Source organism: Lissotriton helveticus, chromosome 1_1 (genome assembly GCF_964261635.1).
Source record: "Lissotriton helveticus chromosome 1_1, aLisHel1.1, whole genome shotgun sequence".
In the NCBI taxonomy this organism is placed as follows: Eukaryota; Metazoa; Chordata; class Amphibia; order Caudata; family Salamandridae; genus Lissotriton; species Lissotriton helveticus.
Window position 1 is genome coordinate 1,216,687,110 of NC_136057.1, and position 144,179 is coordinate 1,216,831,288.

Sequence of the window (144,179 nt, forward strand, 5' to 3'; positions counted from 1 at the left end):
GAGTTTGGACACTACCGCTCAGTAGGCTAACTTGTAAATGGCACCTAGGAACTAGTGATAAGTGCCGATTCTGTCTTGACCATACAGAAGATATTGACCATTTCTTATATGTTTGCCCGGCTTACCAACAACCTAGAAGCTTGTGGCTGAAACCAGTATGTCGGACCCTGGGAACTGGCTCTGCGATGGTAGCCAAGAGGATATTGAAATCTGGTTTTAATGATATCGCAGAAATAGGTGTTGCTAAGTTCCTGAGTTGGGCATGGGAGGCTGTTTTAGTTATGTAAACAGATCACTGGGTTAGTGTATCCACTTGAGTGGAATTGGAAATGTTAAGGGTTTTTATCATGATGTGCTTAAAGTCTTATGCGTTGGAATTATGTAATCTGTTTTTATGAATTGGTTTTAAATTGTAATTATAGGTATTTATTCATTTAAAACTGTATTGATAACATTTTGTAAGACAGCTTTGTTATATTAGGTGTATCCATTTGTAATTAATTCACTGTCCTGTCTTTTAAGATGAACAATCGCAATGAAGACTTTCTTGAATTGAATTGAATTGAATTGAATTGACTCTCTGCACACAGTTTGCGCAGTGCACAAAGATAGGTATCAACATCTTCACTTTGTAATTCTGCTCTCTTAAAAAATGTGTGCCTCCGTGACAACACATGAGGTTCTGATAGATATGCAAACAGGCATATCTAAGCACAACAGTTTCTCTCTCCTTATATGTCTTCATCTCTGAATTTCCTGGTTATTCATTGATGTTTTCTAATATGAGCCACCTCAGGCTGTGCTTAATTTGTGCCTGTGCTTTCCGGTGCTTAGCACCGCACTTATTTCTCAGGGTCGGGTCTACACCTGGCGTCTGCACATCATATAGTATTGTGCCAAAGTAAATATAATTACTTAACTGACTCACCGCAAACAGTGGTGTTTGTCTCCCGAGTCCCATGTTAAGAATGTTGCAGCAGTGAGAGCCAATAATATAAAAATTCAAACCATATCCAAATGTAAATGTGCCTAAGGCCCTTAGATCCATGTTGCCGGTGGGCGGGACACTGATTGGGCTGGACTTGGTGTGCAGTGTGCGTAGATCTTTTTCAAAACGCTACGCCCGGGGACACACGCACCCCACGAGTCACAAGAAGTTCAGTCGACGTTGAGGGTAGGCTTCAGCAGGCTTATTTAGAAAGGCAGCACCAGTAACTGTAAGTAGACAAACCAACGCTGCTTGGTAATAAACAGACTTATTTGGAAGGAAGTGAACCGAGTTCGAGGCCTGCCCTGAGGAATGATATCTTCGGCGCAAAGCATCGTGAGCAATTGCAATCCCCCGGGCCATGAGGAGGCTGAAAGAGCAGGGCCTTTAACCTAACCCCTAATATTTATTCATAAATATGTACTGTTTTCATTGCGTTACATCTCTGTGTGTGTGCTTGAGCATTGCAATTTGGTGGCATGCGCCAGTTGGGAGTTTATTTCTATGCTACCGTCGTCACCAACCCAAGTCAAAAAGGAAGATCATCCTGGAGTGATTCTGAAGTCATTCGATGACTTCAGCCAGGCGATTCCTGCAATTAACTGGGGATGTCATCCAAAGCCATCGTGAAGTCCCCAGCCTCTTGGTTGTTTGTGCCTGCAGCAGTGCAGTGGTGGTCACTCGTTCCTGATGACACATGGGGTACGGGCCTGTTTAACGGCGGGCTACTCCATCTATTTCTGCATGGTCTCTCTCACTTAGTTTGCGGCTGATGTTTAATTTGACTTCCTGTTGCCAGCAGCTGGCCATGTTTGGTATGTGTTTCATTTGCTGGATGGCCTGAGGCCCTGGAGGCCCGTTCTGTGAAGAGTTTAGCAGAGTGTGGCAGTACTGTGGTGACCAATTATTTCAAATCTGCAGTGCTGTGACGCAATAGCTGTCGATGTTCAGCATTTTCATATCTTTTCAATCAGAGCTCAGATTTTGAGTTTGGATTCGGAGCTCTGCATGCCCTTCCAACATTAATAAAGGGTCATGAAATCTTATCAGTCCACTGAAACCAAATCCTAAAACAAAATGTGAATTATTCATCATATTAATTAGTCTTTGTTTAAAAAACAAACTTAATTTCGCATTTTGTTTAAACCTCTGTTCTCATACAGGGGCTTTGTCTCTATGTGGGAATATTAATGATTTAAATAATTGCTGTGAATGTAGAATGTGCAATTAAGAAGACCTTCCACCTGAAATTAAACAGTTTTACAAATGTTATCATTATTTCTTTATTAAGTAAAAATCCACACACCAAACCAGCCCAGGCAGGAGTTAGAAAGTGTCATGTGTAACAGATCTATTAATACCTAGCAATCTCTATGACAGAGAAAACAAAATTCAAAAATCATAAATATAAATTAAAATATGCAAAACCACATTCATATAAAATAATCCATAGACAATTCTGGCCCTTCCAACTCCTGATTCAAAAAACAAATGGGGTCTGTGTGAATACGAATTTATAACCATAAAAACCGAATGTTTTTTGCTTAATTGAATCAGAGGAAAAGCTTATAATATTCACATACGTTAAACGTTGGCACACTTAACTTCACTTGGACAATCACGGTTGTATGTCAATACATCGCGGGCTTTTACCCCGCATGCCATTACCACGCGGGGATTACAACGAAAGTCGTTACAACGACTTTCGCTGGAGGGTGCTGGATAGTGGAATAGTTTAATTTTCTATTCCAACTCCAGCCCACGTTGACAGTAGGGAAGGTGTTGTTTAGAAAATAAAACTATTCCCTATCCAACAGCGCCCTCCAGTGAAAGTCGTTGTAACGATTTTCGTTGTAATCCCCGTGTTGTAATGGCAGTGCGGGGTAATCCCTGCGTTGTTATGGCCGTTCTCCGACAATCACAGACAGATATCTCTGAAAGGACGTGAAAAGCACATAAGTGAAAAACACCGCGTGGCACACACCAGTGTGATGTAGTGATGCTTTCAGAAAAATAATGCTCGAGAGGGGACCGATACTATATGAAGTCAGTCACAGCCAAAAGTCTGTAACAGACTTCCAAGTCCCAATCCGACTACCCCAGTGAGTTAATGCTGCATAACAAGTGACTCAAGAGAAAAACACATCTCATATTCCACATATTGTTCTCATACAGTGCTGCTCCCCTCAGCCAATCAATACCTAATTTATAAAAGTGTATTCAACAATATGGATATCATTTTTCTTTCTGTATTCCCCACGTTTGCCACACGCTACCAGTGTAGGATCAAATGAAAGGAGCGGAAGCAGCATGGATACCTCACAGCAGAGGCTGGGGATGAGTAAATAGGGAACAGCCAGGCCTGGAAGGAAGTCCTCTTCGCTTGACAGCAGGGCTCACAGTGGAGATTTTCATTTGCCAGGTTGTGAAGTCCTTCTGCCCTCCTTGCAGTGCACCCTTCGCCCATTGACACTGACACCTGCCGCATAGCTGCCAAGGTTTCAGATTCCTATGAGTGCCATTTTCATAATTTCAGTCTATTCAGTGTAATTATGAGTGTCATTCCATCGACTATGAATGACACTTTCTGATGTGAAAAATTAAGCAATGAAGATAAGAGAAACATATAAATATCAGACATTGCACCCATCTGCGCATTAAGAATGTCTGAATCATATGTTTTGAGCTGAATCATCACCCTTTATTAAAGTACCAGCTGCATTATTCTCCCAAAGAGGGCATTATACGTCTGTGATTGTTTAACACCTTTGAGCGATATTTGAAATTTTTAGGTCATGATTATGCTGAAAATGTACTGTTTTGCTCTGGAGCAAAAATAATTCTCTAATGTGGCATGCAACAAAACCTTTCTATAATACTTTAATAATGTCCTAGCTTAGGACACCCCCTGCGCCGCATGGCCACTAGCTGCTGCGTGTGCTCCCTGCCTGCCTGCCTCGCTGCCCGGCCGCCTCCGGGTGACCACGCCCCCTTCCACCGAGCGGCGTGGCCTCGCTGTGCTCGCCTATCCTGCTGCCGTTGTTCTCTGTGCCCCCCCTGCCTGAAGTGCTTTTGCCCTTTAGTATTGTTTTCATATTGTTTTGCATTGTGTAATTGTCTTTTTTCTTTCTGTATTTCCGCCTGACTCTAGCTCCCCGCTTCCCGCCACCACCGCTGACCACGCCCCTCTTTCTTCTGCACCCTCCCCGCTCCCGCCTCCCAGCTGCTCCGCCCTCCCTCGCACTTCGCCATATATGGCGACCGTGCGAACGCGCAGCGATCGCGCCGATTGTGCGCCGATGGCGCGCCAAAGGTAAGCCCGTCTGCGCCCGTCCGCGCATGGACCGCGCCCAGTGCCAGGACCCCTGGCCCCCGCCGACGGAAGACGACCCGACTGTCCTACAACGCCACCGAACTCCTCGCACTCAACACCGGCGGAACCCCTGATTGCTACCGAGCCACCCCGAGGCGCACCCACGGACCCTTCAGCTGCCACGCCTGCAAGTTCACCTGCATCCGGACCTGCCCCGTTCCAGCACCCGCCAAGCCGAACGCCTGCTGCAATCACCTCAAGTGCATCCTGCTCAACACCCGCTCCGTCCACAGACACGCCATCGAACTCTGGGACCTCCTCGACACCACCGCTCCTGATGTTGCCTTCCTCACGGAAACCTGGATGAACGACTCCTCAGCACCCGACATCGCCATCGCCATCCCAGAGGGCTACAAGATCACCCGAAGAGACCGCGTCAACCAGACTGGAGGAGGCATCGCCATCATCCACAGGGACACCATCCACATCACGACCAACACCGAAGACACCCTGAAAACCGCCGAACACCTGCACTTCCAGATCCGCACCGACCCGAAGACCACCCTCAGAGGCACCCTGATCTACCGCCCCCCGGGACCACGCACACAATTCAGCGAGGACATCGCCGACTTCGTCAGCCCGCATGCCCTCCCCTCCGCTGACTACATCCTCCTGGGAGACCTCAACTTCCACCTGGAGAACAACAACGACCGCAACACCACCACCCTGCTTGACAACCTCGACACCCTCGGACTCAAGCAGCTGGTGTCCACCCCCACCCACCTCGCCGGACACACACTCGACGCCGTCTTCTCATCCAGCAAAGACATCACCTTCAGCCATGCCACCGGACTCCACTGGACGGACCACAGCTGCGTCCACTTCACCTTCAGAAAAACAACGATCCACCACCACCAGCAACAGGTTGCTCGAAGAAGCTGGAACAAGATCACAGCCGACCAGCTCGCCGCCTCCCTGAGCCAGCACCCTCCCACCAGCTCAGCGAACCCCAGCCAGGCCGCCGACAACCTCACGGAGTGGATCAGCAGCTGCGCGTACGAACTCGCCCCACTGAGGACCCCGCCCAGCAGACCCAGCAACAAGAAGGCCCCATGGTTCACCGACGAACTCAAGAGCTCCAAAAAGAACTGCCGAGCCCTCGAGAAAGCCTGGAGAAGGGAACCAACACCGGACAACATGACCACCCTCAAGCTTGCCACCCGGAAACACCACCAACTGATCTGCACCACCAAGAAAACTGCTTTCAAGGACCGGCTGGACAACAACGCACACAACTGCAAGGAACTATTCAACATCGTGAAAGAGCTCTCCAACCCCAACGCCAGAAACAACGACATCACCCCATCGCAAGACCTCTGCAACTCCCTCGCCTCCTACTTCCACAACAAGATCGCGGACATTCACAACAGCTTCGGCGCTCAACCGACGCACGCCACGTCCGAACCACCGCCCACCGCCACCATCCACGCCTGGACTCCGATCATCACCGAAGACACCGTCCGCATGATGAACTCCATCCACTCCGGATCTCCAACCGACCCCTGCCCTCATCACGTCTTCAACAAAGCCGACGCTGTCATCGCACCCCACCTGCGGGACATCATCAACACCTCCTTCGACACCGCCACCTTCCCAGAGAGCTGGAAGCATGCCGAACTCAGCGCCCTGCTAAAGAAACCTACAGCAGACCCCACCGAACTCAAGAATTACCGCCCCATCTCGCTCCTCCCGTTCCCAGCCAAAGTCATCGAGAAGACCGTCAACAAACAGCTGGCCGCCTTCCTCGAGACGAATGGATCCCTCGACCCCTCACAGTCTGGCTTCCGAGCCAACCACAGCACCGAGACCGCCCTCATCGCTGCCACCGATGACATCCGAGCCCTGATGGACAACGGAGAAACAGCGGCCCTCATCCTCCTTGACCTCTCCGCTGCATTCGACACTGTCTGCCACCGCACCCTAGTGCAGCGCCTCAGCAACGTCGGAATCCAGGAGAAGGCTCTGGAATGGATCATCTCCTTCCTCGACGGAAGAACGCAGAGAGTCCGCCTACCACCGTACAAGTCAGAGGCCACCGAAGTCATCTGCGGCGTCCCCCAAGGATCCTCGCTGAGCCCCACCCTCTTCAACGTCTACATGAGCCCCCTCGCGCCGATCGCACGCCAACACAACCTCAACATCATCTCCTACGCTGACGACACCCATCTGATCCTCTCCCTGACCAACGACCCCGCCGCCGCCAGAGCCAACCTTCACGAAGGGATGAAAGACGTAGCCGAGTGGATGACGACCAGCCGCCTGAAACTGAACTCAGACAAGACGGAAGTCCTCATCCTGGGTTCCTCACCCTCCGCCTGGGACGACTCCTGGTGGCCCCCCGCCCTAGGCACCGCACCCAAACCGACAGACCACGCACGCAACCTGGGATTCATCTTGGACTCCTCCCTCACCATGACCAGACAAGTCAAAGCCGTCGCCTCGTCATGCTTCAACATCCTGCGCATGCTACGGAAGATCTTCCGGTGGATCCCCACCGAGACCAGGAAGACGGTCACCCAGGCCCTCGTCACCAGCCGACTGGACTACGGCAACGCTCTCTACGCCGGAACCACCGCGAAGCTCCAGAAGAGACTCCAGCGGATCCAGAACGACTCTGCCAGACTCATCCTCGACATCCCACGACACAGCCACATCTCCGGACACCTGAGAGACCTGCATTGGCTCCCCGTCAACAAAAGAATCACCTTCCGTCTCCTCACCCACGCACACAAAGCCCTACACGACCAAGGCCCGAGCTACCTCAACAACCGCATCAACTTCTACGCTCCCAAACGCCACCTCCGTTCAGCCAGTCACGCCCTCGCCGCCGTCCCCCGCTTCCGAAGAACGACAACGGGAGGAAGGTCCTTCTCCTACCTGGCCGCCAAGACCTGGAACTCCCTCCCGACCGACCTGCGCATGACCCAAGACCACCTCTCCTTCAGGAAGAAGCTCAGGACCTGGCTTTTCGAGCAGTAGCAGCACGCCCCCCCCTCAAGCGCCTTGAGACCCTCCGGGTGAGTAGTGCGCTCTATAAATGTCTGTGATTGATTGATTGATTGATACTTTAGGCCTCCAATTCTTATTCCCAACAGTCATTAAATGTAAGTTTATTTTTCAAATGTGTAAGTTTGGGACCTCCTATCAAAACCTTACTATGAGGAAGGCTCCCTTGCTTCAAATCAGATTGGGTATTAAATCTTACTCTTAGCAGTACCAATAAAATAAGTGTGTGGAGCCATGGAAACGTGGGTGTGGCCTCCAACAAACATTTGAGCACCTGGACTTCATATTTTACAAATTAAGCACTGACAGGTCATTTTCTGCATTTTCAGCGTCATTGTTTATTCACGGGGGCTTGCATCATTTTAGTTCTTATTGCTGACTTATGCTCCAAATAATGTGTCCTGAACTTCCTGCCAGTTTCCCCAACATATTCTAGGCCACAGGGGCATAGAAGCAGAAAGACAACATTGTGACTTCTACAGTTCATAATATTCTTTAGGTTGATGGTGAAATCATTATGTTCTCTTGTCTCAGTTACTACATCTGCCTGGCAATCATGGCAAGTACCACATTAGTGGTTCCCCTTTATAGGTGCAACATCTATAATAGGGATTTAACACATTCCCTGATTTCTGTCAGAAGCATATGTGCACTAGTTTGTTACTGAGATTTGCATTTCTTCTAAAAGCAAACATATGTTTCCCCAATTTCTGATCCTATTAGTTCATATTTAGTATGTTCTAATATTTTTCAAAGATCTTTTTCACTTTAAAGTTCAAATTAGAATGATAATAACACATACTAGTCTATCTTCTTCATCATTCCTTCTCCCCTGCTCTTCAAGGATTGTCTCTTGGTTATAGTACTTGGCTGTGTAGAAGGCCTGTCTGATAAGTCATTTAGGGTATTCAGGTTGAGTTAGCTTCTTTTTTAATTCTTCCACATTCTGTACACAGTATTCCATTCTGTTACATTTCCTCATTATTCCTAGAAGTTCTCCAAAGGGACATAGTCTGTGGAAGCTCCCAAACTGAAGGAGAGTGTTTTCTGGCTGTTAATTTCCTATACATTGCTATCTCTACAAGGCCTTGTACTGCCATAATCCAACTCTGTAGTGTAGTGGAGAAAGGGGGTGTGGCCTCTGGCCATCTCTCAGCACAGCAATCCCACTGCATGGGACTTACTGGTGGTAACAGGAGGGATTCTTGGCCCCAAACAATGCTTAGCATCCAAGTGGACTTCATCCCACAACCAGTAGTGTGCCAGGAAGTGTGTTTGCAGAGTGCTGGACAAAGGGTCTGAGCCTCCAATGAAATCCCAGCCATCCCACTATGTGGTACATAGTGTTGGTAAAAGGAAGGGATCTTGGCCCCCAAGGACCCTCAGCATCCAAGGGAAATTCATCCTCCAAACAGTAGTACACCAGTTTGCATGTTTGCAGAGTGGCAGAGAAAAGGGGTGGGGCCTTCCACAAGCTCTCAGCAATCTGGTTGTGGAGGACTTACTGGTGGCAACAGGAGGGCTTATTGTCCCACAAGGACCTTTAGCATCCAAGGGAACTTCACCCCCAACCAGTATTGCACCAGGAGGTGCGTTTGCAGAGTGGTGGAGAGAGGGTGCGAGTCCTCCAACCAGCTCTCAGCATGTCCACTGTATGGGACTTAATGGTGGAAAAAGGATGGACTCTTGGCCCCCAATGAGGCTCAGCTTCCAGACTTTACCCCCAACCAGCAGAGTTCCGGTATACATATTTGCAGAATGCTGGACAAAGGGGCCTCCGGTAACCTCTCAGCAATCTTGCTGTGTGGGACATACTGGTGGTAACAGGAGCGATTCTTGGCCCCCAAGGACCCTCAGCAACCAAGGGGACTTCATTCCCCAATCAGTAGTGCACCAGGAGGTGCACCTGCAGAGTGAATGAGAAAATGTATTGGTCCTCCGACCACCTCTCATCAACCCCCCAGCCAGTAAGGGGGCCGCGTGGTGCTACCGCTCTTCTTTGCTTTAAAGCCCCAGGGAGGTGTTGGTTCCCCAGGGCTCTAAAAACCTATGGAGGGAGGTCTGCGTGGACCCCTCCACTTTTTTAACAAAAGTCTTGGAAGGTGGTGGTCCCCGGGACTCAAATGAGCCCATGAAAGAGGGGTCTGCATGGACCCTTCCAATATGCAAATTAGGCTCCACAGGGGTGTTAGTCCCCGGGGCTCAAACAACCTTAGATGGGGAGCCCATGTACTTCCCACCTTTTTGTACCAAATGCCCTGGGACCTGGCCAACCCGGGGGCTCACTTCGACACAAGCATGGAAGCCTGCGCTTCTGAAGCTCCAATCTGTTTTTTGGCAAAAAATCATAATCAAAATGCTTTTTGGCCCTGTTGGGGAGCCAGGGGACACCCAGGACCAGATCTAGGGGGTGAGGATATTCCTACCCTACCCCCTTTTCTTTTTAAATAAACATTTTTTCTAGAACTCGCCTGATGCTGAGTCCCAAGATGGCTGCCAACACCTTCTGGTTAAAGTGTTGCCAGCCAATTAGATCTCAGCACAAGATCAGGAGGGTTCATGGAGCCTTCACATCCCTACATATACAAATTTGTTTTTTCTTTAATATCTCCCATACTAATGAATCGATTTCCCCACTTTATAAAAATGTCGTTTTCTGGACCAACAGCTAACTTTCTGACACATCTGGTATAATTCTGTGCAACGGTTTTGGCTGCAGCTGCGTCTAAAATCCTTATGGGAAGTTTCATGGGGAAAACTCATTTTGGGACCCCTCCTTTTTTCCCAGCTCCCGCTTGATGGATCACCTCAAAACTTTCAAGACAAGAGCTGAAGTGACATGTGGCAAATGTATTGACAAAACAAAAAGACACTCTGTGTATGAAAACTAGGTCCTGACTATAACTACCTATGGTAGGTAGGCATTTAATCAGAAACAATCCAGTGATTGGTGACAGTATTACCAAGAAACCTCAGATCACATTCAGAAAGCAAAGTTCATACATGACTTTCTGTTCAGGAGCACATTCACCACAACCAAAGAAACCTGGTTAAAAACGAGGCCAGTTTTTACAAGGTGCTTCAAGTGCAAAGACTGTGCAAATGGCAGAAATATAATGGAACTTGATATGCCTTTCTATAAGACAATAAGAAGAAGGACAACACTGACATGTAAAACAGACCATGCAGTTTATGCTTTGTCCTGTCCCTGCCCGAAATGGTACATAGGCAGCACCATCTCCCAGGTTCACTTGCACATACTTCATCATCTAGGTGCCATATAAAATGCAGATAACACATACCCCATGGAATAGCACTTTCAGAAAAAATGCATGGCCTTGACTATAGGTTACTGACGCTCAGTGTGATTGACGGCATGCCTAGGAAACTCAGAAGGGGGCAAAAAAGTAAAAGAGCTCAGAAGATTAGAATCAAGATACATTCTAGAAATGGATTCCAAAGAGCCACTAGGGATTAATGGAGATGAAGAATTATGTGTGCATCCCTAACCTATTTTTTTTATTCCAGGCTTCCAGTTCTGATGACCTCTAGAAAAGGTTTTAAGTGTTTAATTTCTGTTTGCTTTAACTAGAACACAAGCTTGAAACAGTTGCAACTTAGTATTGTTTAAGGTGTCACTTTAAAGAAAATAAAGAGTTGCAGCAACAATGCAGGTTTGATTAACATTTTCTTTTAGATGTATTATGATTTGTTCTTTGCGGTTGGAGAAGCATATTCCCAAAAATAGAATGTCATTGGCAATCAGATTGATATTGAATTTGATGTGTGAGGCAACTTGTAAGCCCACTTGGACAAAACTGGTTCTAGAATCGGATCTGGAACTGAATTCCAGGTATAATCAAATTATAAGAATGCAATAATTAAATGTCAGACTTGCTGGAATGGTGACAGTAGCTCTCAGATGCTTGTTATGCCATTGGTGCGTCAAATGATACATGTAATGTAACATGGCATACAATGCTCCGAAATTCAAAACATGAATTCATGCAATATGAATATATTTATGTGGCCATGATAGTCCAGTGCACATAGTGGATGTAATTAAACCTGTCACAAAATGTCGTGTAGTGGGCTATGGCTTGTCTGTAATGAGCATACAGTGTGCTACATTTGTGGAATTAATGTACATTTGTGTATTTATAAACATTGCAAATGGTTTTATATCAATATGTAGATTGTGTACCATGTCAACTCATTTGCTGCTTACCAATGTAAACTAACAGCTGATATGAGCAGAGTCCTTTGCAACATGGCACAACTTTATTATGCATTTAGCGTTTCCTTTCTTTATGCCTACTATGTATGAACGGTTGATTGGTTTAAGCAATCTGCATCATGACCAATGTGTTTATGCAGCTCCTCTGTGCTATGGAATGAATAAAACATTGATATCAACTACACTGTAGTGCAGTGATACCCTTTATCTAAGGAAAACCATTTGTTCAGAATTTTAAAACAGCTCACGTTGTTGCACTGAAATGCAAGCACCACCGGTGTCCACAAGGACAACATGCCAAATTCAGGAGGATTTCATATAAATAAATATAAATATATATATATATATATATATATATATATATATATATATATATATATATATGTATATATATATATATTACAACAGTGATATTTGTCTTATGCATACGCACTTAAAAAAATAAATTAATATGCGCAATATGAACTTGTAAGCCTCCGTGATATACTTCTGGAAGCTTGAGTCGAATGGGTTAACCAATTTGGCATGTGAGATAAAAAAAACAACTAAAAATAAGTAAAATGTAAAAACCACTGTAGTATAATCACAAAGTGAATTAAGAAAATAACATAAATTATCATCCAAGTATAATGAGGAAATATTAGCCACCTAAAGGTGACAAATTGTGACTAACGTTTGTGTTTCAACATATTTGCCAGAAAGTATGTTTTCTATGTCATCTGGAGGAGGAAAGCATGTAATCTGTTGCTCTAAAAGAAAACATGGGAAGTAATGGCGACCATTGTGTGAGCAAGGCATAAGTTACTGCTGAAACACGTTATAGAAAACAATAAAGTAAGGTGCGGAATTATATACTGAGCCTGCTGTGTTGGTGTCCGGTCCTTATTGGAAACTGGAGTTGGAGTTCATGCATACATATATATATATATCTTACCGCAAAATTTGCCTGTTGAGGAAGACGCCACATCACAGGTAGGTATCTGCCAAATATGTTTATTGCTGGAAGCAGCAGCGTGAGCACATCTCGGTCCACACAAATAACAGTAGCCAGTCCCAACGCGTTTCGTTCAACAGGCAAATTTTGCGGTTGGATATATATATATATATATATATATATATATCCACACACGCAGTTTGTTAAAGTTTTATTCGGCCACCATTGAACTCCTTTCAGCTGCACAGTAGCCTTGCTCACAAATGCCGAGGCATATGACCATCCATTTTTTAAAGATACATTGTGTGCAAAAAAAAGTGTCACATGTTAACTACAACTACAGTGCTAGTGACTCGTAGTTTTGCAGTATATGCTCATTAAATGGTACATAAACTCAATTCTTCCTCTGAAATGACAATTCTTGCTGTTACTGATATTATTTTTCTTTACCATATTTCATTACTTCTTAAATGGAAAATCCATTGATGGCAATTGCACTTTATTCTATTTTCTTAGTAAAATGCATAGTTTTGTTTGATTTAAACATCTTTTATGCATCTATAACTGCATAATTTTCACAATAAGGCCCAAGTGGCCTTTTGCACATTAATGCCCAAATGGGCATTCACATTTATCTTTGTCACAGCTTAAATATTTTCAAAATGGCGAGTGACCGGATATGTTCTGTCGCCATTTTCGATCACCCTTAAATGTTGCGATATCCGTTGGGGCGGAGCTTCCCAGCGCCGATGGTGGACGTGTGAGGGTAGAGCTCCGCGCCATCACCCACAAAATCCGGTCAAAATCCTGTACAACACGGAGCCGAAGAACATTTCTGTAGAGTGACATGACCACCGGAGTCTGCTGGTGACCTCGAGGGGGTTTGCAGGGACGCTTTGACCCCCAGATGCGGAGCGACGAGCTGCTGGAAGTCCCGACGCACAGGGCCTCAAAGCCTCGGACTTGCCTAGAGAGCTGCCCGGCTTGCATCGCCTGACGTGCGGCGTTTAATCCGGAGGAGCCGGGGAAACACGAGATCATGGAAACCCTCCCAGCGGGATGTCCTGGAGTGCCGGTGGGGAAGGATCACTGCCCCCGGACACAGCGAACAACAGCGCTGGAGCCTGGTGCAGGGTCCAGACATCGAGGAAGAAAGGAGCGAGCCTGCGGCCGTGCTGGTGTGATAGGCCGCGGCCCCCTCGGGATCGCTTAACACGTGGAACCGGGGGTACGGTGAGTAGCGCGGCCGTAATCGAAACTCTTGGCCCGGGGGCACCAACATACTTATAAGGCACTGGGGGAATCACACGACGTGGGAGCACTAGACAGTACTAGTGGCCGACGGTGAATCTCTAGCCGGCTGTTGGCATACGTCCCCCCCGCCCGACGAGCCAACACGACCGGGAGAGGCCCTGGACATACGGGCTGTAGTGGGCCCTGGCCGTGGTCGGTGGCAAGCGCCTGTGACCTGCCAGATTGGAGGGGGCAACTACCTTTGGGAGTAAGGTGAGACCCGGCGGCACTGCTCCTAGCCCCCCCCCCCTCCCCTCCTGGCACTTTTACCTTGAGGCTGCTGACCTACCCCTACAGTGTGCTGGACCACTGGGCTGAGCGCTGAGAGAGCCCTGATACCCGGGTGAATCGCAGCTGCGCAGGCGACCGGAGCGTGACACCACGTGGAGGGCATATGCCTGGTAATACCGGGCATTGGCTGCGGCCCCCCCTAATCAAGATCGGGCCTGCCTGCCAGTTCTCGGGGGGGTGCCCTGTGTGTGGTATACACTCTCCACACCTGAGCGTGCACTGGTGGAGCCGCCCTTGTCCGCTGGAGGTAACACCCTGCTGTGTGGCTGATCCAGACCTCCGACAGTGTGCCTACAGTCAACCACATCTATCCTGACCAAAGAAGAAGGGGCAAGCTCACAAGACCTGGTGGGGAGACAAAGTTGAGTGCTAACGAGGGGAGGGCAGCGTTGTGACTGGCCACTGTAAGCGGAGTGGATTGAACTGCTTCCTAGCGTATTATCCGGACACCATGGGCAAGGGAGATAAAACGCAAACTAAGCTCCCCTTCGAACAGTGCAGAGTGAAGGCCCCCGACCTACAACAGCCCGAGCCGTCACTGCAGAATAGGAGTTTGGAGGGCTCAATCTACTCGGACATCAAGGAGCTGCTAGTCACTATGGAAAAGGGTCTACAGGACAGCATGGCGTTGTTAGGCACAAAGATCGATTCCCTGACCTATCGAATGGACCGGATGTCAGAAAGAGTGGATAAGCATGCTGAGAGATTGGACATGTCGGAGAGACGCCTGACCGAAGTGGAAGAGGCACAAATGGAACTTGATAAAGATCGTAAACAGATTGGAAGGCTCCTACTGGTTATACAAGACAGGTCAGAAGATTTGGAAGCCCGCTCTAGGCGCTCTAACATACGTATCACAGGAGTCTTGGAGACGACGCAAACTGGGAAAATGGAGCTGTTTGTAGAGAAACTACTGATCACGCTACTGGGAGATGACGTCTTCTCGCCCACGCACATACGGAGAAGGTGAAAGACCTGGTCCTGTACTAGCTAACATTCTTAAAGGTAGGAGAGGGAAACCACTCGTCACAGGAATGAAGGATGCGGATGGGCGCAGCGCCTCTGATGAAGAGGATATTGCCACCATCTTTAGAGATTATTATTCGGAACTGTACTCCTCGCAGAGCGGAGATTTGACAGCTGAAATCCTAGATTACTTAGAACATATAAAGATGCCGTTCCTCACGGACTCCCAAAGGGAGTTCCTCATGTATCCTATACAAAACGACAAAATCAGGGACGCCCTAGCCTCAATGCGATCGGGTAGCGCGCCTGGCACAGATGGGCTGACAGTAGACTTTTATAAATCATTTCTGGAGCAGCTGCTACCACATATCTCCACTCTGATGAGTGAAATCTGCATCCAGGGAAGTATGCCGAGCTCCATGAGGGAGGCCATGATTGTCACAGTACTTAAACCGGGTAAGCCGCAGGACGAATGCGGATCATGCCGACCGCTGTCGCTGCTGAATGTACACACTAAATTATATGCTAAAGTACTAGCGACCAGATTAGCGCTGCTGGCCCCCAAGTTGGTTGCCCCAGAGCAGGCAGGGTTTATCCCCAGTAGGAATTTGACTTATAATATAAGGACGGTGCTGGGGACTATCCAACACGTCAGGCAGGATGTGACAGCAGCGGCTATATTTCTTGACATGGAAAAAGCATTCGACTCGGTGGAATGGCCGTTTCTGTTGCAGGTTCTGCGACGAATGGGAATTGGGGAGCTCTTCATACAAATGGTGGGTGCCCTCTACCAAGGGCCCTCAGCTAGAGTGAGTTTCGGCAATGCGATTTCACAACCTCTATACATAGGCAGAGGTACCCGCCAGGGATGTCCTTTATCTCCTTTACTGTATGCCTTGGCGGCGGAACCCTTGGCCTGCGCCCTGAGAGAATACCACAGCCACAAGGGCATACGGTTTCTGACCTACAAAATAGTAGTATCCATGTACGCCGATGATACGCTGCTATACGTGCATGACCCCGCATGGAATCTCCCCCTGCTGCTGAGGGAAGTTGTTCACTTTGGTGCTCTCTCTGGTCTCAAAGTCAACTGGGCAAAATCTATTGTCTTCCCTCTTACGCCTGTGACCAGGCAGGTGGAAACGGAATGCCCCCTCCAGTGGTCCGAGGACCCGATCAGGTATCTTGGAATACAAATACACACGGACCCAGATCTGCTCATCGGCCAAAACTACGGTCGAGCGATTAGCAAGCTCGAGGATGACATAGCCATCTGGTGTAAATTGCCTCTCACTCTGATGGGTCGCATAGCCATCATGAAGATGGTGGTCCTGCCGCGCTTTCTGTTCCTTTTCAACGCTCTCCCAATAGTGCTATTTAAGGCTTTTTTTCAGCGACTGACGAGCCTCATGATCACCCTAGCTTGGGCGGGGAAGCAGCCCAGGGTTAAGTGGTCGACACTCACTCCGCCTTATAACTTGGGAGGCCTGGCAGCCCCGGACCTTGAACTTTATTATAGAATAGCTCAGGCGTCGCACCTGCACACCTGAGTACACGGAGACAAGATGATCCCGCATGTTCGCAGGGAACAACTTTTTGCGCACCCACAGCCGCTCCCGGCCACGATTTGTTTGCCCCTGAACCGTAAAACCGGAGTGCTAGACTCAATAACTGCTACTAACCATGCGTGGCACTCGCTGCTGCATCGGCAAGGGGGCGTGTTGCTATACTCACCAGACATGCCATTGGAATGGATGCTTTGGCTTCCCCCTATGGGTGAGAAGGGTGTTTCGAGTGAGTTGGAGAAATTAGGTCTTCACCGAGCAGGTGACCTGTTTCGGGATGGTGTGGTCAAAACCTGGAATCAAGTGAGCGGCGATCGTAGAGGAATGTCAATGCTACAGCGATTCCAATTCCACAGGACGCGGAGTGCACTTTCGGAGCTACTGGGCCCGGACATGGCGGAGCCTCTGGGCGTCCCGGAATTGACTTATGTGATCAAGGCCAAGGAGCCAAGGAAGCTTCTCACGAATCTGTACAGGGTGGCAAGGGCCCATGGAGAGCATCAGCTTATGAAAGCAAGGCTAGCATGACAGAGAGACCTACAGACCTCGCTGGATGACATGACATGGCGATACTGCTGCGAAAGCACGAAGCGGATATTGCTAAATGGCCGGCACAGATTAATCCATTTCAAATTCCTGCAAAGGGTGTACTACACCCCGGAGAGACTCCACAGATACGGCCTGAGGCAAACGGCAGAATGCGATCGCTGTCATGCTGCCAATGCCGACTTCATGCACTTGGCATGGAACTGCCCGGGCATCCAATCTTTCTGGAGTGACGTCTTCTCGGAAATGAGCAAAATCCTGGAAGTGGACATGCCACCGGATCCGGGCTTGGCGCTCATTGGTAATTCCAAGCGGCTTCCGATCGCGATTCGCAGGCTTATGGACATGGGGATGTTAATGGCTAAGAGAGTTGTGGCGCACTGCTGGATGAGGGGGCCGCTTCCAACCAGTAATAGGTGGGCGCGAGATATGCTGTATTGTAGCACACAAGCGGAGAATTACAGTGAACTACTACCCCCCAAGAGCCGCCCTAAAATCTTTTGGGCATTGTACCAAACTTACCTTACAGGGAGGGAGCGAGAGGAATCTGACAGTCCGGAGACGGGGACGCAGGATCGGCAAGCAGACAATGACTTGGAACTTTAGGAGGACTGCACACCAGGTACAGAGATGGCTATATGGAGCGAGATAGAGGTGCAGAGTAGCGCAAGTACGGTCTAGAGGGGAGGGGGTCCAATGCAGTTGCTCGGAACTCTCTGGGGAGGGCTAGGTTACAGAAGCAGGGTCAGACGTTTAGAGGGGTTAGCCAAGATGGGGGACAGACATAACTTGGGGGCACGTTCAACATAGGGGTGGCTGTGAAACTGATCTGGGTGTCATTTGGGCACATGCACCTTTCTTATAAACGGTGAGCGCAAGGAGGGAGGGTGTGGGGGGGAGATAGGACCATTTAATGAGTTGGGGGTTAGTTTTAGTTCAGTTTTGTCACAAACACGAGTGTTATCCACTTACACTGTAGAGTGGCAGGGAGGGGAATGTAGGGAAGTACGATGGGAGGAAACAATGAAAACCCGCTTGATATCTGTACTCTATGATCTATTTGGCGGTGGTAACTGTGTAATGGGCAGCTCCTCTGAGGAATGCGCCGCCGGACCCCCGGGTTGTCGGCTGATGGGCTGTGTACAGATGTGTTTATTGCATAAGCTGAATTGAGTATAACGCAGCCGGCCACTGAGGTTGTAGACCCGGAGCTGTGAAAAAAAAAAAAATGTTGCAATATCTTTTTATGGACTTCTAGGATTGTGCTGCCCATGTACCGCAGTCCAGATGGGCACTGCAGCACATAAACAGCAAACTCTGTTTTACAGGTATATTTTCCCCTGTTCTTTCACATCATGCCAGTTAGGCCTAGTTTATACTTACCAGTATTATTTTGGTGTAGGCAAGCCTTGCACTTTGAGCATTATAAAAATCCTTGTCGCCTACTTAGCCATGTTTCCTTTGGTTGGATTTTCCTTAAGTTATTCCTTTCCAATGCTTGGTTGAACAATCTGGCTCATCAAAAAGTTACTTGTGGTCTGCATGGCACGTCCTTACCCAAAATTGGATAATTTTTAATGACATGCCAGTATTTATTTAGAATGCTCATTAACCTATCTTGTTGTTGACTAAACGTTGTTACTAGTCTGCACTGATTCTTTGCATCCCTCATGTCATTAACAATGATCCAAAAATGGTGACTACTGTACAAAATTACATGAATTATGGGATTTTAACTGTAAGAGAAAAGTTTTTTAGCCAGATAAACAAATGGGCAGTATATAAAGTCAGAAGATACATATTCAACAATAACATTGGACAACAGTAATAATGAATTCTGACATGGTGTTTGTTTCGTTACCAGAATTGCTCAGAGGGGCGCGATTTGATTAAAACGGTGACAAAGATAAATGTCAATGCCCATTTGGGCATTAATGGGCAAAAGCCCACTTGGGCCTTATTGTGAAAATGATGCAAATATAGATGCATAAAAGATGTTTTAATCAAACAAAACTATGCATTTTACTAAGAAAATAGAATAAAGTGCAATTGCCATAAATGGGCTTTCCATTTAAAAAGTGATGAAATATGGTAAAGAAAAATATTATCAGTAACAGCAAGAATTGTCAATTCAGAGGAAGTACTGTGTTAATGTACCATTTAATTAGCATATACTGCAAAACTATGAGTCTGTCTTTACTAGCACTGTAGTTGTAGTTAACAGGTGAGACTTTTTTTGCACACAATGTATCTTTAAAAAAATTACCGCTCATATGCATCTGCATTGGTGAGCATTGGAGAGCAAGGCTGATGTGCGAAACGCATTCGATGGTGGCCAAATAAAACTTTAACAAAATTCACGAAGCGTTGTCATCCTTAGTTTAAAAGGAGTGTGTGAATAAAGACGGACCCACTGGTGTAGGGTCCCTTGATACGACTAGACTTTCGTTTTCGAGGTAGCGAGGAACACACAAGAGAAGTGTGGAAGCCATAGATATAAACCTAGTCCAACAATATTGGAAGATCAAAATGCTACTAAAAATGAAAACCAGCTCACATCCATGGCAAGATTTGAACCAAAATCAATGTTCATCAATGTTCATCCCAATAATGGCTAGAGATTCAATTGACATATTTCATAAGCAATTCATCATAGGTATAAATCAACTTAACCATAAAATAAGAGGACAGAAAAAAGTCAAATACAATATACAGGACATTGTATACCACCAACACATGGACAAATTAAAGAAAAATCCACAGCTAATAATAAGAAAATCTAGAAAAAAGGGGTAACCCTGTGTCCCTCAGAACCTGGGTATTTATAGTTAAACAAAGAGTGGTTTTGTTGGGTAAGACCAATTGTTTTGAAAAATGCTTATTAATGCAGTCAACAACAAGCGCTCTCTGGTACACACCAAATTTTGAGAAATAAATGCTCAAAATACAAAGTCGTGCGATCAAGGGGTTGTATTGTATAATTTAACATTCATTTAGTATCTGAATAAAATCCTTCAAGAATAACATTCAATGCATGAAATGACCGTCAGAAAAAGTGCAATAGCGTGACTTTTTGGTGAATTGTGCTCAATGAGTGAAAAAATATACAGTGTAACAAGAGTTCCTATGTTCAACTATATACAAGTATTTCATTGGCCAGATGCAGATTTGCAACCAAGAGTTCCTAGTGTTCCTATCAGGATCCTTGCTGCTCTGGACCTATGATATGCGTCGACTTTTCGACCCTCAAGCTCCCCAGTGGGTGGTCGCGGCGGGTCTTTCTCAAGACCGGGTGATGACAGTCTGAAAAGTAACAGAGACTGTGTATCAGAGGGGATGGAGGTGCAATTTAGGTTGCACCTAGGGGGTTTGTAGAGAATTACATCAATGTACTCACTTGAGTTTCAGACCAGCGAGTCTCAGCCTGAATCAGAGCGGGGCAATGGCCAGTCGTATCTGTGAAGGAGGGGTCAATGGTTCAGTATAATGCATATTTAACACAAATGAAGCTGTGATAATGTTTGTGAGAGAGTCGTGCAGAGTGGTATGGTGCCTGGGTCAGACACGGTGGGAGTGCAATTATTGAGCGAAGTGAGTATAATCTAGAGATAACACAATGCCCATGTTAATTACCTTGCCGACCACTGAGATGAACAAGGTGGGCAACGGAGAGGGGTGTCAAACAACCTACTGTCTCTTTAGCTGAATCCACGGGCCCGGGGCTACATGAGTTGCGGGGTCGTCCGATGGAGCAACATAGAGCAGTGTGGTGCAGGCAACCTGCCAAAGGGATAAGGAGGTTTACACAAGAACGGCTCCGTCATGTACAGTTAATACCGGGTGAGCACTAATGGCGTCGCAGCGCAATACAAGCGTGAGATCGCTGGTTTGATTAAAACCGTAAGATAATTGACTCCCGGAAACTTAATGTGAAACAGCGCGGGGTCACTGTACAACTAAATTAAATTAAAACCATGTTAGTGATGGTTACCAGCCGGGTACGTAGGTGCAACAGTGCCGAGTGGGGAACCTAATAAACACCGGCGTGAAGTCTCGTCAGTGAAGAGGAAGACTGAACGCAGTGCCATCAATACACAATGGTGATGCTCAGGAGGGGGAGGCGAGGTTGGAAGAGTCGCCTAGTGCTTACCTTGCTTCGCGAAATCAATCTGCCGAAACGGAGGTGCTTAGTCCCTCCCGTCAGCTGCATAAGTTCGTGGCTGCCAGCTCGCGGTTTGCAGAGTGGATATAAGCAATCCGGCTGCGGCGTGCACGTAGAACGCGTTTGTTGCCTGGCAACGACGCGATACCATTTACTGTCTCACGCGGCGTGCGTGGTCAGTTCAGAAAAGAGAGCCAATGCGCAGGGGACCCATATGTGGTTTGGTCTAACTACTGCTTGGAGAACCGTGACCGGGAAGGAATTGTAAACATAGGGGTGTATGTACTGCATAATTCACTAGTTGGTACGACCTTTTATCTGCATGAGGAAGACAAAATTGCTAACAATGTTGTGGGGAAACATCCCGATCTGTAAACTAGTGGTGCATTTTACAAGGTGGTGTAATTAAATCGACATTTTGTAACAAGTTGGAAACATTACAGTACTGACAATAGAAATACATGTGAATTAACAGATTGTGACAATCGCGTAAGTCAAATAATTAACGTAAAGTGATGCTTAGATTGCGGTTACCTACAGTATATCTAGGCTGTGGGGTTTTAGGTTTAAACATATAATAACTGATAAAACCCCACTGAAAGAAAAATAGCCCTCACTGGTGAAAACATATAAACACTGAAAAAACACCTGGACAACCACAAACTAAATGCCATTCAAAGAAAGGAAAACAAGAGTGAAAGAGTCTTTTTTTTCTTCCTGAAGGTGTCAATACAATGAAACTTTGTTATACAAGCTAGCAGTAAGAGAGACTGGCCAACATTATTCTGCTTGAGTTTTGTTCTTTAGGGATGTCACTAAAATATTGTTCCTTCTTCCTTTTACTTTTTCAGTTTTGTGGCCTTTGGTCTAAAGATGCAGGGTTTAGTTTCATGTTTTAGGTCTAGTTTAATTATTTTATAAACTATAGAGAATCAGGAAATATCAAACTCATATTTGATATTTTAGCTGCATTTGATTCTTTCACTGATAGGTAAAATGACTGGTTTCATAAACATATTTCCTAATATGTGTCATCACATTTACCGACAGAGAATGGGTAAAAACCCTTAATACATCAGACCATAGTTTCTAGTGGGTCAGTATTGATAGTAGGTGAATTGCCAACACCTCAGGCTTTAAACATTCAATGCAAGGTAGAGTGAGAAGTATATATATACATGATACCGGACTTTTGGAAAACATGGAACACAGTGTCACTTGTAATACTATGCAAAAAAGGTTATTTTCAAGTTCAACAAAGATTGGAGTGATATTGTTTGTATTTTCAGTGATTCAGCTACGTATGCAAAAATATCGAAGAAAACAAAAATACAGGGCACCAGTAGAACAATATCAAATAAAATAGAATTCACTCAAAGATGCCAAAAAAGGGAATTCAGGGGTGTAAACATAACTTGGTACACAGTCGTAAACAATTTGGCAATGCTGGTAAAGTTTAAAATCGTATAGGTGGGATTCAGGAAAGCACAAAACTAGCAAAGGCTGAGGTGGAGTCAGTGTACAGAGAATGCACAATTGGTAATGAACTTATAAAAGACCCATTTGTTTAGAAATCTCCTCGTGCTCATTTAAAACAGCTGCCACTGAGTTAAGAATGTGTATCCACTTGCATTCCTTTCTGTTGAGTGCAGATGTCATGGAACCACCCCTGAGATTAGCATTGAGTTTTTTAAACAACCCTTCAGCGTATGCTCTCTAGTCTGTGGTTCTGGCTAGTGAAGTGTTCCACTAGTGGTGCACCTTGTATTTTACATCTGATCTTGCTCATGTGTTGCAAGATTCTCATTTTCACCTTTTGTGTGGTCTGCCCGACATATAGCATGTTACAGGGACATAGAATAACGTAAATGACATTGGTAGTATTGCAGTTTGTTAGGGAAGGCAATTTATGCGTTTTGTGTTTGTGTATGAGGGATGGGCCTTCTATGCTGAGGGAACATACTTTGCATGTCCCACATTTGAAGTGGCCCAAAATCCGTGGTAATCCCAATTGGTCTTGTAAGTTGGTTGGTTTGGGAGGTTCAAGGAAAGCCTTAACAACACTGTCTTTCACGTTGCATCCTCTCTTGAAGGCAAACAAGGGGTTTTCTTCCATATTCAGTTCTGGTGCAACCAGATTCCAGTATTTCATCTCAGTCTTTTTTACCATGTGGCTTTTTGAGTGAAAAGTGGTGACACATACTATGTTATTAGTTGCTGGTTTCTTGTCCTTAGGGTCTAGAAGTTGTTCTCTGGGGCAGTACCAAGCCCTCTTCTTGGCACGCTTGAGTAGTCCCAGGGGATAGCCCCGGTCACATAGGCGTTTAGTCAGTACTTCCCTTTCTTTAAAGAAGTCAAGCCTTCTGGTGCAGTTTCTTCTCATTCGTAAGTATTGGCCATAAGGCAGATTGTCTCGTAGTTTTTGGGAGTGGTGCGAGTTGTATTTGAGCAGCGTGTTTCTCTCTGTAGCTTTTCTGTAGAGGTCGCAATAGATCAAGTTATTATCCACCTGGAATGAGAGGTCTAAGAAGGCTATAGTGTTGCGATCGTAGTTTATGGTGAACTGGATGTCGTTGCTTCTTTCATTTAGCCACTCAAAAAAAACTTTTTTAGATTACCTTCTGTGCCAGTCCATATCATATTGACGTTGTCATTATACCTCTTCCAGATAGTTATTGAGTCAATGTATGGATTCTCATGTGTGTACAAGTACTCCTCCTCGTAGTTGTCCATATGTATATTTGCCAGGCTGGGTGCATAGGTCGCGCCCATAGCCACTCTCTTGCATTGGAAGTAGAATTGTTGTTTGAAGATGAAATAATTCTTTTTCTTGGCAATCTCTAGGAGGTTAATCAGGAAATGTGTTGGTATCCAGTGGGGAGCAGGTTTTCGGTCCAATGTGGCACGGATGACCTCAATGGCCTTGTCCTGGGGTATGGAGGAGTAGAGCGAGGAGACGTCCAATGTTACCATGAATTGTGTATTGTTGTCGTAAGGTTGATTTTCCAATAGTTGAATGATATGCATTGAATCACGAACATATGACTTAGTTTGGGGCACCATTGGTTGCAAAAAGTGATCTATAAACTGGTTTACAGGTTCCACCACTGAACTGCAACCAGATATGATTGGTCTGCCGGGCGGGTTGACCAGACTCTTATGGACATTTGGCAGCGTGTATATGGTTGGGATGCATGGTTCCTTATTGATCAGGAATTTCTTTTCAGGGGTACTCAAGAATCCTTTGTTGACACCATCCTTTGCAAGGATCTCAATGAGTGACTTGATGCTTGAAGTTGGGTCCCTGGGGGTTGGTTGGTAGCTTTCTCTAACCCCAAGTTGCTGCTCAATTTCCATCACGTAATCCTGGGTATTTTGTAACACCACTGCTCCCCCCTTGTCAGCCGCCTTTACTATGATGGAGTGATTTTCACCCAGTTCCTTCAAGGCAATTATTTCCTCATTGGTGACATTGTGTTTAACGTATTGTTTCTCTTTCAGAGATGCCATTACTTCTTGCATCACAACCTGCTCAAATGCCAATATGCGTTGACTCATACAGTATGATCCAGGGGTGAAAAAGGAGGGGGGTTTGAAAGGTGTTGCTGTCTGTTTAGGCGTATATTCGCTCTGATTCAGGCTGAGACTCGCTGGTCTGAAACTCAAGTGAGTACATTGATGTAATTCTCCACAAACCCCCTAGGTGCAACTTAAATTGCACCTCCAGCCTCTCTGATACACAGTCTCCGTTACTTTTCAGACTGTCATCACCCTGTCTTGAGAAAGACCCGCCGCAACCACACACTGGGGCGCTTGAGGGTCGAAATGTCAACGCATATGATAGGTCCAGAACAGCCAGGATCCTGATAGGAACACTATGAACCCTTGGTTGCAAATCAGTATCTGGCCAATGAAATGCTTGCATATAGTTGTACATAGGAACTCTTGTTACACTGTATATTTTTTCACTCATTGAACACTATTCACCAAAAAGTCACGCTATTGCACTTTTTCTGACTGTCATTTCATGCATTGAATCTTATTCTTGAATGATTCCAATTCAGATACTAAATGAATGAATTATGTTGTAAATTATACCATACAACCCCTTGATAGCACGACTTTGTATTTTGAGCATTTATTTCTCAAAATTTGGTGTGTACCAGAGAGCGCTTGTTGTTGACTGCATTAATAAGCATTTTTCAAAACAATTGGTCTTACCTAATAATAAGAAATGCCAACAAAGGAGGCAATTTAGTACGTTGGGGGAAAACTGAACATGTAGAAGAAGCTACAAGGTAATTATCAGATCACAATTGCTACCGTAAAACAGATATACTATCACTAAGAGCAACCTATAACTTGTTTAACAACAAACTTTTAGCCTGGAAAAGTGCAGGCTTGCTCACAATGGATGAATATACGTTTCTAAAGAATAACACCGCGAGCATACCGGTGATATATTTCATCCCTAAACTACACAAGAATCCTGTCAAGCCCCCCCGGATGACCAATCATCTCAGCATGCAATAGTCTGACTGAGAACACTTAACAAAACGTAGGCTATATCCTGCAGGAGTACGTCCAGCAACCTCCCTCCTACATAAAAGATACTGGCGATTTTTTATCTAACATTCAAGATTTTAATTGGCAAGAGGACTTTCTTTTAATAACTATGGACATTATGGCACTCTACTCAAGCATCAACCATAAAGATGGGATAAGAGCAGTTCAACATTATCTAAGAAGAAGACTGGCAATGTATGAACAGCACAGTAAAATGCTAACGAATATGATTGAATTCTGCTTAGATAATAGCATTTTTTTATTCCAGAGTGCACTGTACCAGCAACTTCGCGGGGTAGCAATGGGGGCCAGTTTCTCCCCCAGCTATGCCTGCCTCCACATGAGTTGGTGAGAGGAGCAGGTCCTACAGAAAAACTATAGGACAGTCCTGCAAAGAAATGTCAAAGCATGGTTAAGATTCATTGATGGCTTCTTCTTAATCTGGCACGGGACTGTGTCAGTTGCAGAAAAATGTGTTAACAGTCTAAATGATAATGATATGAATTTGGAATTTACAGCACATATTAATGCCAAACCTGTAGTATTCCTTGACGTGGAGGTATATATTAGAAATGGCAAAATGGAGACAAGGGCACACACAAAACCGACGGCAGGCAACTCGGTGTTGCATGCAGCCAGTGCCCATCCGCAACACCTCATTCATAGCATTCCCTAAGGAGAAATGATTAGACTGAAACAAATCTGTAGCAACTTAGAAGACCTAAAAAGAGCACAGCAGGCAAGCAGAACTAGGTTTCTTGAGAGAGGATATAAAAGCAAATGCATTGATGTAGCGATCAAAAAAAGTCCGAAATCATGATGGGCAGATTTACTCAAACCGAACTAATGCCAAATACTGTCTCCCACACTGACGGCTGCCACAGACAAGACGAACACCTCAGGGGATACATTAAGATTAATAATGGGGTTCAGTGGACAAGAGAAAGAGATTTACTGCATCATTCGCAGAAACTGGCACATCCTATTAAATGATCCAACAATAGGCTATATGTTGCCCACTGAAACCTGCCATCACCTATAGTACAGTTTATAATGTAGAATTGTCATTTTCCTAATATCTTAGAGCTTTCCTTTCACACAATTCTTTCACATGAGGGTTTAGTTTAATTAATACAGCGGATTTACTTGTGTCCTCTCAACGGTCTGAGAAAGAGTGAGTTGAGGTACTTGCTTTCTCGGCTTTGTTTAGGGTATCAGATGAATTCAGAAAATGCATATGTCTATGTCTCTTTTGAATTTGCCTGATTTTCACTTTTGGTGTGTTCACTTCTTTTGTTGCTTATCTAGATTTATTGTACCCAATTTGAAAGAAATAGACCGTATTTTAGTATCAGGTTTAATCCCTCCATTCTCTCCTTTCTTATCATTCAGTGTATTCTCAGTTTTATTGGGAGTTTGTATCTCTTGAGTGGCTGGATGTCCGATATTTCAACATTTCCTCAAAATTGGATTATGTAGAACTTGAACTGTATTCACCTTGGGTGGTTCTATTGATGACTCTTTGTATTATAGCTTTCTTAATGAATAGATACTATCAGAAATATCACTGTGTGCAGGTTTATTGTTGACTTCTTGCCTTTTTCTCAATAACATGTTAAACTGAGTTTGTTTATTTAGATTATCTTTAGCAACATTCGTGGGATTTAAGGGACTAGATTTGCTTGCTAGAATTATTATGTGGGTTAGGGGATTTAAGTTCCATTTATCACTGTTTAAATGATGAAAGAATAAGCAACAAGGTTTGTAAAATATATTCTGTGCTACCGCTACATGTTATTGAAAGATAAAGATTGTGTTGGACAAAACAGGAAATAGTCACAGGTATGTTGATGAAAGACAGTTGCATATGAAAATAGAAAACACAGATAGTCTTAGAACGGTAAACACCTCCATGAAGGAAATTAAATCTTAAATGACCATCAGGATCCTATAAGTATTACCTCATGAGACAGATTTCCTGTTCCGCTCCTCCAAAACAGATCAGGAGTTGCCCGATACCTGGCTAGACCATCTTCAAAACATGGACATTTCACTAGCAACTGTAACCTCTCTAAATAAATTTGGTGTCAGGCTTGACTAACTTTTAGGCCTTTACCTGCTTGTAAAAGAAATATCTAAGGATTCTCTATGTCAAACAATCAAGCTTAATCCCACATCACCAGGTCCTTGAGGAAAAAAGTAGAAAAAGTGGCTTGTGCAAAAGTGACTACTGCAATATGTAATAGGTCAAAACCACAAGGTTTGAAGTGTAAGTATTTTCTTCATCAAACAATCGCACTCAATCCCACATCACTAGGTCCTAGAGCAAAAAAGTAGAAAAGATGGCTAGTGCAAAAAAGGCTAGTGCAAACTGTAAATCGATCAATACATCCAATAGACAACAAAAATACTTAAAACATTCAACCTCTGAATTAGCACCTAGCTAGATTCCTACTTTGTGTCTATTTTGTACAACCTCTCACTCTTCCTCCATGGTAAGGCAGAGAGGGAAACAACCTTTACAACGCAGTCATTACATCGCACTACCTTTACATAGCAGTCATTACAACGCAACAACGTTTACATCACATGTCATTACAATTCAGCCATTACAATGCATGTCACTACAATGCAGGTCATTACAATGCATGTCACTACAACGCAGGCATTACATCGCAAGTCATTACAATGCATACCATTACAATGCATAGTACCCTTACACTATCCGACACTTACCTTAAATGCAATGTAATGGTACGCATTGTAATGGTATGTGTTGTAAAGGTATAATGCAATGTAATGGAATGCGTTGTAGAGGTAGTTTCTGAAAACGCGATGTAATGGTATGCTATGTAAAAGGCATGCATTGTAAATGTATGCGTTGTAACGTCATACATTCGGCAGAGAACTAATTGATCTTTAAGCAATATTTTTAAATTAGCTTGCTGGACTATTGAAGACTGTGCCCCAGCACTTTTGAATTGAACAATTAGCCCTGATGCTCACATAGCTGAAAATACCCTGACTTGTGCCCTATCAGGCAAAAGAAAGGATATTTTTTAAATGGCTCTGGACAGAATAGCCTCCCCAATGTACTAATTTGCAAAGTTCACAATCATTGTTCGAGAATATATTGCATTTGATATACATTGAGGAGGGACTAAGTGAACTCGTACTACAGTGAGAACTTCAGGAGCATTCTCCAATATATGCTCTTTGATCATTGGTCTGTACAACAGCGGGTTTTCATGACCCTCAATTAGTTTGGCCCCCTATGGGATCCCCACAAAGTGCAAATTAGACCTCCTTGCAAAGTTCTACAGTTTGTCTATCTCAACTTTATAGTCCTGCAGTTTTTTCTAGAAGACATCGATACCTTTGTCCCAGCTGAGTGTGTGGTTCTCTAGGTCGGAAACTCTCTGTTCACTTTCTTTCATTTGCTCTGGAATTTGTTGCACCATTTTTTCTGTTGTATCCAGTGTATGATGATCGAATACGATTTCCTGTGCCTGCTAGAACTTGCTGTCTCGAATTTCAGTCTGGATAGTTTCAAGAAAGTGCTAGAACTGGTGCATTGTAGACCGACTCAGATTTGCAGGAGCAGCATCTTGAAATGGCCCTTGACCTAATGAAGTGATTAAGCGGTTTTCAGGCTGTGCTATCACACAACCACTAGTTACCTCCTGTCTGTAGTGGCTGCATATTACCTTCGGTGTGAGTTTTAGTAAAGAACTCAGGGGCATATTACCAAGCAATAGCGAAAAAATAATATCGCCGCACTCCGACAATTTTTACCGCTGAGATACCTTGATATTATCAAGGTTTATCTCAAAAGCGGTAAAAATCGGCCGAAATGCATGAATATCGCTGTAAAGTCAGCGATATTCATGCATTACCGAGCAAATGCTTTTAGCCATGTTATACACCTTCCATTGGATAACATGGCTAAGAACTGCTCTGGGCAGGTGTTAGCTTTTGGAGATAATCGCGCTTAGCGCGATTATTTCCAAAAGTAGGTAATAGGAGATAGCGATGTTAGCGACTGTTTCCAGTCGCTAACATCTTGGCACGCCCACTTTGCATGTCATTAGCGATAAATATCGCTGACATGCAAACTGGGCCCCAAGATGATCGCTATCTCCTACTAACTGGTGTTAGCGAAAGCTAGGTAATAGGGCGATACAATTTTTGCCGCTTTAGCGGGAAAAATTCCCGCAAAAAGGGGCGAAAAGGCCCTTGGTAATATGCCCCTCAGGGCCATATTATCAAGGAAGCTGCGGTAGTTAATCGCCGCTTTACTGGCAGGAAACTGCCGATAGAGCGGCGATAATGGCCTTGATAATATGCGATTCGAATTTCAATCGATGCCCAGGTTGGATGTGTGAACATTTAACCTGGGCTTCGATTGAAATTCGAATCGCATATTATCAAGGCCATTATCGCCGCTCTATCGGCAGTTTCCTGCCGGTAAAGCGGCGATAAACTACCGCAGCTTCCTTGATAATATGGCCCACAGTGCATCTTGCATTCTACCTAGTAGAGCCTGCTTGTCGTTCGGTACTGATTGAACGGAGACTGGGTCCGGTGTTGGTATTGATCTCTCTATCCTGGACCCCTCTATCACTGCAGTTATGATCTCTAGTCCTGTTTTTAAAATGTTTGAGAATAATGGATAGTCTTTGGGCCCCTTTCACATTTCCTGCCCCTTCATAGCAGTATTTTGTAGAATCATGCGGAATGTCTACATTTCCATCCTCTCTAATGTCCGGCTGGGTGAGATTTACTGCCTCACTATTGTCAGTAGGAAAACTTATATTGGCAGCCACAGTTATGAGAGATACACTATTAACTCAAGTGACTGGGAACATTGGGGACGCTGAGTCCATAGTGCTGGCTGGTGAATTACCTCTATGTGTGGATGCCTTTTCTCTTCATGCTACAATAATACGTGATTTCTCAGATCACCTTTGTCTTTTTGATTAAGCGTCATGGTATTCGTAGCCGGAGCACCTGTTCACTTCAGATGCATCTGCCGCATACTCCTCTCACAGAGCTGTTTTATCGCCTCAGTATCGAGCAGTTTGAATGATTTTATCTAGGGCCCAAGTGTAGAGGAAAAGCGAGGGCTAATCACGGGCCCTCAGCTGGGAATGGAAGACTTACTCTTTCAACTCCTCAATACAGAATGTCTCACTTACCTTACCTGGAATATCACAGTAGAGATCATTTCCTGGTTTGTGGAGCCTCAAATTGCTATGCTTTTGACCTAGTAGTAGACTGGCATTAATATCCTTAATGCAATTGAGGAACACTGTTCAAAAGGGACTTTTATCACAGTGAAAGAGGCCTAATTTGGGACTAAATAAACCTGTGCATAAGAACGGAAGCTAGAGGCCTGACATTTAGCGGACAACAGATCACTATCTTCCTTTCCTCAACCTATACTACTTTAAACTCAGGGATGTATGTTCTGATGTGCCTGCTATATAAAAGCCACTTAACAGGCTTGCAAAATCCGTATCAGCAATCGGAACAACAATAAGAGTGGTTTAGTTGAGGAATTTTTAATCAAAATCAATTATTCTACTGGTTGTTCAATTACTTAAGGAGAATGAGTGTATAGGTCTCATAATTGGGATTCAGGTCCCTGAGGGGCACACATTGTAAAAGAATAACATTCTTGTCAATGTGGTTGACCTATTACACTCTCCATAGATTGGATTAGATGAATGTCACAGTGCCAGATCAGTGGTTTAATTGTAAGCTAAATGCACCGATTTTTGGGAGAACATTTTCCAAAACCTTACAGATATTAAGCAAATCCATATATCAGTGGAGCCCATGCTTGCTTTGTTTAGCTCCTCACATGTCACTCGAAGGGCAAATAAGTGTATCCAGTGTTTGCTGTGTATTGATAATTCTGTCACATGCAGTTTCATACTGCAGAAGTGGATAACAGAGGAGGTTCCTTCTCTGAGACACTGGCAGTCAAAAATGCAAAGAACTAAGGGCCCAGTTCTGACTTTGGTGGTATGGGAGTTCGGCGACATGCCACCGCCCGCTTACACACCACCATAGCTCACATCACATTACAAGGTTTCTTGTTGTCTGGCGGGCGTTCCCACGGCGGTGCCTTTGCACCACAATGGGAATTCCAAAGCCTGTTCCTGCACAGCATGGACTCTGCAGTGTATGATTTGCAGGAATGGGGGTGCATGCACACAGGGGGGCACAGCATGTCTCCCCTTGTATGCATTTCGATGGACTGAGGCATCAGGGACCCTGTAGAGCCCATTAGTTTCCCTCACTGCCATGAAAGGGCTGGCAGTGAGGAAACTCATAAAAGATTGGCGGTGCTACAGCAGCACTGAAAGCATATTACTGCCTCACACCGCTGCAACACAGCGGGAGAACGACGATTGCACAGAGAGTGTAGCAAGCCTGTGGCCATCCGACCGACAAACCCAGAATAGGGCAGTCACTGTGCTGGTGCGGCAGTAGCCACCGCACCACCATGGGTTTGATGGTTCTTTGGACTATCAAACTCGTAATAACCCCATAAGACTTTTGAGGCGGTCTATGCTAGGTGGGCTGGGAATTTATCTTAGTTTTTAAGACATATGGGACACAGTACAGTTTGATTTAGCTAATCTTGGTGGTGAAGGGTACTAGCTATATATTAACTGAAGAGAAAACACCGCAGTTTTGTATATAGACAAGAAAGTACAGAAGTAGAGAGAGCAGGGAATTTGATGTGGTCCACAGTAGTTGTATGTGTAATCTACAGCATGTGCCTATATTTTAGAACTGAATCTTTTGGGGTATTTTATGACTGGTATCTGCATTTTAAACTGCACTTAGACCTTTTTTTTATCAGCACTTAATATTGAACATATGTAACCTTACAAAATGACATATGAAATATGTATCTATGTACGTTTTTATCTGTTCAAAATAAGGATATCTGTATTTTCTTGTCAAGTTTTTCAATGTAATGGCTATGAACTGCTCAATCAAAACAAAAATGATAATACATGTTAAAGCCTTCATAGATACTTAAGTTAGCATAAGCATGAGGTCCAGGTTCCCAGTGTCTACGCTTCCTCACCGCCAGTAAAACGGAAACCAGCATTGTGTCACAGATCCCTTTCCACCAACTGCCCCAGCAGCCTAAATCAAGACACCGCAAATGCATAAATCTATTCTAGAATCCGAGGCAAAGATAGATTACCCCCTCTCACTTAACACAAGGCACTATATTCAGTGCATGTCATCTAACAACACAATTGTTTTCCTTGTTTTAGTCTTTTTCAATATAGAAAGAATGACATTTGTGTTTCTGGTAGAATGTAGTGAATTGCTAGAAATGTAAAGCACTGAGTTACATCCCCTTAGTCAAAAGCGTTTCCATTCCATTCACAGCGAACATATGTTATGCGATCCCCAAGTCTCCCTTTTCTTGAGAGTGTTAAAAGAAAAAAAAGAACATTCAAAAACTTGAAAAGAAAGTGATGATTCAGAAAATAGTTTGAATTAAATAGTAACAAAGGTCAGGTTCACTATACATGAATTTGTAATAGCTAAAATGTGCTCCTAGATGTAGCTTCTTGCTGCTGGTATAGACTTTCTCCTTATTGCCTCTAATGGACATATCTGAGGTCAGCATTTGTAACGGCAAATGTCCAAAATGAAATAAATAGGGCATCAGTAAGAAAGAGAACCAGCTTCTTTTCGTACCAGAAAAACTAGAAGTTGAAGCTGTTCCGGCGTGATTAAAAGACATTGGCCTTTGGTTTAAAAGCTGTTGCAAGCATGACTTCTCAGACTTCCGTTGAAAACCGAGTTCATTTCAATAGCTAAAACTTCTAAAAAAAAATGTAACGCATTCTGTACATAATCCAGCTGCTGTTTTTAGGAGATATATAAATCCCTTGTTTATCAGAGTATGCATGTCTGCATGTTTCTGTAGGACAAGAATTTTAATTTGTGAATTAAACAAGACCTTGACTTTTATGCAAAAGATTCAGTTTGTGCGTTTAACACAACCTTCTATCCTGTAGTTCTCAAATAAAAAGTTGAAGCTGATTCCCTCACTACTTCCTACAAATATAGCAAGACAAATTTGAGATCAATTGAACATTTTTATCTGCAGAGCTGTCTATCAATAACACTGTAAATCAAATAGTGTACATTGTAATGGTGGTGGGCCCTAGGCCCACATGCTAGCAATAAGTGTGACACAGACACCAGATGTACAGTGGGTTAGTGAGCCTCGAGCACGTGCGCTCGGCTCCTTTTATTAACTGTGTCACGTGATGTCGTGACATCAGTGGTGGGTGGGTGTTCAGTGTAGGCATACATGGTTAACCCTTAACAGTGTCAGCTAGGACACTACATTCCTCCCAAACTTTAATAAAAATTAAGGAAAGGCAAAAAGTCCGAGCCTGTGGGAGGAAGTACATAAATATACAGTAATTACAAATTTACAGTGAGTCTCTTCAGCTGCTTGCTTGATGACGGTGATGGAAATTGCTGCTGAGACTTTATTTCTTCTTGGCTCGACGTCCTGGTTCTCGGTGGGCGTGTTCTTCTTTGCTTGCGTCGTGGACGTGTGGTGGTCAGTCCACGGAGATCTTGCTTTTGAAGATGACGTCAAACAGGATGACCAGAAGTTAGACTTGGATGGGGTTGTCTTCAGCTGGTCCGTCGGTTTCTTCACTGTAGGCAGCTTGGCTTCACTTTTCAAAGGGTGGAGTGTTCGAAGGACATTCTTCTCACTAGGACGCCCCTCTCGCGGGTGTTCTCCTGCCACGAGATATCACCGGAGGCCCTTTTACCAGGTTTCCACTGGGCCGGGTATTATTCCACAGCGTTGCTCCAACTCCACAGTCTGCGTGTGAATGGAGGAGTCGATGGGGGTACTACCTCACAAAGTCCGTAGCTCCACCTGAAGGGTAGTTGTTGACTCTTGCCTTTGCGCACAAGTTCCTCATCTTCCCGGGACATGCAGGTTAGACAGCGATGGACTCATCTCTCGTGTTGGGACCCTCTGCCACCGGTGTCCCTGAGGCCTTTGCCCCTTGGATCTCCACGGGCTGGTGTGGATTGGTCAGTTCTCCTTGTTCAGGACATCTGAGCTCCCTCAGCTTCCAGACTTCCGCTCAATCCCAAAGGTGGGTGTTGCAAATGGTCCGGCCTGTGCTCTCCTACCGTCCACGGGTCGTCGGGGTCTTGTGAATAGGTGCCTGTTCTGTTCTTGGTGCTATCAGTGTTCTCCAGGACGTCCGGCTCATTGTACATGATGTTGTAGTGTGTCACCTCTTTTTCTTCTTGTAGGTGTGTGGACTTGTTACACCTCTCTTCACCTTTTCCAGAAGTTGTTGATGATGGTGTCGTGCCACATGACTTCTTACTTCAGTTCTCTTCTTCATGGCATCGTGCCACTCTTCTCCTTTTCACGACACAGTGCGGTCACCTTTCTTCCTTTGTCTTGCTGACCAGGCTTCTTCAAGCAGCGTGCACTCCGCTTGTTTCCGTCGGGTCCTGTCCTGTCTTTAGGACACTGTCTTCTCTCCACTCTTCGGTGACTGGACCGGTCATTACGATCTTCTCTCTTGTCTCCTATTGCTTCCAGTTACTCTTGGTGTTGAGTCCGTCTCTCCGGGTCTTCTGATCTCTCAGTTTATGGACGTCTTCTGGCAGGACATATTCATCCTGACTTGGCAGAATTTCTTCTTTCATTTCTAGCGATCATTTTGGGTGATCGGCTTTTGTTTGGGCGTCCCTCTGGCTTGTCGGATCATCCTTTTTCCTGGGCGATCTTCTTTGCTACCAGATGGGGTGGACAGCTTGCTCTTCGTGAGTCTTCTTGCTATCCGCGACCGTTGGGATTGCTATGGGTTCTGCTGCAGTGCTTTTGCGTCGGCGCAGTTTCTCCTGCGCTCTTCGTGTGCTCTGCTTTTCCGGAGGGTTGGCTTCACCTCTCCCTGGACCTTCTCCGGTGGATGCACTTCTCGTGCTCGCTTCCGGTGAGGCTCTTTAGCTTCTTGGGGCGTTCACCTTGCTTCGTTGTTTCGCCTCCTTTTGGCTGCGGGGTAACTTTGCGTTACTCTTCCGGTGCACGTCAGTGTGCAGTGTAGTGGCAAGTTCTTGCTTCACTTGGTACCGTCGTGATACATCTTCAGTGTAGCTTTGTTCCTTGCGGTTCATTAGATTCTTTGGCGTTGTCGCTCTTCCACTTGCGTGTCGCACTTTTCTTCTTCACACTTGGGTACTTGCCTCGCACGTCTTCTGGTGCTTTGGGTGTGGCTCCCTTACTTTCAGGCGCTGTCCTGTACTGTCCGCGTCCGGGGTACACTTGCGTTCTTCCAGTCGGTTGCCTTTGGATCTTGCTGCTTGCGGTAGACGTCTTGACTCTTCCTCTCCGTCCAGCATGAGGTTGTCTTCTGCGATTGCGGTGAGCACCTGTGGCCACAGGCGTCACTTCTGCAGTGCTGATGGGTCTCCGTCTTCGTCCGCGTCGCTGCAGGCTTGCTTTACCTGTAGGCTGTCCCTTGTGCTTACTTGTGCTTGTTTTCTTCTTGTGGCTTCTTTTGGGTGCAATACCACCTAGTGACCACTAGATGGCAGTGTGGGCTGGATTCCCTTCAGCAACAGCTTGCCTCCTCTTGGTGACTTTCCTCCCATGTTGTTTGGGCTTGGAGTCCCGAGCTTGCTTGCAGGACCTGTTGATGCCAGGAGTGTGCAGGAGAGGAGGGGGCTGGAGTTACTGCAGACCACAGGTAAGCCCAATTTCTTCCTTTCATTTATCTTTGCTCTCGTTGGGGGCTGTATGCAGCTTGCAGCGCTGCTTTTGCAGTCATCTTCTAGTGTTGGCAGCGCTATCCGCTTGTAGGCTTTACTCTCCTTTGATCCAGGAGGTGGGGCACATTGTTTGTTTAAGCTGCGTGGTGCTTCTTCGCCCTTCCCTCCGCCGCTGCAGCTCCACTTGCCTCACGCTGCGCGGCGGGGGCGGGTGTTGGCGCTACTCTCCGGGCTCCACTTAGTCTCTGGCCACACATGGAGCAATCGCCTGCTCCACCCTCGGCTGTTGGGCACTTTAGGCAATCACCACTGGACCCTGCTCTCTCATGCAGCGGTGAGGGTCGGGGAACACCGCAGGCCACGGGTAGGCTCCGCTAGCTTAGCTTCGCATTTTCCCCGCTTCATACGCGGCACCGGGCGGGGAGCGATCCAGGCAGGCCGCGGGTGGGCTCCGCCGGCGCTGCTTTGTTTAAAGTGTATTTGCGGCAAAGCGCCATGTCCTGCGGGTGGGCTCCGCTTTGTGGTAGTACGCTGCGGGCGTTTTCCTTTTGCACACCACGGGGCACAGTCAGGGATCGCAGCGGGTAGGCTCCGCTTCAGTGCTTTCACTCTCCCCGCCCGCCGCGCTTCACACACCGCGCGGCGGGGAGTGCTGCAGGCAGGCCGCGGGTGGGCTCCGCTGGCGCTGCTTTAATTAAAGTTTATTTGTGGCCCCCTTGTACGCCCGGCGGGGCGCTTGACCATGCGGGTGGGCTCCGCGTCAGTGTTCCACACGGGGGTTGCTTCGTGCAGGCCACGGGTAGGCTCCGCTGGCACTGCGTTATGCAAAGTTTATTGTCGGGCACCATGACCACGCGGGTGGGCACCGCCAATGTTCAGACATGAGGGGGATCGCTCCTGGCATGCGCGGCCCCCCGGGGTCATTCACAACCCCTGGGCTCACCTCCGGCCTACGGGCCTTTACTCCTTCCGCGGCCGTGGCGGGTGGGCTCCGCCCGGTCAGCACTCCGCTCCGGCGGGGGTCACTGCTGCTGCGGCCGACTCGGGTGGGCTCCGATAGGTCCGCTTGGGTCTTGCGGCCGGTGCAGGTGGGCTCTGGCCGGTCAGCTTTTCCTTTATCTCGGACTAGGCCCGGGGCACGGCACACGCCCCACGGGCCTCTCGGCGGCCGGCGCCGTCTCACCAGGAGGTGCCCTTCACACGGGCAGCATTCTCCTCCCTTCATGCAGTGGCTGCACGCGTGGGTTCGAATCCCACCCTCGTCGCCATTATAATGGTGGTGGGCCCTAGGCCCACATGCTAGCAATAAGTGTGACACAGACACCAGATGTACAGTGGGTTAGTGAGCCTCGAGCACGTGCGCTCGGCTCCTTTTATTAACTGTGTCACGTGATGTCGTGACATCAGTGGTGGGTGGGTGTTCAGTGTAGGCATACATGGTTAACCCTTAACAGTGTCAGCTAGGACACTACATACATATTTATAACTTTTGAAGGATGTTGCCTCAGATTGTTAAAACATTAAATATGTGTTTTTTCCAAAGCATATTTCTAAACTCGGGTGCCGCAGAAGCCTTAAATACTGCTATTTAAGAGAGAGATTTCCCGTTGCTCACAGCAAGGGCTCTAACAGGTAATCAGTACTTGCTTTCCACAACTTTGAGGCTTGGGATGGGTGTTTTGATATCGAGTTGCAATTATCGGGAGACAGAAATATTGGAAATAAAATACCATTATAATATAAATGTGATGGAAGAACACCATTGTCCAGAAGATTGTTTTTCTTTTAAGGTAAGTAATGCTGTTTTTAAGAATATTGTTGCTTTCAATAATATATCTGTAAAAATATTGTCTTTCATTTAGTTCAATGTGTTTTCATTCAAATAATAATTTTGTGTGCCAGCATTGTTTGTATATTTGTTATTGTTTTTTATTGGAGTTTGTAATTTTACGTGATTTACAATTGTTTCTTTAATTGTTAATAGCAACTTATACAGTTGTAGTGGGTGTTGGGTTTGTAGGGTGATAGGGTGTGAAGTTAAGTAAATAGTAATGAATTATTAATTATTTACTTCATTATGTTATTGGTATTCATTATGTAAATTATGTATTTAGATTTATTTCTGTTGTATTTTGTGTGTGAGTTGCTAGGTCTGTAGAGGAATAGAGTGTAAATTAAAGTAATAATTAATTAACAATTCAAATCAATTAAATGTTAAATAATTTAATTGAGGATCATTCATGTAAATGTTGCTATCCTGGAGGTTCCTGGTGGGCTAGGTGTCCTCCAGGGACCCCCAGTATTCAAGGGGAATTCATTCCCCATCTGCAAATGCGCCAGGGGGTGCTTTTGCAGAGTGCTGGAAGGAGGGGGCGTGGCCTTCGGTGCAATGCCATCTTTTTTTTTTAAGAAGGGGGGCTGTGTGGCCCCCTTCTTTTCCTAATATTCTTTGCTCAGGGGACCCCAAACCCCAGGGCCTGCCCCCAATTTTTTTATCAATTAAAAAATTGGAAAGGGGGCCGCGTGGCCCCACTCCTGAGGACATAATCTGCCCCGGGGACCCCATCCCCCGGGGCATGGCAATTTTTTTTATTCTTTTTTTGGAGGGGGACTGCCTTGCCCCCCTCCTTAGGCCATTTATGGCCCCAGGGACACAATCCCCCGGGGCCGGCCTTTGCTTTTTTAAAAAATTTTAATAATTGAGGAGGGGGCCCGGGCCACTAATAGCCCCAGGGACCCCATCCCCCGGGGCTGGTCCTGTCAGTTGGGGACCATGGGGAGGCCCCAATCCCCTCACGGTCCTGCCGGCTCCCTGCGTCCAGCGGGAGCCGGCACTGCTTTTCCACACGGGGAGCTGCTAAGATTCAGCTCTCCGTGTGGAAAAGCAATTTGGTTTGCATTTTGAAGGAGAGAGCAGGTTTCCCTGCTCTCTCTTTCAAAATCCAAACCAAGTTTGCTATGGCAGGGTGGGAGCCGCGAGGTTCTACTGAGGCACAATTTGGCTGCCAACACTTCCTGGTTTGGAGTGTTGACAGCCAATTAGCATATAGCTTGTCATTGGGAGGCTGCGCGGATCCTAAGCGGCCAGATATATATATGTGTTTATACTTTTGATTTTTTCAGCAACTACTGAACGGATTTACACCATTGAACAAAAAGGCACCTTTCTGAACCAAGGGCTTTCTAAATCATATACATTTTACATTAGTTAGTTAATGAAGCACAAACCTGTACAAAATGATAATTTGTAAAAAATTATAACAAACCAAAAACCAACACTGTTGTATGTATAGGAATTATGTTACATTTCACATGAGCCCACGTGTAAATAGTGTTTTAGGGTGTTATTCCCCTGACTTGCTGTATTGTCCAGTACGTGTGCGAGGTCGTTTGTATAAATCCTGTGCTGTATTAAGTACAGTATCTTATATGCGCTGCTGTACAAGTGTACAATCAGACACCCTTGCATGTGCGGGGAACGTTGGATCTGTGTGCGGGCCTAACAGTATCAAAGTTTTTTGCGCAAGAGACCTCACATAAAGAAAGGGGAGTAGAGCCCATGTGGGCAAAGTGGTATCTACCGCAACAGTGGTGACCTCAAGCTAAAGAATTACATACAGTGATTTAGATTGAGTGTGCTCATATTTAGGAAAGAGATGGCTTATGAATTGGTGAGTAACTGCAATGGTGTCCACATTTCAAGGAAGAAAATTTGGATGTGAATATGTGAAAAAGTGTCTAATGTGAGTTTTGGTGTTTGGAGAGGGGGCTGAGGATGCGGAGGGTGCTGCTATACTCAGTTTCAGTTGCATGACCATTACCTAGAGATGGACACTCATTGCCTCATCAGCATTGAGGCCGGTAGGTGTTTTGCAGTCTAGGAGGATTATGTATCTGGACTCTAATTTTCTTAGTGCAAGTTGTCGGTTGCCACCCCGGATGTTCTTTTTGATACTGCCTATGACAAAATAAGTCAGCTCTTCCGTTCTACCTTCGTGATGCGTATTAATGTGGCGGGCTACTGGGTAGGTGGGATCGTCATAAGAAATTGCCCATAGGTGTTGAAGGATCATCACATGTACGGGGTGAATAGTGCTGCCTATATAGTTCTTGTTGCAAGTGCAACACAGTACGTACACTGCAAATTCTGTTTTGCACTTGTAGTGCTCCCTGATTTCAAGAGGGGTCTTTCTTTTTTTTTTTATTAGTTTTATTTCAGCAAACAGTCATATAATAAACATACGTTACAGCATTATCATCATGTAAACAGTACTCTGCTAGTTGTTCATGATTCATTGCAAATTTTTTTTTTTTTAAATAAATTTAGAGACATTGCAAAATTAAATCCAGCTAATGATAGGGGCCCACATTTTTTGTCCAAATTCCTTTCTTTTGGTACCCTTATGTTTGTCGATGGCCATTTGAAATTGGAAGATAGATAAAAGTTTAGCTTGCCAATTGTGAAACGCTGGAGGTTCGATATCTAGCCAGCTTGAAGTGATACAAAAACGATACGCGGACATACAAATAAATAAAAAAGCTTCTTCAGTTGCCGATCTTGTTTCTGTCGGATCCATTTCTAAGCCCATAATAACCATTTCAGCAGACAATTTTGCGGTGATCTCCAAACTATTATTAAAAAAAAAATTCAATGGCAGAAATATATTGAAGAAGTTTAGGGCACCTAAAGAACATGTGGATAGAGTCAGCAGCTATTTCGTCACAGCGTTTGCACTTGTGGTCAGTACTATTTTTCCATTTAGCCATTTTTATCGGAGAATAATACAGATCATAGATTGCCATAAAGTGCTGGCTTTGCAGCGAACCATTAAACAGTAATCTGATCAATAATTGAATAGACCTTGTAATATCAATATTACCCATTGCCAATTTCCTTTGCCATTTGTTCTCGATGATAGTTAAGTCATCATCCATTAAATTAATAACCATCTGATGAATAGGTCCAATTTTGTTTGAGCTTCTACTAGCTTCTAGAATCTTATTTTTGCTCATACAGATATGCTGAATAAGGCCCTTTGAGTCCAAAAAGCTACGAATCTGGAGATATTTAAAAAAATCTTTTCTAGGAAGATTATATTTAGTTTGTAAATTAGAAAAAGAAACAAATAAAGTGTCAGAATAAAGATCTCCCAATTTACAAATGCCTGCAATATGCCATCTCTTCATAATTTGATCTTTAAAAATTTCGGGAAGCATATGATTATTTAAGATTGGAGAATAATAATTCAGATAGTTTAAACGGATAATGTTTTTTAATCTGGCGCCATATTGATATTGCAGTTGATATAATTTTACATTTAGTCTTCTTATAGTAGCTGGGTTCTATAATTTTAATTAGACATTGGGAGACTTCCTCCCCTAACAGCATTCCGTAAATGGAGGTATTGATTGATTCGTCCAGGCTAATATCGGGAAATATTAATATGCCCATATTTTTGAGAGAGATAAGCCAATAATATAAACGGAAATTGGGAATCCCCCATCCACCCTTCAATCTCGGAAGAGAACACCATCTTAAAGCACGCCTAGATCGTCGATAGCCCCATAAAAACCTAGAGACCATTCTATCTATTTTAGCAAAATAAAATGCTGAAAAGAGGAGGGGAATTGTTCGAAATAAATATAGAAATTTAGGAAAGATCAGCATCTTCAAAATATTTGCACGGCCGTAAAGAGAAAAATTTATATTATTCAATCTTTCCAATGTGGTGTTAGAAGCTTTAAGCACTGGTTCAATATTAAGAGGAACAATTTCCTCGATCTTAGAGGAGATAGTAATCCCAAGATTTTGAGCTTCTGGGACAAAAGCCAATTCATTAGGGCGACCAGTTTCAGAATGAATCAGCTGAGTTTTTGCTAAATTTAATTTATAACCCGACAGAGTGCCGAATTCTTCCGCTAAGAAACTCATTTTTGGCAATGCGATACTGATGTCAGAGGTGGTAATAGCGACATCATCTGCGTACGCAAATATTTTAAATTTGTTTTGTCCAACCATAACCGGAATAATATCCTCTTCTTTTGATAATTTACAAAGAAAAGGTTCGAGATAAATAGCAAATTGCTAAGGGGAACAGGGGCAGCCTTGCCTAGTTCCCCTTTCTATCCTAAAATGCTTTGATAATGTGTTTGAGATCCTTATGGCAGTTTTTGGGTGATGATATAATGCCTTAATTGCCTCTATACTTACCCCAGGGAATCCCATCCAGGCCATAACAGCCCACAGGAAGTCCCAGGTGACCCTGTCGAACGCTTTTTCAGTCCAACAGGGCCACTGCGACTGGAGATTTTGAAGCCTGTGCCCAATCCAATAGAGCTATAATCTTTTTGATGTGGTCCGTGGTGTCTCTTTTGGATATGAACCCATGTTGCCTTATAGAAACCAAGGAGGGCATCAAATCATTTAGTCGATTAGCAAGAATTTTGGAGAAGATCTTGCTGTCAGCTGAGATGAGGTAGATAGGTCTATAAGATCCTAGCATTTACCCGTCCTTTCCTTTCTTATTAAAAATGACAATAGTAGCTAGAGCCCACGACTCGGGAGGATTGCCTGAGAATTTCAAGTGGGGTCTTTCTGAGAGGTAAGGTGACTTTCTTTGTGTTGATCCTGTGTCTGCAGGCTTTGCACTTGGTGCACTTATAGAAGCCGTTCTGGGTTTTCAGGCAGTTGGAACCTTTGTCATGTAATGGTGCATTGATCACTAATTCCTGCTTCATGGACTTAGCTCGCCTGAATGTTATTTGAGGGAGTTTAGCACAAGAGGGACCTATCGTCGGGTCAGTGCGAACAATTGGCCAATGTTTGTACAGGATCTTACGCAAATTGGAATGGTATGTACTGTAACCTGTGATCAACCTAGGTATACCTTCTTTTAGTTTGCCTGATTTTTGCTTTAAGGCATTACTTTTCTGAATAAGATCTTCCCTGTTCTTGGTGAGGCATTTCTGTTCTGCCCTCTCTAGGGTTTGTGGCTTATATCCCCTATCTCTCAGTCTGCTAAAAAGACCCTCTTTGGATTTGGCATAGCCTTCTTCAGTGCTGCAATTGCGCTTCATTCTTAAGAATTCTGCATATGGTATACTTGCTATTAGGCTAGTGAGGTGAAAACTCTCGGCGTGCAAAATAGCATTTCCTGATGTTGGTTTCCTGTATGTCTGGGATTGTACCTTATTATTACAGATGTAAATTTCCAAATGTAGAAAAACAATGGAATTTTTGCTGGTGGAGCAGGTAAACTTTAAATTGAGCGCATTGTCAATATTCTCATTAGCAAAATCGATTCCGCTCTGCTCACTGCCCTTCCATAAGACGAAGATGTTGTCAATGTAACGGCAGTACAGGACTACATTTTCAGACATTTGGATGTTGTGTGTCTTCATGAGTACTTGCTCCTCCCACCAGCCCATATGCAAATTAGCACATCTGGGGGCGAAGCAAGTACCCATGGCTGTGCCCTGTGTTTGTTTGTACAGAGGTCTGTCAAACATGAAGATGTTGTTGTCCAAACACCATTCGGTCATCTGTAATAACGTCATTGTGTGCTGGTACAGGCCTATATTTCTGGAGCTTAGGTAGTGTTTCAATGCGTTAAAGCCATCTGTGTGCCTGATGCTTGTGTAAAGACATTGTACATCAAGAGTCAAAAATACATAATCGTTTTGTCAATTACAATCAAAGATTTTTGTCAGAAAATCTCCAATGTCCCCTGTGTAAGCAGGTAAACCTTTTAGAAGTGGCTGCAGAAAAAAGTCAATGTATTTGCTCGTGTTTTCAAAGAGCCCTCCTATGGCCGATATTATTGGTTTTCCCGGGGGACATTGTGCATTCTTATGTACTTTGGGGATCAGGTATAGCTATGGCGTTACTGGGTAATTGTTCTTCAAAAATTCAAATTCATTTTTAGAAAGTAACCCTGCTGTTCTCCAGTCATACAGGCTTCTGTGAAATCTTTCCTGGATGCTGACAATGTTCGTAGTACTAATGCGGATGTGGCAGTTCTTGTCCTGTAGTTGCATCATCGCCTCTTTGTGGTACATGTCAAGGGGCAGAGGACCACATTCATGTATATATATATATATATATATATATATATATATATATATATATTACCTACTGGCGGTCGCCAGTAGGTATATATAGTTAGGATTTTTTCTCTATGGGTTTTTTGAAAATTCTATGTCTAATAACTTTGACGTTTGTGGACGGAATTGGCTGAAATTTTCAGGAAAATGGCACATTTTGTTTCTGAGCAGCCCTTGAAAATTTGGGGGGGGTTCGTCCAGTGGGGGCCGAGAAAAAAGGGGGGTCCCAAAACGTGTTTTTAACATTGAGTTTTCCATAGGGCGGTTGGCCTCACTTTTAGCCCGAACGGCTGAATGGATTTGCACGAAACTTGGCAAAATTGTAGGGACTGGTAGCCCGATGTGCCTTTTGTAGGTCTCAATATATGTGCTCCAGTGGATTTTGAGAAATTAACGTTTAAAAAAAGATATATATCTGTAAGCGCGGACTGGGCAGCGCACTGGTTCGCGGACTTTTCGCGCAACGGAGCTTTGTGAAGCGAAGCTGATTGGTTCTCCGGCGTCTGTCAACATTCCAAACAGTCCGTAGCGGCCGCCATCTTGTCTCTCGGTAGGATCGAGAGACAAGAGGAGGTCAAAACAAAGGGGGAAATAACTATAAGGGGGCATAGTAGATCCTCGCTGACCCCCTAGGTTTGATGTGGAGGTTTTAAAAGGGCCCCGCGGGGCAAAAAAAAATAATAATAATAATAATTGAACGGCTGAATGGATTTGCACGAAACTTGGCAAAATATTAGGGACTGGTAGCCCGATGTGCCTTTGCTAGGTCTCAATATATGTGCTCCAGTGGATTTTGAGAAATTAACGTTCAAAAAAAGATATATATCTGTAACAGCGCTCCGCTTCGCGTAACGGAGGTTTGCGAAGCTGATTGGTCATTCTGTCACTGGGCTATAGTTGGGCTACATCTGGCTGATATTTGGGCTACATTTGTTTTTTTGTGTGTCTGGCGGCCATCTTTGGGCTACATTGGGCTTCATTGGGCTTCATTGGGCTACATTCGGCTAATTAGCAAATAGCTCATCGCAAACTAGGAATGGTAAAGAATCGCTATTTATTCCTTAAAGTTCGCTATTTAGGAAATGCAAAAAACTTTGATGATACATATGGCGGTTCATCTCTAACAAGATAAGAAGCATAGGGATACATTTATGATGACTGGCGCATCACCAGGGATGTGTTAGTCATTCTGTGCCGCTGTTCCGTCACCTATGGTGTGCTGCATTTACAATGCGGCGCATCATGGGGCAAAAACAGCACAGATGCGTGATGTATCTGTGCCGTAAAGGTGGCGCATTGCTGGAGTTGTATCGCAAGTGTGATGAAGCTCCAGCAAGGGTCGGGGGTGCCCCTGTCGCAGGGTTTCTGTTCTCACACAGAACTGTGGACAGAGGATTGGAACCTCGGCGAATTAGGGTGTCCCAAAACTCACGTTAGTAATCAAAAACTCCTTAGCAAGCTAGGTACAGTGTCACATTGGATATAACAAACTCTCAATGTTTAGACAATCCAGAATATGAACTTATAGTACCTCAGGATACGTGGAACTCATGAACAGTCGGTCGTTATAGATTTCTTAGAAACCAGAACATGGAGTTAAGAAGAACAGATGTGTATTTGAAATGTTTATTTACTAATGCCGTCTTCTCAGGCGTAGTACCTTAGATAATAAAAGTACACATATTATCAGTAGCAAAATTACCAGCATAGTTACTAGTACATAAAAAGTGAATGGTGATAGTATGTTAACATGCTGTAAATGAATAAGAGTTAGCAACACTTATAAGCAGCCGCGGGCCGTGGAGGGAGTTACGTTGAGGCAGGGAGGCGGGGAGGGGGAGAAGCAGGGTGGAGAATACAAGTACACATATTATCAGTAGCAAAATTACCAGCATAGTTACTAGTACATAAAAAGCGAATGGTGACAGTATGTTAACATGCTGTAAATGAATAAGAGTTAGCAACACTTATAAGCAGCCGCGGGCCGTGGAGGGAGTTACGGTGGGGCAGGGAGGCGGGGAGGGGGAGGGGCAAGGTAGAGAGGGCTCCACCCTGCTTCTCCCCCTCCCCGCCTCCCTGCTTCACCGTAACTCCCTCCACGGCCCGCGGCTGCTTATATCTCACCCTCCCTAATACACATATTATATTATTTGCTAAGAAGGTCTCTTTGCGTTGGTTTAGGGCGTGCCCATACTTTAGTGTCTTAGATTTGAAGGAATCACATCAGCATACACCAGCTCTCTCTTCATGTGAACCGCATCAACTGTTGTGTATGTGTGTTCGGCAAAGCAATATAAAACCCGCCTCATGCCCAGAATTGGCAGAAGTTGCACTTATGTTATGAGTATGAAGTCGTGGAGATCAGACCTCATAACAATTCTGTATCGTGTTGTTCTTGAAACTTTAGCACTCGCTGTACAGATATAGTTTAACAAGTAAAGCAGATAGTAGACCAATAACATATTATTCTCATGTAAACCACGATGAACTACTAGGTGGAAAGCTAAAGCAACAACTAAGTGTCGTGTGCAGAAGTTGCAAAAAAGGAAAAATGGCGTTTAAACCGGTAATGAGCCCATGCTAACTTAACACGGTGTAAAGATATCCAGGACCTAGATGACACCTCCTCATGATCCGGAAACGAACTGAATAAGATAATAGAAGTGCCATCTCATGAGAGCAGATTGCAAGTTTATATGTGGACGGTCCGCAAGGTAAAGCATTAAAAACTAGGAAAATTTAATGCTAAAGAAAAATAAAACAGCCAAGTACTTTATTGAGTCTTAAGCCAATAGGCAAGGTAAATAATAAAAACTTGACAAATAAGTCAATGAATTGTCAATGAAATGCTAGTACTCAGCATATCAAACATGAAAAAGGTCTATGACATAACTGTGTATGCAAAATAAGCTGCAACAGCCTCCAATAGGAAGTCACCGTCTTCATCCGAAAACAGTTCAGCCATCCAATTTAAAAGCGGAAAAGAACATACGTGCTCTCCCAGCACCGGATCCTCTATCACCATCAGAGGACAGCTCGGTGGGTTTTCAAGAAAGCTCTGTTCCAAGAAAGACTGTGCTGCCGCCAGTAAATTCCAGGGACCAAGTAGTCCATGCATCAATGCCACAGCCATAATCCTTTCGCCAGGACAAAGCAACTCGTGAGTAATGATAGGAGTCATCAGCTGATTAAAGTCGACGTCAGGAGAAACCGGTCCGCAGAGACACAAATCAATGGCCCAATCGAAATCACAGGTCAGGCAGTGAAATACAGGCTGGACACAGGTGAAGTAGGAGAACCGAAAAGATAATCCATATGCCGTGCTTAATATCGCCAACGGCATTGTGCCATAATATTCTAGCATGCGATTGCGGAACAGTGTCAGCAGCTGCAGGGTCGGAGGTTGCATAGGAGGGACATCCATATTTAAAAATGTAAAAAAGCACAAGAGCGTCCGCTGGTAATGCAAGTAAAAATGGCAATCCACGAACCAGAGTGCAGAAAATACAATGAAAGGAAGCAGGGATGACTCCAAAGATTTTCTCAAATGAAGTGACGAGACCACTGGTAACAACTTTAAAAAAGTGCACCAGGGACTTTGTGGAGGATGCGTTAAAGATAGTCGGAAACATGTTGCTGAAATTGAAAGGCAAATGTTAATTGAAAAAGGTTTTGCACCTCTGTATGGGTGTTCGCTATGTGAAGTACGAAAGTTTCACGGGCCGAACTCAAGGCCACCTCTCTCTGAGACAAAAGAGCTCTTATTCTTGCCATGCCGTTGAAACGTGTCTCAAGGTTGGTATTTGTGGCCAGATTGAAAACTCCCTATGTTCATGTGTGGGAGGAAATAGAACATTTCTGCAGCAAATAACCCGTTCACTTACTGTTACGATAAAAGGAATACTTTTAATTAACTCAGAACAATCTTCATTATTGAGCATCAAATAACTACCATTTTCCAACAACTTGAACGTGGGGATGATAGCAGGAACTGGCGTGCCTTGCAACACGCAAGCCATATTTGGTCGGTGTTTGTTGCATGAACCGTGTAAATGTATGTGCCTACACATTAGTGAATGATCTGGCGTCTCAGTGCATTCCTCTCCATTCAGATAAACTTCTTGATCATCTTTGAAACATCTGTATGTGTATGGAAGCGACCAGACCTCATGAAGAAAAGCACTACCTAAAGGTTCATAACGACCTATTGGTATATATTTCATACAATTTGAAAACTTATATAAAGCAAAAGGCAGCGTTATTAAACCGTGGATAAGGCATGTTGCCAAAAAACCTGCAATCCTCTGCTGATGATGTCACTGAGCATGTCATGAATGATGTAATATGTGACATCATCAGCAGTGGATTACGGGTAATGGTATCTCTAGTTTACTCCCTTATAGCTGTCTTTCTTTTAACATAAGTGTCTGTTTCCTTCCCTTATACTTACTGTTTTTGGGTCGCTTCCGGTTCGCGTACCCGCGAGCGAACTGGGAAGCGAACTAAGAGAAATAGAGGTTGGCACAGTTCCAAATATTGTACCAATTTTTTAATAACGGGGAGGTAGTTCTGAAAAGAACTTTTTTTTTTATTTTTCTGAACATTTTTTTACTGTTTTTGAATTTTTCGGAACAGTTTTATATTTTTTTGGGTTTTTCTTGGAGGGGGCAATGAAAACGATTCATTGTAAAGGGCTCAACAGGAGCAACAAAACAAAAAAAAGAAGTATTTATTATTTTGGGCGTTTCGGACAAACTTGCATATGATAGTCAATAGCTCTGTTGATCAGAGTGATGCTTTTTTCTCCGTAGGAAATGAATCCATCGCAAAATGCGCAGATGTGTTTTACATCACCAAATCTCATTTGTATATTTGGCACCATCTCCCTGCCCTCTGGTCCCGTTACTTCCGGTACAACAGATCTTCTGGCCATAATAGGGAGATTATCTAGGTCGTTCCGAAACTGTGCAGCACTGTAGTTGTTAGGATGCCACCTAGTCATATGGCGATGCATTGTGTAGTTTCCGAAACTGTATTTTTTGTCGGTCCCTCTGGACAGTCTATCTTGACATATAAGGCAAGTTACGTATCTTGCATTTACTTTTTTCTGACCTTTGGGAATTTTAAAAAATTGCCAAATGAAGTTTTCTTTCCGGTGAGACGTCCTGGGCTGCTCAGGCAAAAACTGCCTCTCTTCGTGCTCGTCCTCCTGTTCCTCTTCTTCTTCTTCTTGTTGAATTACAACTTGAGCAGGTGGTCCACTCTTCCTTGGATGTGGTGGAGGTGGTGGGGAAGCACCAGCTGAAGCTACTAAAGAAGCCATTGCTCAGTGATCACAAAGGGTCTTTCTCTCACAATGATGAAAGTCAGAGTGAGGAAAGAAGGAGGGATTTTCATCATTTGGGAAAAACAAGAGTTCTCAACCAATCAAAAGTGTTCATTTTAGATTATATGACCTAGTCTTACATCATTAGGAAACCAAAAGTGAAATGAACCAATGAAAAGTGTTATTACCAAGTCACATGACTTGCTGTGTTTACGTTAAGCGCTTTGCAGGGCCTCCCGGTTTGCTTCTAGAAACCTGCGCTTTGCGACTCGCTTCGCGTACCAGTTCGCTAACGTAGCACGTCATATGACGTATCACGCGACAACGTGAAACGTCATGCGGACGGGAGGCGTCACTATGTTGTTTTCTAACGCGGCACTTGCGGTAAAGAAACGTTTACCGGCTCGCGGTCTATTTCGCGGCATCAAGGTCAGCTAACGGGAAGCTTCCCGATTCGCGAAGCGGGAACGAAGAAAAAAAAATATTTAAAAAAAAAATTATTCATAAACATATAAAATATATTTTTGGATTTAAAGAAGAATACATTTTACAGCTACAGATATTAGCTGTTAAAAAACCAATGAAATTCACAGAAAAAAACCATAGGTTATAGACCATATATAGTTAGGAATTAGCATTTACAAAACCTTGAAAATTCACTGAAAAAACCATAGGTTATAGACCATATATAGTTAGGAATTAGCATTTAAAAAACCTTATTTTACTCACACAAAACCATTGAAATTCCATATATAGTTAGTTGCACTAACTATATATCGCGCACCCGCAATCCACTGCTGATGATGTCACATATTACATCATTCATGACATGGTCAGTGACATCACTGATTACATCACTGATGACATCTCAAATGACATCACTGATGACATCACTGATGACAACATCCAGTGACTATGTTTCTGTAAAGTTAAAATATGTCTTACATATTGAAGAATGAGTGGATGTATAAGTGTCTGAATGAAGGTTTTAGTAGGTGCGTGATTGACTGTATGAGTGAGTGATTAAATGCGTCTTACTGAATGCACGGGTTAGTGACTAAACTGTCTGAAAGTGTGCATCAGTATGTCTGTTGTTGTGCAAGCTGCTGCATGTGTTGATCAGTAGCTATATAAGTAGCTATATGGGTTATTGATTGGTTGCACAAGTATTTGTATGGGAGACTGAGTGTGTGTATGGCTGGCTGGGAGGTGTGTGACTCTGTGCAGATCAATGTGTACTTGTATCAGTGATTCTATAAGAGAGTAACTATGTGTTAGTATATGTTTCAAAAATGTAAGGTGTTCTGTGTTTAACTGTATAGATGAGAAAATGGAAGTGTGATTGATTCTTTTCAGGACTGACTAGGTGTGTGAGTAACTCCATGGATGAGTGGCAGAGTGTGAGTGTCTGTATAGGTGTATGAGTGCATATGATAGTGTTGTAAAGATGAGTGATTGTATGTATGAATGATTGTATGAGTGAATGTGTGTGTAGACATAGGAATCAGTGAGTGCGTATGTAGTAACTAGTATTGGTGTGTCAATGGTTTCAAAAATGATACTCTCTATTTAACACTGGGTGTAACGGAGGTTATATTACAGTGTGAGGAGATGCATTGTATTATGACATGAATGATATCATCAGTGATGTGATCATTGATGTCAAGTGAGATGTCATCAGTGATGTCATTTGAGATGTCATCAGTGATGTCATCAGTGATGTCATTTGAGATGTCATCAGTGATGTAATCAGTGATGTCACTGACCATGTCATGAATGATGTAATATGTGACATCATCAGCAGTGGATTGCGGGTGCGCGATATATAGTTAGTGCAACTAACTATATATGGAATTTCAATGGTTTTGTGTGAGTAAAATAAGGTTTTTTAAATGCTAATTCCTAACTATATATGGTCTATAACCTATGGTTTTTTCAGTGAATTTTCAAGGTTTTGTAAATGCTAATTCCTAACTATATATGGTCTATAACCTATGGTTTTTTCTGTGAATATATATATATATATATTTCCCTCCAAATACCTCGATAATTCCGAAGCAGACCAGGACACACAGAGTTCGTTGAATAATGTGTTTCATAAGGTAATCAATGCAGCCATTTTGTACATATACTGGTAACAATATTGTGTTTCGTAAACACAATGAAATAATGTCATGATTCATTATAAAATCATACATGCAGAAACCATATTTGTGGGACATCATTGTTATAAAGCATTCGTGGCGTTTCAAATTTCGAATACAAATGATAATCTGGTAAAATAATCATTCCGGTTGACCAGTAATTGAAATAATATCATGTACAATTGAATCTCATTACAAGATGCTTTACGGTTACATTCATAATCCAAGTTAAACATAGAATATGTGTCAACATGTAACAGCGATATCCATTGGTTGTTAAGTAGCCACTCTGTGCTAGGCTCAATTTGATTGGTTTGCGTTGCCATGAGAGACGCGATGTAACCCATGTGCCTGTTAATGTCAATAAAGTTGAAACGTATCTCATTGGATTTATAAGAAATCGTATCTAAAATCAATACCAGCAGGGAGAGCTGATGTCTGCATAATAGCCCACATGGGCAATTATATGACTCCTTGGTTTGGTTGACATTTGGTTGTTTACATATTTAGCCCACTGGGGCTGGACAACTTTATTGACATTAACAGGCACATGGGTTACATCGCGTCTCTCATGGCAACAGAGTGGCTACTTAACAACCAATGGATATCGCTGTTACATGTTGACACATATTCTATGTTTAACTTGGATTATGAATGTAACCGTAAAGCATCTTGTAATGAGATTCAATTGTACATGATATTATTCAAATTACTGGTCAACCGGAATGATTATTTTACCAGATTATAATTTGTATTCGAAATTTGAAACGCCACGAATGCTTTATAACAATGATGTCCCACAAATATGGTTTCTGCATGTATGATTTTATAATGAATTATGACATTATTTCATTGTGTTTACGAAACACAATAATGTTACCAGTATATGTACAAAATGGCTGCATTGATTACCTTATGAAACACATTATTCACTGGGGTTGTGTTTAGAGCACTTTAAAAATGGCCGTTACTATCTTTTTGACGAGCGTGAGCAAGCCTTATCGGCGAAACGCGTCGCACTTTTTCACCTGCTATTAAATTTGCAAACGAACTCTGTGTGTCCTGGTCTGCTTCGGAATTATCGAGGTATTTGGAGGGAATTATTCAAGGCCTGTCGGTGGCCTATCCAGGACCGCGCAACGACAGCCGATGTGCACGAACCGGCATTGGAGGAGAGAAAAAATATAATATATATATATATATATATATATATATATATATATATATATATATATATATATATATATATATATATATATATATATATATATATATATATATATATATTACCTACTGGCGATAGCCAGTAGGTATATATAGTTAGGATTGTTTTCCGTAAGAAAATCGCAACATTCTATTGGGAATAACTTTGGTGCCGGTTGAGGAATCTTCCTGAAATTTTCCTTAACTTTGCCTCGCGGCGCTCCGGTCCTTCCCTGAAAGTTTGGGGGGGATTCGTCAAGCAGGGGCCGAGACAAAAGGGGGGTCCCAAAACGTGTTTTCCCCATGTTAATTTCCAGAGGGCGGTTGGACTCATTTTTAGCCGGAACGGATGAATGGTTTTCCACCAAACTTGGGAAAATTGTAGGGACTGGTAGCCCGATGTGCCTTTGCTATGTCTCAAGATATGTGCTCCAGAGGTTTTTACGAAAATTAACTTTGAAAAAATATATATTGGGCTACATTGGGCTATATATATATGTTAGAGCCCAAATGTAGCCCAATGTAGCCCAATGTAGCCCAATGTAGCCCAAAGATGGCCACCAGAGACAAAAAAAACAAATGTAGCCCAAATATCAGCCAGATGTAGCCCAACTATAGCCCAATGACAGAATGTCCCAGAGTGTTCTAAAGAACAACTGGAGCGCTAACAGTCTTACTTATGACAAACGTATGGCACACCTGAAGTCATCTTGATTGGAATAAAGTGTTAACACTTAAAACATTTAATTTGCAAAGGAACAAAATGAGGGGATTCATTTTGCCATATAAATTATGATTAGTGCTGAAGAAAGAAAAATTAGGGCACATTTTGAGGGACTTCTCAAATCCTCTTATATTTCATTAAAAAAATTCTGATATGCAGTCTCCCAAGATGGCCACCAGAGACAAAAGAGCCTGTGCTTAAAAACTCTGTTGGCAAAGTAGGCATTTGAGATTTAAAAAACGTTTTAATATATAAAAACGTTATCCGCTAATAGAATTAGCATTTAAAAAACCTTGCGAATTCAATGAAAAAACCATAGGTTTCAGGCCTTATATAGTTAGGAATTAGCATTTAAAAAACCTTGCGAATTCACTGAAAAAACCTTAGGTTTCAGGCCTTATATAGTTAGGAGTTAGCATTTAAAAAACCTTTGAAATTCACTGAAAAAACCATAGGTTTCAGGCCTCATATAGTTAGGAATTAGCATTTAAAAAACCTTTGAAATTCACTGAAAAAAACATAGGTTTCAGGAGTTATATAGTTAGGAATTAGCTTTTAAAAAACCTTTGAAATTCACTCAAAAAACTATAAGTTTTAGTGGTGTTATAGTTAGCTGGACATTTTACTCATACAAAACCATTGAAATTGCTCCTATATAGTTAGTTGTACTAACTATATTTCGCGCACCCGCAATCCACTGCTGATGATGTCACATATTAGATCATTCATGATATGGTCAGTGACATCACTGATGACATCTCAAATGACATCAATAATTCTCGCTCCGTTGCCTACTCGTCTCACGGGGTCACACTCTGCGACTCTGGGCAATAGCTTGCTTAATCTCCACTAAGGCCCCTCGCGGCGGGATGCCTGGCTTTCACCTTGTGGATACCCTGCCGGGGTATCTCACAGGGGAATACCATGACGGGTTCCCTAAGCAAGTGCTTAGATACCGTGTCGGTGATTTGCGCTATATAAATACATGTACATTTACATTTAAATGTAGCATGACAAATTATTCTCATGTGAAACAAAAAACTCAGCCTTCTCTAAACAATATCAAAATTGTGTGTTGTGTGCAAAGCAGAGCAGGAAAGCAAAAATGGCTTTTAAGCTTCTAATGAACACATGCTAACTTAACACGGTGTGAGTGCAAGGCTCCGCCCACGACATCCTCCCTCGATAGAACCACGTGATATAAACGTGGGCGAACTAGGAACGCAGAGTCCAAGCCTGCAAAGCAGATTCAAGTTCAAATTTGCATAAAAAATTATTCGCTGTTTGATACAAAACAGTAACTTAATAATAAAGAATAGGTAGAAAAATCAGAGAGTCTTAATCCAACAGCGTATAAGCACAGTATGTAGCAACAGCCTCCAAGAGGAAGTCATTGTTCTCTTCTGAAAACATTTCAGCCATCCAATTCAATAGTGGGAATGAACATACATGTTCCTCAATGACAGGAGCCTCTATCACCATTGGAGGAAAACTAGGGTAATCTTCAATGTAACTGCATGCCAAGAAGTCATGCACCGCTGCAAAAACATTCCAACGTCCCATTATTCCATGTATCGCTGCTAAGGCCATAATCCTGCCGCCAGAACAGAGCAAGTCCTGAACCACTATGGAGCTCATCAGCTGGTCATAATCCGCGTTTGGATACACCGTACTGCAGAGACACAAATCCAGGGCCCAGTCGAAATCGCAGCTCAGGCAATGGAAGACAGGTTGAACGCATGTGAAAAAGGAGAATCGAAACGATAATCCATAAGCTGCATTCAATGTAGCCAGAGGCAGCGCTCCGTAATAACTAAGCATTCAGTTCCGCAGCAGCAACCGCCGGGACATATTGTCGGGTGCTGGAGGATGTGCATCCATATTTAAATAAACAAATTAATAGAAGCACACTGGCAACTAATGCGACTATTAAGCGGAATCCACCAAAGATGCTGGAAAACATCGAATGAAAAAACGCCAAAAAGACACCAATTATAGTTTGAAAAGAACTCACAGGACCACTGCTTCTAACTTTAAAAATGTGGGAACCCCTTAGTCAAGGACACATTAAAGATACTCTGAATTAACTCCCCAAAATACAAATGCATGTCTGTATTTAATAATTCATACACTTCTGTGCGGGTGTTTACTACATGAAGGACAAATGTTTCTCTACCAGATGTAACAGCGACCTCTTTTTGAGACAATAGCGCGCTTATACGGCTCACTTGGTTGACTCTGCTTTCAAGGTCGGAATCGACGGCCAGATGGAAACATCCAGCTTCCCGCGCAGAGGAGTAAACACAACTTTTTTTTAGCAAACCACACGCTCAGTTACCGTTATCATGTAACCGATGCCTGGTAACATTGCACAATAATCTGCATTACTTCAAATTAAATAACTCACGTTTCCAGTAAACTGAACGTTGGTACGATAGCAGGTGACACAAGGCCACTTCTTATAACTTTAAAAAAAAAAAATAACTCCGTAGTCAAGGACGCATTAAAGATAGTCTGAATTAACTTCCCAAAATGCAGGGGCACGTCTGTATTTAATAAAGCATGCACTTCTGTGTGGGTGTTTGCTACATGAAGGACAAATGTTTCTCTAGCAGATGTAAGAGTGACCTCTTTTTGAGACAATAATGCTCTTATACGGCTCATTTGGTTGACTCTTCTTTCAAGGTCGGAATCGACGGCCAGATAGAAACATCCAGCTTCCCATGCAGAGGAGTAAACACAACTTTTTTTATAGCAAACCACACGCTAAGTTACAGTAGTCATGTAACCGATGCCTGCTATCATTGCACAACAATCTTCATTATTTCAAATTAAATAACCCACGTTTCCAGTAAACTGAACGTTGGTATGATAGCAGGTGTCGGAGTACCTTTCAAAACTTACACCAAATTAGGCACATCTTGATTACAAGAGCCATGCAATTATATGTTTCTACAAATTAAGGAGTGATCTGGTGCTATTGTGCAATCCACGCCATTCACATAGACTTCTTTTCCCTCCCTCAGACACCTATATGTAAATGATAATAACCAAGTTTAATGGAGATAAGTGCTGCCTAAACATCCATATCTGCCTATACCATAGTATTACATGCAAATCTCAAACTTAAACAGGTTAAAAAGTAACGTTATGATACCGTGGATAAGCCACACAGCTGAATCGGATTTCCAATGAGTGACCACTTCTAACCATTCTCATAGCGCGCCCTGTGCTCTGATTTGACAGTGAGAGAGTGATCGCACCATAGTTTGTACTGTTAATCATTCTCACCACACGCTACGAATACGCTTTCACGTTACGCGTCGCATCCAAGCTTCCGGGTGACATCATGTACGGCGCCCCGTATGCAAAGACGCAAATGTTTTTAATTGTTTAAAAACATATATTTATGTATTTATTGAACATACTAACAGAACACATTATCTAGGATAATTATGAAAACATTTTTTTTTAAGTTCCAATAATCGTACATTACTTTTAAAAGCAATTACACCAATCGCATTGAATAGTCATGCGTACTCGCATCCTAAGAACACTGTAATAACAGCGTAACCGTACGCAAAGCCATGTGACTTTAAAAGAAGAAATTTCATTGGTTCATAACACTTCCTATTACAACTGTTGAAACTTCCGTCCCATTTTAAAAATTCTACTTTGACTTTCTAAAAAGAAACATCTTGTCTGAGAATCTCGTCAAATAGAACAAAGTTTACCATATTAATAGCAATGGACTCATCTTCCAGCCATTCTTCAGAAGGATATTTAATTCCTAAAGAAACTCCAAGGAAGAGGAAAGAAGATCTAATTTGGCAGTTTTTTACTTTTCCAGAAGGGCAAAAAAAGGTAACCTGTAAAATTTTCCGAACTCTTTCAAGGGGTGATCCATCTCAAAAATACTCCTTTAGCACAGCAAATATGGAGCGACACGTAAAGAACTTAAACCCCAACAACTTTGCTCGAGCTGCAACACGGAGGTTGAAGGACAACCCACCTGCTACTGCACCAAGCACATCAACTGCTGCACCAGCATTTTCAGCAAACAGTCCATGCACACAAATACATCCTGATTTTGCTCAAGTTAAAATTCTATATATTTGTTGCAATAAGCTTTTGTGTTATGGGAAACAGTCTATTGACCTGATAAAATGCAGGAAACAGTAGCATCACTGTCCTCGACATTACTTTTTTTCTCATTCTTTTCTTCCTGTTGGACACTACCAAGCCCCCCATTATAGAAAAAAATTGTCCCGGGATTTGGCCCCCCCGGGAGCTAATTTTGAATAAAAAGAACGTTGTTTTTTTTCCTTTTCCACTGCGTACGAGTACAATACGCGTACAACGTGTTTTTTTTCATTTAAAAAAATAAAATAATAATTTGCGCCTAAACATCCATGTGAGACCCCCAGGAGCAGGCCTAGAGGGTCTACATGTTTCTACCCTAACCCCTTTCCTTATTTTTCAACTTTGTTTTACTGTTTTCTTTTGACTCGGTGCTACCGAGGCACAAGATGGCTGCCAACACTTCCTGGTTTGGAGTGTTGACAGTTGACATCCAATCAGCATGCAGCTCGTGCTCGTAATTGTACGGATTTCCGTACGCGTGCTGTACTTCGTCTCTAGATATCGCTATGATTTTACTTTTGATTTTCTCAGGAACTACTGAACGGATTCACACCATTTAACAAAAAGCACAATTGGCGAACAGAACTCTACCTCTCTGCCAAATTTGGTGTAATTCCGTTCTGCCGTTCGGGCTGTAGCCATGGCTAAAGGTCTCTATGAAAAATTTTCTCGGCCCCCGCTTGACAAATCACCCCGAAACTTTCAGGGAAGGAGCAGAGCAGAGCAGACCATTTTCCTGGAGAAATTTGCGAAGATTTGTCCACCAGCGCCAAAGGTATTCCAAATAGAATGTTGTGGATTTCCTATGGAAACTAGTTCCTAACTATAACTACCTACTGGTGACCGCCAGTAGGTAAAATATATATATATATATATATATATATATATATATATATATATATATATATATATATGTATATATATACAAGAAGTTGCCGCTTTTAGACAATCCATTCCTTTCGACAACGGTGCCAGCAGTAGCAGTGGCAGCCGCTATTTATGCATGAAGGTAGTTTCTTTTGAGAAGTCTCAAATAAGAACAGTGGTACCCAAAGGACAATACAATTCATTTATTGTGTCCACGAACGACACGTTTTGGCTAAGCCTTTTACAAGTAAATGACCTTTGCCCAATCCTCCTTAGAAATACGGGTCACAGTTAACAAACAGTGAACACATACTGCAATATAGTTTAAGATGTGTGAGCAATATTACATTCAATTTGTCCCACAGATCATGTGTCATCCTTAATGAAAATGAATTATACATTATATCCACAATACAATTTCAAATTTCAGTAATTGTTCTTCGTTGTACATTTCTGTTACTGTTGACGGTCTAAAGATATCTACTAAGATTATAATGCATTGGGAAATAGCTGGTAATATCTGTACACTTCTCGCTCAGTAATGTACCGTTTTACTGGACATCTTAGTTGAACAATTAATTCAATTAAACTTGTTTTGCACACAATAGCAAATTTTTTGCCAGTGAGGGCCCCCACAGCCCTGGGGACCACCACTTCCTTGGGACTTTATAATTTATTTGTGGAGGGCATGTGGCCCTCGCTCAGCCCCGGGGATAGCTGCCTCACTGAGGTTTTATTTAAATAAGGGCAGGGGGGCTTGCAGGCCTCCCCTAAGGCCCAGGGACTGCCACCTCTCTGGGGCTTTATTGAAATTGGGTGGGGGGGCTCGCAGGCACCCCCAAGCCTCAGGGACCCCCAACGCCCCAGGCTGTACCTAATTATTAGTGTGAGAGGGTTCAAGCCCCCGCACTGCCCTGGGGACAACCACCTTCGCAGGGGGATGAAGCCCACTTTATTCCTGAGGGACTTTGGGGGCCAAGAAGCTCTCCTGGTACCTCCTGTAATTTCTACACAGCGGAATTCCTGAGCGCTGGTCGAAGGCCAAGCACCCTTTCTCTACCTCTCTGCAAACACGACTACTAGTTAAAGAAGCATGTTTCAGCACCTCTGACTTAAAGGTAGTTTTAAAACCCCTGCCCTATTATGTACGAGGACCTTACAGGGGAGGTCATGCCAATCACAGGGGTAACCCAACCCATAGTGTACCCTAGTGTACGTAGGTGTTTTCACTGTATTTTAAGTGTCTTTTAGCATAGCACTGGCTCTAGGCCTGGTTAGGCAGAGTCAGTTACCACCAGTACCAGTCAGCAAAAGGTTGGGGGCACAGGATGACTTTTCAACAAGGCCTCTTTCTGAACCCCTGTTGGTTCTTTCTGCATTTCTCTTGATTCTTTTTGCGCAATTCTTGCCTCCTTCTGCACATGTCCTGCCTCAGTAGGCATAGTTAGAAATTAGCATTAAAAAAACCTTTGAAATTCACTGAAAAAACCAAAGGTTTCAGGAACATTATAGTTAGAAATTAGCATTAAAAACCCTTAGAAATTCACTGAAAAGGCCACAGGTTTCAGGGACATTATAGTTAGTTGGATATTTCACTCGTAGAAAACCAGAGAATTTTGCCCGTTATAGTTAGTTGAGCTAACTATAACTTGCGCCCCCACATTTTATTTATTTGTTTGAAAAGTTTTAGATAGCGCTGGCTAGACCGGGAGGTGTCAGAGCGCTTTACATGAGGACGGACATTGTTTCAGAACATGGTTACAAGTTACGTGAGTTACTGGAGTGAAGTTACATGTGTTAAAAACATAGATGTAAGGAAAAAATCAGGCAAGGGGAGAGAGATTCAGGGGAGAGAGGATAGGAGCAGGGGGGTAGACCAAGAATGAGAGAGGGAAAGAGGTGGGGGAGAGGGAAGGAAAACACAACCGGGAGACGAGGAGAAACAGTGTCTGATGTCTGGTGAGCTGTGATCCCAGTGGAAGAGGTATCATTCCCACACCTCCGCTGTGTGTGGTTGCCTTTGCCCTGTGGACTCTCTCAGAGGGGTCTCTGAAACTCCAGGGCATAAATCCTGGATCCCCTCCCAACAAGGGGATAAGGAGTGCTTTGGTATGGAGCATCAATTCCCACACCTCGGCTCTGCGTGGCTCCCTTGATGCTGTGGACTCTCTCAGGGGGGTCTCTGAGACTCCTGCGTATAAATGCTGGATCCCTCTCCAACAAGGTGAGAAGGACTGCTTTGGTAAAGGGCACACACAATGGTGGGTAACATATAGTTACATCCATTACAGTTACAGTTACCAGTATATGCTTAGGAGAGAAACATGAGCCTTCCACAATAATATAAGATATTAGCGTGTAGCAGAATGGAAGGTAGTGAGGAAAAGGTAAACAGGGGAAAGAAAAGCAGACAGAGTCAGGTAGATCTGAAGGGGGAAACTACACTAATTGACACTTTTTTACACTGATGATGACGTCACATATTACATCATTCATGAAATGGTCAGTGACATCACTGATGACATCACTGATGGCATCATCCACTTTACAATCTGATGCATCTCCTCCATCTCTTCGCACCTTAATATATCCTTTGATACACCCACTCTAAAATACACACAACCATTTTCAAAACCATAGATACACCAAAACAAATTACTACATACCCAATCACTGATTCCTAGGTCTACACACACATCCACTCATTTACCCATACAGTCACTCATTCATGCAGTCACTCATCAATACAGCACTTATACACCTATAAAGACACTCACGTACCGCCACTCATCCGTAGCATTACTCACACACCTAGTTAGTCATGCAAGGAATCAATCCCACTCCCATTTACTCCCCAATACAGTTATACACACACCGCTTCACTTTTTCATACAGATACTAACACATACTTACTCTCTTATACAATCACTGATATAAGCACACACTCATCCATACAGCCACTCTCACAATCACTCACTCTCACATATGATCATTTATATACTCCAACACCCACATATACTGCCTTGTACATATGGAGTTACTCATCCATGTACCACTGCGAAATCCATTCACTCACCAACATACTGATACACACACTCACCCACCCATACAGCCCAACACAGATGCACTCTTGAACCCATACACCCAGTGAATCACCCAGTCACATATCGATGGACAGTCACACAACCCCCACCCACCCACACAGACAGTCAGGAACACATACAGATCAGCCGCGGCCGGTGGTGGGAATACCTGCGGGCGGTGACGTGGGGAGGGGGAGGGGCAGGGTCAGGGTGGGGGATTGTAATGTATGGATTACGGAGTTTAACCGGTAAGTAAACACATAAATAAATAAAACAAATTTCGTTGCGCGCACTGCATCGCATTTGTTGATGCAGTGCACGCAACGAAATTCATTTAATTTACATATATGTTAACTTACCTGTTAAGGTCCATGTCTTATGTATAGCCTGAATCACCGGGTGTGGAAGAGATAGGTCAGAAATGCTGTCCCCATATAGGGGGACAAGGCCATCTCTGCAAGTGAGAGGTGATCTCTTGTTGTGACCCACTGTGGGGAGTCCAGCATTTCCAGAAGCAAATAGACAAGCAGGGAGAGTTGCAGGACTAGGGAGTAGTGTTCCACAGATGGTAGGCCCAGGCCTCCACAGGAGCGTTGAGCCACAAGTTTGGACATGGTTAAGAGGGGATTGTTGGAACCCCAAACGAAGGCCCATATTTGAGGATAGATGAGTCGCAGAGTAGTTAGAGGCACCACAATGGCCAGCATTCCCAATGTATAGTACTAGTATCAGCTTTATTTCAATAACTTGAGTTATAAGAGCTAGAAAAGAAGCTCCGGTTAAAATACAGATAACAACATAAGAATAGGCAGTACATACAGCACATAACACAATGGGCATACAGGTTCTTCATTCTGCAGTAGTATATATATGACACCTCAAGTGGAGGGGGATCCAAAATGTAAGCCAATGGAAGGGTGGCATGCCCTTTCAGCATAAACCGATTAGGGAACAGTTCGTCATACTATCTCATTCTTACAAATCATGTTAGGATTCATTTAATTTGGAATTACACCAATTAAACAAAATTAACAAAAACATTAACATTAACAAAATAAAAAATGGGAATTAAACAAAGCTAACAAGTTGTTTCAAAGTGTAATATAAGCTTAAGAACAATCTCAGCGGGAAGGAAGACCATCGTAATGTTACAATTACAACATGTTAATTTGTCTTTATAACCAGCTATCATGTTATTTTCCTTATGGACCGTCTCGTGGAAAGACTGCGAGGTAGTTGTTTACAATAAAGTGCTTGTGCGTTACATCTCAGAGAATGAAGAATTTCGTGGGTATGGAAGCAGATAAACCCTTGGACAGCTTGGTCTAGAGGCCAGCCTATTGTTTAATGTGGTTTGCCCATTAGGGCCTTCTGCCTGATACCCCACATGTGGCTAAGGAACTTATCCACTCCTCAGACAAAGAGGGGTCTGGGGTCCGTTTTTAAGATGTGCAGGGCTTCCTGATGGTTCCGTGTGCCCATTTTCCGGCAGATCAGTTTTAACCACTTAGACCCAGGCTGCGCATAGGCCGGACATGCAAACAGCGCATGAGCAACGGACTCCACTGGTGCTTTGTATCCTTGGCAAATGCTCTAGCATGGGTCATTTGAATGCCACTTGGATGTTACTTCACCTACTGGGAGAGTGCCAAACCTAAATTGGATATAAAACATCCTATCCCGGGGGGCCTGGATTGATTAGAGCTAAATAGTGTTCCAATAGTCGTTCTGTTTGTGCAGATGGAATTCTGTGGTAAGTTTCCCCTGATTGGGCTTGGAAAACTCTTGATTTGCAACCCATTCGCAATAGTTTTCATTTAATACATCTTTTCGGTACAAGGGTGGATCTTTTTTTTCCCATTGGGCCTGAAGACTTACATCTGATACCAGTTTCCTGACATTGCTAATCCACCCTACCTTGTTACACATGTCTAAACGGGTTACTTCTGATAGGGCTTCCGCGTAGGGCAGGAGCTTTGACTCCTTCTAATGTGAGCCCAAAAAAGCAGCAGGTGAAACCTCACTCTATTACTGATAGAGCGCCTGCTCATATCAAACATTAAGGGAGTGAGCGGGGTACTTTGGGACAACATCACTAGGTTCCTAAGGAATTTATACTCTGATCTGCTGAGCTCGGGTATCTTGTCAAATCCCCACAGCTCTGCACCACAGAGAACTGTGCTACCTGCTTTTGAGTCATAGACCTGCAGGGCAGCAGCTACAGGTCTACTGTGTGAGGAGCGATGTTCCTTTATTAAGGCCCCTGGGATTTGCTTGTGGCCCAGTAGCATCTTAAGTAGGTGGGGTTTCCATGCCATTTTGTCTGAGAGACGAACACCTAGAAAATCAAAGGCACTGACTCTTTCCATGGGTGTCCTTCCTAACTTCGGGCTCCCTTTTGCGGTGTGGCTTGGCGCGCTGCAAGATGGCCACATAATAGTCTAGCTCTGCTGGCCGTCACTTTTATCCTACTGAAAATCCTGCTCTGAAGTGGCAATCCGCGAAGATCTGAACGCATATGAAGAAGCCGACACGTTGCGCTACATCTTGATGTGGCTGTAACCACTATTGGGTGCCTGCAACATTTGAGAGACGACCCCCAAAGTGGGTGCTGGGCTTCTTGATGGCGCCGCGCGTTCTTAGATGTGGCCGCGATTCGAGGGGCGAATCACTCTGAGGCCGTTATACGACTGAGGAAGTGTTTGCAGTAAACACCTGGTGCAGAGGTGGCTGAGAGGGGTAAGAGAGACGCTGTTGGCACGCCCCTTGCTGGAGCTTGCAGTACCAGGATAGCTGCCCGGGAGTGCGTGAGCGTGACGTTGCCTGCTCTGGGGTCCGAACTCATTACGCGAGCGCCCGTCTCTGAGTCGCGGGTCAATCAATCAATTAATCAGTGAATTTGTAAAGCGCGCTCCTTACCCGTGAGGGTCTCAAGGCGTCTTGAGGAGCCTTCTGAAGGTGAGCAGGTCCTGTGTCTGCCGTAGATGGGTGGTGAGGGTGTTCCAGGTTTTTGCAGCGAGGAAGGAGAAGGATCTGCCGCCGAAGGTCGATAGTTGGATGCGCGGGACGGCGGCCAGGGCGAGGCTGTTGTTCAGGTATGCTGTTCCAGTGTTGTGGAGTGCTTTGTGTGCGTGGGTGAGGAGTTTGAAGGTGATCCTCTTGTTGATGGGGAGCCAGTGCAGGTCTCTGAGGTGGTGGGAGATGTGCGGGTTGGGCCTCACCGCAGCCGTTAGCTGCTGACTACTCCGAGACGGGACAATTGGCACGACTCCCCCCCACGAATCCTAAAGTGTTCGCGGGGCGACGTGGAGTGCTGGTGAACTCACTTTGCTTGCGCAATGGAGGCATTTTAGGAACACAGGACATATCAAGATTGCGTGGCCTTCACCAGATTCGAAGGCTGCGTGACAATTCTCCCGAGGCGTGAATTTTCGGAGCAGTCTGCTCCATTGTCTTAAAAACATCACGTGAGTGCTTGTGCTAGCGCTGTGTGACAGGTTCATTTGCAACTGAAGGTAGCTGGCTGCACTCAACTGGGGGCCTAGCTCTGTCTCCTTGATCCTGACACTCCTGTGTGGTGACGCCAGGGAGTGGAGAATGTGGTGCTCCGTGCCTCCGGCTGGTATACTTGGTGCAATCGTACGGTGGGTGGCTTGTCTGCGCAGCTTGGTGATAATGCTGTGACAGAGCACAAGGTCTTATCATTCACTTACGGCTACACTTGAAGGATAATCAATGGGCAATATGGGTAAGCCTGAGAAGAACCAACCTAGGCTTACTTTTGATTTGCGAAAAAGTGGTAAATCACCACAAAATGCTGACTCAGAACTAGACTCTGCTGCGCAGGCTCCAACAGTGCTGGAGAGCACGCTGGCTGAGATCCAAGCCAGCTTACAATCTATAGATGGAAAAATTGAAGCACTGAATGGCCAAATGGACCACATGTCGTCCAAATTAGATAAGCAAGCACTTCTTCTGGGTGAGGCGGAACAGAGAATATCAGACGCTGAGGATGGGTTGCAACAAATTGCAGCAAAAACCACTGATATTGAAAAGATTCTGGCGCTCTCAGGGAGAACAATTAGGACATTGAAGCACAATCTCAGTGCAAAAATGTACACATTTTGGACCTGCCGGAGACAACGAATGTGGGGTGGCTGGAGGAGTGTGTCGAAACTCTACTTTGTGACATCTGTGGTGCTGAAAATCTTCCAAATATGTTGGTGGTGGTGCGTGCCCATAGGTCGCTCGCTGCACGTCCCCCGCCCCGGTACTCCTCTGAGGCCCATAATTGCAAGATTGCTGAATTTTCGGGACCGTGACACTGTACTCCGCATTGCATGGCCGAAAGGTACCATCACCTATCAAGGTAATACACTATCGTTCTATCCAGATTTCACAACTTTTGTGCAGGCGGCCAGGAAGGAATCTATTAGCGAAGGCACAGGTGCCATATGCGATGCTATAACCCGCCCGTTTCCGCATAGGTGTTGATGACAAGGCGAAGATTTTTGTCAACCCAAAACTGGCCATGGAGTTTGCTAAAACTTTGCAACGCCAGAAACAGTCCGCAAGCACTACCTTGGATATTGATGAATAATATAATCCTTTTGTGCTGTCTGATCAACCCTCACCACAGGGGGCTGGAGGTCCTGGTTAAGTGAGGTTAACTGAATGGTTTCTTTTGCAGTCGGATGTAGTCGGGGGTTAATTCTGATGAGGGTGGCATATGCTGGTCTAACTAGGACTTTGCGTAATCTAAAACATCTAAAATTTGTCTTCTTATAATGATTTGTTTCAGGTATAACTACACGTTGCCATTCAGGGGGGTACTGATTTGCCCTTGTTTAGGTGATGACTCACATCAGGAGTTGGCGTTCATATCTACTCATGTATTTCATATTCTACTGTATATCACTGTTATTTGTCTTTCCATGCAGGTGGAACCACAGCGAGAGAACTATATACTTGTGTGGCGGCCCCCTCACATTTACAGCAGGGCGTGGTAGGTGCCACTACGTCTCCTCTATGGGTATACCCACCCTGAAATTGCTGTATTCGGTTGTTTGTTGGGGTTGTGGTTTATCGGGAGTCACAGCTTTGGCAAATTGAGGCTGCCAAAGTGGGTGGAGGTTGGGGTTGTTTATGGTATGATACTAATGCATGTGATGTGTTCAATGATATGGTCGTGTTCACAGGTCTAGTCATTGCTTTGGTGGAAGATAGTCTGCTACATGCTCATACATGCTGCCCATATAACATCAGAAAGGTCTGGTGAGAAATATAATTGCAGAACATGGAATGTCCGAGGGCTAAACACGCCAAAAAAATCTGCCAAGAAATGGCATACCTAGAACGATATAAGTTCAAATCGCCCAATTGCAAGAGTCACACTTAAATAAGCAGAAGGAAGCTAATATTTCCAACAAATGGGGGGGATATATGCTAGCATCATCTTTTTCTACTTATGCTAGGGGTGTCCTGATTTTAATTAAAAGAGGTGTCCCTTTTCTTCCAATACATTCCCACACGGATACTGAAGGTCGTTGGGCCTGGGCAAATTTGGTATCACCATGGTAACATTCATCAACATATATGGTCCAGTTGTGGATGATCCCATGGTCTTCGTCTAGCTCCTGGATCTGCTACGCACATGGCCGGAGACTACAGTAATATGGGGGGGATTTTAATGCGCATTTTGGCCCGAATCTTGATATGTTCAATCCACAAGGGGTACGTACTCTCAAGGTTGCACAGTGTGTCCGCGATGCCATGTTGGAGATGGGCCTGGTGGATGTTTGGCGTGTCCGCAATGCGGCTGATAAAATTGGCACGCATGTCACACCGGCCTATAACAACTGGTCGCGTTTTGACTACTGACTATTAAACGAAGAGGCCAAGGGATGGGTACAACATGTGCACAATCTCCCAGGCTCTCTATCAGATCCTAATCCAGTATTCTTAGGCATCCAAATCCCTGCAAACATGTATCTCCCTTTCACATGGAGATTTCGGGCTAAGGCTTTACTTGATCCGATATTTGAAGACACCATTAGGCAGGCCATCATACAATATTTTGAAATAAACGTGGGCTCTGTGGAGAGCACAGCTGTGTTGTGGGAGGCCTTTAAGGTCACGATACGGGGGTCTGCATTGGCACATCATTGGCATTTCAAAAGACATAAGAGGTCAGCTTTCCAAGATTGAATCATCGTTAAAAGAGCTACAAACGCATTACTTGTCTAACCCAACACCGGTGTGTCAAAGAATATGATGCACTGGCTGAATCAGAAGCACGCTATATGTCAAGACGCCACGTGGCCAGAGTTTATGGTGAAGCAGGGCAACCTGGTTGGAAGCTTGCCGCAGCGATTCACTTCAGATCTGCACATCACCACATTACCAAGATAGTAGACGATCGGGGATGGAACACTATAAGTTACAAGATATAGTAAAGCAATTTCGTGGCTTTTATGGAGATTTATACACTACACGGGGAAGTGCGGATGAGGATGCCCTTAATGATTATCTTGCTGACATTGCTTGTGTCTGGCTTTCTGATGGACAATGGGACTATCTCAGTCAACCGATTGATGAATCTGATGTTAAAGAGGCGGTTATGTCTCTGCCCAACAACAAGGCCCCAGGGCCCGATGGGCTTACAGCTGAATTTTATAAACGATATGCAGACCTTATCACCCCTTATCTACTTGAGATGTATGCTGAAGCTCATGACACGGGTACACTGCCTCCATCTCTAAGTCAAGCTCTCATTATTACTCTCCTCAAAAAGACAAACCTCCAACACTGTGCGAGTCGTATCGCCCTTTATCCCTCATTAATTTGGACACCAAAGTATTGGCAAAAATCATTGCCACTAAATTACAGCCTCTACTGCCCGCTCTAGTTTTGCCAGATCAATACGGCTTTGTTCCCGAACGTTCCACGTCCAACAATCTGTTCACAATATTTGCAATGTTCCATATTTTAAATCAAGAACTTCCTGCGGCAGCGGCCATGCTCGATACTGCTAAGGCATTCAACTCCATTGAATGGAGTTATATGTTTTATGTATTACGTAGAATAGGGTTCCCTAATGTTCTGCTGCGCTGGCTGCAGCTTCTTTAAAATGACACATCGGCGAGGGTGTGAGTGGGAGGCCTTACCTCCGGACCATTCGGCATAAATGTTGGCACTCATCAGGAGTGCCCCCTGTCCCCCTCTTGTTTGCTATAATGATGGAACCGCTTGCCTGTATAATTTGGCAACAACATAGACATACTGCACTTAATTTTAATCACCGGCCTGTCGGTATATCTATGTACGCAGATGGCATTGTCCTCTTTATCTGTGATCCGCACATTCACCTCTTCCCTGTGCTCTGAGAATACATTAGGTTGGGCATGTTCTCCGGGTTAACGATAAATTGGGAAAAATCAGTGATAATTCCACTCACACTGTGCACACCCTATCTTTCATTGGACTACCCTCTCATTTGGAAAAATGACCCTGTTAAATATTTAGGGATCTGGGCACATTGTAATCCAGCAACGGTTATTAGGGAAAATTATTGGTAAAGCATACACCACACTAGTAAGTCAGCTAGAGAGATGGACCCGTCTTCCTCTCTCACTTGCTGACCACATTGCAGTAATTAAGATGGTTATTCTTCCGCACTTACTGTATTTATTTTGTAATATTCCGATCAGCCTGACCAAACATTTTTTCTCTACACTCAAATCTTCTGTCTTTGTTTTGGGGAGGCAAACAGGCCAGGGTCAGCTGGGCCACACTTACACTTCCGTTTGGGCATGGGGGATTTGGGGCACCAGATCTTTATATATAATACTTATGTGCACATGCTCAACATGCTCATTATTGGTTTAAACCACATGGCTTCACTCCGCATGTTGCAGTGGAAGACGGTGACGCACACCCGACACCACTGTCGGGGATCATTACACATATCCACAGAGGCACTCACAAAATGGAGATCAACACTATTGATACCACATGACGGCATGGCAAGGGAATGGTAAGCTGGCAGATAAGCTACCTATAAATGCGTCGGCTATGCCATTAGCGGGGCATGCGGCACTATCTGTCACGCGGGAGTCTGGCCCTCTGAAATCATTACGGGAGGTGGGTGAACACATATGCCGGATCTTTACCCTGAGGGTACATACCTATATGATGATGCATTGGGTTTTATCGCCAACCCAACCCCGCTTTTCACATTCAGTGGGTATCGCTTAAAGCGGGCTATTAAAAACCACTACCCGTCCCCCGCTCTTTAATCATTGCAGCTTCTTATAGTAGCTCCCACTAAGAAAAAGTTGATAATTAAATTATACAAGTCAGTACAAGAGGAGACGGTATGAACAGAGGATAAAAGTTTAGAACGATGGAACTCCATCTTGGACCCCTCTCTCACTCTGAATGAATGGGAGCACATATGCATGCTAACTGGTAAGCTGTCAGCGAATGGAAATCTAATTATATTACACCCCTGTCAAATTATAAAAAATGAGACTTAGGGAATCAGATCCGTGTAAACGATGCGGGCGTAGGGAAGCCGATTACTATCATCTTGCGTGGAACTGTAGACCAGTTTTCAAATATTGGGAGAAAGTGCTCAGCAGTTTACAAACTATGACGGGGCTATGCTCCCTTGCACACCACTTACGTGTCTGCTCAATCACGTGTCTCAGTTGATAGGCATTTTAGGTAGATTTGGGCAAATAGCCATCCTGTTGGCAAAATGGCATGTAGCAATCACGTGGGACAGCAAACTCACTCCTCAGACTGACGCCTGGGTTAAAGACTTAGTTTATTGCCAGGAAACTTTAGATTTGTACGCTTAGGAGCTTCCTGTAACTTCTCGCCCTATAGATATATGGGAGCTGTTGATGCAATACCTGCTACACCAGGCTCAAAGAATTGACACATCGCCCTGAAACAATATTGTTCTGCTGTATGTATATATGAATATGAGTGACTATATACAGGATTAGGGCATGACCTGTATCTAATTGTTTGTCATGTTGACACATCATGTATGATACGATCAAGACTGTAAGTTCTGTCTTTTTGTTTGTATCTCCCATTGAAGCGAAATGTATTTTGATATTTTTGACGCCTTCTGTCTGCTTAGGCTATGAAACTCCAATAAAGAGATTTTAAAAAAACAGAAAAAACATCGGGCTAACTTTACAGGACTTGTGGGTGTTGAAGGTCATAAATGTGTTTTTGTGGTGTTGATAAACAAACCCCTAGTGTTCCAGAAGAGATGGAATCGATTGAGAACAGCTGTACCCCTGCCGAGGTTTTCAACACCAGCAGGGTATCATCTGCAAACAAGAGGGTTGATACCCGTCCCACCCAGAGTTGGTTCGTCTACAGGTTTTTGTTTTAGAAAGCTGACTACTTCGTTTATATACAGAGAGAACAAGGTGGGTGCCAAAATGCAACCTTGGTAGACTCCCCTGCTAACTGGAATCTGCTTGGTGGGTTGCCCCTGTGACCCCCATCGAATCTGAGCATAGTTGCCTTTGTTCAATTAGTCTACCAAGCTGAGAATAGGTTACGGAATGCCCATACCTTTAAGTACATGCCAAAGTTTAAACCTGGGGACTAAATTGAAGGCAGTCTTCGGATCAATAAATGCTAAGTCAAGGCTGCCCTTTCCAATCACTACAACTTTCCAATAAAGAACCAGGTGGCAGAATATCTGATCGATTGTCTGCGTCTTTTCCCTAAAACCAGCTTAATATTGAGATAAAATTGCATTGTCATCTGCCCATGACTGGATCTTCTGCAAGTAGGCTCTTCAAAAAAACCTTTTGGAGGGCATTGATCAGTCTAATGGGCCTGTATTGGAAGGTTCCTCTCTATCTTCTTTTTTATAAATTGGTACCACCTGTGCCCCCATCCATGTCCCTGGGACTGGGGCTCTGCTAACTACAGCATCTGGTAGAAATAAAATATAGCAAGCCCAGCTTTTAATGTTTCATAAGAATAAATCCCCCGGGATACCATCAGGCCCTGCAGCTTTGGACTGTATTATTCCGCCTATGGAGGACTCAATCTCACCCAAAGTAAAGAATTTGTCATTCAAGGTTTGGCTGTGGGGAGCAATCACCTCTGCTAGGGGCGTGTCTCCAGAGTCAGTGTAGTGCTTCCAGAAATGTTCATACCAAGCCTGTGATGTGATTGGGGGGTGATTGGGCCTCTGATTTGTTACCTCAAGTGACTAAGGACCAGAAGGATTTGAAGACGTTCTCAGCACATGCTTCCTTTAAGTGCTGCCATCGAAATGTGTCCTACGCGCTTCTAGCATGGTGTAGAGTTGCTTTGTAGCACTTTCTAGAGGCTTTGATTAGGGCACTGTCTTTGGCTTTAATTGCTGAGACTAGATTTAAGCACTTCTGTCTACAGTCCCTTGTGTACCACGAGGATGTTCCTCCTATTGAAGTGCTAGGCCTATGGTCTGTCCTTGGGACTATGAAGTAAGAACTGAGTCAGTCAAAGATGCGTGAGTGGGTGGTGACTTTTCAGCCGCTTCACCAGTACTTGCAGCCAAGGAATGAAACTCGAGGGTACCCACTGCCAAATCATGCTGCATACACTTAAACTTATTTTCATGTAGAGCTATTCCTGCCATTTTAGTGATCACCTATTGTTAGATGGATAGACCTCCTTGGTATTTCTCAGGAGTAGGTTACTCGTGGGGTTGGCGGGAAACATCCCACAGGGTCTTCATGCTAAGGCAGAGAGGATTGTGGTCGCTATTAGTTGTGACACCCACATTCATGTCGACCATGTCTTTCCAGAATCTCATGACAAGAAGGATGTAGTCAATACGGAATGGACCACTATTTCTATTAAATGTGTTTGCACCCTGTCTATCCGAGGGGGATCTTCCATTTACAGCCCTCAGCCCGTATTCTACATTTAGGGCATTCACTCGGAGCGCCAACTGCATCCGTTTTTTGACTGGGGGATATCTAAGGAGGGAACAGCCCATTTGAGGTCATCTTCTTGCGTGCCTGTTAGATCCTCTTTGTCGAGGGGCTTAAAGGTGGTGTTTAAGTCGCCTGCAACTATTGATCTCAAGTAAGTTGGGCACCTGGTTAGGCTCTCTTTTGAATGCATAAATGTTGGTGGAAGTCTCCCCCCTTTGTTCCCCCTCATGTACACATTAAACAAATCAATAGATCTCCCCCCATGGGGGTCCTTATTATGAATCCCCAGAATGCTTGGGCTAGCACTTGAGAGAAGGGTGATCTGACATCCCAATGATATCCCCACCCAAATGATCAGTCCTCCTGCCTAGCGCCCTCTCCCTCTAGTGGTTGCTGGTGAACAATAACATGCATACCCAGATTTATATAAGTGGACCACGCTCAAGGTCTCCTGAAAGATACAAATATCATAGTCTTCAATTAGGTTATTCCAGTGGGGGAGTAACATTTTACTACGTAGCCCTGCCATGTTCCAAGAAACTATTTTAAGCTGTCAAGGGGATTCAGAGCTGGAATGCAATGCAGCTCTTGAGCTGGCAGGTGATAATTACTAACCCTGGGCAAAGCACTACGCTACGCTCGCGTAGATTGCGAAGTTTGCGCTACTTCGCACAATGCGAACTGCACATAGCACAGTGCAAACACGAGTAGCGTAGTGCAGCAGTCATTTTTTGCTAGCTCACGGTCCTTAACGTCAAGTTGGTGACCGCGAGCAAGCAAAATGATATCCCGGTGAGACTTTTTCCTCATTCACAATCAGCAACATCAAGTTGCCGATCACAAGCGTGGAAAATAAACCTCCCGGCGAGATTCTCAATGCGGGGAGGTCAGGTTTCTCATTGCGAGTGGTCACGTATGCTCGCGACCGCTAGCGATGAGAAACTACCAGTGCGCGTTGAGAAAGCTGCCGCTCGAGAAAAATCTACTCGAGCGGCAGAAAACTACAGCTCCCACTGTGCAAGATGCTGTTTTCAATGATTACACAGTGCCGGATGCTTGTCCGCACTGTGCAATCATTGAAAACAACATCTTGCACAGTGCAAACAGGGTACTACGCAGTTCGCGTAGTGCTACGCGTAGCTCACGTAGTGCGAAGTGCACTTTGCGTAGTTTCATGCAGCGCTACTTCGCAAACTACGCCCATCCCTAATTAATTACTGGGAGCCTGGGTCAATACTTGGGAGTAAGACTTTATGCTGAATTCCGTCCCTCTAAGATTGGTCAATACACTGTCCTCATCTGCTAATGGCAGAAGTCCAGGCCACCTCAGTTAGATATAGTACATTCGTTAAACTGTTTTCTTCACAGTGTAACCTCATCTATATCTAACTGTGCTTATAGGGGTAGGCCGGAATATTAAAAGGGAGACCATTTCAATTTGTACTGGATCTCATATGCTGGAACTCATTTGAATTTCTAATGCTATGATAATTGCTTCTTCTTTTTCCTTTTCTACATTTTTTCACATGAGCACTAAACTTTCACACATCCCCCTCTTTCTGATGATAAACGTGTGGATATGACATTGTACATCATGTTTTGAATCATTGTGTTTTTTAAAATAATCAAGCAATCATTATTTTAGTGGCCTTGGAATTTTCAATATTCTATTGCCTTTAACGCTATATGTGCCTAATTGGATATATTTTCAGACATTCAATGCTATTGTTTTGAATTCATGCCACGTTAGTCTAGGACCGTTGTTTTTCTGAACTGACCAATGCCCAGGTCCTTTGACTTTACTGGGTAAGCCCATTTTTATAATGGAAATGCAATGGAGTTGGCAAGGAAGGGCCTAGGCGGAAATGGGTGAAGGTAGGGTCGGGGGCCTCGCACATGGCAGGAATAAGCAGTCCACCCTTGGATCCCATTAGGCCTTCGGTAGGGGGATGAGTGCTGGCTTTGGTGTTGCAGAGATCGAGGATGGGCCCAGAATTCAGATTCAAGAAAGGGAAGAGGTGTTGTCGTTGTGCCCTGTGTGATCATGAATAAAGCCAAGCAGGAAGAGAGGAAAGGCACGCAGCTCGGGTTCACTGAGTCTAGAGAGTGTATTAGCGGTTTTGTTCAAGATCATTGCCGCTGTCAGTTCTCATGAGGTGGGGAGAGGGGGATGTCGGGCTGCAAAGGCTAGCGGTGTGTAGAGGGATGGAGCAGAGATAGCATGGAGCAAGTCGGTTTGCTAGGTCTCTGAAACTGCACACTCCCGTCAGGCTTGCATATGGAATATTACCCAGGGAGAGTGGTAGAGAAAGGGAGTTCCCAAGATTAGGTAACCCATAGAGCATAAGCCACATAGCAGATAAGATACATGCACATGGTAATCAAACATTGAGACAGTCTATGAATAAGTAAGCTGGTACGTAGCCATCCAACCCCTTTGTCGGTTCTCTGTGTCGATCGTTTTGCTTCTGGCATTCCTTGGGAGTCACAGTTCACCAGTTCTCAGGATGCACTTTCCTCAGCAGTGGTGGGCTTCGGGTGGGATAGTGATTTGTCCCAGTCGTGCTCCTGTGTGAGTTCAACTACTGCTTTAAGAGCCTGGGTCCTGTCCCACAGGGAGCAGGCAGCTTTTTAGGGCCCCTGCCTCTGTATTGGGAGCCTCTTGAATTCTGCAGGAGCTTGCCGGAGGGTGTAGAGAGAGTTTGCGCTGGCAGAGTCGAGTTGTATCCAGGAGTAGAGGTGACAGTGGAGATGTCCTGATGGGTAAGACCGTCTAGGAAGTGACAGAGGTCCTCTGGATTAAAGAATTCATTTGAGACGCCGTCCCTGGTGATCCGAAGGCATGCAGGTTCGAAGAGGCCGTATTTAATTTCCAATTGCCAGAGGAGGTGCCTTAGGGAGAAGAAGGCCTTGCAACGTTCATTGGTTTCCTTGGAGAAGTCCGCTGCTATTCGGATGTCATGTCCCTCAAATGTATACTGGCTGTCGGTGTGAGCTGCACTTATCAGTTTTGGGCTTTTTCATGGCGTAGAAAGCAGGCAATAAGCGGTAATGAGTGTGCAGACACTCTTCGATAGGGCAGTTTAATACGGTGAGCCCCCTGCATCTCCAAAGGGTGGTCAAAAGTTAGGCCAGTGAGTTTCGGAAGTGTGGCCCCAAGGAAAGATTTGATGTCAGGACCTTCCATGTTTTCTGGGAACCTGAAAAAGCAGACCTAGTCTATATGGCTCCTGTTGTCCTAATCTCTGACTTTACTGCATAGGTATAGGAGTTCCTGGCCTCTCTCCGGTATGGTATTGATGTGGCCATCTGGCACAGAGACGCGTTGGGTCAGGCCATCCATGCGGTTCTGGAATCCTGCTATGTCCATCCGGATGGACTTGGTCTCGGTGGCTAGGGCGGAGATGGTTGTCTCCATGCCCTCCTGCCGAGGGCCCATTGCTGAAATTTCTTGTAGAATCCGCTCCGTAGTGGCATAGGGTGCAGCAGCCATGGTGAAAGGAGAAAGACCAGGTTCCGAGGAGGTAGCGTTCTTGGTATTGGCAGTGGAAAGGCCCTGGTAAAACAATTCCATGAAGAGGAGCTGGAGCAGAGGCTTACTTTTGTCTTGTCAGGAGACATCCTCAGACAACATGTGAGGTCCGTGAGAAAAGCAAGCCTCAGCTGCCTCCACCACTGTCTTGGCTCAGGTTACCAGTGGAGGGATGGGTTGTGTCCTGGGCTGCAATAGGCATATGAGGCTGCCTGGTTCACGTGGATTTTATGGTCCAGGAATGTCTATTGCAGTACAGACTGCAGAAAAGGGGGACACGGCCTATGACAGGAAGGACGAGTAACATGAAAGGATTGGATGCAGCCGGTCTTCTTTGCTGTTAGACAGGCTGCAGGCGGATGGTGTGGCTGTAGTCAGGCTAGAGCCCTCTGCATAGGGGCCACACGGCTTCTGTGTGCTGTGTAAGGTTAGGCCTTGGTGGGGATGCAGGCCTTTGGTGTACAGTGTGCCGATGAGTGGTTGGTGGAGCCTGTGTCGGGGTCCTGCAGTCATTGGTAGGTACTATTGGTGGGGTAAAAATGGTTAGAGCCTTGTGCCCCTCCTGGACATAAAGGACCGGGTGAAAGGGGATGCCTTCAGGTGTTTCACCCTGTTGCAGGTGGGCCGCAGTATTCTTATTTCACTCTGCCCCACCTGGCATAATTCCTCATCAGTGGTGGTGGCCAGAGGGTCAGTCAAGGCCCATGGACAGTGACATTTTGGCAGGTATGGCGAGGGCAGCAGAGGGCTAAATCAGGGGGCTCCCTGCATTAGTAATGGAGATGAAGAGAAGCACCAGCCATGGGGCCTCCGCTGGTTCCCAGCAGTAAAGGGCGGTGGTCGGGCCCCTAGGCACACAGTTCTTTTGGCAATGAAGTTAGCTGGGCTGCATGTCCCCACGTACCAACATGAGTTCTCTCTGCGTTGTACTCGGCCCCCTGCTTGTGGGCCGAGTAGCTGTCTCGGTGCACCGCTTGCTGCTGTGCCAGCCGGCGGCCCCACCTTCCTGGGAGCCGGCTCACAGAGGGCGTGTAGCCATGGTAGGTGGGATACTAGGCCAATAGATGGAGGTGATGATCTTGAAGCCCCCCCTGAGTCACTAGTGTAGGAGCGGGAGTAGAAGAGTCATTCAATGTGGGTGCCCCAATGCTAATCAGTCTAGTCTGTGCCACCCCTCACTGTGCACCTCGGTTTCCAATACTGCTGCAGTCTCTTCTCCATCCCTGATGCCCCAGTACCTGAATAGGCTCACTGGGTTAAAGGAAAAAAAGATAGAGAGGTATGATCAGATATAACCCTTGGATTTAGAGCCAACTTCGAGAATTGGACCTAGGTGTTGCTTACTAAAAACTTGTTTAAACATGAAAGTGATTTATGGAGGACAGAATAAAATGTAAAACCAGGTTTGTTAGGTCGCTCGCAATGCCAAAGATCAACCAATGCATACAAGCAGATATGTTTTTATAGAGCCCTCCTAAATCTATGCTTCCCGCCAAGAGCCAAACTTGGCTGGCCATGGGCCTAAGAAGTAGAATCTCTATTGGTGCTTAGTGCCATGCTAAAATCACCACAAACCATGAGGGTAGAGGCTAAAAATGTGGCTTAATCAACAAAAAGTCTAATATCATTGGGTCATCGGTGTTTGGTCCATAGGGGACACAGATGGAAAAGCAGATATTATTATTCTGGATAGTTGCTGGAAGCCAATGACTCCCAATTTGTAATCCTGCCCTAATAATGCAACACCTCTCTCAGCAGAGTTAGAACACGAAGGGCACAACACTCTATAGCTAATATATTTTAGCACAGGATTTCTGCATAGGATAAAAGCATATCATGAAGATAGATGATTCGTGGCTTAAGGGTATTTAGTTCCTCCTATACAAAAACATATTCTTATATGGCAACTTGACCCCATTAACTTTTCAAGATAAAATATGCAGTTGCTGGCCAAGACACCTGGTATCCCAGGCCAATGACATTGTATTTCAAAATTCATGAGTTGCCACTCAAACATACACTTTTCTGCACTAGCCCCACCTGAATAGATTGCCATAAATCGATAAACCCCCTTATTCCCCAGCAGACCAACACTCTCCAAATAACATTTTCTACTATTTCCACCCCTGCAAACTGTGCATAGAATAACTAGCCCCCCCCCCAAATTTTCAACACCTGAACCCACCACCCCCTTGCACCTTGCACCCCACACCTCAGGTCTCCAACATGACAAATTATTCCACCCGCCCTAAGCAATGCCCTAGAGAAAGGGCCATTAACCCCTACACCTGGGATAACCTGTAATTAGGGCTCATAGCTGAGGTCGGTCCTATGCCTGACTCCCACAGAGTGTCCCGAAATGTAAAGATCAGAACAAAAATAAGAATAGATACCCTTAGATGAAAAATAAGAAAAGTGGAAACAGAAAAAAATGGGGTAGTAGGATTTATTTTTAACCTTTCTAACACATCCCCCGACTCACCCAAAAAAGTCCTGCCCATCATAAGTCTTTAGCACCTTCCCTGATGACAAAATACTTTACCTGTGGAAACTGCCAAGTGTGAAACCCCTTATGCAGAAAGAAGGGAAAACATAATTGAGCAAAAGACAAAAGGCACAAAATGATACAATCAGAACCACCTGCCTGCCATTTTGTTAACAGCTCCTTAACATTTTGGTCCTCATAACAAAAGAAAGTCTGACTGTCAGGATTTAATAGGTGATTTCAGTGTAGCAGCTATGTAAATCTCCTGCCTCAGTATAAAATTCCCAATGTAGATAAGGATAGCCCTGGGGTACTGAAAGGGCATATTGGGACATCTGAATGGAAAGCAATGTGCTCTCTGAAACATACAATCCTTGACCCAGTCACTCAGTGTAGGAAAGGCTTCTCAAAACAGGTGAACAATAAAGCCCCAAGGATCATCTCATTCCAAGCCTTCAAGGACCCCCAAGAACCACATGTTATTTCTGAGTGACCTTTTCTCCAGATCTTTCCAATTTGAATGAGAGGATAGCAAGCTGTGAATCATGCTGGGTAGTCACTGAGAGATTTTTTTCAACTACTATTCAGAGCGCCTTCTGGGAAGTCTCCACTGACCGAGCCAAGATTGTATAGTATCCATATTTATTGACAGCTTCCATAGAACAAGCTGAGTCTTCAAGTGGGTAACCTTCAATGAAAGCAAGTTTTTCCGATAGTCTTCCCTGTGCTGCAAGAGAAGATTATAGATAGCATCCAGAACGGGAGCATCCTGTGCCGATAGAGATCATCTGGATCCCATAATAACTAGTCTGCTCCATCCATTGAGGGAGCAGTGTCCATTACCCTTGCTCAAAATCCAATGAAGCAAAGTCATCCAGTTGAGCACTGAGAGCCCCCTGAAGCCACTCAACCTTCTTAGGGAACTAGAGGTCCTAATACTTGTTCATTATATTTTTAATATTATTTGATTTTCTTTTGATTTTATACCATTAGTGTATATTTAAAATTATTTTGTGTTAATCTCTTCTTGTTCTTTATATTTTTTATATTTTTTATTTGGTTATTAATTTAATGTGTTCTAATTAAATTGAAAAGTATTAGTAGAAATTCATTAATTTACATTATATTAATGTTATATGCTAAAATATTTCAAGTTTATTACATTAAACTATATATATGTAACTTACCATTATAAGTATAAGCCCAGATATTTTGGTAAGCGATATTTTGGACACAATATTTTTGGGCAACGAAATTGTATGCCAGAATATTGTGTCATTGAACCTTGAGATGTAATTGCATCTCACACGCCAGTTAGAATGTGACTGTTCTAGCTTTTTCGGCTGCTGTTAATTAGCTTTTTTTCGAGGCATTTTAATGCCACTAAGCGTTGCCTGTCAACAGTAGGCACATTTGTCAAAAACACAATGTTTGTGTAAGTTTTATTTTTTTAATCCTAACACTCAGAAGTGTTTATTTCTACTGCTATGCAGAGACAGAAAATTCTAAAAGTATTAATGTTATAATAGGTACAATGAGTCCGAAAATTGAACATTTCTCAATATTTCTGTAATCATAGTTGCTTTAGAAATCATATCTCTAGATTATACTTGTTTTACATATTATTCTCTTAATGGATTTTAACATTTGAAACAGAGTTAGTATAAGGTACATCAAATGGAATTGAATAACAACAGCTTGCATCACAGCTCATGATAATCAAGTTAATATCATGTGGAAGAGGCAGTCGTCAAGACATATTTTTTTCTCCGTGCAATAATTCAAACTGGTGGATTATTATAGGTCACACAAATCATGTCTGCTCGAAAATATTGGCACAGTGGTCCCTACATTTTACTACTTCTCAGAGCATCCCCAGGCTTGATATATCACCTTTTCTGTACCAGCACGTGATGCCGATTTCTTTAGTCATTTTGCACTTGCTGACATCGTATCAGATTTCAGGCATCTTAGAATGTATCATTTTGTGAAAAAATTCTCTATGCCCAACAGCATTCAAGATTATTGGGTCTATCCCATTACCCTGCAACCCCCAAAAGACATTGTTTTAGGGTGAGTTTGATAGGTACACTGAGCATTTTAGACAATATTCAACTTATATTCTTGTCCTATTTTTCAGATTTTTGCCCCAAACCATTCAAAGCTAGCCCCCTTTGGTTCCCCGCATCCAAGGCAGGAAAGAATGGGAGTGCTCAACCTGCCCATTTTCGACTATCATTTATGTGAGTAATAGTATCAGTTGAAACATTTACTTTAATTCAACATTATCTGTACAAGAGCAATCACGTGCAGTGCCTCTCTAGCTTCTTCCCACTCTTCATGCTCCACCTGGCCTATATTGTGTTCCCATAAGTTTTTTAATGAGGCAAAATTGTATGGAACATTTACTAGTAATGATGTGTACTTATGTGCGATCCCATGCCCACTCAGTTGTTCTGCAATTAATTTTGCCTCGGGGAGTTCAATCTTACAAGAAAGCCAGTGCTGTGCAATCGGTGTAACACTTCAGTATGGTTGAAATCTGTTAACATGCATATTAAACATACAAAACTGCATTTTGTAGGTCTGTCATGCGATCGGCTTGAGGTGCTGAGAGAGCTGACTAGCACAGCTGATACCATCTATGAGAACTGGTCAGAAAACTATTTGTTTAAGTAGCTGGATTCATGAACTGCACTAGGAAAAACTTTCACAACCAGTAGTCTGGCAATGCGCCATTAAGAATAAACATATTTGGAAGTGGTCCGCCTATTTGCAGCGTAGGGCTGGTTGTGCTGACTAGCTCGGCTGAGAGTCAAGCTGCGTTGTGTTGAGCCTCAGGCCAGGGAGAGACGGGGTCTGTAATGCTGACAAACGACATTATCTGTTATCCCTGCCTACTGATTTTTTATTAAAATCTCCTAACTTGCAAGCTCCAATGCGGTCCCACTGTCAGAACGGCTTAAGCCATTAATTTCTTGAGCATTATATCACACCATAACGGGGCCTCTTCAGTCACCATGTCCATCCCAGGCAACTCTGCCAACATGTCTGTGTAATTATTGTGTACGTCAATGGGTGACTAAGGGGTTTTGCACAGTATAGATTGTGCTTTAGTGTTGTGTTTTGACATAGTTCCAATTCACCCCGGTTGACCTATCATCTGGACCACCAAAAATCTAGTAATTAATAAATGGTAGGCGTGAGGCCCAATAGAAGAGGCGAATATCCACTATACTGAAGCATTCATTGTAAGATTGTAAACTTGTTCCAGGAAAAATATGGGGGGGCTTTAACTTTTCAGATACATTTTCTTGACATGGCTTTGATTTTGTTGAGAAACTGGCCAGGAATAAAGTGAATGAAAGAAAGAAATATTTATATGGAGCAACTATTACCCAAGGGTGTCTAGCTGCTGACTCACGGCAAGAACAGCAGAAGCTAACCCAAGAGGTCAGATATTAAAAAGCCATGTTGTTAATGCTCTTCTAAAAGCCAGAAATTGGGTTTCTTTTTTTAGTTCTAGTGGGAGAGTGTTCCAGATTCTGGTGGTTCCCACTGTAGAACTTCTGCCCCACCATCCAACTTTTTTAAAATTGGGCATGGCAAGGTTGTGGGCTGCTGTAGACCTCAGCGAGAGCGATGGAATTTACTGTTGAAAATTACATTTAAAAAACATCGGACCTGTACCGTGTACAGTTTCAAAAGCTATGCAAAGAGCCTTAAAGTCAATGCATTTCTAGTGAAGTAGTCTGAACGCAGGAGCAGCAGACTTGTGCTTGGGAATGCCCAACCACAAACAAGGAGCAGAATTTTGCACCATCTGGATTTCAGTGAGTCATTTTTTCCTGAAATAAAAAAAAGACCATTACAATATTAAACCCTGGACACTATCAGGGCTGTGGTGACCAGTTTTCGAAGGTTGTGAGGGATAAACAGAAGAACGTTTCTATTGCCATTCCCTTGAAAGTAAGCTTGGAGTCAAAAGTCAATCCCAGGTTCTTCACCTTGATTACTCATGTAGGGACAGAACCAAGCTGCTGTGGCCAGTAAGAAGGCAACCAAAAAGACACATTGTTCCTAAAAAGATGGATCTTAGTTTTATTGGAAATAAGCTTCAAAAACTTGGCAGCCTTCCAATGCATGACTTGAAGTAGACAATTGTGGAACAGTGTAGCTGTGTCAGAAGGATTTCTTGCCACAAATACTATAATCTGGGTATCATCAGTGTAAGAAATCGATGAGAATACCAGAGACCAAATCATTTTTGCCAGAGGGGCCACATAGATATTGAAAAGGGTCGCTCTCAGGGATGAGCGCAGGGGAACGTCGCAGGGAAGTGTGAAAGTTGGTGATTTAAAGTCAGCTGGGGCAACAAATTGTTTGCGATCAGTCAAGAATGATTCAAGCATTGTCAGTGTTCTCCTGTTATTGCCCATTGCAGCCAGCGGACACTGAGGTGGGCTACCTCCCTGCTGTCACCCATAACACATACACAGCCCTTGGACAGACGCAGGGACGATAGTAGCACTTGCTCCTAACTGCACATTCCGGCCACTGGCAGGATGCTGACGTGCATCCACGTCTCCGGATTCCTGAGCTTTCCTGCATCAGTGATCATCTGCTGCGATCCTCACACCATCTGTGTCTCGGCTAATGCTACAAGTTGGGGTGGTAAGTGGGAAGAGAGTTGCTACCTTTGCCGCAGAATTCCTGGTCTTCTGCGATGACGCTGGGGGGCACCACAACACTATCAGACGCCCCTACTACACACCACTGCCTGCCAGCAAGATGTCGGCCACCACACCGCCACATTGCAGAGACAGCTGAATGTCGCTAGGCCTCAACGGCCCATCACCTAAAGCGGCCTGTTGTACATGGTGCCTACTAACCTACTAGCCACACCTGCCCGCCTCACCCACTCCTCTGCCTGCAGCACCCCTGCATGTAACCCCATCCTCGAACAACAGGAGCCATGGCCGCTGACAGCTGTGGGCCTGCAGCATAACTGAGACCTCCTGACACTGCTGCTGGGGGGCCGTTTCTCTCTACTGCAGGCCATTTGGCGGTAAACTCCATTTGTGACCCCATAGCACACTGACATCCTCCTTTGGTGCCCCTTTTGTGCACTGCCTGCTGGGCTTTACCTTGACTGACGGCACGCCACATCACAAGAACGCCGTTCATACCATCCGGTCCTCTACGTATTTACATCATATCAATGGACTTGAGGCAGTCTTGGCAGTGTCTCATATTGACATTCCGCGCGCAGGAGAGATAAAGATACCTGTCCTCCTGTACGCGGATGACGCTGTCCTCTTAGCACGCTCTGGAGTGGCACTGAATAAACTCCTCTCAGCCTTTGGGGATTTCATGTCCTCGTTGGACATGAAAACTAATGTAGAAAAATCCCATATAATGATAGCAGGAGCCGCAGGCAGGAAAAGAAAGACTAAAACTTTCTTCTGTGCTGGGAAGGAGGTTAGGAGAGTCCCATCTTTCCCCTACTTAGGCGTGATCTTTGATGAAAAGGGCAAGTGGGGCCCCCAGCTTTTGGCTAAAAGCAACGCAGTAGCAAGAGCGGCTGCTGGGCTGCTTGGGTTCGCTAAAAAGCTCGGTGCTCGCCCCATGGAAAGCATTATAAAGGTCTATAAATCCAAATGTTTGACGGTTGCTCAATACGGCTCTGTTATCTGGGGGCATACTAATCACGAGTATGACAAAATTCAGAAAGTAGAAAACAAATTCTTGAGAACCCTGCTTTCTGTCCCCCAGTCGACTTCTACATATATAATACATACAGAGCTTGGTTTGGGCTACATTACCGACATTTTGAAGGCAGCCCCAGTTATTGGTTGGTTGAAAGTGTGGCTCAACCAGGAGCTTACTCTAAACCACCATATTTTTAAAGATTGTTTAGCCCTGGACAAAGCACACAACATTCCATGAACTCTAGTCGGCCGATCTGAACTTTTTTCCTCCCCACATTTGATAAACTTGGAAGACGTAAAGATAGTCAAAAATCTTTTGACTGACTGTTATGTCTTGGGGAGGGAAGCCACAGAGTTGAACAAACCTATGGTTAGGAAACATTGCATGATAACATCTGTTCTAGGTATGGAACCATATCTTTTTTCGGTACATAAACCACACCACCGTTTTCTCCTAACAAGATTTCGTCTTGATTTAATTCCTTTTATTCTGGGCAATTTTAAAAAATGGACTAGACCTGAAAATGCTGATCCATGTGATTGCGATTATTTTTCTATTCAAGACACGACCCATTTTATCCTGTTCTGTGGTCACTACAAAGAGAGTAGGAAAAAATTCTTGTTGCCTATATTGTGCAATATGGGTTTTACACAGGTAAAACCAGCTATGCTGGTCCTGCAACTCTTACCTAATTTAAAAGTGGCATTACATGTTGCTAGTTTTTTGGTTGCCGGTGCACGTATAAATAAGCATCGTTTTAGTATTAGGCACTCTGTCCCTGATTAATGTTTACCCTCTATATCTTATCGATTTTACATTTTTAAAGATTATTGCATAATTTATTCTGTATAATGTGTTTTTAGGGTTTTTTAAACAAATTCCTGATTTATATTATTATGTGTCATGATGAAATGTTCCCGTGTATTGCTCGCTCTTTTATGATTTTAATTAATCGAATAAAGAAATTTGACTGACTGACATCATATCAGCCATTATCCTGCTAAAAATACAGATTAAATATGACTGCAACGTTACGCGGACCATTCAGTGAATGTACCTTTAGAAACGATAACACTTTCTGCGTTCATCTCGTCAGAACCAACAATTTTATTAAACCCCATTTTCCTATCAACCCTATATCCATGGACATCGCATACATTGATTATTTATCATCATAAGTTACCGATATTCAGTAATGTGAACCATTGCAGATATCTGTGATAATTTAATCAACGGCCATCCAAGAACCAGTATATCCTTTTAACATATGGTTATCTGTGACTCCTGAAGAAGGCGTTTTTCGCCGAAACGCGCGTCGAGTTATTCTTCTTCAATTGTTTTTGGACACCTAGCAACCATCAACTGTGGTGTCATTTTTAATTGGTTGTTATTATGTACAACAAGTGTATATAATACTTTTTAATTTTGTATTGTCATGTGATTTGTACAATGTTAGTCTCTTTTATATATGAATTTTCTTATTATGGTTATTAAAAACATGTCTGTACTTTACGTATGATTATCTATTTTTTGCACGCCTGTTCCTAATCATTAGTGGGTTCCATTACTTGTTGTCTATGATTTAGACTGCCTAGGACTTTTGCACACATTTGAGCCCTGCTCCTATGCCTTTCAGCATTGTGGACACATATTGGACTGCACAATTTCCTCCTCAGTAGAGCCTTGCCCTATTGCGCCAAACTGCTGCCTGAACTCCGCTCCTAAGCCTATGTCTTTCGAGATCACCACCTGTAACACCAGACATATCCTGCCAATGCCTATACGTGCTAACCTGGGCCACCGCCATTACACTCGTGATGGGCTAGAGACTTCCATATGCCTGGCGCTTTCTTCTAAGCTAATCTCCTTCAAGCCCCTGGCAATCCCTTATATGGCCACCATTGTGCTATATGTCAGTGGCCCTCACCTGTTCCTCCATACACTGCGGAGACAGTGGATTTAGATCCTGGACAGCGGGAGGGCAGTATCTCTTCTGTGCGGAGTCTTTGGAGTGGGGATGGTCGGTGCACCCTTGAGGGAGACTTCTGAACCCCCAATACTCTCTCACATATACCCTGCAACTAATAGGGAGTGACTAAAGAAAATGAAAAACTGCCTAATTACTGTGGGTGCCTACCCGCGTATTTACATCCCCTACAGATAGCATGGGTAAACCGGATGGCCGTCAGTCCAGGCTGGTCTTCAACGCCATGAAGGTGGTCACGCGGTCCAACAGGAGGAATCTATACAATCTAGCGGGGAACAGGTACAGATGCAGTCTTCAACACCTGAAGTGGAGTTCAAAATGTTGCTTCTCGCTATGCAGCACAGCCTCACTGACTTATCCGAGAAAATGGACACCATGAGAAGCTACTCAGATTTTTTAATTCAGAAGGTAAACAATCACAACAAGCAGATCAAGGAAGCAGAACGTTGTATATCAGACACTGAAGACACCACCTCACAACTGTAGCTTCAAGTGTTGAAGATGGATAAGCTGCTCAAAGTCATCACTACAAAGAATGAGGATTTGGAGGCTCGCAGCCATCATAATAATATTCGGATAATGGGCATTTCAGAAAGTACCAATACAGACCGCATGGAGGACTTTGTGGAGCGCCTCCTGAGGGGTTTATGCGGGGATGGAGCCATCTCTTCACATCATGTTGTAGAGCTGGCGTACCGGGCAGTGCGCCTCGACCCATTATGGCCCACCTCCTAAATTACAGGGACCGCGACACCGCACTAAGAATGGCCCGAGAGAACAGATCGATGTGGCATGAAGGGTTGGAATTCACGATCTTTCCGCACTTCACTGTTGCTGTGCAGGAAGCGAGGCACAAATTCCTGGTTGTTAAGCAAAAACTTGAAAAAGCGTGAATTGAATATGCGCTCCTGTATCCGGCGCACCTGCGAATATCCCACTAGGGCAACACACCATGTTCTCCAATCCACAACAAGTGGAGGACTTCCTCAAAACCATCCACCGAACATCACAAAGAGGAACCTCTGATAACTGCAAATCCAGATCTTCATCTCCCGCTGAGCACTGACCTCCCGGATGGCACTGCATCCTGATGTATCTCTCGTACGTCACAGCCTCTGCTGTGACCATTCTATCCTGAAACTCATACCCTGAGATGAAATTGGCGTTAAACTCTGGGGCTGCATTCATCTCACTCATCTCCGAAGTTCCTGACTGGTTCCAGCGCATATTAGACAGATAAGTGCAACTTTCTGTATGCGAACCTAACATGTAGGGTAAACGCCTTTAATATACGGTTAGAGTGTTAGTCCTGAACTATGCCGCATACTCTCCCTCTCTCTTCCATCACATCCCCACTCCAGTGTGTAGCTGCTTAGCAGCTCATGAGAGAAAGGAGGAACCTGTGACCCACCAGCTACCCCCCTATATGGGAGATCCCCCTAGTCAACTGGACTTCTGGTTTTGTTGGACTCGATAGACTTGGACTATAATGTCACAATTTTCTTGGAAGTGGGGTGGGCAATGTATTACCAGCACCATTAGGGTGCTGCTGTGGGTGGGGGTGGGTTGGGGATCGCTGTTGTTTTTTTATATTACGTTTGCCCTGCATCAACAGATAATCATGCCAGCGTACATTCATGTAGATACGTATAGCTTACACCGTCATGATGTTCTAAGTTACCACTTCTTTCTCCCAGAATAATGCCTCGCCTCCTGAAATGCTTCACTTAAAATTGCTTACCTGAGATGTCAGAGGACTTTGTGACCCCTGTAAATGTCAACAAATCCTTGCTTATCTACATATGTATCAGATACATATCGTTATGCTTCAAGAGACACATGTTGATTCCCGCCTCCCTCCTTGATTTGGTAGTATATGAGCTGCAGAGCGGATTTTCTCCTATTACTCTACCTACTCCTGCGGTACTCTAATTTTTGTTATAAGGAACAGACCCTTTATTCTGGGCTGCCCTTTTCAGCAATCCCTCTGGTAGGAGTTGCATGCTCTGGGGCATACTGGGTACGCAGTCAGTTACACTTCTCTGTTGCTACAGGCTCAATACTGATGACCCGGACTACTTTACTATTCTATAGGGACACATTCTTAAAGTGGGATCTACTCATGTCATCTGGGGGGGAGACTTTAATACTGCTCTGTGCCTTTCTGCTGACAGGTTCAATCCTCTCCTTCATCACTACACAAAAACTCATGAAACACTAGTGCGTTTGCTTCCTGACCATGGGCTGATAGACGCTTAGTGTCATGTACACCTTGATGCTAGAGAGGGCACCTATTATACTACAGCGCATGCTTCCTGGTCAAGACTTCACTATTGGATAGTATCCAGAGGGGTTGTTCCTTCGATTCACTCAGTGAGGCAAATGGCCAGAACTCATTCGGATCACACTCAGGTGTGCATGACGATTGAGCCCCCTAGTTGATCGCCTGCCCATGAATCCGGCGGCTAATGCCAGAAGCGCTATTAGACACTGTCTTCAAGGCAGTGCTTGGGGAGGAGATCTCTAACTTCTTTAAAAGTCACTCACATGAGCACCCTGTGGGGGCTTTTAAAGTAACGGTGGGTGTTTTTTGTCTAGCAAAAAGCTTTGGAGTCCTCAGAGATATTCGTCGCAGCTTGCGCTGTGTCGAAAGGGAAATAAAACAACTGGAAACAGATATGTGGCAGGATCCAACCGGGGTTCAGAAAGTTACACTTAGATATAAACTCACTGAATATACCAACACAGCTGCGTGAGAGGTTTGGGGCAAATACTTCACTGCTCGCAGATATGGCCCCGCTTCTCCAACTACATTCTGGATATAGTAGATGATTCGGGGACACGTCACAGAGCTAGCCTTGGTAGGGAGGTATACATGGATGCTCAAGAGGCACAGATCCTCACTGGATCAATGAGAGAGGTGCCTTTTGTTTCCCTCCTAAAGCCTGGAAAGTCAGCAGACCAAAATCCTTGCCAAACTTTTAGCCAACTGCCTCCGTTTATTGATGTAGAAGCTGGTACTGCCCGATCAGGCAGGATTTATTCTCGGGAGAGCGACCTCCCATAACCTCCATACTCATTTCTCTATTCTGAAGACGGTGGACCCTAGATTGGCACTTGTGGCTGGTTTTTTAGACACCACAAAGGCCTTTGACTCGATGGAATGGGACTATCTTTTTACTATCCTTTACTGCAAGGGGTTCTCCATAGGCTTCTTAGCATGGATTTGCCTGCTTTATGCCTCTCCCACGGTGAGGATTTTAATCAATGGTCATACCTCCCCCTCCTTCTGCCTCACTCGAAGAACTCGGCAGGGCTGCCCACTTTCTCCCATCCTGTTTGCCCTTGCAATAGAGTCGCTAGCAGCTAAAATTAGGCAGCACCATCAGGAAAAGGTCCTTCGATATTTCCTCTGCCCGATTCTCATTTCACTCTATGCTGATGATGTTACCCTGTACATAAAAAAAACCCAGCAGAACCTTAACCCGATCCTCAGTGAATTTGTTAGATTCGGAGGCCTCTCTGGAATTCCCGACAGATTTTCTCATAGAATGGTGCACCACCAAGGTGAAATATTTGGGGATACATGTTACCATCGATGGCGAGGAGTTAATGAGACTCAATTATAGACGCATATTAGAGCACATCACTAGCAGTGTCACACCCTTACTATGGTGGGACAGATCTCGCTCATCAAAATCGTTGTCCTCGCCAAGCCCTTATATCTGGCTTTAAATATACTGTATGATCCAGGCAGGCTGTTCTTCTCTCTTCTCTGTTCGGAGCTAATAAGATTAGTTTGGGGCGGCAAAAAAATGCGCTTGCAGTGGGATATACTCTCACAACCTTATTCTCAGGCAGGGTTTGATGTGGCCAACTTAGAACTATTTTATCTTTGTTCTCAGGCCCATTATGTCCATTATTGGCTCCACCCCCCAAATATACACCTCATGTCACAACTGAAGACTGGCTGGCAGACTCTATCCCACACAATGGGCCATACTGTCAACACCTGACCACAAAAGCCATGCCCGACATCTGTCAACTGCACAGTCATGGCGTGGAGTCGCATCACTCATCACTTACAATCTCCCATATTATATTCTCCACTACTCCCGCTTACATACCACCCAAAGGAATGTGTCTTCAACAAGGCTAAAGCTAAGCATAACATTCATTGCTGGGAGCACCTCTATATCAATGGCAAGTTTCACAACTCACAGCAGTTATTTAAAGACACACCACCCTCTCCCATAGATCTCTCTCTGTATGTTCGCCTGAGACAAGGATTTAAGGAGTATACACCTTCCTACCCTCAAGAGCTCCTTATTGTTGCTCCCCTGCATCACTTCCTGCATACTAACAGTTCATCCCACCTGGTGTCCACACTCTAAAATAGCTTGTACACAGACGTAATTTACAAATCCTGCACATCCCGTGATAAGTGGGCCGCTAAACTCGGCCACAGACCAACAGTGGATGTATTGCTGTAAGCAAACTGAACAAGTATCTTCCAGCAGTCGGCTAGGTATTACTCACTACAAATTCCTACACCGCATCTATTTCACCCCAGTTAAACTGCACAAATACAAATTATGTGAAACAGATCAATGCAACAGATGCACGGTGAAAGCTGCTGACTGTCTGCATCTCGCGTGGAGCTGTACCTCAGTTTTTACAAACTGGCAGCAGGTTTTCAATTCGCTGGAATGAATGACCTCCCTGCAACTTCAAGTTCCCCTCTTCTCGCAATACTAGGGAACACGGAGGAGATACCAGCGTTGCACCGTAAGTTTGTCTCATTTACTCTCCTGCTTGCCAGACGGCGTATGGCCTGCCTTTGGTGCCGAGGTCGTGTGCCCAAATTTAAGGAATGGATCAACGACTTGACACTCTGGCAGGAGCAAGCAAACATTTAGCCGAGATGCTTCCACTCTCGTCCCAACCTCGAGATGGAACACCCAGCGGAGACTGGAAATGAGCATTGATGGCCCCCCTACTATTTTAACTCACTACTGTAACTCACATCCTCATCATGAGTGGTCGATGACCGAGGCCTTTCAATCTGATGATATTGATATTTGGCTTGATACTTTGTACCATTGCATTTGATATTTGCGAGTCTGGGCTGATGTATATAAATTCTATGCTGACTTTGTATTTCAGGTTACGTACTGTGGCAACCGGAGATTCAACTGTCACTGCTATGGGTGTGCATATCTACATTTTGTCATTATCATGCTGGTGTTTTCATCATTATGTTTTTATTCTCTGCCTTTGGCATCCATGTATATTTCTTACGCTCAGGTTCTTTGTAAAAACTCAATAAACAAATTTAAAAAAACATTTTTTCCTTTGTAGGCCTTCAAGGACTGTTTGTATACTTGCGTTTCACTGGAGCCATAATGGAGTCTACATTTCCACTCCAGCCGGTGAAAGGTTTGTTATTGAAACACGAGGGTTTCTGAGAACCATGGTTACAAGGGTTGTGATCTTCAGTTTAGATGGTTTCTCTTTCTGGTACTAAATGGTCCATTGATCTATGTAGCCATTGAATACAAGTTAGAGCAGCCTCATTAGGGTCATTATTAAATGACGGAGGAGTCTGAGTCAGGGATCTCTCAAAGGCTTCTGCAGCAATTATGGTCCAAGGCGAATTCACTTGTGGGTTGCAGCCTGATCACCATTTGGTGGTGATAAATGGGGATAAGAATAAACATGACCGCTTTATGGTCAGACCATACCAGCGGGAGAAAGGGTAGGATCTGGAAGGAGTCATTGTTCAAGAATTCCCCATCCAAAAGATGGCCTGCTGAGTGTGTATCACCTATAACATTGAGTAAGCCCTATGCTTTCCATAACATCTATGCATTGAACAACCTTTCCATGCTGATTGTCTTCTAAATAAATCTTGTAATCCCCCAGAAATGTAAAGTCAGACAACTGAGAGTTAATATTCCAGCATCTGACTTAAAGTATGTAAAAATGCTGCCCTAGGCCCAGAGGGCAATCAATAAGCATGCCATTAAACAAATAATGGTCATTAAGTTGGATCTTAAAAGATAATGTTTCTGAGTCTTTGGTGTTACTTTAATTTACAAAGACCCCTTTCCAGACGCTCCGATATATCACAGCTATACCACTATCACTCCAGTATCACACTGGATCTCGTGAAATATAAAGCCATAGATCCTAAAAGCTTAAGGTCAATCCATTAATTTGGGTGGGCAAAGATGTTACTATATCTGTATCCCATATCAGAGAATTGTGAACATATTCTAATTAAACTTTAGGGTAAACACCTCCCCCAAAGAGACCCAAAACTAGGCCTAGGCAGAGCTCGCAGAGTTTCAATCCGTGGAATTCCATGGAGTTGCTGAAAAACTCTGCCAAATCCCTTGTGTTGCGTATGCTGGCGGAGTGCTGCTTTAACACCCCTAGCCTATACTGGATTTCAGCTGGAGCCCCCACTGTGCATTACTAAGTAATTGTATATGAGCTGCTGCCAATGTAGGGCTAATGTGTTCAATATTACAGTATCTGGCATGCCATGGCCGACCCCAGACTATTTATTAATTCATAGTTTGCTTATAGCATTATACCTCTGAAGTGCTTGTCTATCTGGGTAATTAAAAGAGATGTGGAACGTGATGTGCATCAACTGATGTGTGATCCAGCTGTATGTGTAGGGAGGCGGAAAAAGGTTCTCTGGGTGTCAGTGTGCACCCTGACCTGTAGCATGGCTGGCAGAGGACAACCATAGGCATTGCCTATCCTGAAGGCCGTGAGGTACCTACTATGGTCATTCTGCATTCCCCAACGTCATAAGCAGAGCCAGGGATGGACAATAGAGCACAGGACCACCCTGGAACCTGGAGACATGTGAGCCAGGGTCCGGTTGAGCATACATCCAACTTAGCACAAAGCCCTGAATGCTGCCACTTTAAGATGACACCATCCATCACATTACCCTAGAGGTCTCTCAAATCCTGTTTTGTAGACTTGTGAAGTCACTCACCACAGTGTACACCATTGCCTCCTATGTGGTTTTGTCACTGATACCCCATACTCTCCTTTCTGATCATTGTCTCATTGTAGGTTTGAAGCACTTTGCAAAAAAGTGATAGTTGAGTGTGTCTAGTTAACAAGGCAAAGTTAAGCCTGTTTAGGATATGGCATTGCTACCTTACTCCACTTATTCTTAGATAGTATTTTCAGGGCTTCGGCGCTACACATCAGTGCTACTGGCTGTGCTTTTTAATTGGTAAACTGTGCACAAACCAAAACTGCAATGACCATAATGCATTACATTGTTACTTGAAAGCCTAGAATAGAAAGTGTCTCAGCTGTTTCATGGAGTGAGGGACCTCCCCATAAGTCAATCAGGGGGCATGGAATAGAGTAAGCTTGAGGAATGATTCACATGTGGAATATTACACATGAAGCATATGGTCCACTTAAAGCAAGGGTTCACCAGCAGCAGGTGCATGAAAGAGGCACGCAGTGGTGCTGATTCTTACCCTTGAAGGCAGAGGATCATATCTGACCAGGACCAGGTTAAAAGCGTGACTGATTCTAGGACATGAATTAACCTCTCCTCAAGCGGCGAGGCTGCTCCTTTGTCTGCTCTTGCATAACATAAAGGCAAGTGCCCACAACAAAACACATGGCAACTTGTTGCCTTGTAGCAACACAAGCATGTCCCCTGCGCCCCATATTACATGGATTACGACTAAAGGCAGCAAATCCCATCAGGGAGAGGCTCGCACACTGTTCAGTACAGTAATAGGTTCCACCAGCATTAAGGAAGGCTTACATTTTGACCCTGACAACTTTGGTTGCACTTCCTGTTTTACATCTTTGGTGAGGAAATGGTACCCTCTATTATGTACATTTTAGTGAATCAGTCTCTTCATTCTGGTCACAGTGATTATGACTCTGGCTGGCTTGGTTCCCTTTGTCCAATTGTGATATCTACTCTGCGACGTATCCATTACACTGACCCAGCCCTAGGGCTGGGCGTAGTTTGCGAAGTAGCGCTTCGCGAAGCTATGCGAAGTGCACTTCGCACTTCGTGAGCTACGCGTAGCACAACCTGAACTGCGTAGTAGCTCGACTGTGCAAGATGCCATTTTCAGTGATTTCACAGTGCTGACAAGCATCCAGCACTGTGCAATAATTGAAAATGGCATCTTGCACAGTGCGAGCTGTAGTTTTCTGCCGCTCGAGGAGATTTTTCCTCGAGTGGCAACTTTCTCAACGCGGACTGGTAGCTTCTCATCGCGAGCGATCGCGAGCATATGCGACCACTCGCAATGAGAAAACAGACCTCTCCACGTTGATAATCTCGCAGGGAGGTTTATTTTCCACGCTCGCTCGCTCGGGAGAATCATTGGATATACTATCTGAATACCCTAAAATCGTATGGGTTGAATGAAAGGGTTGAATTTTTGTCCTACCTATAATTCTAACTGATTAAGAATTTGCTGTAAACCAATGTTGCACATTTTTGTTAAGCTATCATCCATATTTAATCCACGTGAATATCGTTGTTGATTTTATAGGACATACTAGGCAATTACACATTTGTACACATGGATGCACTTCTGATATTGAGAGATACATAATCGACTTTCCAAGTTGTCCCATAAACAATGTTTCACTCAACTTTATAGATACACAGTAGCGTAGATAAACTACGCACGGCCCCTTTAAACGAGGCCCGTAAGAACTAATTAATAACTTACGTCACACGCGTAACGTAACACACCACACACAGCAGCAGTATCGGCACTCGCCCACTAAACTAAGGAGAACCGGAGAGAGCGGCACGATAAAGAATTCGGTAAGCTTGTCAGCTTATATATTTCACACACGTAGAAATGATAGATTGTCGTGTTAACGATAACAGAATAATGGTAGCATTTGAAGCGAGTGTCTAAATATGCATAGAAACAGAACGCCGATTAGTATGACGTCCATTAACAAAGACTGAGGATTTACCATTAGCGCGCCACAAGCAGAAGCTTGAAAAGCCGGGTGTAGGGGAACCGTTTTAACGTGTAGGTCCGGTTCCTTGTACACGAAAAAAACACATACACGATACCGCATCCAAATGAGCAGCAGAGTCAACACATAGACATTACCATGTGCACCAAGGTGGTGACATATATATCGATAAGTTTTTCTCAGCATTAAAAGAAATTTATTTTTTGTTTAGGTATCCCTGATGAAGGCAATTTAAGCCGAAATGCATTGGGAATAATGTAACATGAACTACAACAAAGGAGAATAATGCATTATGGGACATTGTAACCGAATGTTAACGGTCATGTGAGAAATATAAAATTGGTGTGAAAAAAACATTACATAAAACATTGGAAATAAAAGAAACTAACAAGAAGAATACATTGTGGAGAAATATTAATTTAGCACACTAAGTCAGTGCACAGTGAGACAGCCCAAGAGTACTTGGAACTGCAACCTCAACAAGACCTATAGAAGACATTGTTGCCCAAAGGGCTCCCCAGCTTACTTGGTCAAAAGCCTTCTCAGCGTCCAACATCAACATCCCTAACTGTTGGCCCAGTTGTCCCGAGACATCGAATGCTGCGATTGCTGTGTTTATATGTGCAGCCGTGTCTCTTCTGGGAACAAAACCATGTTGCTGCTCTGAGACTAAAAAATGAATAATGGGGGCCAATCTTGCTGCAAGAATTTTTAGAAAAAAGGTTTGCTTCAGCATTAAGCAGTGGTATTGGTCAGTAAGAGCAATATCGTCTATGGGCTTCCCCTTTTTGGGAAAAACAACAATATTCGGGACTTCCAAGAAGAGGGAACTTCTTCACCTTGCATGATTGCATTGCATCACTCAAGGTAGATTGGGCTTAATGACATTTTTAACATTTTAAAAAATGTGAGCGTGATCTTATCCTCACCGACTGCCTTGCCAACGGGCAAAGCGTTAAATGCTTCCTTGACCTCCCTCACCCCGACATCTTTTTGCAGAGGCAAGGAGAGCAGAGAATCCAAAACTGGCATTGTACACGTTTGTATATAATCTAAGGCAGTTTGTTGATCAAAGCAAAGTCACCGTACAAGTCAGCATGAAATTGCCTAAATTGTTCTACTATATCCATAGATCTAGTGTAGACCAAGCCATCTTCCCTTTGATTGATTTGACACATGATTTAGCCCTGTGTTCTGCAATTTGATTAGTCAACAAGCGGACCACTCTTTCGTCGTATTCATATTGTTTAGTTCTGAATTTAAAGTAGCTGTTTGTGACCTTTTCCCTTAGCATTCTCTTTAGATTGGCTCCGGCCTCAATAATCTGCTGATAAATCAGTTGTTTAGTAACATCTTTTAAGGCAATAGCTGTAGCATGCTGATGCTCCAAATCTAAACAGCGCTTTTGTTCTAGCTCCAGCTGACAAAAGCCCTGATGATTATGTTTAATAATGTATTGCAACGTAGCACCTCTTACACAGGCTTTTAGACAGTCCCATACTATTGCAATAGGAGCCGTGCCCCAATTATTATCAATGTACTCCTCAAGTGTAGTTCTCATGAACTCAACATAATCTAAAATACTGAGGAGATGTCTAAGAAAAGTAAATTCCCTAATTGGTTCCTGAGTGCTAGACTGCATCTGCACTGTTAACATGACTGGATTGTGATCAGATGACATTTTAGGACATACCGCTACGAATGCATTTCCCAGAATAGCGTTATTGACGAATATCATGTCGATCCTTGAATAGTGCTTGTGTGGTGTAGAGTAAAAAGTATAACATGGTATATTTGGAAATAACCTCCTCCATGAATCTTCCCACTGATGTAAGTGGAGAAGTTCTAAGACAGCAGCCCTGAGTCTACACAACAGCAGTAGTGTTAGTAGTATCGATCTTTCTATCCAAAATACAATTAAAATCTCCCATCACAATCTTTTCACCAGACCACTCAAACAGCTCAGAACTCAAATGAAATATAACATCCGGGCAGTTAATATTAAGGCCATATACCATAGATATTGTAAACTTACTCCCATAAATAATAATTTGCAAAATAACCCATCTCCCCTTGGAGTCAGCAAGTGATCGTAGGACAACAGCCCTACATCTCCTGGACTTCAATAGAGCCACCCCTTGAATAGAAATAGTTTGTGACATACAAACAATAACGTCACATCCCAATTGTTTTAACAAAGCTCTATCCTTGTGTGCAATATGTGTTTCCACCAACCCTAATATATAGAGCTTAAATACATGCAACTCTTCCATTATTAGCTGTCGCTTTGCAGCTTGATTAAGTCCCGCTACATTCCATCACATGCATTTAAATTCCGACATTGGATAATATATGTAAACCCGGTCCAGTCATCCATACCCAAATTACATGACCCTTTCCCCAGTGATCTGCTCGTGTGAAATCCATTAAACTCAGTTTTTTTACATTTCCCCTCCCAAAGCACCCCTCCCCTTCCCCTCCCTGCCCTACCCCTTCCCCCACCCCTGTACATACGAAAAGGAATCGCCCGTTCCTTGCTGTCCTATGTTGACAGCATGCCGAAGACACCCTCTCAGTCCCCCCACCGACCCCCGTGACCACACCATACCTGACCCAGCTCAGCCTACCATTATAATTTTCTCGTATCTGTAAAAAAAAAAAGAATCAATTTAGAGTCTTGAATCTACAAAAAGGACTCTTTTATGACTTTTATGTCTCGATGATCCCTGAATTAGGACTTTAAATCATTTCTTGCCAATAACTTGCCATCTTGACAAGGCTTGTTTAACATCTTGTTCATTTTTTAAAAAGTGTTGTCGACCATCTTTTATCATCTTGAGACGAGACGGTACCAGCAAGAACACTTGTGAATACACAGTTTTGAGAGGATCCATTAATTGACGAAGCTTTCACCGTTTGTCCATTGTTACCTTACACAGGTCTGACAGTACACAAATAGACATTGCATCCACCTTAACTGGTGATGATGGGCGCGCCTTAAAGTATATAGCTTGGCGTAGCAAAAAATTACCCAGAAAGACAAGGATAGGTCAAGCAAAGTTGGATTTAGCCTGGCTGCCATGGGTAATGGACATTGGCAGCCTGTATGCCCGTTGAACTTGAGTGTCCATGTCCCAGTCTGCAAGGTCCGGAAAGGCTTCTTGTAGGAGTCTAACTATAAAAGTCCACGATCCTTGCCTTCTGGAATACTGAAAATCCATAAGTTCTGGTGCCTCTGCCGATTTTCGAGATCTTCACCTTTAAATTGCATTAGCACCATTTGGGAATCCTGTGTCTTCGCAAGATTTAATTTATACGTGTTAGATTCTTCTACCGCGGCCAGTTGCTGCTGTAGATCAGTGACTTCAGAAGAGAGCTGACTGACCCTGTATGTTACCTCTTCCAAGGCTTGCTTAATTTCCCTGCTATAAGCATTAGCCTGTTTATAGTGTGCCTGGGCTTCTACTCTCTGAGCATACAGTGCTTGCATGACACTGGACAGTGACAGCCCCTCTCCTGTCTGCTCCTGATTGTTGACAAAGGTACCTGGTTCTGACATAGTTGATGGTGATGGTGGCACAGCAGAGTTTGATGTTGGGGAGAAGACTGAAGATGTTGGAAGATCACTGCTAATAGCAGATGCAGATTTTTCTGGGGTGTCTCCTGGTCGATGTCAACTCTGACTCCCTCTGGAAGTTCTATAGGGGTGGTTGCCGTGCTGCTAGTATTAGATAGCCTAGAGATGATGTTTTTCACTTTGTCTTTTGAAGAGAGCCATTTACGCAACCGACTGACCCCTGAGCCAGCTTTGGCAGTGGTGGTTGAAGCCTCAATTAATTGCCCCATTGCATAGATCACCTGTTGCTTTACTCCCCAGCTGCGGCCTTTACAACCTTTACCACCTTTGCATGTCTTGAAAATTTTAGGGCTTTTGATTCTTGCATATTTTCCCCCTCGGCCCAGGGTACTATCTTGGTTATTCTCCCAGCTTAGAGCCAAATTAAGCCACTCCATGTCGGAAGCCATTGGAGTACAGTTTGAGCCAGCCACCCCAGCATTAGACAGGGGATCGGCTACAGTCTCAGCAAGAATATAAGAGTGTTGCACTGTTTGCTCTAGTTGTTGCTCTGCCGAGTCCCCTCCAGTACTGATAGATCCACTACTAGTGTCACTATTCCATTCCCAAAGGCTCTTGCCCATTATCTGATCAGAGATCTCAGTGGAATCAATGCATTCCTGCAGAGTTAATCAAATATGAACAGCAGTTATTTTAGGACTAATCGTCAATTTGTCTATTTGAAAATCTATTTGGCAGTCTCTTATACCCAAAGCACCATCTTTCTCTGAGACTAAATCGCCGGCCAAACTAGTTACTGAATCAATTGTCTTACCAACTTCCTGTAAATTAACAGGGTTCACAGTAAATATATCCCTAGTAATGTACAGGCTAGCTGAGCCTGCCTACTGCCTCTCACATCCTGTATTGCAGCGTTCAGCACTTCAGCCATCACAACACCCGGAATGGAGTTCTGAGATCCACAAGACCTATGCAATTCAATTGCTTACCCCGATTGTAGTAGTTTCAGAATTGGCTTCCCAAGCTGTGCCCTATCCCAGACTTAGCCCTGGACCCTGTAGCAGTAGCAGTATTAGCATAGATCGCAGGGGTACAGACAGACGAGTTGAGAAGATTCTGCTCACCTGCTGGAGAAGTACTAGCGCTACTTCCTTCCTTGTCCTTGCTTGAGCTGCCCGAAATTTTACATGTTGCACTTGCCGGATTAAAATTTTTGTTGCAGTACGTGGTAGAGCCATATCAGTCCCCAGCTCCTCTTACGAAAGTGTGGCTGGATGACAAACGCCACCGGAGAACCACCTGGGGCACCTGGCAAGTGTTTGTGGCATTCGCGGCGTCAGGGATGTCTGCTATACCTGAAGCTGAGCTGGCTGAGAAATCCACCGCTCGCCTCAGCATGCGCAGACCCCTTTGTTCACTGTAGAAATGCGGCATATTTGTTTGGGAGTATGCAGGTACACAGCTCAGGGCTCACTCATGAACGCAACAATCAGGTACGTATCCAACAGGGTCCTTGTTACAGCCTATCCTTAACCTTGACCGGCAGATTACATTGCCGTGAGGCAGTCGGTTCTGCGATGGTGGCTCACTGGAGGTTCAGTGGGAGGGGCATGAAGAGCGTCCTGGAATGCGTGGCATCACTCCGCAATCTTCCTTTTCCAGAAAATCTGAAACCAAATTAGAAAAATAGAGTAAAATGCCATCAAAAAGAGCAAAGGATTTGTTGAAGAGATCTTGAAATATGGTTTGTTAAAGTTTTAAGTAGAAATTGAGCAAACAACCACAAAGGAACACTAATAGTCAATGGGAGTGGTAGACCAGGACCTATGAACAATTTGAGGACTACAGTGATGGAGCCCTGGTTGGATACCTCAAACAGACTATCCCAAAGGAAAAGTTTGGAAGCCCAAAAGTTGAAAATGTTTCCAGACTATCTTTTGGTGCCCTATCAACTACATACTTACACTTCTAAAGGCCTGTTTGTTAACTATGGAATTATTTTTTGCCGCTGATAAATAATGATACCACTGTGTATGTTATTTATTGGATGCAATTAATAACACCAATTGGAAGATCATAAAAAATAACACGTTGATCTTGGGGTTTAACACTCCAAATTCCAAATTAAATGATAAATACTATATGCTTTTTCCTGTTAAATGATTGGTAGGTTTGTCCTGCCAAAATGCCATGCATCCATTAGTTATTGGATGCATTGAATACTTGCAAACTCGTAATTCCAACCCATTAGGAAACAGGAGCTAACGCATGCGATGGAATACTACGAGGAAGTTGTAATTAGCCCTTTAGGCTCCCAGGACCTCAGGGGAAGATACATAGAGAATCTCAGGTTGTCAAGCAGAGACCTACAGCAAAGTGCAGTGGTAGTCCAGTTGCCACTGTTCAGCTGCTACTTAAAGGAGAAGGCCTTTTGAACATTCTTTTATCCCTGTAGCCACACAGAAGGTCAGACAACTCAACCTGGGAGTCCACTCTTTTACCCTGGGTACAATGGAGAGCAAATCCAGTCCTTCAGGGCTCATCTCAGGTAACAAGCAAAAGGCTTTGTACTCTTCTGTTCTTCACCTGTTCTTCAATTGTACAGAGGGTGTTTCTGGGGTTGCCATATTCTGGCTGACACCAGTTAGTGGGTAGGGTGATTCCTCGGCACTCCCTAATGAATGGAATAAGAACACCCTTAACATTTGTTTTCAGTAGTTCCAGTTTGTTATACAGCACACAAGCCCCAAATGCCATGTGCCATGGTATTTTCAAGATGATGAAAGTCTTTAGCAATGCAATATTGGGGCTTTGCATGCTAGGGTTGTGTGTGGGAGTGTCATGGGGAAATGTTTTGTGTCCTCAAACATCTAACACAAAAACCGAGTTTCAAGCAGGTCGTGTACCTACAAAATACCAGGAGACAGAATGTTGGTAGAGCAAAAGCAAGCTCCTTCAGCACCCAGACAGTGATACGCAAGAATTTACCTGACGTCCTGTATGCTTCCTTTAAATCGTACCAGAGTTTTTCATATGCCCTGGATAGACCTATCAGGCATGACTTGACACATCTGTGCCCACAGAATGCCCACAGTTCCCACCCTGAATACTCTAGTGAGCTCTGAGGAGTCATTTCTGCCCATTCACGTTGACCTGTCAATCAAGCTGACATATTGTGTAGCTCCTGAAATGATGTCACACCTCGTTCAGGCAAAGTACTTGTGGGAGTTGTTATAGGCTAATACTAATTAGTTTTCTGAAAGCTCGGGCACTTAAAAGGTAACATCTTAAAAGTTAAATTTCTAATATATATAATACAAATCTGACTTTTCCAATGCATTGGATTTTTATTAAATATAAATGGCATCTATAGCTGGTGCAAGAAAAAAGTTATGTATTAAAGTGTATATTCTATGCTTGGACTTTTTCTCTGTGCCAGTCATAGTCTGACCTCTGACAATGTCGTTTTGGGTCTAGTCAATAGGAAGACATACAATTTCTAGTAAAAAACATGTTCCCCTCTTAAATATTATGCTCCCTACTTTGTGGGACGGAAGAAAAATGTAGGGGTGAATTATTTAAAAGGTAAAACCAGGTGTTTTCACCCAGCAAAAAGGTAATTTTAACAGGTGTGTGCAGCAGGTTCGAGTTGCTTGTACCAAGCTATATAGGGATAGGACTCAAGTCATGTTTTCATTGCCACTGTAGTGGATGGCACAATTGGTTTTGCAGGCCACAAGTGATAACGCATTTTCCAGGCCATGAGTGTATTTGAAGTATAACTCTCCCTTGCCTGTCCAGCACCAAGTGGTTAAAAAGGTCTCTAGCGTTCTTCCTGGAAAGAGCCTCCCAAGAAATCTGGAGTAGGTGAAGCTAGGGAATGAAGAGGAAGACATGGCGATTTTTTTAAAAAAAGGAGATGTTAAAAATAGGGTAAAAATGAAATTGACTTGGAAGAGGCAAGTTGACAGCTACATGAATAGGGGACCCACAAAGCATGGTTTAACTTTAGAATGTTCCCCTACATGATGTAGAATGTGAGATAAGAAACACTCACAATTCCCCACAACTCAAATAGGAGTGGGTAGGAAGTAAACGTACATTTTTACATTGGTATTTATATAGGGGAAGTACTGGGCCAGGACCCTGAAGTGGGAACAGATCATGTTAGCACTCTAACTCGTAACATTCATGCATGAATTTCAAATGCACTGTTAAAAAGAGAAAAGTGGAGAGAGCTGTGCAATACGTTGTTCTAAAGATGTTTTAATGGAGGAAACCAAAACTCTAATCATTGTGATATTTTGAAATGAAACAACAGAGTAATTGTTCTTTGACTATGACTTGGGGATAAAAAGTGGATTTGTAGGTTTGAATCCCAACAAGAATCAAAATAGCTAATCAGACCTTAGATATAAAGTAATACTCTGTGTCTCATACCATTACAGTAGTAACGCATTACTATCATGGTTCCCTTGAGAAAATGGTCAGCCTAAGTTTGTACAGATGGCTCGGAAGACACATGGATTACGTTATCCAATTTAGTGTTGAATTCAATCACTATCTCTGTATCTAAGAATCTTTGTGGTTGAAATGCATAGTCACTGTAGGAGATGCATATATTTCTATAATTAATTGTGTTGTAATTTCAACATATCTCAAATCAGCTGCAGTTGTGTAAAACGTCTTGGAATGTGGTCTTTAGTTCTGGGCCACATACATAAGGTGCATTCTTTTCCGTGAATGTTATCATTGGATATTATTGTTGATAAGGAAAACACAAACTTCTGATACAAGTTGACAAAACCAATGAATCACTGAATGATGCTTACACATGTGAGAACAGGTCACAATATACAACTGTTTTAATTTTGTTCTCAAATCCATACTGATTCTTCTCCAAGATATAACGTAAATGAAAAAAACACAGATCAAAAATACTTCAAAAAGGCATTTGGAAAGTTTCTGCTTCTAACCAGTGTTTCTGTAGATTAAGTAAAACTTATCTTGCATGTTGGAGTAAGTCACTGGCACTTGTAGCTTTCTTGAGGTTGTGTACTAACTTTATGATATATGTCCATTGAAGAATCTCAAACTAAATGAACAAGTTGTATAAGTGTTGTACTACAAATTGATCTAAATGTAATGTAGGGCATCATTGATACGGTTTTAGAATACAGGAGATGCTTTCCATGAAATAAATCACAATACCAGAAACGTGTATTGTTCACATTTGTATTGAATACTGTTTTCCATTTGTTCCTGTGTCTTATAGGCAACTAATGTTATGCGTGCAACAAATCTAAGTTGGTTAACCACTTAGTAATTTTCAACTGGTATTACAGGACAAAAATGAGCAGCAAATGATGTTTATTTTGAATAGTAATAGCATTGAGCTCAGCATAGTCAATGCAGGATGTAGGTCTCCATGTGATTTGCGGACAAAGAAATAGAGTGCCCCTGATGGTGATGTACCATGCCTTGTAAATCCTTTGGCAGGATTTTCTGTAATGTGCATTTGAAGTACTTTTTTCTTTGAGTATATATATGAGCACATATGGAATGATATAGAACTAGATCAATTTCCCAATCATATGGTCTTTTAAGTGGCAGTTCCACTCCCTAAACACAAAGTACATGAGAATCAACCTAAAAAATTGGAGAAAGAACATTTTCCTTAGGAGCAATCTCTGGTGTTCTGTATTTGAGAAACTTATGGTAACTCCTGCCCATGCAAAAGGAAACTAAAGTGTCAAAGTCTTGAGATGCTTACAATCATGGAAAAGTTTGGTGTGCTAATTAAGAGAAATGTCATGATTTCCAAGTAACCAGCTAAGCTTGCCAGGTCATCCCTTGATTTCAAATACTGTACCTCCTGCAGAAGGAGGAGAACTATTGAAAACTCTCACCATCCAGCTTTTGTCTTTCTTTTCAAAGGTATATTTTTCTGCTAAGTGCATTTTTTATCCATGAAGAGAGGAGTTCTGGAGGTGATAGGTACAGATACATACAGTGATCCATTCTTAAGAGAGATATTTGCTTCAGCATAATAATAGACAATGTATTTAGAAAGAATCTTTTTCACACACTCAAACGTTGTCAAGCACTCTAAGGCCAAGTGATGAAGATTTCCAAGATATGCAGACTGTTGCATGCCTTGTGACCTGCCTGAACACTGCTCATTTATAAATGATCTCTCCATGTTATATCACTCTATCACAAAAGCTTCTTATGAACAGAGCCAACATTGATGTTTCTTTTGCAGGACTCCTGGAGTCATGCCATTGCATGTTGGTCAATTTGAAGGACTACATTAAATGGAGCAGGGGGATTCTCTACCATTTCTACCACATCTTTAAGTTATTCCTCTAGGCCAATATATTATTCAGCAGCAGCTGCTTCATCTGTGCAGGATGATTCTATCATATATTGCTACACATGTGTTATATATGACATAAGTTGTGTGTTCTTTGCTTCTTAGAAGATATAAGCTCCTTCCTGTCTTCCCTCCAAAAATTCTTCAGTTTGAGAGCTACATCATAGTTTTATACGGAAGTATCTGCTCAAAATATTATTAGTGTTGCTCATGTGGGAGCATCTTTAGAGAGAAACAACTATATAAAGAAAATGTCTCACATATCCTAGAGAGATTGGTATGGAAGATTCATAAAACTGACATTGAGACAAAAATGCACTGAATACTTTTGAGCCCTCCTTATTATTTTTGAGCAATTTTCTGTCTATTCCACACATTCAAAACAATGTCACTCCCATTTAGACTTGTCATTTCAAGCCCAAAAACATATCATAATGGTCTGCTCAGGTGTTGGACTTGGCCCTTTTTGCCAGGTCATCCCTGAGCTTTTTGCCTTCCTCCGATATTTTTTCTGACCTGTTGTTGGCTATTTTATGACTCTGGGCACCTTACCACTGCTGATCAGTGGTAAACTCCCTATTGTAAATTATTGTATGTATTCATTGGTGATTCCATGATTGACTATTTGGTTTACTTGTCAGACCCTAGTAGAGTGCACTGAGTGTGCCCAGGGGGCATGTAAATTCAAATGCTGCTGGCGGTCTTGCAGCACTGGTTGTGCCACCCACAGAAGCGGCCTGGTAAAATGTGTCTAAGGGCTGCCACTGCAGAGTCTGCGTGCAGTCTGGTACTGTCATATTGACTGGGCAAGTGCACCCACTTGCCAGTCCCTGAACCTTCCCTTGTCTTCATATCAGACAACCCTATGGTAGGCCCAAGGGCAGGGTCCATTGTAAGCATCAGGTAGGACAAGCCCTGATATGTGTGGCATGTCCTAATAGTGAATTACAGCCATTTTCGTTTTTCACTATTGCAAGGCTACCTGTTCTCCATAGGCCAGAATGGGCTGTTAGATTATTACATGTTTATAATCCTAACAGACTCCAAGAACATGGTAGAAATTCGGATTTAGTATGCCTGGACTCAGAATAATAAAATACATCTTTTAGTAAAGTTCATATTAATATTCTGTGTTTGCAAATACCACTTTTAGAAAGTAGGTATTTGCTTGCCTAACCTTTCAATCCTGCCTCTGTGAGGTTGTGTATTCCTTAGTCTGGAGTTTGAGTGACAGGGCTGGGGGATTCCAGGAGACAGAATGAGTCAGCCCAGTGGTGAATAGAGAGATCTGCATCTAGATGGGAGGGAGGAGTTGCACCTGGGACCTGAATAGGACTGTGCCCACCCCCCACAGTGCTGGCTACAGCCCCTGTGGTGCGTCTGCTGTCTCTGCCCTGCACACTGAAAGAAGAGAAGGAAGACCATCAACAAAGTGTTCCAGGACTGTACTTGCCTTCCACAATGCTGGCTCCACTTCCTCTGGGGTGTCTGAAGTGCCTGCCCTGGGCTGCGAAAGGAAAGGAGAAGTCTGGTAAACAGAGTGCTTTAGAACTGGATTGAACTAGGCACAGGCCCCTCTCCCCTCAGAGAACAAAGGATTTTAGGGTATAAATATTGGGACACTGATCCCATGAAATTAGATCACTTTTGGACTGCAAGAAGAAACCTTTGCTGAGGAGAGGAACCTGAGGAAACTGAGGAGAGACTATTCCCAAGCTGAAGTGCTGCTTGGGGGATTGGCCTGCAGTGGTTGCCTGGCTGCCAAAGGAAGGAGAAAGAACTTTGTGTACTTTACTTTCAACTTGTGAAGGATCTCCAAGGGCTTGGAAGAGAGCTTGCCCCCTGACCAAAGTCACAGGACCAGTAGACTTAACCAGCCTTTGTGGATTGCTGCTGGAAACGCTGTTTTAGTGGCTACAGAGGCAGGGAGCTGTGACCTACTCTCACAACCAGCCTGCGGTCCTGTAGGCACCGCATCAAACAACGTCCGCCTCAAACAATGCAAGCTCTGAGCTCACCGACTCTGTCCTGACGCCGTCACCGAGCCGTTGCCTGCACCGCGACTAGTGGACACCACGACGTGCAACGCCTCGCTACACCGACTCATACTGGTCTGACCGACGCGGTCACTGCTGCTGACTTCGAGTCCTGTGATCGCACCGGATTTGGGCACCGCCTCGCACGCTTCACGATGCACAGCTCGACATGCACCGCTGTCCGGACTGATTGACGCCAGCTCCCGAACTCCAGCTCTGTCACCGCACTGCAAGCTGCAAGCACCGCATCGAAGCACAGTCTTGCCCTGCAACGCACGCCTTGGATCCACCAACTCTGGCAACGGGCCGCTGCCTGCACTGCATCGAGGGACAACGCATCCTGCAACGCTTTCTTTTCTCCACCGCAACGAATACTGGAACCGGCTCGCACATCCGGGCCGGCCGCCTCAAGTAAAAGGTACTGTGACTGAGTCTGCCGATATTTGAGTGGGCCCGTACCGACGTGGTCCGCTGTATCTGTTAAACTCTGTGTTATATCAACAACGCTATAGCCAGACCGGGCTACTGACCTGCATAGAACCTTTATTTAAGCCTTTTCAACCAGAGCTCTTGAATTCTAATAGTACTGTGGATTATTTTTATCGTTTATAAGTTTTGTGGTAACTCTATATAAAATATACTTTTTTTGATATAAGAACCTTGTGTGGTGTCCATTTGTAGTGTTGTCACTGGGTTACTGTGTGTGGTCACAAATGCTTAACTTACAACACCTCTGAGATAAAGCCTTGCTGCTCGTGCCAAGCTACCAAGGGGGTGAGCAGGGGTTAATCTAGGAGTGTAATCCCCTTATCCTGACTAGAGGAGAGGGTCCCTAGTTGTCACAACTAAATAATGCACCCCCTCCCACAAGCGCCTTGAGACCCTATGGGTGAGTAGTGCGCTATACAAATCCTTGAACTTGAACTTGAACTTACCTGTGCCAACTAGAGACCCTCAATTCTAACACCAGGTAATAGGTCTACCTGAAATGTTTGCTATACATCCCCTTTAAAAGAATCGCAGCTCACGCTCAAAACTTACCTGAACGATCCCATGTTATAATTTGTTTCAAAATGGGAATTTCAATAAGTGTTGCGTAATATTGGCCTAATCTTGTGTTAATTTTGTTGTGCAAAATTACAGAAAATTACGCTGGCATAATTAAAATTTCACCCAGTCCAAGATACATTTTTTTTAAATAACCCAGTATGAGCCATTGTAAAGTGAGGCACCTCACTTCTGTCACAGTAGCAGACTAGTTAGATCCCATAAGTGGGTCAAAAGGACTATTATTTCGAGAATATGGAACAAGCATCAAATGGCTCTGAAGAGGATCTACTCTCTGAAATATCTATAACTTTTCTGCCTGTGTTGTACTTAATATCTTCTGTCTTTTCTATATCCTGGATCATAGATGTTATGTGCTTGCTCATTAGATCTTTGGCAAGGCAAACAGTCCCTCAACACTCTAAAACTCATGCAAAATTGTGGTAGATATGGCTAAAGGAAATATCAGGATAAATCATTGAAGAAAATGTAGGAAAGGGGCAAACATTAAGTGAGTGAAATATGCCTTAACTGTTCAGTGATCTTGAGGACTCTTCTGTGAATCGTAAATTATCTAGAGACAATATCATGTTTAAAGATATATTCAGACATGCACAAAATATTAATTAATTAGAATTAACGAAACATATTAAAAAATAATAGCAGGACTAGTATTTACACGTTCTTCTGCCCTGGAGAACTCAAAAGCTTCTCCAGAGTGGGTAGACTACAGGGGACACAGTAGAAATGCACACAAACAGGCCTGTTTAGAAGTCTTTTAATACAGTTGTCGGTTATTAGCAAAAGGAGGTAGATGAAAACGGCATGAGCAAAATAGTAAAGTACCACAGGTGAGAACTGGGTGTGAAATTGCCATAGCAAAATAGCCTACCAACATGCACAGTTGTCTAGAACCACATGTTGATCTGTTGGAAACTTTTATGTCATTTCTAATGATGTGGCCTTGGAAGAGGAAGTGTGAATCCTACCACCATCCTTATTTTAGGTAAGTCATTATTAGGAATTAATTAATTGATAGCCAACATGGAATGGTGTTTTTAAGTTTTAGGAGCATGCCACCACAGTCTCCATTTTGAGCAGGACACCAAAGCTGGCAGGTCCTAGACACGTTTGATGCTGGTGCCCCCTAGTTATTACCGCATTGAAGAGCACCTGCCTCCCCAATCCCTTAAGGTCCCAGGCACAAGTTACTCACCATGATGGGTAAATACTGAGTTACTCACCTTTTTTATATCTCCCACCTGTTTACATGCACTAGCCTTCTACTCAAACGTAAATTACAGGAACTGTTCAAATTATTCCTCAGCACCGCATATGATTATGACTTTACTTATATGTAACTTAGCTATTTCCGTCTTTGTAAATAATGTGTAACAGGAAATGTGATTTACGAAGGAAGGGGCATATTAGCAAGCTGAAGTATCGCCGCTTTTTTGGCGAATTGTGCCGAGAAAGCGGCGATACTTCCAGCGCCCTATTAACAAGGGCATGCTAATGCCTGCCTCAAGCCCACTTTTCATGTCAGCGAGAAACATCGCTAATGACATGCAAAGTGGGCGTTCCCACGTCCAACCACATGTAAAATGTGGTTGGAGGTGGGAACACCCTATTACCAAGGCAGGCGTTGGGAGAAGAAGACCTGCGATAAACTCGTTTATCGCAGGTCTCCCAACGCCTGCTCAGACCAGGTGTTAAGGCATTGATAACATGGGGGTGTGGATCATAACGCTGAATCCACCCCCATATTATTAAGGCACACATTAGAGCGTGAAAACGTTTGTTTTCATGCGCTAATGTTCCATATCACCGACTATCGCCGTATTTAATTTCGCCTACGTGTTGCGCATTGATAATTACGCGCTAACATGGCGAAAAAATCCGGCGATAGCCGGTGATATGGAAATGTGCGATGTGCGTTATATAACGCACATCTAGATAATATGCCCCGAAGACTTTAAAATTCAGAGATGAACTCCTGTTTATTTTCTCCTACATGGGGATTAGATTGCTGGTTTCTGTGATTGAAATCGATTGTGAGGGAAAAATGCTATCCTGAAAACTTTGCTGCACATGAAGTAGTTAAACATATTAAAATATTTTTTCTCAACAGCCAAAAAAAATTGCTCTGGGATAGCTCCTACTACTCCTAGAAATATGCATTAGGTCCATTTTCTTTTCCAACATAATGGCACATTCACTTACCTATGAGAGGAATAGTGGTACCTGCGTAAGAAGAAAAAAAACTCTTGCAAAATGTTGGCGACCATCCATCAACATAGTGGTTTAGGGGCACTTCTGACATAGAGCTAACAGTTAATTGCCCGTCGTAATCTCACTTTCTCGCCCACATTCCAAAATGTACATAATTCCCGTGGATTTCCTGCCATTGTAAGGGCACTTTGGATTTCGTAGAGAGACTGCCAATTTTCACATTGCTGCTCTTAAAAAATCCTTTGTGAATCATGGCCTTTGTGAATGTTGTTCCACAATCCAATAATCAGGTACAATATTTCCCTTAGTACCAAAAAACGACACCTATACAACGATACACACACAAAGCAAACGTTTAAAAGAGCCAGCAGATGCAACGTGCTAGTAAAACATGCATTATTTATTTTCAGGTGAAATCCGCTGATACTATTGAGTCTGTAATCTTTGACATTTTATCCTTGGTGACCTTGTTTTCTCATTTTTTACCCATTGATCTCTATTGGCTTTACTAACTGCAGCAAGCATGTCTCGCTTTAAGCCCTCTGATTGCATTGAGTTTGTATTAGCTATATGATAAGTTGGCACTAAGAAGGATTGTGATCTTTAATCTGGATCAAAGCCTTCTAAGAGGCTCAGGTTGCGGCTGCAGGCTATACACGCATCAAATGAGATTGAAGGACACGCACAAATAAATAATCTTATAAAACACTCGGATTGAGCCAGAAAAATACGCACACAGCTTAATTTTGAATGACTACCGGGTTGAAAATAAATTAACAAAGATATCAATTTTGGGAAAAGTACACAAACATTAATAGATGTACCTTTTTGTCCGTTTGCTGGGAGGGATATAAGTAGCAGCAAGAAAAAAGGGAAAGACAATTCAGAACTCTACATAACATTCTACTACACTCTTGCCCTCATCAAATTCCATTTAAATTGGTCGAGATTTGTCCTTTACAAGCCACTTTGCTGCAGTGAGACAACGGCGGCATTTGTCTTCTCCTTAGCGAGAAATTAAGTGTCAACGGGTTTTAATTAAAGGCACTGTTAGTAGCAGTCTAATTTGATTAACTAGTACAGATGACCTCTTGTCCTCCAAAACTTCACCTTTGGAGAAATTTACATCACAATTAGTATTTAATGTTACAATTCATGTTTTAGGTATAAAAGCTTCTATATATATATATATATATATATATATATATATCTATATATATATATATATATATATTCACTGAAAAAACCATAGGTTATAGACCATATATAGTTAGGAATTAGCATTTAAAAAACCTTATTTTACTCACACAAAACCATTGAAATTCCATATATAGTTAGTTGCACTAACTATATATCGCGCACCCGCAATCCACTGCTGATCATGTCACATATTACATCATTCATGACATGGTCAGTGACATCACTGATGACATCACTGATGACATCTCAAATGACATCACTGATGACATCACTGATGACAACATCCAGTGACTGTATGTTTCTGTAAAGTTAAAATATGTCTTACATATTGAAGAATGAGTGGATGTATAAGTGTCTGGATGAAGGATTTAGTAGGTGCGTGACTGACTGTATGAGTGAGTGATTAAATGTGTCTCACTGAATGCATGGGTTAGTGACTAAACTGTCTTAATTTGTGCATCATTATGTCTGTTGTTCTGTAAACTGCTGCATGTGTTGATCATTAGCTATACGAGAGGCTATATGTGTTATTAATTGGTTGCCCAAGTATTTCTATGGGAGATTGAGTTTGTGTGGGGGTGGCTGGAAGGTGTGTGACTCTATGCATAGATGTGTGAGCAGTTTATTCACTAGGTGTATGAGTTCAAGAGTGCATGTGGAAACAGCTACATGGGCAGTTGACTGTGTGCATGAGTGTATTGATGAGTGAATGGATATCTCAATGCTACATGTCATAGTAAGTACATATGTAAAACACTGTACATGTGAGAGTTGGCATATATAAATAACTGTGCATGAGAGCCACTGAATGAGTGAGTGGTTGTATCGATCATTGTGAACTTGTATCAGGGATTGTATAAGAGAGTAAATATGTGTTAGTATATGTTTCAATAAGTAAGGTGTGTTTAACTGTATAGTTGAAGAAATGGAGGTGAGATTGTTTCTTTGCATGACTGACTGGGTGTGTGAGTAACTCCATGGATGAGTGGCAGTGTGTGAGTGTCTGTATACACTGAGTGTATCTAAGGTTATATTAGAGTCTGAAGAGGTTTATCGTATTAGCACAAGAATGATGTCAAATGAGATGTCATCAGTGATGTCATCAGTGATGTCATTTGAGATGTCATCAGTGATGTCATCAGTGATGTCACTGACCATGTCATGAATGATGTAATATGTGACATGATCAGCAGTGGATTGCGGGTGCGCGATATATAGTTAGTGCAACTAACTATATATGGAATTTCAATGGTTTTGTGTGAGTAAAATAAGGTTTTTTAAATGCTAATTCCTAACTATATATGGTCTATAACCTATGGTTTTTTCAGTGAATTTTCAAGGTTTTGTAAATGCTAATTCCTAACTATATATGGTCTATAACCTATGGTTTTTTCAGTGAATTTCAATGGTTTTTTAATAGCAAATATCATAAGCTGTCGAATGTCAAGTACGTGGTAAGTGAAAACATTTTCGTGTTTATGCACACTGATCTGCTTTGAATGGTGCCCCCCCCCCTCATTTCTATTAGGAGTACTCTCTCTTTGCAGATAGTGAAAGGTAGTTAACGCAGGCCTTTGCCCCTGGTTTTAATCCGTCGTGCCTGCTTCTCTCTCCATTTCATTGATTGTTATCCAAGTATTTACTGTTTTAGAATTAGTTCTCTTTGGTTCATTCTCTATTTACAAACAAACACAGAGTCGCAATACTCTGTTTAGTCTTTGCAGATAACGAAAAATCGTGTAAAAAAAAAGAAAAGGAATCGAGCAAAATCAGTAGGCCACTAATGGGATCTCTTTTTGACCTCGCTAAAATAGAAACATTAGGAACAACCCCTCATGACAAATACAAAACTAGTGAGATGAACTGAACTCCACACAATGATGGCTGCAAAACAGCTCGGCTCCGCCACCCACCCCGCCCAAAATAACGATAAAGAACGGCTGCCATGATTGGTTGCGGAATGACCACGATGGAGCTACGAAATGGTGCTGCTCTCATGCTAACCCCAGCTTCAGTCTGAAACATCCAGAAACACTGTAGACTACCAATTCGATCAGTTCCGGTAGCGCCCCAATGTAACCCGGTAGAGAAGAACTAGCCCTCCCCTCTTTGACTGATGGTTCTTGTTGCCTGTCCCTTCTGTTGTCATTTAACAGAACTATTTAGCCTGCTGAAAGGGGTTGTGTTCCGACCGCTGGTTGGTGGAGACATTTTGACTATATTCTGTACCTGCGTTGTCGCGTAATGCGTCATATGACGCGCCGCGTTAGCGCATCCGGAAGTCATCCGGGGCGCGCAGCGCGTAACGTAAGCATAACAAGTCATGTGACTTGTTAATAAAACTTTTCATTGGTTCATTTTACTTTTCTTATTGTAATGATGAAAGGCTTGGTCATATGACCTAAAAATTACGCTTTTCATTACTTCCGAACATTATTTTTTCTTAAATATATGTTATAATGTTCCAGGCTAATGTACTTTCCCGGAAATTTTACAACTGTCCTGCAAGTAAAATATATTCTTTTTTCGAGAAAAAGAGCGTTTCTTCGTCCCATGACGGAGCCGTTGAGCAAAAGAGGGTCGACCTGCTGTCTTAGTCGCCGATACGCCTGAATATGAGATTCTTATCGATCACTTTATGTTGCAGGAATAGAAAACACAACAGCCCTTGACCATTTATCTTTACTGCGTTCCTTCATATTATACCTTTTACCCTTCATGTAATTGGTCTGCTTTATTTCACTTGCCTTTTAATGATTCTAAAACAGTCACTATTATTAAAAACTTTACCAATGTATATACTACTACCATGTTTTCTTTTTAAAACCTTTATTGTGAAAATTTCATTATACAAATACGAGCCTATAACCACGTGGGCCTGCCACAGAGCAAACTGTAATCGTATATGATGAATAGACATTTACACTGTAGAGGAACGTAACGGGCGGGCCATTAGGTTGCAAGAACTAAGGTGTCTAACAGTTACGGAATCGGTGGACGTACATTTTATAATTAAAATACGACAGGGCCAGTTACAATAAAATTATCTAGATATACATTTGCGGGCAAGTACCATGGGTGACGTTAATTCGAACTTTCAACAGTACAGTAATCAATAACACATCAGAACTTAATATCAATAGGGATGTCGAAATAGTCAATCAATTCTCGTCCCCGCCCGCCATGTGCTTCAAAACTGCATACGTATCTCGTGATTTCAAGGTTCTGCAACCAGTACACAACAAGGAGTTACGAGTCCCATTTATTCCGGCGCCATTTTGGGCGAGGACGGGCAGGTCCAGGATATAGTCAAAATGTCTCTACCAACCATCGACTATGATGATGTTCATATGCTGTATTTATTAGAGTAACACTCATCTGTCCACATGAAATTAATTTGCCACAATCTAAACATGTCATTTTAATCTTTCCAAAGTTCTTCTAAATATTTGGGACCGTTTCCCTTGCCTCTGAAGCTCTCAGTGCCACTTCTTTGATGAATGTACTAGCAGGTCAGGGGTTCTCCTCCAAATCTCTCTTTTATGCAGCACTATAATTAATTGGTGCCACCTCTCCATATGACGATGCATGGTATAGTTACCACAACTATATTTTTTTTCGGTTCCTCTGGAGAGTTCATCGTGGCAGATGAAGCGTGTAACGTACCGGGCATTTACCTTTTTTTGCATGTACAGGAAAGGAAATAAAAATCGAGCGTCCGAGTTCTAAGGTGTCCCAGGGCCATTTTAGTGGACCAGGCCCAAATCCAAAGAACAGGCCGCCATTTTGAGAGTCCTCTTGCAGCCGCCTGTCGCTGTAGCATCAAGAGCAGCCGAAACTCAGCTGAATGGCAACTGAAACGGTAAAGGGGCGCCCCACTACAGCAGACGAGCCTCCACCTAGGAAGGCCCATTCACGCCGGCCCCCCCCCCCTTCGGGCACCCCACGCCGTTATTCGGAGCAGTATTGTAGGATGGCCACACCAGTGCGGCAACTTGCTAGACATCACCTCGGTGGTAACCGAATCTCAACGCCTTGTGGTGTCTTCTATTCAAAAAACATTGTTATGCTGCCTTCGACCTATTCGCCGCAAGCGCGCACACAACTCAACTGCATAGCTTGCTAGACACCACCTCGGTGCCATCCGGATCTTGGAATGTCAGCACCTTTTGGTGTCTTCTCTTCAGAAAATATTGTTGCGCTGCCTTTGGCCCCATTCGCACATCAGTCCGCTACTGACGCCATCTCACAGGCTAATGGGGCGTCCCACGCCGACTTTCAGCATTGTAGAATGACCACACCAGTACAGCAACTTGCTAGACATCACCTCGGTGCCATCCGGATCTCGGCGCCCCACTGCAGATGAAGTGCCTCTCAACTATGAAACCACCATGGTGACATCCGGATCTTGGCGCGTTGTGCTGCCTTCGGCCTATTCGCACATCGGTCCGCTACTGACGCCATCTCACAGGCTAATGGGGCGACCCACGCCGAGTTTCAGCATTGTAGGATGACCACACCAGTACAGCAACTTGCTAGACATCACCTCGGTGCCATCCGAATCTTGGCATCTCAACGCCTAGTGGTATCTTCCATACAAAAAATATTGTTACGCTGCCTTTGGCCCCATTCGCACATCAGTCCGCAACTTAGACATCACCTCGGTGCCATCCGGATCTTGGCATCTCAGCGCCTTGTGGTGTCAGTCAGAAAATATTGTTGCGCTGCCTTTGGCCCCATTCGCACATCGGTCCGCTACTGACGCCATCTCACAGGCCAACGGGGCGCCCCACGCCGACTTTCAACATTGTAGGATGGCCACAGAAGTGCGACAACTTACTAGACACCACCTCGGTGCCATCCGGATCTTGGCGCGTTGTGCTGCCTTCGGCCTATTCGCACATCGGTCCGCTACTGACGCCATCTCACAGGCCAACGGGGCGCCCCACGCCGACTTTCAGCATTGTTGGATGGCCACACCAGTGCGGCAACTTACTAGACACCACCTCGGTGCCATCCGGATCTTGGCGCGTTGTGCTGCCTTCGGCCTATTCGCACATCGGTCCGCTACTGACGCAAACTCACAGGCCAACGGGGCGCCCCACGCCGACTTTCAGCATTGTAGGATGGCCACACCAGTGCTGCAACTTGCTGGACACCACCTCGGTGCCATCCGGATCTTGGCGCGTTGTATTGTCTTCGGCCTATTCGCACATCGGTCCGCTACTGACGCCGCCTCACGTGCCAACGTATTTTCTCCGCATTTTATACCCTATGCCGCATAACAGGTCATGTGACTTGTTTATAAAACTTTTCATTGGTTCATTTTACTTTTGGTTTCCTAATGATGGAAGGCTTGATCATATGACCTAAAAACAACACTTTTCATTGGATGAAAACTTTTTTTTTTTCCCAAACGATGAAAGCCCCACCTTGTTTCTGGATGTTTCAGACTAAACTGGCGTCAGCATGAGAGCACCACCATCTCGTAGCTCCGTCGTGGTCATTCCGCGAGCAATCATGGCAGCCGCTCCCCACCAGAAGCCTGCAGGAGTCGGGGCCCCCAAAACTTTTGATGAATTCTCAAGGCGGAGGGGACGCTTTCGAGAATGGGGTCCAAGACCTAGCAGACAAGCGTCCGATTTCCAAGGTGTCCCAGGGCCATTTCAGTGGACCAGGCCCAAAAAGGAAAGAGCCTGCCGCCATTTTGAGAGTCCTGTGACAGCCGCCTATCGCTGCACCGCAAGAGTGGGCGCAACTCAGCTGAATTGCGGCTTTTGACACAGTGGACCAAAAACGGACGGAATGGCAACTGAAACGGTAAAGGGGCACCCCACTACAACAGATGACACTCCACCTGGAGAGGCCCGTTCACGCCGCCTCCCCCGGGGCGCCCCACGCCGTTATTCGGAGCAGCATTGTAGGATACCAAAACCAGTGCGGCAACTTACTGGACATCACCTTGGTGCCATTGTTCTGCTGCCTTGGAACTATTCGCACAACAGTTTGCTACTGATGACCCACCCCCCGCGACGCCCCACGCCGTTATTTGCTGGGTGGCAACTTACTAGACATCACTTTCGTGTCATCTAGATTTCGGCGCGTTCTGCTGCCTTGGAACTATTCGCACAACAGCTTGCTACTGAAGACCCACCCCCCGCGACGCCCCACGCCGGAAATCTGGACGTTGTGCTGCGTTGGGACTATTCGCACAGCCGACCGCTACTTCGTTGTTTTTCCCTAACAATGTTTATATGTTATTACTATTTTTGTTTTCTTGTATATATTTATACATTATTAAAGTTTTATAATATTACTACTTTGTCGGAGTGCTATATATTTTTAATGTGACACATAATTGTAAAAACTTTGATGTACAAAGAGTCATCCCTGGAATCTTCCGCTTCACGCTCGGTCCCCTCCCCAATCACAATACAGGATGGTTTTCAGATAATAGCAACGCTTCTGCTGTGACGGATCTCATCGAGTGTGGGCCTTGATCTACTATAACTCCTTTGAAGAGGGGTGATTCTTTACAGCTGTGGCCATAAACTACATCTGCAGGGCTAGCTGATAGCCTAGGACCGGCCTGGACAATCGGACACAGAGGAAAAGGAGTGTCAGAGGGTGCGGTAGTGAATAGGGCGAAAGGGAGGTGTCGGGCGGGCACAGTGTGTGATTCTCAGGGAAGAGCAGCGCAGATGGGGGGAGGTTTATTACCCATGCATAAGACAGAGAGCGGGGGTGACCACTGCCTGGGTGAGATGCTTGCGAGGGTGGGGAGCCATGCTAAGGATCGACAGCGTGCACAGAGTGGGTCTGGTCAAGGCATCTAAAATGGCTGCCGTGCACGACAAAAGTGTGGCATTTGAAAAAAGACAAGATGGCGCAGACAATGTTTTTCAACACTTCCTGATTTCCTTAGAATCGAACGTTAACAGACGTTGGGGCATATTACCAAAGTTAAGCGATATTTATCCCTAACGATGCATTGCAAAGATTTTTTTACCGTCAGAAATTATCGCAGATAAACCTTGCTATTATCAAGGTTTATCGCAAATACGATAAAAAACGACCGCAATGCATTAATATCGCTGAAAACTCAGCGATATTCATGCATTACCGAGCTAATGCTCTTAGCCATGTTATCCACCTCCCATTGGATAACATGGCTAAGAACTGCTCAGGGCAGCTGTTACTTTTTGGAGATATTCGCGCTTATCTCGAATATTTCCAAAAGTTGATAATAGGAGATAGCGATGTTAGCGACTGTTTCCAGTCGCTAACATCTTGGCATGCCTACTTTGCATGTCATTAGTGATAAATATCACTCACATGCAAAGTGGGGCCCAAGATGGTCGCTATCTCCTACTAGCCATCGCTAACTGGTGTTAGCAACAGCTAGGTAATACAGATATAATTTTATCTCCGCGAAGCGGAGCGCTGTTACAGATATATATCTTGTTTTTTAACGTTAATTTCTCAAAATGCACTGAAGCACATATATTGAGACCTAGCAAAGGCACATCGGGCTACCAGTCCCTAATATTTTACCAAGTTTCGTGCAAATCCATTCAGCCGTTCGATTATTATTATTATTTCTTTTTTTTTGCCCCGCGGGGCCCTTTTAAAACCTCCACATCAAACCTAGGGGGTCAGCGAGGATCTACTATGCCCCCTTATGGTCATTTGCCCCTTCGCTTTGGCCTCCTCTTGTCTCTCGATCCTACCGAGAGACAAGATGGCGGCCGCTACGTACTGTTTGGAATGTTTACAGACACCGGAGAGCCAATCAGCTTCGCTTCGCAAAGCTCCGTAACGCGAAAAGTACGCGAAGCGGTGCGCTGTTACAGATATATATCTTTTTTTGAACGTTAATTTCTCAAAATCCACTGAAGCACATATATTGAGACCTAGCAAAGGCACATCGGGCTACCAGTCCCTACAATTTTGCCCAGTTTCGTGCAAATCCATTCAGCCGTTGGATTATTATTATTATTTTTTTTTTTGCCCCGCGGGGCCCTTTTAAAACCTCCACATCAAACCTAGGGGGTCAGCGAGGATCTACTATTCCCCCTTATGGTCATTTGCCCCTTCGCTTTGGCCTCCTCTTGTCTCTCGATCCTACCGAGAGACAAGATGGCGGCCGCTACGGACTGTTTGGAATGTTGACAGACGCCGGAGAACCAATCAGCTTCGCTTCACAAAGCTCCGTTGCGCGAAAAGTACGCGTCCTGGAGCGCTGCCCGGTCCGCTGTTACAGATATATATCTTTTTTTAAACGTTAATTTCTCAAAATCCACTGTAGCACATATATTGAGACCTACAAAAGGGACATCGGGCTACCAGTCCCTACAATTTTGCCAAGTTTTGTGCAAATCCATTCAGCCGTTCGGGCTAAAAGTGAGGCCAACCGCCCTATGGAAAACTCAATGTTAAAAACACGTTTTGAGACCCCCCTTTTTTCTCGACCCCCCCTGGACGAACGCCCCCCCCAATTTTCAGGGGCTGCTCAGAAACAAAATGTGCCATTTTCCTGAAAATTTCAGCCAATTCCGTCCACAAACGCCAAAGTTATTAGACATAGAATTTTCAAAAAACCCATAGAGAAAAAATCCTAACTATATATACCTACTGGCGACCGCCAGTAGGTAATATATGTATATATATATATATATATATATATATATAGATATATATATATATATATATATATATATATAGATAGATAGATAGATAGATAGATAGATAGATAGATAGATAGATAGATAGATAGATAGATAGATAGATAGATAGATAGATAGATAGATAGATATGTATATATTTTTAATGTAAGTATACGTCATGGTTTTGCAAATGAGTTTACTACTGTACATACATCATCAGATACAAAAGCATGCTTAATCCTATGTATTTTTCACAAATTGGCTCATACATCCAAGCAAGTTACATCACTGAGCGTGACATCGCAAGTGGCAATACAGGAAGTGGTATCATAACCCTTGACCTAATTGAAAGTGACATCACAAGATGTGACATCAGATCTTAAGATCTCACACAAATGTTTAGCTGGGATATCATCAGTAGATTTGAGTACATTACAGTATGTAACAAATGAGATTTTTCATTAGAGGTGTGACAAAAAAGTGACGCAACCTCGATGCAAAATCTGGGCTTCAACTTATAAATTTAGGGGCTTATTTACAAGCCCCTGTGCCATAGGTATGTTACTTTTTCCCATATTAAAAGTGAACACTGGTGGTGCAAGGGTCTTGAGCCATTTATTTTTGTCACTATGCCACAAAAGGTTAGTAGCCAGGAGAAAAGTGGCAGTAAATCTGTTGTGCTTAATTGGTTGTGAAGTCGGAACTTTTAAATATCTTAAGGGGTAAAGGTACCTGCTGCATATATCTATACCCACTAAATCTCGGGGAATAATAATAACGGTAAGATTGCTCTGGGAGTTCATGCACTTGCTGGACAGATCTCTGTTTTGTCTAGTCCCAGGTTTGAATCAAAGTAGCATTGAGGGTTAATATGTCTCCTGAGGCTGCAAAGCACCTCATGTGATACACAAATGATAGCTTTTTATTTTATTTTATGAGCACATTTGTTCCTGCTTTAAAACGGAGATCCATTTGTTACTTTCAGTTCAGAAACTGTAATCCTTTTAATTTTGCACAGGGAGCTATGAAGGATGTGACTCCTACACCTTGTAACCCTCAATGTTAATTTAACACATCCTGGACATTTATTTACCCACACATGATGTGTTGTCAATGTATAATGTCCATGTTATGTTATGTTATGTTATGTTATTATCATTTATATTTTGCGCACAGATGCTCCAGCTAAGGAGCGTCCTGGCGCAAGGAAAAGGTGAACACAACACAACGCAAAAGGAAACAGAGAAGTACAAACTCCGAGTGAAGAAATTAAAACAAGTACGTTTTCACGGCCATACGGAATGCAAATAGATCCTCTAGCAAGCGGATTTCCAAAGGGAGGGAGTTCCAGAGAGCCGCAGCTCTCACACGGAAAGAACGACCGCCCATCCGGCTAAGCCTGAAACGTGGGATAACCGCAAGAGATTGCCGAAGATATCTAAGAGAGCGAGTCGGGACATAGGCGGATAAAAGATTATTGAGGATCTCAGGTGCCGAACCTTTTAAGATTTTAAAAGCAAGGCTAAGGGCCTTAAAATGGATTCGACTTTTAATCGGTAACCAGTGTAGGGACCGCAGGGTATTGGAAGTGGGACAGGACCTCGGCAAACCCACCACTGCTCTCGCGGCAGCATTCTGTACTCGCTGCAAGCGGACGATCTCAGGTTGGTTAGCTCCCAGCAGGAGCGAGCTGGCATAGTCCAGCCGGGAGATAATCGTCGCTTGAATAACCAGCTGTCTCGTCAGGGCATCAAAAAATTTGAGCACCGGCCTTAGCCCACGCAGGACACCGAAACAACATGCCGCCACTCTCTTGGTATGGGTAGTGAAGCAAAGGGTATGATCTAGCCACACTCCCAGGTTCCTAAGTTCCATCACTGGTGTAGGAGCCGGCCCTAACTCCGGAGGCCACCAGACGTCTCCCCAGCGGTCCGCTCCCTTCCCAACGATCATCACCTCAGTTTTTTTCGCGTTCAGCTGGAGACAGTTGTTATTCATCCAGCTGGCCACCTCTCTCAGCCCATCTCGAAACCTGGGGGCATCCTGTTCGGCATCCCCGCTGATCGTGACCACTACCTGCGTGTCGTCGGCATACGAGACCATAATTAGGCCCCATTGCCTGGCGACATCAGCCAGCGGCCGCACGTACAAGTTGAAAAGCGTGGGACTCAGCGAGGAGCCCTGAGGGACCCCCAGGTCCAGCTGATGGAATTTGGAGAGGTGTAAAGCACTCATACACCCTGGATTGGGATGCGCAGCACTATAAAAGAAATACAATAGTGGTATTTAAATTATTAGTGTAAATACTGGGACAAAAAGACACATATGACATTCTTACAGTGCATGCATATGTCTTATGTACAGGGACAAAACATTGTAAAAAACAAGCCTCTCGTAAGTGCCTCCTGTAAAGTGATAGCAACTGTTTGCCTTTGTTTCACCTCCATTGCGATTTCATCCAGGTGTGAGATTCCAGATAGATCCCAGACTAGACACTCAATTAAACAGAGGATTGATGGCCCCTTAACTTTTGCGTTTTTTTGGGCTCAGCTTCATATTTGAGTAATAAATCACCCTCCCCTGCAGTTCCTGCTCAGTATGAAAGCAGGCAACTTGCAGACGCTTCCGTATGAGTCCCGTTGTCTGGTCTGAAAATTACTTCAGGATGAGTTTATCATATTTCTGTGAGGCCTAACGTCTTAGCAGGAGGCATTGCGTCCACATGTAGCCCCAAATTGTGCCCTGCTTTTAGTAGTTGTTTAGTAGTTGTTTACATCTGTTTTTTTTACAGACCCTCACAATCTGTACAGACCCTCAGTCTGAACTAGTCTCTGCAGATTCCTTGTCTGCTCGTACACTAGGCAATAGCATGCCCATACAGAACCATTTTCTTCCACCGGAGGGCCTTGATCAGATTTATTCATCGTCTAGTTTTACAGCCACAATTCCTATAACTTTTAGCCCTATAATAAATTGCAATTTATGAATTTATGTGCAATTTCCTACTGGTAACATGACCACCTTAATGGTGGTCTTTTGGAACATTGCAGGTATATCCTTAAAAATTGACCTGGATCACTGGCTGTTGTTTGTCAAATCATTGAAACTGTATTGTTCAAGGAAATGTAGGATATTGGCGATCTCTCTTGTATTCATCCTCGGCCATTCCCTCTAGCAGGGGAAGAGCAAATGGTGCCTTTTTGACTTGGTATAGAATCTCACAAAAAAGATATGTTACACCTGTTAATCTTGACTTAGGGGGTCATTACGATGTTTGGCAGACCACCACCGACAGCCTGTCGCTGGCTGTCTATCCCTCATCCTGGGAATAGGTCTGACCATTGGATTACAATACCAGCAGTCATAGGGAAGGGGTCGGGGTAAGACCACTGCCTCTGACAGGATGAACGAGCCCATCAGGCCAGTGGTCCGATTCGTAACCCAACAATGGGGCAGTGCCCTCACAGGCAGCACCGTAGGGATTAGGATATCCCTTTCTGACTGCATTTTCATGGTGGTCCCACCGCGATGAAAAGGCTGATGGAAAGGGACTTTGGAGGACCCAAGCAGGGCTCTCATCCCCTGTATGTCACTGCTAAGTGGGCTGGGGGCACATGTAGTGTCTCCCAAACATCCATGAACCGTGTGCCAGGCACCAGATGGTGCCTGGCACACGGCGCATGGATGTAAACAAACTGCTTTTTCCCCTGTGACTTGTGCCATAGCTATTTTCCTGGGCTGCAGTACAAGGCGCAGTAGAAAATGGTAGCTTTTAAAAAGAACTCCTTCAATCTTTGTATTATTTTAGCAATGTTTAGTATATTCAGTCTACAATTGAAGACAGGAGAGCCCCTTGTATTGGAATCAGGAAAAGACAGCAGACACATGTTCCGTCACGCAGTGTCTTCTTAAAGGCTAGATCAGGACACCTACTTTTTATTATAAAAAGAATATTTGGACTACTTGCCGTATTTAACACTAGAAAATGATGAATCATTTTTTATGTCACAAATGTAACTATATAGGTCCAAAGAAATATCTTGACCTTCGTTGAATACTACACTTCCTGAGACTACTTGGTTGCTGGTCTAGCCTTGAAGAAGTCACTGTGTGACAAAACACATGTTGGCTGTCTTATCCTGATTCCAATACAAGCGACTCTCAACAAACCATTTGGCTCCTGTCTTCAATTGTAGAGTGAATATGCTAAACAATGCTAAAATATTATGAAGACTGAAAATAGTTCTTTTCAATAGTGTTTGGGAGTGCTTTGGTATCTTGTTTATCTCATGTGTACACAGATGTATTCTGTGCTACTGTGCTCTATGCATCCATGGTAATAAGGTGCATTTGTACTAAAAAAAACACCCAAATGATTTGTTATACACCTCTTCACAACTGTGGCACATTACAAAGGAAGTGTGGTCTGTAGAACCACTAGTAGCTGTCCAATTTTGTTTTGTAATATGTGCAAAAGTTGAGTATTGTGAGGTCATGAGGTACAGTTCTCTTAGGGACCAAGTTTAAAAAAAAATCTATTTCAGATCTATAAAATATCTGTAACCTTGTATTTTCAGTAAAACAGTAAAATATATATATATATATATATATATATATATATATATATATATATATATATATTCACTGAAAAAACCATAGGTTTCACACCAGTTATAGTTAGCTGGAAAGTTTACTCGCATAAAACCATTGAAATTCCCACGTTATAGTTAGTTGGACTCACTATAACTTGCGCGTGCAATGCACTGCTGATGACGTCACATATTACATCACTCAGGACATGGTCAGTGACATCACTCATGACATCACTGATGACACCATCCAGTGAATGTGTGTTTATCTGAGAAATAAATATGAGTTATATATGCATATGTAAAAGTTGATGGAAAAATAAATTAGTGTTTAGATGTTTTTTTTTTTTATTGATTGGTTAACTGACTTAATAAGCGTATCTTAGGCAATACATATATTAGTGAGTAATGTTTAAATATTTAAATATAAGGATTAGTGTTTCACTTTCTGTATAAGTGGCTGCATGGGTTGGTGAGTAGCTACATGTGTATGTATATGGGTTATTAGATGTTTGATTTAGTATCAGTATGAGTGTTTGTATGGTTTGGTGGGGGTATTACTTAGCACATAGATGCATGAATAACTGACTCTCTGTATGTGTTTTGAAGACAGCATATGTGCAGGACTGTATGGGTGGATGAGTGAGTATATGTGTGTGTTAGTGAGTGAATGACTGTCTCACTAGTGTCTTTATCAGCAACTACATATGTTTTAATCTAGTATATGTGAATATTGATGTATGCAAGTAAGTATATGTGAGAGTATGAAATTGTAAGAGTTCCTGTTTAAATAAGTATGTGTTTCTATAAGTGATTGTTTAAGAGAATAAATATGTGTAAATTTCCTTAGAAGTAAGGTGGTAGTGTGTGTATAGCTCTATATGCAAATAAATGGATGTTCAATAGTTTATTTGCATGTGTGAGTATGTGTGTGAGTAACTTTTGGATGACTGTCGGTGTGTAACAGGATGTATAGGTGTATCACTACATATGATGAGTGAGTTTATGTATGAGTGACTATATAGAACTGTTGGTGAATGAGTGGATGTATATATAGATGGTGGAATTATTGAATTGGTTGTTGTAACTGGTATGGGTATCTCCTTTTTGTTTGAACATTTTTGTTTCTATTTTTGAATATGTGTTTCAAGGGTTACATTACATTGAAAGGAGGTCTGTCACTCTGTCACAATGATGGTGTCATCAGTGATGTCATGAGTGATGTCACTGACCATGTCATGAGTGATGTAATATGTGACGTCATCAGCAGTGCATTGCACGCGCAAGTTATAGTGAGTCCAACTAACTATAACGTGGGAATTTCAATGGCCTCCATTTGTTCACGAAGCAGATAATTGCAGTGTAAATCCGGTTATAATTATGTCCTATGTGGGGCAGTCCCTCTAGGGTAGGAAAGGAATGGATAGATAGTCACGATCTCGGCCCAGGCACACATTTGTTTACTCTCCGCCCGATATCTTGCTCGGAGGCATGGCTTTGGAGGGCAACGCAGGACTTCTTCACTGCACACAGTTGCCAGTCTGACTCCAATCCTGCAATAAAATGTGTCTAAGAGTAAGATGGTGGGGGTACACTAGACAACCATGACACAATCAAATAATAAAGTAAATAATGTTCACTAGCTATAGATATATTTTTTTAGGGGAAACCAAAGTAAGAAAGCCTAGTAGTCAGGGAAGTAGAGCTTGTCCTCAAACTCTGGTGGTTTGCCAGAAGTAGGTCATCAAACACACTACTTCCATGACTTGAGTCTGCCTCATTTTCCTCCACAGGTAAAGTGTAATCCGGCGGTATAAAGTGGTGATTCATTTGGATCATGGTTAATCTCTCTACGTTTTGGGGTGAGAGACTGGTCCTTCTCACTGTGACAATGGCACCAGCAGCACTTAAACATGCCCAGAGGAGACACTTGGTACAAGGCAAGCCAAATAGTTTATTGCCAGTCTGCTGAGCACTGGCCATTGGTGCCTCTTTCCATACCAATACACCAATAGGTTTTGATTAAGGTAAAGCTCTGTTGCTTCTTCCAGATAGGACTGGACCATTTGCTCAAAGTTCATTGCTGGTGCCTGACCTCTTTTGCCTTGCCTCTGCAATGGACGTAAGCCATACCAGTAGAAACTACTCAGTTGCAGATTTGGGGGCTGATGCTCCTGGTCTTGGTGCTGTTGATGATGTTCTTATTGTTGGTTTTAGCTGGGCTGAGCCAACAGCACTGCCCTCATGCTCTGAACTTGAAGGGGCACCACTGGAGATGTTCCCTGTACCAGTGGGCCTCAAATTCCTTGCTGGTTTTTTTCTAGCTCACTGCCTTGCTCAGCTATCCATGTTTTGTATTTTCTAACATTCCAGTCTGACAAAGGAATGAAAGTTGATAGTTATGGTTTGTGCTGTGGATCACAAATTGTGGCACATATGTAATGTTTGGAGGACACAATGTCTCTTTGTACCCTTGCATTGGCAGACAAGTTTAGAGTTAAGCTCTCCACCAAGTCATGAGCATCTTTTTTTCCTTCACACCTGTGTACATTGCAGACACCTCCTTTAGCTGTACCTGTAGCAGGTGCAATATTTGGATGGCTTGCCCCTTGGTACAGTCCTCTTTGCTGACTACTCTAGTAAACACCTCAAAAGGAAGCAGCATCTCTGTCAGGCATTTGTATAGGCCCCATTGGTCCATCTCAATGATCATGCCTTTTACAGTTGCATCTCCTCTTCGCATGACATATTCATTGATAGTTCTATACTGCTCAAACAGGCGTTCAAGCATGTAAAAGGTGTAGTTCCAGGGTGGTGAAAACTCCTGTGTGAGTGCTTTAATGGGCATTCTATTATAACGCTGAATGACCCTCAGCTGCTTCCAGGCTTTAAATGAATGAGTAAAATGTGTGCTGGTTCTACTGCAGGTGGACAGTATGCTGTTTACTTGCTCTTCTTTTTTGAGAAAGTACCGTACAATGATGTTGATTCAGTGTGCCAAACACTGGTCTCTGAAATAATCACCATCGGCCATAGCCTTACCTATATTACTGCCATTGTCCTTAGCAAGAAATCCAATCTGAAGCCCCCTTGGTCTCAGCCATTCAAAGACCTTGTTGTTAAAGTCTTCCTAAATTTGTACAGCTGTATGGGATTTCTGCATAGCGAACATTGCTTCTGTTGCATGCTTCCAAGCAGCAATAAACATCTCTAGCTCCCACAAAAGAGATCCAATGTGCAGCAATGCACATGTAATCAGTCACTGGGCAACTGGTCCAAAAGTCTGTTGAGAGGTGCATACTGTGGACAGCACTCTGCTGCAAAGCTTATCCAAGCAATTATTTTATTTATTTTTATGGAGTTTGTAGAGCGCGCAGCTACCCCCGAGGGGGTGTCCCGGCGCTAAAATCCAGGGGTACCCAAGTGAAAAAAGGGAAGAGAAAAAGAAGGAGATGAAGGGGAAACTAGAGTCCGGAGAAAAGCCAGGTTTTAAGTTTGGCTCGGAAGATGGTTTCAGAGGGACAAAACCTCAGTTCAAGCGGAAGGGAATTCCGGAGTCTGGCAGCAATGACACCAAAACCTCTGCCACCGGTTCTGGACAGTCTGAAACGGGGCGAGATTAGGAGGCGGAGGTCATTGGATCTCAGGGATCTGGTGGAGCGGGATATCGAGACCCGATTTTGCAGGTAAGTAGGACCGAGGTTGTTGACGGCTCGATAGGTAAGAGTGAGGACCTTAAACTGGATGCGGCTAGCCACAGGGAGCCAGTGGAGTTTCCTCCGGTATGCAGAGACAGATTGACGGTACGGGATATTACCGATCAGTCTGGCTGCAGCATTCTGGACGATCTGCAGCCGACCAATCAGGTACTGGGGGGCCCCTGCATAAAGGCTATTGGCATAGTCCAGGTGGGACGTAATAAGGGCCTGGGTAACTGTGCGGCGGGAATCCATGGGGAGGTACGGAAGGATCTTCTTTATCATGCGAAGTTTCATGAAGCATGCGGAAGTAACTTTGTTGATCTGAATTTTACAAGACAAAGAGTCATCAAATTGGAAGCCAAGGTTCCGAGCCGAGTGAACCGGGGATGGGGCAGGATCAAGAGCCGTAGGCCACCACCAAAAAGAGGGGATAGAGGTTTTCTGATTAAAGAACAGAACCTCTGTTTTGTCTGCGTTCAATCTAAGGTGGTTCGTAGTCATCCAGCCACTGATGTTAAGAAGGCATTGGCGGAAGTTGAGAAATGCGGAGTCAGAGTGGTCCCGAAAGGAAAACACCAGCTGTGTGTCGTCAGCGTAAGAGACCACCCTGACTCCGTAAGATTCCACCACGTCCGCCAAGGGGGCCAGATAGACGTTGAAGAACAGGGGGCTTAGGGCGGAGCCCTGCGGCACCCCACAAGACAGAGGTTTTTTCTCTGACTTAAAAGGGCGTAGCAGTACCCTTTGACTTCTGGATGAGAGGAAGGACTCGATCCAGCCGAGGGCAGTGCCACCGATGCCTATCTGCTTGAGACGATCCAGGAGGATAGGGTGCGAAACCGTGTCAAATGCCGCGGACAGGTCGAGGAGAACCAACATGGCCTCCTCGCCCCTGTCCACGCACTCCCGGATGGTCTCAGACACCTCCAGCAGGGCTGTCTCGGTACTGAATCCTGCTCTGAAACCGGATTGGGATCCATGAAGCAGAGAGTGGTCTTCTAGATAGTCCGTAAGTTGGAGCTGTACGGCTTTCTCCAGGACCTTGGCGGGTTTGGGAAGAAGGGAAATGGGGCGGTAGTTGGAGAAGACAGCGGGGTCTGCGTCTGCCTTTTTCAAAATGGGAATCACCAATGCCTCCTTCCAGGTGGTTGGGAAGAAGCCATGGTGAAGGGAGGCATTCCAGACGGAGAGGAAAGGGCAAGCCAGTGAGGGCGCCAATTCTCCCATGATTTTAGCGGGGATCGGATCGGAGGGGGCACCAGATTTACAGCCAATGAGTAGTCTGATAGCCTCGTCCTGGTTGAGTTTATTGAATGCAAGGAAGGATGGAGACTCAGGGGGACTGATAGGGGAAGATGGAGTGACAGACTCTGTGGGAAAGGAAACACAGAGTTTGTTAATTTTATCCAGAAAGAAATCTGAGAGTCCCTCGCAAAGAACCTGACAGGCGGTATTCTGGGGGGCCCTAGCCGGAGGGTTAATAAAGTCTTTGACGATGTTAAAGAGCGTTTTAGATGAATTTTTGGCTTTATTAATTTGAGCGGCAAAGTGGTCTTTCATCGCGCATTTTTTAAGTTTAAGAAATTGTTTTAGGGCCGTTCTGTAAAGATGTTTGGCTTCAGGGTCGTAATTAAGTCTCCACTTGCGTTCTAGAGCCTTACATCTGCTTTTCTCCTCCCGAAGGGGGGTGGAGAACCAGGGAGCCGAGGGTCGCGACCTGGTGGAGGAAATGGTTATCTGGGGGGCAATAGAATCAATTGCTTTGATGAGAGTAGAGTTCAACCTGGAGACATTTTCATCAATGTCCGGGGAGAGGTGCTCCGACTGATAATGGAATAGTGGATCCAGGGTAGCGCAAGTGACCTTATGCCACTTTCTTCCCAGTTCCTTCCTATGGGCCATTGGGGCAGATTTACGTCCTATAGTGAAAGAAAATGGGACGAGGTAGTGATCGGTCCAGGTCAGAGGGAGAGGCTGAAGGACAGTGATGAGCGGAAAGTTGGCGAATATGAGGTCCAGGGTGTGACCAGCCACATGAGTGGGACCTACAACCAGTTGTTTAAGATTGAGGCTATCCATGGTGTCCACCAGGTTGGTAGCCTTGCCGCAGAGCGGGTTGTCAATGTGGAGGTTAAAATCGCCCAGGACAATGAAATTTTGATGTTTAATAGATAGATCGGCCAATAAGTGGACCAGGGCAGTGAGGGAGGGGGCGGTGACGGGGGGGGGACAGTAAACTAGAGTGCCAGCAAGGATTGCTGACGCGGAGTCGGAGATTGAGAAGTACATAGCTTCGATTGTACCTATTTCAGTAAGTTTACATAATGACTTAGCGCTGGAATAGCAACTCTGGCAAAATAGGACTGGCTGGGAACCTTTCATTTTCGGCAGATGGCTGCCACAAATTCAAGCAAACCCACTCCTTCAACTAAAGAAAAAGGAAGGGGGTCGAGCACTAACATTTTATCCAGCTTCTCTATGTACAAACATGTCGATGGGTGGTTGCGTTCATACTGCCTCTCTGTACTAAACATGGCAAAAATAGTAGTCTAATTTTTCTTCTTTTCTGATGCCTCTGATGCAGGTGACTTCTTGATAGCAGACGGCGGTAGACTACAGTGCTTTTCAGCAGGGCTGTCACTTCCGCTGTTGCCTTGGTGTCTCAACCTGAATCTTGTGCCATTGTGATGTTTCTGATGTGAGCGATACTACTGCACTGCTTGGGAGAGGAATGCTTTGCTTAATGAAGATACTGTGATTGGATCGTATTAAGATTCCCTGCTCAGCTGGCTTTCACCCCCTTCTCCAACAATGCTTGCAGTTTTTTGGCTGCTAAGCAGTGCCTCAGAACGGATCATAAGTGCTTTCTCAAATGGGTTGGTTGGCCCTCTGTACCATAGTTTGTACCAAGCTTACCCCAACTAACACTTGCTCTGCAAAGGGAGCAAATGGCAATGTTCTCCTCCTTCTGGCAAACCGAAAAGAAATCCCAAACTGGGGTTCTCAACTTTCTGATGCTGGTGCCACTGCCAACGTCAGATGGGCATTTTGACATTTGACTCTGCAGTACCTACTTCTATGAAAGTGGTTGTGGATGTAGGTCCCTGCTGGGACTTTGCAAATATGGCCGCTGGCAGTGTTTGCATCTGTGCTGCCACTGCCACATGCCGCCTGCAAACTGGGATAGGGTAACATTGTCTCCACTGGGGCTGGGCTAACATCCATGATGACTGGCTTGTTGTCATCCTCCTTTTTTACATCTACCTCCATAACTCTAAGGCTTTCTGAAACCTTCATTTTCCCTTGCCTCGTCTTAATCGTCTTCTGGCATATCTCATTACCAGACTGAGGGGGGATCCAAATGGCATCTAGATCATCGGAAGGGTGGCTTGCAGAAGAAAATGATGCACCCCTTATCCTCATTTTTCTAGCTGGATATCTGTAAGGCAAGCGATTTTCTGGAGCAGATTGGTCTACTTCTTCAGCATGAAGTGCGATCTCTTGAAATCCTCTTAGCTTGGGAGCAACTACTATTGGCGGTTGTGGCTGTTGTTCTTGTCCACTACTCTGAGTTTCCTGCAATGCTTAGGCACTATTTGCGATAGAGATAAATCAACATCAACATCAGCGTTGCCATGATTAGACTCGCTGCCTCAGTGACAGAAATGGGCTTAGGCCTAGATTATGGTAGGTCCACTGATTTGGAGGTGTTGCTCCGAGCTTGCTCTCCAGAGGCCAGTGCGGCAGGCACAGTTTTTTGTTTCCAAAAACATATGCGGCGACATACCAGTGGTGGTGGTGGCAAGCTCATTCTTCTTCCCACTGGCTAATTTCTTGGTAGCAGTTTTAGGCTTAGTTCATTTCTTTGGGGCCATCTTGAAGCTGTCAGTTAGCTGTGGCACTTTGCTTCACAAGTTGTAGAGATGTCTGATGTGTGGGTCACTCACGTGTGACACTCATCCCGTGCACAGGCCTTCTTTCTGGCATAACTGTGAGTGATGTGTTGTTGTCTCTTGTTGTTGTCTTCTTTTTGGGCACCTAAAAGAAAAGAAGCAAGAAGGACATCGGTGAAACATGGCATTTTTGCTGTTCAATTAATGGCACAAACAAAAAATATAATCTAGTGTGGTCACTGCTGTTACTCCCTTAATTAACAATACAGAGTAAATATATCTACTCATTGATGAAATGGAAAAATACGCCAATATATGCTTTCATGGTGACTGACCATTCAGGAATAATAAGAGAGCACAAAAACAACAACAATGTACATATTAAACTGTTTTCCTTATGTGCGGCATGTGACGTCACTTCACTCACAACTTGTGATGTGGCACTGAGGGAGGTACACCTGACAAATGACAATGGAATAATCCCTAGACAATCAATGCTGTTTTGCACCTATAGCAGACATGGGGGTGATTTGATTGATGCAAGATGCAGTGGGAAATGGTATATACCCCAAAAAATATTTATACAAAACAATTGAATTTTTTTTTTAAATAATGGACCAATTACTTTAAAAAATTGAAAAGTTTAAATAATTAAACATAAGAGAAGTTGTCCTCAAACATATAATAATAAGTTATTTTTCAACTGCTATGTCATTGCTCAACCATTCAAGCAGCCTATGGGAAAAAGGGCTGAATTTGGTTGGACGCACAAAATGGCTGCCAACCAGTGGCACATTGTCATCAACAAATAATCAGAAGGGAGGGATCACTTGTCCTGCGTGAACCAGGGTATGCAGGAGATCGAACAACGGTGTCTCCAAAATAAACCCTCATGCACGTGTAGGGTAGCGTGGTAAGCGGTATATCTTGATTCTCCGCTCTTCAGACACGTGTGTGCATAATCATCGGGTTTGTGGTATGCAGCCTCCACCAGGAGGATCTTACCCTCGGTAAAAACAGTAGTGACCCAGTGATGTGGAGGGAGTGTGGGACAGTAAAAATCCCCCGGGGACCCAGTTATCGGAATTTTATTAAGTCTGGGTTCGGGTGGATCCCATTAGGGGAATGCTCCAGTGGCGTGCGCTCTATTGAAAATGTAAAGTTCTCAGGACGCACTAGCATTCAAAATAATTAAAATGGCCAACATGTTTCAGCCCTCTATGCCGTGGATCGGACTTTAGGGCTTTCTTCAGGACCCGTGGTGAAAGGTGAAAGTGAAGCTAGATTACTATATTTATAGCAAGCAGGTGTGTAGAAAGAGGGAAATTATCAACCTGTTTCTTTTTCTTGAGGTCACGATGTACCTATAGTTCGAACATAATGATAAAAGACATACACAAAGGGAAAACAAGGGTAAGGGAGACACATAATGTAGTGAAGTCACTACTAGACAATGCAAATTGTAGCAACATAAAATAGCAATACTTCATAACCCCCAGTAATTGGCAGTGTCAACTCTCTCTTTCTCCAACAGGCTAATTCATGCAAAAAGTGGTTCATAGACAATGAATCATACTTATATGCAAAAGTGTGGGGTTCAGGTAATACCCCAGCACTCAGATGACTATCGTGGTAAGTCGAATGGGTGGCAATCGTTTGTCACGTGACATGCACAGAGAGACTCATTCATAAATATGTGCAGTTGACTGTCTTGAGCATGGTGATGGTTGCCCCGCGTAGTGAAAATCTTTCATACCGATGTGCACTGTGCGCCAAAATCATACCTGAAATGTACAATAGTTACACCTCCTGCGAGTGTGACAAAAGCATATATACTTATATGCAGATGTGTAGGGTTCATATAATACCCCACAACGCAGATGCGTCACATATATGGCAATCGTTTTCACATTACATGCAAGAAAACTCATTCATAGATATGTGCAGTTTCTACTGGTTTGAGCATAATAATGGTTGCCCCGCGTAGTGAAAATCTTTCATACCGATGTGCTCTGTGCGCCCTGCGCGCCAAAATCATACCTGAAATGTACATTAGTTAGACCTCCTTCGGGTGTGACAAGGGCTTCGAGGGGGCTGGATAAAAGGAATAACTAAGTATTAGCGTGAGGCAGGTCTCTGTATACTTGCGGTTTTGGTAGCAGAAGGGTCTCGTGGCAGTACCTAACGCTCCTGTCCTCGCGCTTCGCGTTGCGCTTCTGCTGCCTCTTGCGACCCGGAAGTAACAGGACTGTGCTTCCGGGTCGGTATTTGGAGGTTTTTCGATCGTGAAAATAGAAATAGAAAAGGGACTGGGCCGTCCTTCGAGTGTACACTGTTCTAAAGTGTAGAACTCGGGCAAATTCGTATTTTTGATGCTTCTTTAAGAAGCGCACTCATTATTCTTAGATTATTGGTGATGTTGGAGAAAAATAAAAATAAAAATAAATAATAGTACAAAAAATATATAAAAGTCGAGATTGTCCAAAGTGTGGTGATCATTGGCCAAGCTATGCAAATTAATTAGTTAATCCGATGGTAGGCGGTTAGGCACTTAGTTAATCCCTGGTGCTTTTCACAATGCAACTTGGGGATGTCTTTCTTTAGGTCTTTGGGAGTGCGCCTCATTCGCCTCTGCTGATGTTAGTTATGGAGGGCAGTCTCATTTCAACACGCTCAACCACGGAATATTATCATTCAGCCCCCTGGTGTCTGTCCCCAGACGGTGGACCCAACGTTGCTCTCGACCAACTGTAACTAAACGAGGACAACAAAGCAATTTGTGGGGGAATCCCCCCATTTCGGGACACTATCCCTGTGGCTCCTGCTCAGTTTGCAAATTGACTCGACCAACAAAAGAGTTACAACTACTTCCAAATCTCAAATGGAGAATGCTCAGACATACCAACTGCAACACGAGCCATGTAGTTTACATGATCACCTGCCCCTGCCAACTGCACTACATTGGCATGACCTGCAGAAAAGCCAAACAAAGGATCGTTGAGCACAGGAGCAACGTTAAATGTAAAAAAATCACAACCAAGATGGCCAGTCATTTTCTGGAGAAAAACCATACAGTGGATGACCTTAGTTGGGTCATCCTTGAAACTCTGGACATAAAGGACAGCAACGCAGAGAGAATCCTCTTTGAAAAAGAGCAACGTTGGGTCCACCGTCTGGGGACAGACACCAGGGGGCTGAATGATAATATTCCGTGGTTGAGCGTGTTGAAATGAGACTGCCCTCCATAACTAACATCAGCAGAGGCGAATGAGGCGCACTCCCAAAGACCTAAAGAAAGACATCCCCAAGTTGCATTGTGAAAAGCACCAGGGATTAACTAAGTGCCTAACCGCCTACCATCGGATTAACTAATTAATTTGCATAGCTTGGCCAATGATCACCACACTTTGGACAATCTCGACTTTTATATATTTTTTGTACTATTATTTATTTTTATTTTTATTTTTCTCCAACATCACCAATAATCTAAGAATAATGAGTGCGCTTCTTAAAGAAGCATCAAAAATACGAATTTGCCCGAGTTCTACACTTTAGAACAGTGTACACTCGAAGGACGGCCCAGTCCCTTTTCTATTTCTATTTTCACGATCGAAAAACCTCCAAATACCGACCCGGAAGCACAGTCCTGTTACTTCCGGGTCGCAAGAGGCAGCAGAAGCGCAAAGCGAAGCGCGAGGACAGGAGCGTTAGGTACTGCCACGAGACCCTTCTGCTACCAAAACCGCAAGTATACAGAGACCTGCCTCACGCTAATACTTAGTTATTCCTTTTATCCAGCCCCCTCGAAGCCCTTGTCACACCCGAAGGAGGTGTAACTAATGTACATTTCAGGTATGATTTTGGCGCGCAGGGCGCACAGAGCACATCGGTATGAAAGATTTTCACTACGCGGGGCAACCATTATTATGCTCAAACCAGTAGAAACTGCACATATCTATGAATGAGTTTTCTTGCATGTAATGTGAAAACGATTGCCATATATGTGACGCATCTGCGTTGTGGGGTATTATCTGAACCCTACACATCTGCATATAAGTATATATGCTTTTGTCACACTCGCAGGAGGTGTAACTATTGTACATTTCAGGTATGATTTTGGCGCACAGTGCACATCGGTATGAAGATTTTCACTACGCGGGGCAACCATCACCATGCTCAAGACAGTCAACTGCACATATTTATGAATGAGTCTTTCTGTGCATGTCACGTGACAAACGATTGCCACCCATTCGACTTACCACGATAGTCATCTGAGTGGTGGGGTATTACCTGAACCCCACACTTTTGCATATAAGTATGATTCATTGTCTATGAACCACTTTTTGCATGAATTAGCCTGTTGGAGAAAGAGAGAGTTGACACTGCCAATTACTGGGGGTTATGAAGTATTGCTATTTTATGTTGCTACAATTTGCATTGTCTAGTAGTGACTTCACTACATTATGTGTCTCCCTTACCCTTGTTTTCCCTTTGTGTATGTCTTTTATCATTATGTTCAAACTATAGGTACATCGTGACCTCAAGAAAAAGAAACAGGTTGATAATTTCCCTCTTTCTACACACCTGCTTGCTATAAATATAGTAATCTAGCTTCACTTTCACCTTTCACCACGGGTCCTGAAGAAAGCCCTAAAGTCCGATCCACGGCATAGAGGGCTGAAACATGTTGGCCATTTTAATTATTTTGAATGCTAGTGCGTCCTGAGAACTTTACATTTTCAATAGAGCGCACGCCACTGGAGCATTCCCCTAATGGGATCCACCCGAACCCAGACTTAATAAAATTCCGATAACTGGGTCCCCGGGGGATTTTTACTGTCCCACACTCCCTCCACATCACTGGGTCACTACTGTTTTTACCGAGGGTAAGATCCTCCTGGTGGAGGCTGCATACCGCAAACCCGATGATTATGCACACACGTGTCTGAAGAGCGGAGAATCAAGATATACCGCTTACCACGCTACCCTACACGTGCATGAGGGTTTATTTTGGAGACACCGTTGTTCGATCTCCTGCATACCCTGGTTCACGCAGGACAAGTGATCCCTCCCTTCTGATTATTTGTAATTACCTAAGGAAACTGAGGGATCAGTATTTTCCTTCTCCCCCACCCATTTGATTAGCACATTGTCATCAACAACAACACTGAACAAGAAGGAACTAATTGGAAGCAAAGAGAAGACATGCAGGTCTGTAGAGAAAGCACAGTGGCAATGTGGCTGCCACCCACATGGTTGAAACAAGAGGCAGGAGAATTTGGACAAAGACCACAAGCAGGCCTAGGATAGAAGCACACTGGCCGCCTATACAAATGGCCGCCAGCCACATGGTCACAACAAGAAACTGGAGGCCTAGAACAAAGAACACATGCAGGTCTATGGGAAAAGCATACTGGCTGCAGACACAAAATGGCCACCAGCCACATGGGGTCACAACAAGAACCTGGAGGTCTAGAACAGACAACTCATGCAGGCGATGTCAAAAGTACACTGACTGCATACACAAATGGCCACATGGTCACTCACTAGCGATGTATGACAGTACAACGCGATCATTTTGATCGCGGTACTTTAGATCGTGGATTTTACAATGCAAGTCGTTACAGCAACTTGCCTTGGAGGGCGCGGATTGAGGATTATTATAATTTTCTATTCCAACACCAGCCCACGTAACAGTAGGGAAGGTGTTGGAATGTTAAATTACAATATTCCTTAACCAACAGCGCCACCCAGCGCAAGTCGTAATAACAACTTGCGTTGTAATGGCAGCGTGGTAAAGGTCGTGCGGTGTAAACACCGCGTTGTAAACAACATTTACCCTCACTAGCAACAACAACAAGAGGCAGGAGGCCTGTAAAACAAACAGCACATGCAGGTATAGAGACAGTCCAGTGACTATACAAAATGGCCCCTGGCCAGTGGCCACAGGGCATTTAGAACAAAGGCAAACGTTAGCCTATGGCAAACACACACACTGGCCAGAAAGAGGATGCATGGTAAAACAGAGAAAACATAATTAATTCAGCAATGTCAAAAACAAACATTATGGGGCTGCAAAAAAATATTTACAACAACACACATCCTTCAAAGGCATCACCTCACCTAGTCATATACACTGTTTGCATGAGAAAAAAACATGAAATACCCAAAAATCACATTTTGTATTTCAATCCAAATTCATCCTTGGTCTAAATGCTGTAAACATCACAGAAACTGTTGTTTCAAGCACCCAAGGCTTGCACTGGCCCTGTTACTGGAAGACCAATTGGCAGACAAGGCCACATAGTGAATTCAATCAATATTTCAAATGTATACAACAATGTAGAGAAAGTAGTAAACTGTGATAAAATGTTGCTTTACAAAAGAAGAAAATTGAAATGCAAAGAAATCACTTGGCCCCTACTGAAACAATGGGCCACTCACCTGAATATAATGTAGAAATCCATTAAAAGTACAAATAAGTCAAACTGCATTGTCCCAAACAAAGAAACAGCACCCATTTTTAAACTTACTTGTGAAATCTCAAATTTAAAGTCCTTCTGTGCAATGGGATATGCATCATACACAAAGAGTTATCCTTCTAGCTCCAAATCCAAATGAAAAGTGACCAGAGTTGGACAAAGCACAGGGAGGAGCATGCTGTACCAGAACAGGAAGTTGGAGAATCAGGGGCACTTCCTTCCAGTTACAAAAAAAAGTTTAAAAAAAACAAATGTCAATTTGAGGAGGTTTGTAACTTCAAATCATCAGTTTGGGAAGATTTTAATGCTGCTCGAGGAGAGAAACTTCCCCAGATTGTATCCTCACTAGATCCTGCGCTTTAGAGATCGGATATTCCAGAAATCATCCACCGGAAATCACTAGTGCGCCAACATTTTGTGGGAGTATGCAGCAGCTAGCAAATCTCACGGCACCCACAAACTGCCCTAAATAATTCGTGGGGGCTCACGAGTGCCCAGCAAGTCGCTCCCGCATGTGCAAAATGATGTGTTGAGTGCACAGAGCAATGAGTTTAATGGTAATTCCGCGTTCTCCCCAAAATGCAGAGCTGCTGAATTCCGCAAACTCTGTGAACAGAGCAGAGTTTAACACCCGGCCTGAATAGGCACAAATGCTGACACTAGTGATGTTTGCACCCTCATTTTATTATATAACCAGTTCTTACCAATGGGAACTGCTGTACTGTCAGTCACTACATGTACTGTGAACTCTATGTTATGTCACGTGCAATAGGACCCCATAAACTTACGTTCAGAAGCGATGGTACATTACTCCTCACATAAGCAAGACCAGTAGCCTGTGTGGTTCATTTTTTTAATAAGATTCATTAAGAACATGAGGTGATTACTCACTACACTCAGCCATGTGTTTTTTCAAAAGGAGAGAACTGGATGTTAACAGGACTCTGCTCTCCTCCAGGTCAGAAAGATAACAGCCACAGCACAGCAGCATGCATCTACTACCAAACACACACTAAAAGTGAGTTAACTTGTGTGTGCCACATGGGCCACCAAAATTCTGGGTTTGGACAGGCCAGCCTGTAACAAACAAAGTTGGCAGAGTACCATGTATGACGGTGGCCAGGACTTCCACCCTTATTGCTGCTGTTGGCTCCCAAACTGCCCATCAATGTCCCTGCCAGTATGTCGGGCATGCCCCTTTCATGTTGGGAGGACTTTCCCAGCTGGAACTCTGTGATCTTCCGGGTCTAGCACTGTAGGTCCTCCCACCTCTTCCTGCCGTGGGCACTATGCCAGTTGTAGACCCTCAGGGTCTGCACCTTCCAGGCGATGGCTTTCCAAATGACCATCTTCTCATGGACATTGACCTGAATGCATGTAATAGATGTAGAAACAGATTGTAACCTGAAGTTTAAGGAGAACTGTAGGGTTGATACTCTTAATTTTGACATCTAGCATTAGCCTTCATCAAGAGTCAACATTTTACATGTGTCCATCTCAAATACTTCACAGAGCTAAAGCATGGGTACACACTTTAGTGGTCATCTGATGGCTAACCTCAACCCTGATCATGACCTACATTGTCTGAGGCAGCCCACTAACAGCATGTAGACCAGGCCCGTTCTACATGGAATGTGATATGAGGTACCATGACACACAACACACCATTTAGACCTTCTATAGGAAAAACTATGTGTACATGACAGTCCAGACACCATTCCTGCCAGTCCCATTGCATTGATGCGTTTGGTCCACAGAGGTAAGTACCATATTATGCATGAGATCCTAAGACTAAGGTCACAAGTTAAGGGCTGTTCTGTGTGGCACTGAGGGATACCTCTCTGGGGGCTTTGTGGACATGTGGACTACTTATTTGAGGATCTTAATAAGTCTATATAGATTTGTGTAGTGTGCACTGCCATAACAGGACACTCCTTTGACCACATGAGGCATACTAATTGAGATGACAATAAACATACAATTGAATGTGTTGTGTGATTGCGAAGATTGTAGCCAAGCAGATGATTAACATTTCTAAATATCTTCAACAGTACCCCCCTATCTACACTTTTCATGTATCAGATGTGCAAAAGGCCTTAAAGTGGAAGCAGCACAATCAGAAAAGTGTCAACAGATATGCAGTAGTAATGGGACAATCTTTGTTGACAGACACACATCAACACTGTTGTTCAATGGAAACAAGTATCATCTGAGGATGTCACCTCAGTCACCATTCTTCATAGTATCTGTGTAATAGCTATCAGGTCTACTAATTGGACAGATCAATCTTTCTGGGATCATCCATTGATCAGCAGGTCCACATGGACATAGCTCTGTGCATCATTTCTCCTGCTACATTAACTCTAGCCCAAGCTGGGTCTTTCTCTCCACAGGCTGAGAATACTTATCTCACATTCCTATCCAAACCAACACTGATATTTCAACTTTCTGGCCATTTCCTATGTGAACAAATGTTTGCTTGGCACTCTGAAGGAGTCTGTGAGGTACAGCTACCTCCCAGACAACTGTTTTACAAAGTCTGATGTGGGCTGAGTAATAGGTTGGATGGTACACTTGGCTACCATCATCCTCAAATTCTTCCAACAGTATACAGACAAGGCTCATGGTGTGAACGCATACAGTACACATTCACATATACCGTGATGCTACTTCATGATTCATTGTAGCCTCACTGTAGCAGAGGGGAACAGAAAGGAACAATTTGAACAAAGTAAATAGCTATTTTTGTAATAGTTACCTGTTCCTTGTGTGAACCATTGAGCTGAGAATGTAGGTGTAGGTCCTCATCTATTAGGGTCTTAAGCTCCTCCACAGTAAAGGGACAGGCCTGCTCCCCTGTAGTGCATGAAATTAATGTTCCTAGAGGTTAAAACAACATCTATAATGGAGGAGATGTTGAAAGCAACAGTTGTAGGAGGCAAGTTTTTCAGCCTCCGCGTACATGGTTACATACGCGGTCATCAGTGTGGGCGAACACAGTCATTGGTCCGCGATCACCACTATCGACAATGTTAGACAATGACTGTAATTGCTGTGCATGTGACCGCCCACCCTGCAGTCGACTTCTACTGTTGTACAACGCTCAACACGTCCCATTAGTGAGGTCAGGCAACCACCATGTCAGCGGTTGGGAAAACTGTACATAGGCCAAATGTGCTCTGCTCACTGTACACCGCGGTAGGTGGGGTTTTGCATTACATGGTCTGTTACCCTCACAATAGTGGAAATTCATAATATTCTGAATTGTTGATATGTACAGGTCTGTTACAGGACCGTGGGTATGACAGGTGGATGTTCAAGATTTGAAAATGATAATGAAAAATGTGTACTGCTTCATGAAGCATTAATGTTCAGACACGTCTTTTGATTTTTTTTTCACATGTTACTTTGCACACTGCGACCAAAATAAATGTTTGTGTTGCTCCTTACATCGGTAGCCTGAGAGAGGGAGGAGATGTCAACCTCGTGTGTACTGCCCATTTTAAGAGCTACACACAGCGGAAGAATGTCACATCATCAAAACATTCCATTTAAATATCCGTACCCCACTAGTGAAACTCATGTCAGTTTTGCATTTTTAGGCCACAGACTCATTCAATTGACCATTGCTATTTCTGGTGGAATGTCAGAACCGAATTTCAGTCAGGTCCTTACAGACGCATTTACAGGAATGTTGAGACACATGGACAGCTACACCCAGTTCCCAAGATGTGAGGATCTATACACTGTGAAGGTGGATTTCTATGGATTAGGACATATCCCACATATGATTGCATCCATTGATAGTACCTATAATGGCTTAGTATCACCACACGACAGGAAGCTAGTCTACTTGAACAGGAAGCATTACCATTCTATTGGAGTGCAAATTGTCTGTCTAGTGTATTTGTACATCTCAAACATCTGTGCCCTGTTCCCTGGATCTGCACATGATGACTACAGTGCAGATGTCAGCCACCTCAGAGTGGATGTCAACAAGCTTCTGGTATGTGTCCCTATGCAGCTCCTTCATTTCCCAAATTTCAAATAATGCATGGCCCATAACACTTTGAGAGTCCTGGTAGACTCACAGGACTTGAAAGGGGGCAGCCTGGTTGGCCAGGGGCTCAGTGGGCTCACTCTGTGGGCCCACAGTTATCCTCCCACTATGCTTCCCCTCTTGGCCCTATGCCCTTGACGCAGATTGCATCCTCCCACTGTGTCCTGGTTCCTCTGTGACTGGGGGGTGTCAGCAATCAAAGAATCCAGGACTGGGATGCACAGGATGGTACCAATTGTACTAGGTGCACAGCTTGGGGGTGTAGTAGTTCACTGTGATGTCTCAACAGTAGTGGGAGGCATTGGAGT